General features: G+C 41.0%; 1 protein-coding gene and 2 pseudogenes across 1 annotated transcript; 2 read left to right on the top strand and 1 right to left on the bottom strand.

Moving 5' to 3' along the window:
* Nucleotides 1-20,598: 20,598 nt before the first annotated feature.
* LOC134388074 (zinc finger protein 121-like) lies at nt 20,599-44,903 on the top strand (annotated as a pseudogene).
* LOC134389625 (large ribosomal subunit protein eL6-like) lies at nt 37,833-38,685 on the bottom strand (annotated as a pseudogene).
* Nucleotides 44,904-56,500: 11,597 nt separating the features above from the next.
* Nucleotides 56,501-79,959, top strand: LOC134388368 (zinc finger protein 426-like). The gene is given in 9 exon segments (XM_063111350.1): nt 56,501-56,557; nt 56,844-56,931; nt 70,580-70,743; nt 75,104-75,189; nt 75,808-75,934; nt 76,516-76,596; nt 77,461-77,543; nt 78,335-79,587; nt 79,589-79,959. Coding segments are annotated over 7 exon segments (1,761 nt in total). The 5' UTR covers nt 56,501-56,557; nt 56,844-56,931; nt 70,580-70,688; the 3' UTR covers nt 79,665-79,959.
* Nucleotides 79,960-110,750: the final 30,791 nt, after the last annotated feature.

Raw genomic sequence — 110,750 nt, 5'->3', positions numbered from 1 at the left:
TGAGGCTAGTCTTACTCCCAAAGTCAGGTTTCTAGTACTTGGGCATCACATCTGTGTAGAGGTGCCTCTGAGTTGTGTTCAGTAAAGTCCACTCCTCTGGGGTGAACTTCACAGCCCATCATCAAAGGTCACTGAATCCTAAATTGTCTCACACATGCTGGATCAGCCAATTAACAGTTTCACCACGGTTCACTGGAGAATGAGGAAGGGGGACCCAATGCCTATACATGGTTCTGAGGTATCCCATCATCTACCCTCAGGACAGTGGTCCTAGGAACTCTTCTATCTAAGCTCACTATATGATTTCCTATATGCTTGATCTCCTATATGCCTTTAACAGCACTTCTTAAACATAAACTTATGCCAGTACAGCCAGGCTGGGAGTTCTTCTTGTCCTGTTGGTCTCTATTGGAGGACATTCCTATGAACATTGCAGACATCTCATAAACACTTATGTATGAATAAATTCTTTGGGAAAAGGAAACTTTCATCCCACTTTCTATCTGTAAGAGCATCCAGCAAAATAAGAAACATGCAATCGGCATGTTTGATGATCAAGATTAATAGCGATATTGAAATACTGGGATGATTTTCAAGTTAACATTTTTTTTTTTTTTTTTGTCTTTTTTGTGACCGGCACTCAGCCAGTGAGTGCACCGGCCAGTCCTATATAGGATCCGAACCCGTGGCGGGAGCGTCGCTGCGCTCCCAGCACCGCACTCTCCCGAGTGCGCCACAGGCTCGGCCCTCAAGTTAACATTTTACCTCTGTGAGAGGCTCCACTCTCTGGGAAAATTCAACTGGGGACTCAGTTTTTGAGTTGAGGCTTTATTTGCTTTAAGACATGCTGGAGACATGTCTACAAGGAAATGTATCTATTCCCTAAACTTAAGTACAGTTGTGCACAGCACAAGAACGTTTCTGTCAATAAGGAACTGCATATATGACACGGGTCAGAGCATTAGGCTTTACCACATAACCCAGGTGTGTAGTAGGCTGTGCAACTACACTCTATGATGTTGGAACAACCATGAAATAGCCTAAGGACACATTTCTCAGAACATATCCTTGTCATCAAAGCCCGACTGCTTGTCACTTTGTGGAAGGATACAGTTCCTTGTAGAAGGATACCTGGTAATTTTTCAGGCAGTCAGCCACTGTCCTATCTACCTTTGCCTTTTCTTCATGAAGGCAGTTTGGTTTTCTGGAAAAGAGACTTAACAGAAGGGAAAGAAAGCATGAGAACACAGAGCTGCCCATAATTTTAACATTCACATTCCTGGAAATCATTCCATCCTAGTTTGAAATTCCCATATAATCCTGCTCACTCCAGAAAATTAACACAAATACATATTGCTGATATGAAATGCTATACTAGTCTGGTCTCACCTAAAGGCAGAAAAAGTAGACTGTTAACCCTGATGTCCATCAGGAAAAGGGAATAGTATCATTTTAAAGGAAAGAAAACTCAAGCCCTGTAAAGTCCTGTAGTGGTAGAACTCATGAAGATTATGCTGCCCCTCTTCCCCAAGCACCAAACCACGAGGCTAAATTTAAAAACAGCATTCTCTATCCCACTTTAGCTTTTACTGAATGAACCAACTGAATGACTGCTCAAGACTAGGCCATGGGAGTCTTATTGAATACGGGGAACCTTAATCAGCATGTGTGAAAAAGAGCAACAAGGACTTACTATGGGATAAATCAATGGCTGCTATTCTGGGAGGCTGATGGTGAAATGTGCCTGAACACTCCCTTCCTGAATGCCAAGATCACTTCAGGGCAGCTTAAGAGACTAAGTGTATACAGCTAATCTCCATTTTTCTTTACTTGGAGTCCTGTTCATGTCAGTCATTTATCAACAAGCATCAGACATCAGTCATCAAATATACGTTTGCTCTCTCTGCAGATGATAACTGTGAAAGCCACTGAGAACTCTATTCAATAATAGTAGTATTACTAACATCATTCGACATTTACTGGACAAGTATTTGTTAGAAGTGGCTCTAGTAGCTTTTTTTTTTTTAAGATGACCGGTAGAGTATCTTAACCCTTTACTTGGTGTTGTCAGCACCACACTCTCCCAGGTGAGCTAACTGGCCATCCCTATATAGGGATCCGAACCCATGGCCTTGATGTTATCAACACCACACTCTCCAAAGTGAACCACAGGATGGCCCTTCTAGTAGATTTTTATGTATAAGCTGAATAATCATAACCATCCTTCGCAGTAGATATCATTAACACCTATTTATTTATTTATTTATTTATTTATTTATTTATTTATTTATTTATTTATTTATTTAAAGATGACCGGTAAGGGGATCTTAACCCTTGACTTGGTGTTGTGAGCACCACGCTCAGCCAGTGAGCGAACCGGCCATCTGTATATGGGATCCGAACCCGGGGCCTTGGTGTTCTCAGCACCACACTCTCCCGAGTGAGCCACGGGCCGGCCCATTAACACCTATTTAATACTGCAAAAAGCCTATATTCAGACAACACTAGAATTGGTTAATCTGGTTAAGCAAGTCAGACACGGGAGGGAGGTTTTGGTAAGGGGCAACAATAATCAACCACAATGTATATCGACAAAATAAAATTTAAAATAAATGAATAAATAAAGATAGCAGTGGAGCTACCAAAAAAAAAAAAAAAAAAAAAAAAGTCAGACACTGGTGTGGTTTAGCTTTGTCTCTTTTTATGGTTTTTGGTTTAAAGTCTATTTTATCTGATATAAGAATAGCTACTTCTGCTCATTTTTGGTTTCCTTTTGTGTGGTATATCTTTTTCCATCCCTTCACTGTTAGTCTGTGTGTGTTTTACACGTGAGATCAGTCTCTTGCAGACAGCATATACTTGAGTCTAGCTTTTTTTTTTTTGACCAGTGAGGGGATTGCAACCCTCAGCATGGTGCTGTCAGCAGCATGCTCAGCCAGTGAGCGTACTGGCCATCCCTATATAGGATCTGAACCCACGGCCTCGGCGCTACCAGCGCTGCAGTCTCCCGAGTGAGCCACAGGGCTGGCCTGAGTATAGCTTTTTAACCGAACCAGTCAGTCTGTTTCTTTTGAGTGGAGAATTTAACCCATTTACATTTAAGGTTGTAATTGAAAGGTACTGTCTTATGCCTGGCATTTTATCATTTTCTGTTTGGACGTTTTAAATTTTTTGTTTGTTCCTTTCTTGCCCTTTTATTGTTTGTCTTCAGTGTTTGTTGGTTTTTTGGTTGGTAAAATATAGTTTCTTTCTTTCTCATTTGCATTTTTTTTAACTTCTAAAAAATGTTTCTCAACTTTTTTCCCACAACTTTCCATATCCATTCAGTTTTATCTATGACATTCCTCTTAATTTTGAAACAACCCTTACTCTTCAAGCTTAGACAAAATTACCTTTTTATTAACAAAAAACCCACACATTCTCATACCTTTTTACAACCTTCTTTACCAAAAAACACAACCTACTTTCTTTCTAAATTTTGTGTACAGAATTGTTTATTTTATATCCAGTAGTCTTAATTACATATATTAATTACAATATTAACTTTTACTATTCCTAATTTTCAGTGAAGCAAGTAATTTTAAACTGTCTTATAGCAGTATCTGTAGATGAAAAACCATTTTATAATCACTGGAAAGATGTTTCCTTAAAATTTTTTTGTCAACAGATCTAAATGTATTTAGCTTTTTTATACCATATAAATAAGATATCAAAGTATATAAACAAAGTTATGTTTAATACTTAATGTTTTAGGATTTAACTAACTTAGAAATGACTCATATCTTGATTACCTATTTAACATAAAATAACTTTAAGATTTTAAATTATTGAAAAGATTTTTGAAGCTATAAATTTATGTATAAATATTTATCCTAATTACATTTACCTAATTTACTCATTTTAAATGGGTGCATTTGAACTGCCTTTTGGAAAACAAAGCTAGCCATTTAAATTATTTATAATTTTTAAAGACAGTCTGGTTTCTTATAGTAAAAGCAGACTCTTCTTTGTTTGCTTAGAGCAGTTTGTCTTCTCTGGTTTGATTAGTTAGCTGCTGAAGCTATAAGCTCATGACTTTAGAGGGCTTGTTTTTCCTTCTTCTGGAGAGTTTTAGAGCTAATCAGCCAAATTAGTAAGATCTAGTTAGTTGCCCAATTATTTTGATATCATATAACCAAAGTGACTAGATCCTCATCAGGTCCACTAAGGAAAATGGAGTTTAAAAGAGCATCAGAGGTCTGGCCCATTATCTCAGTTGGTTAGACCATCTTATACCACAAAGGTCCAGGGTTCAGATCCCAGTACCAGCCAGTGGCCAAAAACAAGAACAACAAAAAGAACATTGTGGTGACTTTGAAGGCCTTAATCTGTTATGCCAGAATATTGTTTATATTATTTTTTCTTTTTTAAGTCTCCTTTTAACCAAGGCCTTTGAAATACTGGACATAGATACCCTCTCCAATATTTTACCCCTTAGCCATCCTGGGTCCGAAATCCTCACATGGCATCCAGGGTGGCACAGTCCAGGACAGAGGGCAAAGCTACAAAAATAATGCCTGGAGGATATGACCTTTTCCAGCATGTCCTAGCAGCCAGACTCACAGCTTTACCTTAGAAATAAATCAAGTCAGTATCAAAAATATAACAAAGTCATCAATCTTATGATCTTAAAACATTTAGCAGAGCCAGCATAAGTTTGTCTGACCAATGGACCTAGACAAAGATGTTTAAATTAAATTTGGAAAACATTTCTATTTAATTTCACCACAATTTTAAAACTAGTTTTGTTTACCAAAGATTATTAAAGTCACATGAACTTAAAAATGAACTCGAAAAGTATTTGAACTTAATTATTTAATCTATGAGTGTGCATTATTTATAAATCAATTTGGTACCATGTAAACAATATACAAACATAAGTATAGACATACACATGTAGACACAACATACCATACACACATATAAGTGTACACATGAAAACAGAAACAAATAACGATCCTATAGATTTCATGAAGACTTTTCACTTGTTCTTAAAGAGTTTTTCTTTATCTATCAGATTATCAGTCTTTTTAAAAATTTTAATTTAATTTTATCAATATACAATGTAGTTGATTTTCGTGTCCCTTTACTGAATCCGCCCTCCCCTCCCCCTCTCCCCACTCCATTGACATCATATCTGTTTGCTTGTCTTAACAAGTTCAAGGAATGGTGATTGTTGTGTCTTCTTCCCCACCCCTCCATTTGTTTGTGTATTTATTTATTTATTTATTTTTAGCTCCCACAAATAAGTGAGAACATGTGGTATTTCTCTTTCTGTGCCTGACGTATTTCACTTAATATAATTTTTCTAAGTCTATCCATGTTGCTGTGAATGGTAGGATTTCATTCTTTTTATAGCAGAATAGTATTCCATTGTGTAGATATACAACAGTTTCCATATCCACTGATCTGATGATGGACATCTGGGCTGGTTCCAACTCTTGACTATTGTAAATAGTGCTACAGTAAACACTGGAGTACAGGTATCCCTTCAACATGATGATTTCTATTCCTCTGGGTATATTCCCAGCAGTGGAATAGCTGGGTCATATGGTAGATCTATCAGTAATTGTTTGAGGAACATCCAAACCATTTTCCATAAAGGCTGCACCATTTTGCAGTCCCACCGACAGTGAAGGAGGGTTCCTTTTTCTCCACAACCTCACCAGCATTTATCATTCTCAATCTTTTGAATATTAGCCATCCTAACTGGAGTGAGATGGTATCTCAGAGTGGTTTTGATCTGCATTTCCCAAATGCTGAGTGATGTTAAGCATTTTTTCATGTGTCTTTTGGCCATTCATATATCTTCCTTTGAGAAATGAATATTCAGCTCCTTTACCCATTTTTTAATTGGGTTACTTGTTTTTTGCTGTAACGTTGTTTGAGTTCCTTGTATATTCTGGATATTAATCCTTGGTCTGATGTATATTTTGCAAATATTTTCTCCCACACTGTTGGCTGTCTTTTAACTCTCTTAATTGTTTCTTTTGCTGTGCAGAAGCTTTTTAGTTTGATATAATCCCATTTGTTTATTTTTCCTTTGGTTGTCTGTGCTTTTGGGGTCATATTCATGAAGTCTGTGCCCAATCCTACTTCCTGGAGTGTTTCACCAATGTTTTCTTTAAGGAGTTTTATTGCTACAGGTGTATATTTAATTCGTTAATCCATTTTGAGTTGATTTTCATATGTGGTAAGAGGTATGGATCTATTTTCATTCTACTGCATATGGATATCCAGTTTTCCCAGCACCATTTGCTGAAGAGGCAGTCTCTTCCCCAATATGCAGACTTGGTGCCTTTGTCAAAGATCAGATGGCTGTAGGTGTGTGGGTTGATTTCTGGATTCTCTATTCTATTCCATTGATCCGTGCATCTGTTTTTGTGTCAGTACCATGCTGTTTTAGTTATTATAGCTTTGTAGTATAGTTTAAAGTCAGGTAGTGTTATGCCTCCAGCTTTAGTTTTTTTGCTCAGAATTGCTTTGGCTATTCATGTTCTTTTGTTATTCCATATAAATGTTAGGATAGTTTATTCCAATTCAGAGAAAAATGTCATTGGAATTTTGATGGGGATTACATTGAATTTGTATATCACTTTGGGTAGTATGCACATTTTCACAATGTTAATTCTTCAATCCAAGAGCATGGGATATCTTTCCATCTTCTTGTGTCCTCTTTAATTTCTCTCAACAGTGATTTGTAGTTCTCATTATAGAGATTTTTCACTACCTTGGTTAACTTTATTCCTAAGTATTTTATTTTTTTGGAGGCTATTGTAAATGGGCTAGCTTTCTTGATTTCTTTTTCTGCATGTTCACTGTTGGAGTATAGAAATGCTACTGATTTTTGTGTGTTGATTTTGTATCCTGCAACTTTGCTGAAATCATTTGTCAACCCTGAGAGTTTTTTTTTGTAGAGGCTTTAGGCCATATGATCATCTCTATAGACGCTGAAAAAGCATTTGACAAAATTCAACATTCATTCTTGATAAAGACTCTCTACAAGTTAGGTATAGATAGAAAGTATCTCAACATAATTAAAGCCATATATGATAAGCCCACTGCCAATATCATCCTAAACAGGGAAAAGCCAAAGGCTTTTCCCTTAAGAACAGGAACTAGACAAGGATGCCTACTCTCACCACTCCTGTCCAAAATACTGTTGTAAGTACTAGCCAGAACAATCAGAAGAGAATGAAATAAAGGGCATCCATATTGGAAAAGATGAAGTCAAACTGTCCCTGTTTGCAGATGACATGATCCTGTATATCAAACAGATTATCAGTCTTTAATGACCTGTTCCATCGCCCTAAGCACTTGCTAGCTAGGAAGCCCTAAATTTGTACTTCCAAAGGGATGACTCATAGGTGAAACAAGGCATAAAATTATATCTCAAGGCATAGAGAAGGAATGTGAGTTCTTTAAAAAAAAAGAGCTTCAGGCATATTGCCTGTTAGGTCTGAATGTTTCCAAAGCTCATCTGGGTGGACAAAAATATACATTACTGCTAAAATGGGATTTGCTGCATTGTTTTCTAAATTGGTCTTCAGGATTCTCTCTGGAAAGTGGCTATAAACTCTAGTTCTGGCCTAACAGGTTTATCCAGTCAGCCAGTTCTCTAGGAGAGCACTGGTGTGGGCAGAATTAGATGTAGGCATGTCAATTAAATGAGATACAAAGGAGGATTTAAAAAAACAGATGTCCAGGCAACATAAAATTATAAGAATTCACTGAAGGATTTTACAAGAAGTTCACAGAGAATTTAGAAGTCTGTTCAAAATTACCAGTTGAATACTAGAAATTCTGTACTATTTTTGGAGACTAATCTAGTTAGGTGGGTGACTTTTTCAACTTTGTTTCTGTTCCTTAAACAATTACTGAGATAAGAGCAAAGCCCATTAACAAATAGGGCCAAGGGGGGGAAAAAAGTTCAGTCGTCTGAAAAGATCCCATGGGGAGAAGCAAAAATCTAACAGGAGAATAGAGAGGCTTTTAAAAAATAAGTATAGCTTTAATTAAGCTAAAGTTTGGAAAATTTAGCCTGCTTTAGATATTAATTCTCCCCAAATTGATTTATAAGTTAAAAGCATTCCAATGATAACAGCATAGTTTTTGTAGATATAGATCGGCTGATTCTAAAATTTATAAGGTAAAATATGTAGAGTAAGCAAAATAACTTTGAAAGAAAGACTACAATTGGAGGAGTGACATATTCTGATTCAAGATTTTTACCATGGGACAGAATAGAAAATTTTGATATAGGGGCCGAACCTGTGGCTCACTTGGGAGAGTGCGGCCCTGGGAACGCCGAGGCCGCGGGTTCGGATCCTATGTAGGGATGGCCAGTGCACTCACTGGCTGAGCACGGTGTGGGTGACTCCAAGCCAAGGGTTGCGTTCCCCTTACCGGTCACAAAAAATAAATAAATAAATAAAAAACCCTGACAAATAGAGACAGGGAAAGACCATGAAAGGGGAAGTTCTCATGCATGTATGATAAAAAGAATTATCATGAAGCACTCTGCAAAGCCACAACCTTGTACAGAGGCCATCACAACCTTAATCAAAAATACTTCTGGAAGGACATCTGCCCTGCAACTGTCTGTCCAACCTCTCTGGTGTTACTCTTCTTATTGATTCTTATAGCCAAGAAGAATTATCCCAAAACAATTACGTAACACTCCATAATTTTTCCTTTAAAACTCTTCCTTTACCTCCTAGAATACCCACAGTTTACTATCACATGCATATTCCCCCTGCAGTGCCTTATTCTCAAACATTTTCTTATGGAGATCCTTCACTGTTTATTTAAGATAGCAATAGATATATAGATTCAGGGAATAGAATTGAGAGTCCAGGAAAAAAAATGTTTTCAACTAATGATGTTGGGACAAGTGAATATCCACATACAAAAAAATGACGTTAGATCATTACTTTACATAACATACAAAATTTCACTCAAAATAGATCAAAACATAAGACCCGAAATTATAAAACTTCTACAAGAAAACATAGGGGAAATACTTCATAATATTAAATTTTCCATGGTTTCTCAGGTGTGATACCAAAAGCAACATGCAGTCAAAGGAAAAAAATACATAAATGGGACTTCATAAAAATTAAAAACATTTGTACTTCAAAGGACACTCATGAACTTCAATACTTTTGTACATCAAGAGTCAAAGTAAACCCAAAGAATGGATAAATTATCAGCAAATCATATTCGTGATGAAATTTACATACAGAATATATGAAAAACACTGAAAACTCTATAAAGATAAAAAGACAAATTTTTTTTTTTTTTTGGTGGCTGGCTAGTACAGGTATCCAAACCGTTGACCTCGGTGTTACAATCCAATTTTGAAAGGGACAAAATTGAACAGCCATTTCTCAGAAGAATACATACAGATGCCAACAAGCACATGAAAAGATACTCAATATCACTAATCATTAGAGGAATACAAATGAAAATCATAACATCGTTTCACACCATTAGGGTATCTAAGATGAAAAAGACAACAAGTGTTAGCAAGGATGAGAAGATACTGGAACCCTCATACACCACTTTCTGGTGAGAATGTAAAACGATGCAGCCCTTTTGGAAAACAGTATGGAACCAGGGTTCTTCAATAAGTTTGTGGAAAGACTTATATTACTTTTTTTTTTTTTTTTTTTTGGCAGCTGGCCAGTATGGGGATCCAAATCCTTGACTTTGGTATCTTCAACACCATGTACTAACCAGCTGAGCTAACCAGCCAGCCCAAGTTTTGATGTAAAAACTATTTGAGTTTTACATAGCCATCACAATTTGTTTTTTAAAAAATAATTTTTGGGTTTCCAACTTTTCTTTAAGTCTCTTCTAGGCCAGCCCATGGCTCACTTGGGAGAGCGTGGTGCTGATAACACCAAGGCCATGGGTTTGAATCCCTATATAGGGGTGGCAGGTTAGCTCACGTGGGAGAGCATGGTGCTGACAACACCAAGTCAAGGGTTAAGATCCCCTTACTGGTCATCCTTTAAAAAAAAAGTCTTCTAACTCTACTTTTTAAAAAAATTTATATCTTTTAAATAAATGTATTTTGGCATGTGGTGTTGGGTAGTGTATTATCTTTTTATTTACTTATTTTTATTAATATTATATTTTTACATTCTATGATGTTGTGGAGCAGTTGAGGGGGAGGGGGAAGGGAAAGGAAACAGTGGGAAAAGGAGGAAGGAGGAGGGGCAGGGTTGAGGCCTGTGGCACCCCCTCATTCCTGCAGGGGAGAACAGAGGGCTTGCAGTGCTGGCTTGGTCATTGCTGGGCTGGGTGCTGATGTCAGGGGTGTGTGGCTGAAGCCCTCACTGCCCACTGCCAGGAGCCCAGGGTGCTTGCTGCAGCGGCAGCTCAGTGGTCATTCCTGGGCTGGTTGTGAGTGTTGCTGGGGCATGGTGAGGCCCGAGGCCCCCCACCGCACTAGCTTGGGAGAGCCCAGGGTACTTCCTGTGGTGGGTTGGTGGTCATTGCTGGGCTGATCGTGGGTGTCAGGGGGGCATGGCTGAGGCCCCCAGCCCTCCCCCGTCAGTGGTCTGGAAGCCCAGGGGACTTCTGGTCCTTCAAGGTTTTAAAGGTGTTCTTTGGTGATGTGAGACCTTTACTAGTTAATATCAAACTTTGTCTCTGGTCTGTGGGTATTTTCTCTTTCAGTTCTGTGTTGGATTATTTGCTGTTCCTGACACTTAAACTCTGCACTGGAACTAATCTGTTGTCCTTTGCTTACTTCTAAAATGGGGGAACTTCTTTTGGGAACCATTACTTGAGCTCCATGGTTGAGCTAAATTGTTGATATGCTGCTGATTTCCTGGGGAAGGCTTTTTGTGCAGCTCAGGTTTTAATGGTTGACTTTGTAGATACTTCTGGACATGTGAGATCTGGTACACCTGGGTTGTATAGAAACTCTGGTCTGGGCCTGAATCTTTTTAGCAAACTGCACCCTCTGACCAGTCTCCACTGAGGGGTCCTGAACTGATTGGGGGGCAGATCATCTGTCCTTGCTGTGCTCCACTTGTTCTCCCGGTGAGCCTGTCTCCCCCACTGCTCATACTCCAAACACTTCCCATGGGACAGGTTGTGCACCAGTCCCTTGTGACTCACTGGCCACTGAGTGGCTCCTTTTTTTCAGTTGTTGTGGTTCCTCTCTCCTGTGTGGGTCCATGGGAACCCTGTTAGTAGTCCTGCTGATCTGGGGGCCACCAAGGCCCTCTTCTCCCTTCCAGCCTCCAAGCAACTTCATCCGAAAGGCACAGCTGCAGCTTTTGCCAGCTCCTGCTCTGTGCACTCACCAGCTCCAGCCTTGAAGCGGCCGGCGCTTGAAACAGTTGGAGTGGTCGTTCCTTTCTCTCATTGTGGCTTCTCCCACCTTCATGCACTCCATAGATCTCTCCTCCTTTTCCCCTGAGCTCTAGTGGCCCCAGCTTGGCTGTTTTTGCTTTTTAATAGTTGTAAATTGGTTGATTTGTGGTATAGTGACGCTGCAGACCATCTATTCTGCCATCTTTACAGGAAGCTGGTAGTGTTTTATCTTTCAATTCTGTGTTTCCACAAACTTTTTGAAGTACTGTCAGAGATCTTGAAAATGTTAAAAATATACTTAATAATTTACACAGCAATTCCACTCCTTGGACATAATGAAAAGAAATAAAAACCTGTATACACAAAAAGATGGGGGTGAATTTTCATATCAACCTTACTCACAATACCTCCAAAGTGGAAACAACCTGAATGTCCATCAACTGATGAATAGATAAATAAGACGTAGTATATCCATACAATGGGCTAACATTCAGCAGTAAAATGGAATTATATATGTTAAAACACAGATGAACCTTGAAAAACATGCAGTGTGAAATAATCTATTCACAAAAATTGTATAATTTTATTCACATGACATCTGTACAAAAGGCAAATCTACAGAGACAAAAAGATGAGTTATTGCCTAAAGGTTAAAGGAGGAAGGAAATGGGGACTGTGACAGAAAGCATTCTTGAGTGAGGAAATGTTTCCAAAATTGTGATGGTTGCACAACAACATGAATATACTAAAAAAAGTTAAATTGTACAGTTTAAAATGCATTAGTTGTATGGAATGCAAATTATACCTCAATAAAGGTGTTGCAAAAAGCAAACAAAAGAGGGCTGGCTGGTTACCTCAGTTGGTTAGAGTGAGGTATTATAACACCAAAGTTCAGATCCCCCCTCAATGGCCAGCCACCAAAAAAAAAAAAAAAGCAAACAGATTAATCACGATAGTACCAATATCACTGTGACCAAAAAAATTTTGATGTTTATGAAGCATGTAGAGTAGTAATAGGCAACAAACAATAGCTACCATTATATTTTTACTACTAAATATTAAAACTTGATATAAAACTATTGGAATCAAAGGAGTATGATACTGAGATTGGCATGAATAAAATCTGACTGGCACAGAAGGATCTAGAAACTAATATAGGAATATACAGGAAGTATGAATATTGTTTAACAAAGGTGTAATTTCACATCAGTAAGTCAAGATTTCTTAATGAGTGCTGCTACAATAATTGGCTCATTTTCTCAGGGAGAAAATTGAATACACTACCCCACAGCACACGGCAAAATACATTTATTTAAAAAGATATAGAGGGTTTTTCAAAATGGCGGTGGCTGCGGCGGTTGGCGCGGAGTAGCTGAGGTGTAAAAGGTGGCCACTGGGCCTCAGGCAACCGGGAAACTTGTGGACCTTCCTCTTGCCATCTCTTAAGGGAGGACCGCTGCTGGTGGCAGGTCGTGCGGGGTGACCGCCACTTTGCCCTTGGCAGGAGAGGCTGCCTCATTTACAAGCAACAGCTTTGAAGTATGGAGCAGGAAAAGAACTGTTTCTTAGCTGCAAAAGTGAGTCTCTAAACAGGGAACATGGCGCCAGGGCTACTGTGGATGCAGACAGCATCCCAGAGGCCGGGGCCGCGCTGAAGGCAGCCAGCTGCCCTATTCAGGATTCGAGGTTTCAGGCCGGCATAAAAGAAAATTCCTGGGAACGCCCGAGCCGCGCCACGGGACCGACTGAACAGCCCGAGGCGGCAGCGGCCGAGAAAAGGGAAGGCGACAAACCAGAGGTAGAGAGTGAGCGCCCGACCTGGCACAGACCTGTGAGAGACCCCCGGCCCAGCCCTGCTCGGGGGGCTGACGCTCACCCGGCTTCCACCTGCATCACCGGTTCACTCACCGCCCCGGGGCTGCCTCCATTTTCCCAGGTGCTGGCAGCTCCGGCCCGGCTCGGCTCGGCTCTTCACTGAGCCTTCCCACTTGCTTGCCCTGGCACGGGGCTTCCCGGGGCCTGCGGGCCGGCCTCCCCTCCCACTCCCTCCGTGGTTCTCTGGTGGGGCTGGTGGCATGAGGCATCCCCAGCCAGTGTTGGGAGGGCAAGGAAGTACGGGCGGGGCTGACTGTCATTCCCCACACCCTGGAATCCGGCCCCTGGTAAACTTCCTGTTACTGGGAGGCAGATACCATCTCTGCGGCCACCAGTTCGGAAAAACGCCTAACCAATTTCTGGTTGGGAACAGTGTAGTAGGAGAGTTCCCAAGTCCGCTTGAACCTGCTGGAGAGCTGGCTGCAGGCGGGCGCTAGACTCAGTCCATACCGGGGGGATACAAAGGTGAATAAGTCCCAAGAAAGATCTACACAGTGCTACAAAGGCACCCAGAGCGACCGGTCATCTGTGCCTACCAGAAACCTGGTAGACTTCCTGGGCGAGGCGGTGCTGAGCAGGGTCTTGAAGGCCCAGCTGATAGACGAGGGGTGCAGAAGACACATCCCAGCCCAGCCCAGTGCGTACAGAGTGGGGAGACGTGCAGACAGGGAGGCGGAGACTCGACAGAAACCACACACCTTGTGGGGTTGCCACTGCACGATCCAACAGCCTGGGCCAGAGCACACGGAACAGGGAGAAGACCTGCACGGGAAGTGAAAGCTCAACAGAGATCACACACCCTGTGGTACGTGATCCAGCAGCCCAGCAGAGTCCAAGCTGACCAGAAAGGTGGCTTCCCGGAGAGTCCCAAGACCCGAGGCAACCAAAACCACAAGGCCCTAGAGGCCAACTGAGCAGTCACCGAGGTAGCCATACGAAATTGGCAACCACAGCAACATCTTAGTCAATAGTCTCAAACCGGTGGACTGTGAAACCCCCTGCCACAATGAATAAACATCAAAAAAAAAAGATACCAGAAATACAAAAAATCAAGAAAGTACACCACCAAAAGTTAATAAATCTCAAACTCTAGATCCTATAGAACAAGAAGCCCTTGAAATGACTGACAAGGAATTTTGAGTGATAATTCTAAGGAAACTGAATGAGATACAAGAAAACTCAGCTAGACATCATGATGAAATGAGGAAAAGTATACAGGATCTGAAAGAGGAAATATACAAGGAAATCAATGTCCTGAAAAAAAATGTAGCAGAACTTGCTGAACTGAAGAAGTTATTCAACGAAATAAAAAACACAACGGAGAGTTTAACCAGCAGGCTTGTCGAAGTTGAAGAGAGAACCTCTGAACTTGAAGATGGGCTGTTTGAAATAACACAAGCAGAAAAAAAGAAAGAAAAAAGAATCAAAGATATTGAAGAAAATCTGAGAGAGATATCAGACAACCTTAAACGCTCAAATATCCGAGTCATGGGTATTCCAGAAGGGGAGGAAAATGGAGATTCCATTGAAAACATATTCAACAAAATAGTGGCAGAAAACTTCCCAGGTATAGGAAAAATCACAGATCTTCAGATCCAGGAAGCTCAACGATCTCCAAACGTATTCAACCCAAAAAGGCCTTCTCCAAGACATGTCATAGTCAAACTGGCAAAACTCAGAGACAAAGAGAGAATCTTAAAAGCTGCAAGAGAGAAGCGTCAAATCACTTATAAGGGAGCCCCTATCAGGCTATCATCAGACTTTTCATCACAAACCCTAAAAGCTAGAAAGGAATGGGATGATATTTTCAAAATACTAAAAGACAAAGATTGCCAGCCAAGAATCCTTACCCTGCAAGGCTATCCTTCCGAAATGAAGGGCAAATAGTATATTTCTCAGACACACAAAAACTGCGGGAGTTCACTACCACACGACCACCCTTACAAGAAATCCTGAAGGGAGTACTGGGTTTGGTTCCTGAAAAATAACTACCACTGCCATAAAAACCCAAGAAAAATCAAAACACACTAGTATAATAAAAATGGCATTCATGAAGAGAAAACAAGCAAACAAAAATGCTATCTACAACCTAAGGAACCAACAAACACAGAAACCAAACAGTAAATCAGAAAGCAAGGAACAAAAGACACCTAAGACAACCAAACAACCAATAAAATGCTAGGAATAAATCAACACCTTTCAATAACAACTCTTAATGTAAAAAGCTTAAATTCCCCAATCAAAAGATACAGACTAGCTGACTGGATCAAAAAGGAGGACCCAACTATATGCTGCCTACAAGAGACCCACCTCACCCATAAAGATTCACACAGACTAAGAGTGAAAGGATGGAAAAAGATTTACCATGCAAACAGAAAAGAAAAACGAGCTGGAGTAGCTATTCTTATATCTGACAAAATAGACTTCAAATTAAAAACCATAAAAAGAGACAATGAGGGACACTACTTAATGATAAAAGGACTGATCCATCAAGAAGACATAACAATCATAAATATGTACGCACCCAATGTTGGAGCAGCCAGATTTATAAAACAAACTCTGTTGGACCTAAAGAAGGAAATAGACACTAATACAATAATAGCAGGAGACCTGAACACCCCACTGTCAATATTAGACAGATCATCTAGGCAAAGAATCAGTAGAGAAACACAAGATCTAAACAAGACTCTAGACCAATTGGAATTGGCAGACATCTACAGAACATTCCACCCAACAACCTCGGAATATTCATTCTTCTCATCAGCACATGGATCATTCTCCAGGATAGATCACATATTAGGTCACAAATCAAGTCTCAATAAATTCAAAAAAATTGGAATTATCCCATGTATCTTCTCAGACCACAATGGATTAAAACTAGAAATTAATAACAAACAAAACTCTGGAAACTATACAAACACATGGAAATTAAACAGCATTCTACTTAATGATATATGGGTCCAAGAAGAAATCAAGCAGGAAATCAAAAAGTTTATTGAAACTAATGAAAACAATGATACGTCATACCAAAACCTGTGGGATACTGCAAAAGCAGTATTGAGGGGAAAATTTATTGCATTAAATGCTCACTTCAGAAGAATGGAAAGATGGCAAGTGAACAACCTAACACTTCACCTTAAAGAACTAGAAAAAGAAGAACAATCCAATCCTAAAGTTAGCAGACGGAAAGAAATCATTAAGATCAGAGCAGAACTGAATGAAATTGAAAACCAAAAAACAATTCAAAAGATCAACGAATCAAAAAGTTGGTTTTTTGAAAAGATAAATAAAATTGACAAACCATTAGGATGGCTAACATAAAAAAGAAGAGAGAAGACTCAAATAACAAAAATTAGAAATGAAAAAGGCGATATTACAACTGATTCATCTGAAATACAAGGAATCATTCGAGACTGGTATAAACAACTATACGCCAACAAATTTGAAAATCTGGAGGAAATGGATAAATTTCTGGACACACACAAGCTCCCAAAACTGAACCATGAAGACGTAGAAAATTTGAACCGACCAATAACAATAAAGGAGATTGAAGCTCTTATCAGAAGGCTCCCAACAAAGGAAAGCCCAGGACCAGATGGATTCAAAGCAGAATTTTACCAAACATTCAAACAGGAATTGACACCGATTCTTTACAAACTATTCCAAAAGGTTGAAACAGACGCAAATCTCCCAAACTCATTCTAGGAAGCAAACATCATCCTGATACCAAAACCAGGTAAAGATATAACCGAAAAAGAAAACTACAGGCCGATATCCTTGATGAATATAGATGCAAAAATCCTCACTAAAATACTAGCAAACAGAATACAGCAACACATACGAAAAATTATTCATCACGATCAAGTGGGATTCATCCCAGGTATGCAAGGTTGGTTCAACATACGCAAATCAATAAATATGATACACCATATCAATAAACTGAAACACAAGGACCATATGATCATATCTATAGATGCTGAAAAAGCATTTGATAAAGTTCAGCACTCATTCATGACAAAGACCCTCTATAAGTTAGGTATAGAGGGAAAGTATCTCAACATAATTAAAGCCATATATGACAAACCCACTGCCAATATCATCCTGAATGGGGAAAAGCTGAAAGCTTTTCCTTTAAGAACAGGCACTAGACAAGGATGCCCACTCTCACCACTCCTATTCACCATAGTGTTGGAAGTACTAGCCAGAGCAATCAGAGAAAAGAAGGAAATAAAGGGCATCCAGATTGGAAAAGATGAAGTCAAACTGTCCCTGTTTGCGGAGGACATGATCCTATATATCGAACAGCCTAAAACCTCTACAAAAAAACTCTTGGAATTGATAAATGATTTCAGCACAGTAGCAGGATACAAAATCAACACACAAAAATCAGTAGCATTTCTTTTCTCCAATAGTGAACATGCAGATCGAGAAATCAAGAAAGCCTGCCCATTTACAATAGCCACCAAAAAAATAAAATACTTAGGAATTGAGTTAACCAAGGAGGTGAAAAATCTCTATAATGAGAACTACAAGCCACTGCTGAGAGAAATTAGAGAGGATACAAGAAGATGGAAAGATATCCCATGCTCTTGGATTGGAAGAATCAACATAGTGAAAGTGTCCATACTACCCAAAGTGATATACAAATTCAATGCAATCCCCATCAAAATTCCAAAGACATTTTTCTCAGAAATGGAAAAAACTATCCAGACATTTATATGGAATAATAAAAGACCACTCATAGCGAAACAATGCTGAGCAAAAAAATAAAGCTGGAGGCATAATACTATCCGACTTTAAGTTATAATAAAAGCTATAATAACCAAAACAGTATGGTACTGGCATAAAAACAGACACACTGATCAATGGAATAGAATAGAGAATCCAGAAACCAACCCACAAACTCACTGCTATCTGATCTTTGACAAAGGCACCAAGCCTATTCACTTGGGAAGGGACTGCCTCTTCAGCAAATGGTGCTGGGATAACTGGATATCCATATGCAGGAGAATGAAACTAGACCCATACCTCTCACCATATACTAAAATCAACTCAATATGGATTAAGGATTTAAATATACACCCTGAAACAATAAAACTTCTTAAAGAAAACATAGGAGAAACACTTCAGGAAATAGGAGTGGACACAGACTTCATGAATACGACCCCAAAAGCACGGGCAATCAAAGGAAAAATAAACAAATGGGATTATATCAAACTAAAAAGCTTCTGCACAGCAAAAGAAACAATTAACAGAGTTAAAAGACAACCAACAGAGTGGGAGAAAATATTTGCAAAATATACATCTGACAAAGGATTAATATCCAGAATATATAAGGAACTCAAACAACTTTACAAGAAAAAAACAAGCAACCCAATTAAAAAATGGGCAAAAGAGCTAAGCAGGCATTTCTCTAAGGAAGATATACAAATGGCCAACAGACATATGAAAAAATGCTCAACATCACTCAGCATCCGGGAAATGCAAATCAAAACCACACTGAGATACCATCTAACCCCAGTTAGGATGGCTAAAATCCAAAAGACCCTGAACGATAAATGCTGGCGAGGTTGCGGAGAAAAAGGAACTCTCATACATTGTTGGTGGGACTGCAAAATGGTGCAGCCTCTATGGAAAATGGTATGGAGGTTCCTCAAACAATTGCAGATCTACTATACGACCCAGCTATACCACTGTTGGGAATATATCCAGAGGAATGGAAATCATCAAGTCAAAGGAATACCTGTTCCCCAATGTTCATCGCAGCACTCTTTACAATAGCCAAGAGTTGGAACCAGCCCAAATGTCCATCATCAGATGAATGGATACGGAAAATGTGGTACATCTACACAATGGAATACTACTCAGCTATAAAAACGAATGAAATACTGCCATTTGCAACAACATGGATGGACTTTGAGAGAATTATATTAAGTGAAACAAGTCAGGCACAGAAAGAGAAATACCACATGTTCTCACTTATTGGTGGGAGCTAAAAATTAATATATAAATTCACACACACACACAGAGACACAAAACGGGGGGGGGGGGAGAAGATATAACAAACACAATTACTTGGAGTTGATAGGACAAGCAAACAGAAAGGGCATTGTTGGGGGGGAGGGAGGAGGGAGTGAGGTTTTGGTGATGGGGAGCAATAATCAGCCACAATGTTTATCGACAAAATAAAAATTAAAAAAAAAAAGATATAAATTTTTAGGACTGGCCTGTGGCTCATTTGGGAGAGTGTGGTGCTGCTAACACCAAGGGCACGAGTTCGGATCCCATATAGGGATGGCCGGTTAGCTCACTTGGGAAAGCCTTGTGCTGACAACACCAAGTCAAGGGTTAAGATCCCCTTACCGGTCATCTTTTAAAAAAAAAAACAGATTTTTCAAAAGGCATTCGGAAATTTATAGGTAATCTAGAGTTTAAGGAGACTTTTAAAAGACAGACTGGAAACTCAGAAATTGTTATGGGTACATAAAAATTAAGTATTTTTTACATCAGAAGTTGAAGTGGGCTGGCCGGTTAGCTCAGTTGTTTAGAGCCAGGTGTTGTGTTGATAACACCAAGGTCAAGAGTTCGGATCTCCACACCGTCCAGCCCCCAAAAGAAAAAAAAAGTTGAGTAATGTGCTTGTCTCAAGCGGGAAGGTTGATATTAACACAGCGAAATGGTTGTCAATTCTAGATGCATAACACATCGGCAACACCCCGCGCCGGTAGCCCCGCCTAGAAATCTGGTACTAACTTCCATTTTGTCCTCTGGGTTTGTTTCTACCTCCAGCACCTGCGCTGAGCCCACCTCAGGGCACTTCCGCACCTACGCGGGAGGAAACTAGAAATTCTCCACCTGGGAGACCGCAACATGGCGGACGCCGGAGCTCTGCAGCCCCCAGCTCTGCAGCCCCCCAAGGGCCGACGTGGGAAGCGGAAGTGACGTCAGCTGCGCGCCGTCCTCTCTGTTACGCTAACTCCACGCGCCGGAGAGGCTGTTCCACTTCCCGGTAGTGTTGGGAAGACCACGTATTTCGTGAGTTCCGCGTGAATGGGCCGGCTTGGGGGTGAAGGGGTGGTGTTTGAGGACGGGCGTGGCCCAGGCTGCCTAGGGGCTTCCTCAGAGAGGCCGGGGCCGCGGGCTCTCCCAGCGCGGCCAGGTCGGAGAAGCCGCTCGGGCCTTCGTCCCCATCAAGAGCCGGGTCGGGGAGTGTCATTGTACTTCGTCCGCGGGGTGTTTTCATCCAGTGTGCTCCCCTCTTCAAAAGTCTTCAAAGCAATTTTTGTGAATTTTTTTCCAGAAGGAAAGAATCTCCTCCGTTCAAGTCATGCTGACTCGATCCCCGGGGTCCTCCCGCCTCAGACCTGGAGATCCAGGTGCGTTCCGGTGAGCGGTGGGTGAGAGTTGGTTCCAGGAGGCCTCTTCTTTTCTTATGAATGTTTCATCCGAGCATTTGTGCGTCTTGTTTTATTTTTGACCATTCCTTTCAGTTAGAAATATGAAGATACTTTCTTAGGTGTCTAGGACGTGCATGTAGTTCTGTATGTGAATATAAACGTTTGTACACCGTTAAGTCTTCCTACTGAAGAATACTAAGAATACTCAGCCACTCTCTTCATCTGAAGTTCCTAGGTCTGTACATCCCCATACGGCTTAAAAACAAGCAGCCTCCAGGAAGGAGTGGAAGCTTTATGACTCTAGTCCTAGAGTAGTTGAGTTTACCACTAACAGGATTGTTGGACTAAATGTATTTTTCCCCACATTTCTCTTTCCAAAGATCTTAAACATACTGGTAATTTGAGCATTCAACACATATTGTAGTAGGTGCACCCATTTTTACCACTTTGTATGTTTGCTCTCTCCCCTGATAGATAAAATACTTTTTGCAGTGGATTATTTGATAGTAAATTGAAAATAAGTAGACATGAGATTTGACCTTGAAATGCTTGCTAATCCATTTCCTAAACATACAGACATTGTCCTACTAAATGTAAAATGCTATTATTTCAAACAGGAAAATGAGAAACAATACTGTCATGTAATGTAATATTTACTTAAAAAAATTTTTTTTCCCCACATTGTTTTAAAATAAGCTTTTGGGTGTTTTTGGATCTAAGATCCATTCAAGGATTCTATGCTGTATTTGTTTACCTATTCAGTCTCTTTGAAACACGTGTATTTAGTCACTTTTTTCTCCATTATATTGAATTTTTGCAGAGCTGCACATTCTTTTAGAAACTCCAATATTATTCTGTTATTTTGATTGTGTTCTCATGGTGTGTTTTAATAATTTCTCCATTTCTTGTGTTTCCTGTAAGCTGATAATTGTGTCTAGAGCAGAGGTTGACAAACGTTTTGACTGAAAAGGGCCAGATAGAAAGAATTTTGCTGTCTTGACCATAAGGTCCGGAATTAATCAGCTCTGTTTTTGTAGTGGGCAAGCAGTCACAGAGTGTAGTAAATAGATGGGCATGGCTTTGTCCTCATAAAACCACATTTACAAAAACAGGTTTGTCGGGCTGACCGTTTAGCTCAGTTGGTTAGAGCACAGCCTTGTAACACCAAGGTCAAGGGTTCAGATCCCCATACTGGCCAGCCCCCCCCCTCCAAAAAAAAAACAGGCCTATGAGCCATGGTTTTCCAAAACCTAGCCTAGAGGCTTCAAAAGATCATTTGCAAAATATTTTGTTAGTGATGTTGTGTGCTTCCAATTGCATTTTATCAGGAAGACATGTTTTATATTGTCCCACTATTAGTGGTGCTAAGTTTTGAGACCTACTTAAGGCAGTTGTGATGGTTAATTTTAGGTGTCAACCTGGTAAAGCATTATTTATGCGTGTTTCTGTGAGGGTGTTTCCAGAGGAGATTAGCATGTGAGCCTGAGTGGACTAAGTGGGGAAGATCCACCCACAATATGGGTGGGCATTGTCCAATCTGCTGGGGGATAAGAGAGAACAAAAACAGGCAGTCACCTCTCTCTGTCCACTGAAGCTGGGATATATTCTTCTCTCCTGTTCATGGACATCAGATCTTGAGGCTCTTCTGTCTTTGTATTCCTGGACTTAAGCTATTGGCACTTCTGGGCTCTCATACTTTTGGCTTCAGACTGAGAATTACACCATTGGCTTTGCTGGTACTGAGGCTTTTGGACTTTGAGCCATTCTACCAGCATCCCAGGGTCTCCGGTTTGCAGATGGCCTATCATGGGACTTCTCAGTCTTCATAATCTCATGAGCCAGTTTCCTTAATAAATCCCGTCTCATATCCATGTACATATCCTGTTGGTTCTGTCTCTCTGGAGAATCCTGAGTAATACAGCAGTGATCATCAGAACACTCTATTTTAAAAATACTTTTTCTTTTGAATAAGGAAGTAATTTGTGGATTGATATTTTGACACTCAAAATATCCTGTCCCCCAGCAACCTTTCTAATCAATTGTTTTTAGCATCCATGAGTAACCTTTAAATTTTTTACCTTCCCCAGGTCGTGTGCCATTTTTTTCTCTTTCTTTTTTTAATCGACACATATTGATTGTACATATTTATTGGGTGAAGAGTTACACTTCAGTACATCAATACAATGTATGAGGATCCAGTCAGGATAACTAGAAGATTTATCATTGCAAAAACTTATTGTTTCTTTGTAGTGTGAGCGTTTGAGCTCCTCTCTTCTAGTCATTTGGGAACATACAATAAATAATTGGTAATTATAGATGCCTAATTCTACAGCAGATACTAGGGCTTATTTTTCCTATCTAGCAGTAATTTTGTGTCCATTAACCAACCTCTCTTATCCCAGTCTCTTACCTCCCCTTCCCAGCCTCTAGTAACCATAATTCTACTTTCTACGTCTATAACGCAACTTTTTTTTAACGTTCACACATGAAAGAACATGCTGTATTTATCTTTCTGTGCCTGACATTTCATTTATCCATTTTGCCACAAATGACAGGATTTCATTCTTTTTTTATGGCTGAGTAGTATTCCATTGTGCATATATACCACATTTTCTTTATTCATCTGTCTATGTGTCTAACCTAGATTGATTCCATATCTTGACTATTGTGAATAGTGCTGCAGTAAACATAGATGTATAGATATCTCTTCTATATGCTAACTTCCTTCTCTTTTAATAGATACCCAGCAGTGAGTTTGCTAGTCATATGGTAGTTCTATTTTTAGTTTTTTGAGGAACCTTCATACCGTTTTCCATAATGGCTGTACTAATTTACCTTTCCATCAGCAGTGTATAAGAGTTCCTGTTTCTCTACATCCTTGCCAGCATTTGTTGTTTTTTGTCTTTTTGATAACAGCCATTGTAACTGGGATGAGATGATATCTGACTGTGGTTTTGATTTGTGTTTTCCTGATGATTAGTGATATTGAGCATTTTTTCATATACCCATTGGCCATTTGTATGTCATCTTTTGAGAAATGTCTATTCAGGTCTTTTGTCCATTTTTAGATCAGATTATTTGGTTGTTTTTCTGTTGAGTTCTTTAAATTCCTTATATATTCTGTATATTAAAGCCTTGTAGAGTGAATCGTTTGCAAGTATTTTTTCCCATTCTACCAGTTGTCCCTTCACTTTGTTGAGTGTTTCCTTTGCTGTGCAGAAACTCTTTACTTTGATGTCATCCCATTTGTCTATTATTGCTTTTTGTTGCCTGTGTAATAGAAATGTTTCTTCTCCATAAAATTGTTGCCTAGACCAATGTCTTGGAGTGTTTCCCCTATGATTTCTTCTAGTAGTAGAGTTTCAGGTCTTACTCTTAAGTCTTTAATCCATTTTGAGTTGATTTTTGGTATGGTTAGAGGTAGGGGTCTAGTTTCTTTCTTCTGCATGTGGATATCCAGTTTTCCCAGCACCATTTATTGAAGAGGCTGTCCTTTCCCCAGTAAACTTTCTTAGTGCCTTTTTCAAAAATCAGTTGGTTGTAGATACGGATTTATTTCTGGGTTCTCTGTTCTGTTCCATCGGTCTATATGTCTTTTTTTTATGTCTGTATCATGTGTTTTGATTACTCTAGCTTTGTAGTATATTGTGAAATCAGGTAGTTTAATGCCTCCAGCTTTGTTCTTTTTGCTCAGGATTGCTTTGGCTATTTGCGGTCTTCTGTATTTCTATGTGATTTTTTCTTTCTTTCTTTTTTTTTTTTTTTTTTGGCAGCTGGCCAGTACAGGCATCTAAACCCTTAATCTTAGTGTTACAACACCATGTTCTAACCAACTGAGCAAACTGGCCAACCGCCAGTTCTGTATGTTTTTTCTATTTCTGTGCAGAATGTTATTGATGTTTTGATAGGAATTGCATTGAATCTATAGATCAGTTTGGGCAGTATGATCATTTCGGTTAGAGCACGGCCTTGTAACACCCCTCCCCTCTATTCCTTGGATATCTCAGGAGCCCTTGGGATTGATTGAACAAAAATGGGAGTTTGTGGGCTGTAGTAATGGCACTACTAACCATTATAAGTGATAGAGCTCGGGGGAATGTTGCTGTTTTTCCCTTAAACATGATGTCCCTAGTAAAGGACAGTGCACCAGAAATAGCACACTTGGCCCAACTTCAGACAGTCATCTTCCGTGCTGGGTGTGGTGGCCAACAAATTGTCGCATCTTCACGTTTACTATAAACTACTGAACCATTGCCTAATAATTTTCTGCTTCAGGTAAAACAAGAACAAAAGAAAAAACAAAAATCCTCTGGGAATCTCTTGCAGTACAGATAGCAAAATATAAATCAAAATCCCACATGCCTCTACATATACTACAGCCACAATACAGGACCTTAAGGGAATACTCTTTATTCCATTCAGAAAACCCCAAATCAAACTGAGTTTTAAAAAAAGTACAGAAACACAAATGACATTTCTGGAAGTCCAGAGATAGGATGGGCTGCAATCCCCAGCTCTTTCTGTCTCTCTTCCAGGCCTTCTTGTGCACTAGCTCCATCCTCGGCTGTATTAGCTTGCTTTTGCTGCATAACAAATACCACAGGCTAGAGGTGTAAACAGCAGACATCTGTTGTCTTACAGACAGACACAGAATTACAAAGCAAAAGTTAAATAAGACTCATAAAATGTCTACCCACATTTCAACATAAACCAAAACACTGTATTTTTAAAAATATATTTGAGTATTCTTACCATGAAACAAATCTAATCACCTCTTCAAGGTTCCACTTTTCAATTACCATAATAAGACTTCCCACCCTCTTAACACTGTTACAGTAGGGAACCAAGCCCCCAACACATTAAACTTTTAGGGGGGCACAATTCAAACCACAATATGTGGTATCAGTTTTAATGTCTCCTTCTTCAATTCTGATTGTATTTATTTGTGTCTTCTATCTTTTCAAAATACCAACTTGTTTTGTGTATCATTTGTACCTTTTCTTGGTCTCTGTTTCATTTAGTTCTGCTCTGATCTTTATTAGTTTTTCCATCGATGAATTTATGGGATTGGATTGTTCTTGTTTTTGTAGTTCCTTGAGGTGCAGCATTAGGTGGTTTATTTGAAATCTTTCTGCATTTTTGGTGTAAGCTATAAACTTCCCTCTTAGTAGTGCTTTTGCAGTATCCCATAAGTTTTAGTGTGCTGTGTTTCTGTTTTCACTTGTTCCCATCATAGTTCCAGACATTAGTTGTGATAACTAATACACGCTTTTTCACTTTTTGAAATATGCAGTGCTGGGCTCTTAGATGAGGCATTTAATAGAACTTTGATGTTCCTGACAGGTGCCAGATAATGGTTCAATTAGAGCCATAATGGTCTCCTCATACAGCTCCTGTTCAATTCCACTAAAACAAATAAACCTTTAAATGTATTATCTTGCCCCAATGGTTAACCTATTTGTATAAATTTTTTCATCTTACCCTAATGCCACAGGGGAAAAGGTCAAGTCAAGGGTATATATTCTCCTGGGACTCATTAACCTTAGGTGTTCCACATGCCAGGCAGGCACTCATATGAGACCTATTTGAACCTAACCTTTATCAAAAAACTAAAACAAAACCCTGTCCCTTGCAGTTGCACACAATTCTATTGAGTGCTGGTCTTACTAATATTGTCCTGGTACTTTCACTGGTTTATAATCTAGAGACCCACATCAACCAGAGATGGTTCATCAGAAAGGATACCCAAGTCCCAACCCCTTGATGTCTTCAACCTAGCCCATAATCTCATGGTTGGAGATGACATTCTGCCAACCAAAGAATTCATGGTTGGAGTTGTCTTCTCTCTTGTGTCAGAGAGAACTACATGCCTTACACTGAAACCTTCACCAGCCTGTGCCTACAATCCAGGTATACTCCTTTCTTTCTGCTGAAACATAGCCTCCTATACTCTGTGTCTAAGGGAAATCTGATAGAGGTTACTAAAATTAATGAGAAGTATTGCTTTCCCCAGGAGACATCTTCCTATCAGTCAACCCCTTGACTCCCTGGAGGGAGGACCATCCACTCTGTGAAGCCTTTTCCCACCACCCCATTACATCTCTGACCAGGAACACCACAACCACTCTTCCCTTGGTTAAATGCAGTGCCTCATTCTGCAGGTAGATTTTCTTCTAATGGAAACTTTGAGGTCTTTTATGGCCTGAATTCACAGGCACTACACCATATATACACATAATTTTTTTTTTTGGCAGCTGGCTGGTATGGGGATCTGAACCTTTAACCTTGGTGTTATGAGGCCATTTTCTGACCAACTGAGTTAACTGGCCAGTTCCTTATATGTTATATATTTTTCTTTGTCTACCCCCACACGTTTTCCCTAATGAAACCACACCTTAGTGTGCAGTGTTTACACTTAGGATGCTTATAGTTCTTTATCCACTGGCTGCCTCCACCTTTCCATCAACTAAGGATGCCTCACAAAGTAAACATTATTTATTCCTATTTTAATAGGACTAGCCATAAACACAGGAGCCACAGCATTGGCACCAGTACAACAGACTTTGTCAAACAAAATCAAATCGTAACAGCCAATCAACACCTTTTGGTGGTCTTCTCAAAGCATACCTAATTGCTGCAGGAAACATCATCCGTTATGCAACACTGTCAAGTCTCTGTTCAGTACGGAATGGATAACTGACTGGATCCTGACTAAATGCTAGCCAAGGAAGGAGGGTTTTGTGCCTTTCAGGGGATCTCCTGCTGTATGTACCTAGACAGGTATAGGCAAAACTATGAGGTTAGGCCAAGAAGTAGAGTGCTTTCATGACATAGCCAGTATCTTCCAAAAGAGTCCCTTAAACTCAGAGATGCTGGAACTATCTTCTTGACTGTTGATCACATGGGTCGCCTGGTTATGGACTGGGTTCTAATCCCTCTTCTTATGACTACTAGGACTCTTACTAGTTGTCATCTTTATCAGTGTTTACCTTAGGTGGCTAAGTCAATCTGTCCCACTCAATTTTAACATCACAACAACCCAAGTGACAGTGTTTTCCATTCCAGTTAGTATTGTTAAAGATATCGAGACATTGCAGAGTGGTTTGTGTTGTTCATTTTTAAAAACTCGTATTTTCCTGATGCCTGAACATCCCCACAAATAGGCTGTGAGTATCCTGTCCAGGCAACCAGGTGTACCAGTATGTTGAACCTGATCCCTGCCACAAGTTTTCCTTCTTGCCCTCCCCTGACTGTGACCTATTGACAGTCAAATGCACCAGTGAAATCCCTCTCACCTTTTGCTTGTGTACTCCACCCAGACCCCCAAATAATGCTCTTCCCAAAAGGTGCTCACCCTCTCTTGGTTCTATATCTGACTGGTAGGTAGATAAGAGTTGGTTAATCTCTGATTTGGCATTCCCTCTCTGCCAATGAAAAGGGGCAGGGCTGACCTGTCTTTTTTTTTTTTTTTTAATTCATTTTGTGTTAATTGACAAGAAAAAATTGTGTGTATTTATGGCACACAGCATGATATTTTGATATCCATATATTGGGGAATGACTAAATCAAGTGTTAACTCACTCATCTTTTTGTTGTTGAGAATATTTAAAATCTACTCTTAGTAATTTTTAAATATACAATATGTTGCTATTAATCATGATTTACAGTAGATCTCTTGAACTTATTCCCCATGTCTAACTGAAATTTTGTGTCCTTTTTTTTTTTTCGTTTTTTTTTTTTTTTATTTTTTATTTATTTATTTTTAATTTTATTTTGTCGATATACATTGTAGCTGATTATTGCTCCCCATCACCAAAACCTCCCTCCCTTCTCCCCCCCCCCCCCAACAATGTCCTTTCTGTTTGCTTGTTGTATCAACTTCAAATAATTGTGGTTGTTATATCTTCTTCCCCCCCCCCGTTTGTGTGTGTGTGTGTGTGTATGTGTGTGTGTGAATTTATATATTAATTTTTAGCTCCCTCCAATAAGTGAGAACATGTGGTATTTCTCTTTCTGTGCCTGACTTGTTTCACTTAATATAATTCTCTCAAGGTCCATCCATGTTGTTGCAAATGGCAGTATTTCATTCGTTTTTATAGCTGAGTAGTATTCCATTGTGTAGATGTACCACATTTTCCGTATCCACTCATCTGATGATGGGCATTTGGGCTGGTTCCAACTCTTGGCTATTGTAAAGAGTGCTGCGATGAACATTGGGGAACAGGTATACCTTCGACTTGATGATTTCCATTCCTCTGGGTATATTCCCAACAGTGGGATGGCTGGATCGTATGGTAGATCTATTTGCAATTGTTTAAGGAACCTCCATACCATTTTCCATAGAGGCTGCACCATTTTGCAGTCCCACCAACAATGTATGAGAGTTCCTTTTTCTCCGCAGCCTCGCCAGCATTTATCGTTCAGAGTCTTTTGGATTTTAGCCATCCTAACTGGGGTTAGATGGTATCTCAATGTGGTTTTGATTTGCATTTCCCGGATGCTGAGTGATGTTGAGCATTTTTTCATATGTCTGTTGGCCATTTGGATATCTTCCTTAGAGAAATGCCTACTTAGCTCTTTTGCCCATTTTTTAATTGGGTTGCTTGTTTTCTTCTTGTAAAGTTGTTTGAGTTCCTTATATATTCTGGATATTAATCCTTTGTCAGATGTATATTTTGCAAATATTTTCTCCCACTCTGTTGGTTGTCTTTTAACTCTTTTAATTGTTTCTTTTGCTGTGCAGAAGCTTTTTAGTTTGATATAATCCCATTTGTTTATTTTTCCTTTGGTTGCCCGTGCTTTTGGGGTCGTATTCATGAAGTCTGTGCCCAGTCCTATTTCCTGAAGTGTTTCTCCTATGTTTTCTTTAAGAAGTTTTATTGTCTCAGGGTGTATATTTAAATCCTTAATCCATTTTGAGTTGATTTTAGTATACGGTGAGAGGTATGGATCTAGTTTCATTCTCCTGCATATCGATATCCAGTTATCCCAGCACCACTTGCTGAAGAGGCAGTCCCTTCGCCACTGAATAGGCTTGGTGCCTTTGTCAAAGATCAGATGGCAGTAAGTGTGTGGGTTGATTTCTGGATTCTCTATTCTATTCCATTGGTCAGTGTGTCTGTTTTTATGCCAGTACCATACTGTTTTGGTTATTATAGCTTTGTAGTATAGCTTAAAGTCAGGTAGTGTTATGCCTCCAGCTTTATTTTTTTTGCTGAGCATTGCTTTGGCTATTCGTGGTCTTTTATTGTTCCATATAAATGTCTGAATAGTTTTTTCCATTTCTGAGAAAAATGTCTTTGGAATTTTGATGGGGATTGCATTGAATTTGTATATCACTTTGGGTAGTATGGACATTTTCACTATGTTGATTCTTCCAATCCAAGAGCATGGAATATCTTTCCATCTTCTTGTATCCTCTCTAATTTCTCTCAGCAGTGGTTTGTAGTTCTCATTATAGAGATTTTTCACCTCCTTGGTTAACTCAATTCCTAAGTATTTTATTTTTTTGGTGGCTATTGTAAATGGGCAGGCTTTCTTGATTTCTCCTTCTGCATGTTCACTATTGGAGAAAAGAAATGCTACTGATTTTTGTGTGTTGATTTTGTATCCTGCTACTGTGCTGAAATCATTTATCAATTCCAACAGTTTTTTTGTAGAGGTTTTAGGCTGTTCGATATATAGGATCATGTCATCTGCAAACAGGGACAGTTTGACTTCATCTTTTCCAATCTGGATGCCCTTTATTTCCTTCTCTTCTCTGATTGCTCTGGCTAGTACTTCCAACACTATGTTGAATAGAAGTGGTGAGAGTGGGCATCCTTGTCTAGTGCCTGTTCTTAAAGGAAAAGCTTTCAGCTTTTCCCCATTCAGGATGATATTGGCAGTGGGTTTGTCATATATGGCTTTAATTATGTTGAGATACTTTCCCTCTATACCTAACTTATAGAGGGTCTTTGTCATGAATGAGTGCTGAACTTTATCAAATGCTTTTTCAGCATCTATAGAGATGATCATATGGTCCTTGTGTTTGAGTTTATTAATATGGTGTATCACATTTATTGATTTGCGTATGTTGAACCAACCTTGCATCCCTGGGATGAATCCCACTTGATCGTGATGAATAATTTTTCGTATGTGTTGCTGTATTCTGTTTGCTAGTATTTTAGTGAGGATTTTTGCATCTATATTCATCAAGGATATCGGCCTGTAGTTTTCTTTTTTGGTTATATCTTTACCTGGTTTTGGTATCAGGATGATGTTTGCTTCCTAGAATGAGTTTGGGAGATTTGCGTCCGTTTCAATCTTTTGGAATAGTTTGTAAAGAATCGGTGTCAATTCCTGTTTGAATGTTTGGTAAAATTCTGCTGTGAATCCATCTGGTCCTGGGCTTTTCTTTGTTGGGAGCCTTCTGATAACAGCTTCAATCTCCTTTATTGTTATTGGTCTGTTCAAATTTTCTACGTCTTCACGGTTCAGTTTTGGGAGCTTGTGTGTGTCCAGAAATTTATCCATTTCCTCCAGATTTTCAAATTTGTTGGCGTATAGTTGTTTATAGTAGTCTCGAATGATTCCTTGTATTTCAGATGAATCAGTTGTAATATCGCCTTTTTCATTTCTAATTTTTGTTATTTGAGTCTTCTCTCTTCTTTTTTTTGTTAGCCATGCTAATGGTTTGTCAATTTTATTTATCTTTTCAAAAAACCAACTTTTTGATTCGTTGATCTTTTGAATTGTTTTTTGGTTTTCAATTTCATTCAGTTCTGCTCTGATCTTAATGATTTCTTTCCGTCTGCTAACTTTAGGATTGGATTGTTCTTCTTTTTCTAGTTCTTTAAGGTGAAGTGTTAGGTTGTTCACTTGCCATCTTTCCATTCTTCTGAAGTGAGCATTTAATGCAATAAATTTTCCCCTCAATACTGCTTTTGCAGTATCCCACAGGTTTTGGTATGATGTATCATTGTTTTCATTAGTTTCAATAAACTTTTTGATTTCCTGCTTGATTTCTTCTTGGACCCATATGTCATTAAGTAGAATGCTGTTTAATTTCCATGTGTTTGTATAGTTTCCAGAGTTTTGTTTGTTATTAATTTCTAGTTTTAATCCATTGTGGTCTGAGAAGATACATGGGATAATTCCAATTTTTTTGAATTTATTGAGACTTGATTTGTGACCTAATATGTGATCTATCCTGGAGAATGATCCATGTGCTGATGAGAAGAATGAATATTCTGAGGTTGTTGAGTGGAATGTTCTGTAGATATCTGCCAATTCCAATTGGTCTAGAGTCTTGTTTAGATCTTGTGTTTCTCTACTGATTCTTTGCCTAGATGATCTGTCTAATATTGACAGTGGAGTGTTCAGGTCCCCTGCTATTATTGTATTAGTGTCTATTTCCTTCTTTAGGTCTAATAGAGTTTGTTTTATAAATCTGGCTGCTCCAACATTGGGTGCGTACATATTTATGATTGTTATTTCTTCTTGATGGATCAGTCCTTTTATCATTAAGTAGTGTCCCTCATTGTCTCTTTTTATGGTTTTTAGTTTAAAGTCTATTTTGTCAGATATAAGAATAGCTACTCCAGCTCGTTTTTCTTTTCTGTTTGCATGGTAAATCTTTTTCCATCCTTTCACTCTTAGTCTGTGTGAATCTTTATGGGTGAGGTGGGTCTCTTGTAGGCAGCATATAGTTGGGTCCTGCTTTTTGATCCAGTCAGCCAGTCTGTGTCTTTTAATTGGGGAATTTAAGCCTTTAACATTAAGAGTTGTTATTGAAAGGTGTTGATTTATTCCTAGCATTTTATTGGTTGTTTGGTTGTCTTACGTGTCTTTTGTTCCTTGCTTTCTGATTTACTGTTTGGTTTCTTTGTTTGTTGGTTCCTTAGGTTGTAGATAGTGTTTTTGTTAGCTTGTTTTCTCTTCATGAATGCCATTTTTATTGTACTAGCGGGTTTAGATTTTTCTTAGGTTTTTATGGCAGTGGTAGTTATTTTTCAGGAACCAAACCCAGTACTCCCTTGAGGATTTCTTGTAAGTGTGGTCTTGTGGTAGTGAACTCCCGCAGTTTTTGTTTGTCTGAGAAATATACTATTTGCCCCTCATTTCGGAAGGATAGCCTTGCAGGGTAGAGTATTCTTGGCTGGCAATCTTTGTCTTTTAGTATTTTGAAAATATCATCCCATTCCTTTCTAGCTTTTAGGGTTTGTGATGAAAAGTCTGATGTTAACTTGATTGGGGCTCCCTTATAGGTGATTTGACGCTTCTCTCTTGCAGCTTTTAAGATTCTCTCTTTGTCTCTGAGTTTTGCCAATTTGACTATGACATGTCTTGGAGAAGGCCTTTTTGGGTTGAATACGTTTGGAGATCGTTGAGCTTCCTGGATCTGAAGATCTGTGATTTTTCCTATACCTGGGAAGTTTTCTGCCACTATTTTGTTGAATATGTTTTCAGTGGAATCTCCATTTTCCTCCCCTTCTGGAATACCCATGACTCGGATATTTGAGCGCTTGAGGTTGTCTGATATCTCTCTCAGATTTTCTTCCATGTCCTTGATTCTTTTTTCTTTCTTTTTTTCTGCTTGTGTTATTTCAAACAGCCCATCTTCAAGTTCAGAGGTTCTCTCTTCAACTTCGACAAGCCTGCTGGTTAAACTCTCCATTGTGTTTTTTATTTCGCTGAATAACTTCTTCAGTTCAGCAAGTTCTGCTACATTTTTTTTCAGGACATTGATTTCCTTGTATATTTCCTCTTTCAGATCCTGTATACTTTTCCTCATTTCATCATGATGTCTAGCTGAGTTTTCTTGTATCTCATTCAGTTTCCTTAGAATTATCACTCGAAATTCCTTGTCAGTTATTTCAAGGGCTTCTTGTTCTATAGGATCTAGAGTATGAGATTTATTAACTTTTGGTGGTGTACTTTCTTGATTTTTTGTATTTCTGGTGTCTTTTTTTTGGTGTTTATTCATTGTGGCAGGGGGTTTCACAGTCCACCGGTTTGAGACTAATGACTAACTAGGATGTTGCTGTGGTTGCCAATTTGGTATGGCTCCTGCCGTGACTGCTCAGTTGGCCTCTAGTGTCTTGTGTGTGTGGTTGCCTCGGGTCTTGGGCTTCTCTGGGGATCCACCTTTCTGGTCAGCTTGGACTCTGCTGGGCTGGTGGATCACATACCACAGGGTGTGTGATCTCTGTTGAGCTTTCACTTCCTGTACAGGACTTCTCCCCGTTCCATGTGCTCTGGCCCAGGCTGTTAGATGGTGCAGTGGCGACCCCACCGGGTGTGTGGTTTCTGTCGAGTCTCCGCCTCCCTGGCCGCACGTTTCCCCCCTCTGTGCACACTGTGCTGGGCTGGGATGTGTCTTCTGCACCCCTCGTCTATCAGCTGGGCCTTCAAGACCCTGCTCAGCACTGCCTCGCCCAGGAAGTCTACCAGGTTTCTGCTAGGCACAGACGACCGGTCTCTCTGGGTGCCTTTGTAGCACTGTGTAGATCTTTCTCGAGTCTTGTTCACCTTTGTATCCCCCCAGTATAAACCGAGTCTAGTGCCCGCCTGCAGCCTGCTCTCCGGCAGGTTCAAGCGGACCTGGGAACTCTCCTACCACACTATTCCCAACCAGAAATTCGTTAGGCTTTTTTCCAAACTGGTGGTCGCAGAGATGGTATCTGCCTCCCAGTAACAGGAAGTTTACCGGGGCCGGAGTCCAGGGTGTGGTAGAGTGACAGTCGGCCCGCCCGTACTTCCTAGCCCTCCCAACACTGGTCAGGACGCCCCACACCCCCAGCCCCGCCAGAGAACCGCGGAGGGAGTGGGAGAGGAGGCCGGCCCGCAGGGTCCGGAAAGCCCCGCGCCAGGCCAAGCAAATGGGCTCAGTGATGGCCGAGCAGGGCGGAGCTGCCCGCACCTGGGAAAATGGAGGCAGCACCGGGGCAGTGAGTGGCCTGGTGGTGCAGGCGGGAGCCGCGTGGGCATCCACCCCCCGAACAGAGCTGTGCCAGGGATCACTCACAGTGCTGTGCCAGGTCGGGCGCTCACTCTGTCTCCGGTTTGTTGCCTTTCGTGTTCTCGGCGCTGCCGCCTCGGGCTGTTCAGTCGCGGCGCCGCTCGGGCGCTCCCAGGAATCTTCTTTAATGCCGGCCTGAAACCTCGAATCCTGAATAGGGCAGCTGGCCGCCTTCAGTGCGGCCCCAGCCTCCGGGATCCTGGCTGCATCCACAGCAGCCCTGGCGCCGTGTTCCCTGTTTCAAGACTCGCTTTTGCAGCTAAGAATCAGTTCTTTTCCTGCTCCACACTTCAAAACTGTTGCCTGTAAATGAGGCAGCCTCTCCTGCCGGGGGCAAAGTGGCGTTGAGCCCCCACGACCGGCCAGCAGCAGCAGTCCTCCCTTAAGAGATGGCCAGAGGAAGGTCCACAAGCTTCCCGGCTGCCTGAGGCCCAGTGGCCACCTTTTCCACCTCAGCTACTCTGCGCCAGCCGCCGCAGCCGCCACCATCTTGAAACTCTCCCGAAATTTTGTGTCCTTTGACCAACATCTTCCCAATCCCCTCTCCTCCAAGCCTGTAATACCACCATTATACTGTTTTTATGAGTTTGACTTTTTTACACTCTGCATATGAGTTAGATCATGTACTATTTGTCTTTCTGCCTGTCTCATTTCACTTCAGATAATGTCCTCCAGGTTCATACATGTTGTCCCAAATGACAAGATTTTCTTTTTTAAGACTGAAGAGTATTCGGTTGGGTATGTATACTACATTTTATTTATTCATTCATCCATTGATGGGCATTAAGTTGTTTCAGTGTATTGCCTATTGTGTATAATGCAGTAAACAAGAGAGTGCAGATATATATTCCACATTCTGATTTCATATCCTTTATATATGTACCCAGTAGTGGGATTGTTGGATCATATGGTAGTTCTATTTCAGTATTTTGGAGAACCTCCATACTATTTTCCATAATGGTTGTGCTAACTCACATTCCCACCAGCATTGTACAAGGGTTCCTTCTTCTCCACATCCTCACCAACAATTATTATCTTTCCTTTTTTTGATAGTGTGTGAGGTGACATGTCATTGTGGTTTTAATTTGCATTTCCTTGAGGATTAGTGATGTTGAGCATTTTTTCATATGCCTGTTGGCTATTTGTATGTCTTGTTTTGAGAAATGTCCTTTCAGGTCCTTTGTCCATTTTAAAATTGGGTTGTTTGTTGTCTTACTATTGAGATGCATTCCTAATAATATTTTGGATATTAACTCCCTATCAGATGTATGGTTTGCAAATATGTCGACTTAAAGTGTGTAGATTTATTTCTGGGTTCTCTCTTCTGTTCCATTGGGCTATGTGTCTGTTTTTATGCCAGTACCATGCAGTTTTAATTACTACAGCTTTGTAGTAGATTTTCAAATTAGGTATTGTTATATCTCCAACCTTGTTCTTTTTATTCAAGATTCCTTTGACTCTTATGGGTCTTTTGTGGACCCCTGTGAATTTTAGGACTTTTTTCCATTTCTGAGGGAAATGCCACTGGAATTTTGAAAGGGATGGCATTAAATCTGTGGTTTATATTGGGTAGTACGGACATTTTGTCAATCTTTCAATTGATGAACACAGGATGTCATTTCATTTTTTTGTGTTATCTTCAATTTCTTTCATAAGTGTTTAGTAGTTTTCAGTGTATAATTCCTTCACCTCCTTAGTCGATTTTTTTTTCTGAGTATTTTATTTTATGTAGTTATTGTAAATGGGATTGTTTTCTTGATTTCTTTTCCAGAAAGTTTGTTGTTAAATTTGTATCCCATAAATATACGGAATTTACTTATTAATTCTAACTGTTCTTTGGTGGAGTCTTTAGGCTTTCTATACATAAGATTATGTATTCTGCAAACAGAGACCATTTAATTTCTTCCAGGTTGATTTGGGTGCCTTTTCTTTCTTTGTCTTGCCTAATTGTTCTGGCTAAGACTTCCAGTACTATATAGAATGTACATCCTTGTGTTGTTCCTGATCTTAGAGGAAAAGCTCTCAACTTTTCACTGTTGAATATGATGTTACACGTGGGCTTGTTGTATATGATCTTTACTGTGTTGAGGTGCATTTCTTCTATACTTACTGAGAATTTTTGTCATGAAAAGTTGAATTTTTCTTTTTTTTTTTTTTTGTCTTTTTGTGACCAGTAAGGGGATCGCAACCCTTGGCTTGGTGTCGCCCGCGCCATGGTCAGCCAGTGAGCACACCGGCCATTCCTATATAGGATCCGAACCCACGGCGGGAGCGCCACTGCGCTCCCAAGCGCTGCACTCTCGTGAGTGTGCCACGGGGCTGGCCCAAAAAGTTGAATTTTTCAAATGCTTTTTCTGCATCTGTTGAGATGATCATATGCTTTTTATCCTTCATTCTGTTAATTTGTTGTATGACCTTGATTGATTTGCATATTTCGAAACTTCCTTGCATCCTATAGACAAATCCCACTTGATTATGGTAAGTGAGCTTTTTAATGCATTGTTGAATTCATTTTGCTAGTATTTTGTGGAGGATTTTTATGTCTGTGTTCATCAGGGATATTGGCCTCTAATTTTCCTTTTTCATAGTATCCTTGTCTGGCTTTGGTAGCATGGTAATACTGGCCGTGTAAAATGAGTTTGGAAGTATTCCCTCCTCTTCAGTTTTTTTGGAAGGCTCTTTTGTGAGTCAGCACCCTAGTATGTTCTTTGGGAAGAAGTGCTGTATAATCTCATTCATAAGTCATATTGCCATTGGCAAATAGTCATGTTTCTCAGGGCTTAAGTTTCTTTACCTGTTACATGAGAATGTTATACCTTTACTGATGGGCTGGATGGCTCATACCCCTTTTTCTAGCTGTAGTGATACAGATCTGCTGTGGCATTGTATGGCCACAGTGTGTATGCTTGTGTGTTTCAAGAGCTTGCTGAAGATGTCACTGAAGTGCCGCAATCTCATGATAAAACATTGACAGATGAGGAGTTGCTTCTTATGGATGAACAAAGAAAGTGATTTCTTGAGATGAAATCTACTGGTGAAGATGCTATGAACATTGTTGAAATGAGAACAAAGGATTTAGAATATTACATAAACTTTGTGGATTAAAGCAGCAGCAGGAGTTGAGAGGATTAACTCCGATTTTTTTTTTTAAACATATCAGCTATTTAATTTGGTTCTTGGTAAGAAATTTAGAACACCAATTTGTGAGGGTAAATTCCATTATTCAGGGCAAACACAGATTGCAAGTAGCCTTGGAGCTGAGGAACAGCTTTGATTCTTGGTAAAATTTGCGAGTCCACAGCTTTCTGATCTGCCTTGTGCTGCTCCGTAATCTTGTACTTCTCTTTTTTGTGTCAAAGATCTCACCTCCTGGTGTCTAGCCTTCCGCAGCTATGCTGCTTAAAGTATGCATTGGTGAGATGTTTTCGTATTTTTACATTGCTGATACCAATTTTTGTAGAAGTGGTGATGACAAATTTCCGGTGTGTTCTACGTGGAGGAGTCCAATTGAGGACCAAAGGTCCAGTCACAAGTAGCAAGCCACCACTCAGCTGCTTCACAAAAACCACCCTCTTGCCTTTGTGGCGCCCAGTAAGGATGATCACAATGGTCCTTGGAGTGATGCTAGCTCACAGTCTTCTCTTGCTGACTGAGAGAGGTTTTTTTGCCGTGGCTCAGCAGCTTTCGAGGAACATCTTCAGTAGGATAGTATCTAGGCATTTTGTGAAGTTTAATCACGCGGGTACCACCATTCTTGTCACCACCAACTGGTTTTGTGACAGTAGCAGGAACCTTCTTCTTTTCAGTCCTGGACGTATTCACGGAGTATTTCCTCTAGTACGTGGCCTTTCTGGAATACATAGCAGATGGGGAATATCTGCCAATTCCTCTAACCAGGACAGGGTTTCGGCTGCCGTGGGGCTTCTCCTTCTTGGGCTTTTTAGCCTTGAGGTTAGCCTTTTTAACCTTGCCACCACTGTCAGCCTTGTTGGCTTCACTTTTCTTCTAAGCATCCGGCTTCTCAGCTTTTTCACCCACCATCTTGCAAGATGGGAAAGAGAACTCGATTAACTATAATTTTGAAAGAAATTCCTCTGTGGGAAAAATGCCATCAAGTAGCGTCACATGCTACAGAGAAATCTTTTATGAAAGAGTCAATTGATGCTACAGACTACGTTCTTATATTTTAAGAAATTGCCACAGCCACCCCAATGTTCAGCAACCACCACCCTGATCAGTCAGCAGCCATGAACATGGAGGCCAGACCCTCCACCAGCAAGAAAGATTATGACTCACTGGAGGCTCAGATGATTACTAGATTTTTTTTTTTAAGCAATAAAGTGCTTTTAAATTAAGGCATGTACAGTCATATGCCACATTACAATATTTCAGTCAGTGATGGACCACACATACGATGGTGGCCTCATAACATTGTTTTGGCTATACCATAAACCCTAGGTATATAGTAGGCTATACCAACTAGATTTATATAAGTGCACTTTGTGATGCTCACAGAAGGACAAAATTGCCTATTGACACATTTCTCAGAATGTATTCCCTTTGTCAAGTGACACACTCATGACTGTACATTGGTTTTCTGGACATAATGCTATTGCACACTTAGTACACTCCAGTGGAGTGTAAATATAACTTTTATATGTACTGGGAAACCAAAAAATTTGTGTGGTTTTATTGTGATGGTCTGGACCTGAACCCACAGTATCTCTAAGGCATACTTTTCATGGGAATTTTGAACAAAGTAGAATGTCCCCAGACATGTGAATGTGGGAATTATGGTCAGCTCTGGGTTCTCATGCCTTCTTTCTTTTCCAGGAGTTCTGCTTTCTAAGGACCCAATCTGCCTTCATGACGAAAAGACAGAGGTAGAAAGGATGATGGCTCATTGCCTGACAAATTGTTTTCAGGTATCAAGTAGCAAGGCACCGCTCAGCTCAGAAACTGTATGTTTGTACACAAGAGGGAGCAATGTCTCTGGAGTGATACTCTGAATATGATGAATTTGGGATTCCCCAAATCTAGTGTGGAGAACTTCTGAGCTTCAAACTTTTTCTATTCAACTACAAAATGGCATAATTTTATCACCCAGGAAGACACGCTTCCTTGTAGGTAGACCTGTCTATAGAGCTTCTGGAAGCAAATAAAGACCACTGGCAGGACCTAAATTTCCCCAGAAAGTCATGCCTCTCATGTTGCTGAGGGATTATTCTGAAAATTATCTCAGTATTTTAGTAATTATGAATTAATCTTAAGTCCTGGTGCTGACTGCATATTTGTTTTTCTGGGTGCTCTGACAGGTGGTAAGAAAGATGAAAGTGTCCTTTTCAAAGAATTTCTTCATACATAACCATTTATCAAGTGTCTGTGATCAGGAGGGTGCTGCAGTAGAGGGAAATAAGAGGAGAAGATGGGGGCTGGCTGGTTAGCTCAGTTGGTTAGAGCGTAGCCTTATAACACTAAAATCACAGGTTCAGATCCCCATACCAGCCAGCTGCCAAAAAAAAATGGAGAGAGAGAAGAGTTCCTAGTCTAGATGTGGTGAGATAAGGTCAGGTGTAAGAGGTGCTGTTAAAGCCATGTGACTGAATGAGATAACTGTGAGTGAGTGTGGATGGATATTTCCTAGGACCGTTGAACCTTGGGGTTGACAGTGGGAGCCATCAGAACCCTGTGTAGGCATTGGTCTCACTTTTTCATTCTTCAGTGAATATTGCTAGACATATTACTTAGCTCAAGCCCCAGGATATGTGTGTTATGATTTAGAATTCAGTGACCTTTGAAGATGTGGCTGTGGACTTCACCCAGGATGAGTGGACTTTGCTCAACCCAACTCAGAGAAACCTATATAGAGATGTGATGCTGGAGAACTACAAGAACCTGGCCTCAGTAGGTAAGACTAAATCATTCCTTATACCCTCTTATGGAACAGATATATGTTATATACTTCCTGTGTTCCAGGATTGTTCATGTCAAATCTGAATACAATGGGAAATAAAGAGATAGAGTCCCTGCACCAGTGGGTTTTAATTTAGTGTGGTAGTTTTCAGAATGTGGTGATGAGATCAATAGCATCACTGTCACTCTATTGGAATGTACATTATGAGACTCCACCTTTCACGTGCTTCATCAGAAAGTCTGCTGTTGGGGCTCTGTCATCTGTGTTTGAACAGACTTTCCAGATGAATCTGATTCACTCTAAATTGAGAACCACTGGTGTACTAGTTTTTCATGACAATGAAGGTCTCTTTTTGCACTTCTGTTTTCTACTTGAATAAAAGTCTTAGTGGTTTTTAAATGTGCATAGAACCCTGATCATGGGTTTCAAGGGTCAGGTATAACCAATGTCTCTGGGATGCAGAAAGGGGATATTTGCATTTTGCACTGTATAGAAATCATATCACTGCTTTAATTAGAGATGAAGTTTCTGTTTTATGGTAGGGTTGTCATCTCTTGCATGAGCCTCTTCTAGTGATTTATCTTTTTCTGTATACAGGATATCAGCTCTTCAAACCCACACTGATCTCTTGGTTGGAGAAAGAAGAGTTTGGGACAGTGCAGAAAGGAGTTTCAGGTAAATGTGAAGATCATCCCTGGTAAATGTGAAGATCGTCCCTAGTCAATGAAAAGCTTAGTATGTTTGGAAGTTTAATGAGAAAACTTCAAAATGTCCTTTCAATCAGAAGGCTTTGTGTATTACACAGGGAAGTTTTGGGATATCTTCAGTTTCCCATACTCTGTTGCTTTCCTTCTTTCCAGACTTATAAGATCGCACAAACGACTTGGTCTTTTTTCTTTGGGTGTATGGTTTTTTAAAATTCTGTTCACTATTACATATAATTTTCATGAAGGTAAATTGTTAATAAATTTCTAAAATTTGACCCCAAGTCATTATGGTTGCCAAATTTTAGACACAGCTAAATTGCTCAAATCTATCTGTGCTTTATTTTTTAGAGTGTTTAGTGTGAAAAGAAATACAAATGAGCTTTATCATTTTTAACTTATTTAACCTTTCTCGTGTAAACCTTAATGTATGTTTTTGTGTTTTCCTTCAGAATGGGAAATGCATCTTAAAACCAAAGGGCCAGCACGTCAGCAGGATGACTATTGTTTAAAAACATCAAATAGGAGACAACTGAGATTAACAAGGGATATTTTTTATTTTCCACATTTCAGAGAAAATTGGGAATTCCATTAATGAGATCAGCAGAAATGAGAGATACTTGAGTGAAGCGGTATTCACCCAAGAGGGAGCAGCGTCTCTGGAGAGATTCCCAAAACCTTGTGTAAAGGTTGGTCCTTCACAATTCCCAAAAGTACACATTCCCACGTATATAGCTAGACATCAAGGTCTTAACCAACTTTATAAAAATCTACAGGAATCATTTCAAGATTAGAGAGGTGACACAGCATTTTTGCATAGAGTTCCTTTATTCAAGTTGAAAAACATCCAGAGAACAGGAACTGTATGCATGTTATGAAAATGGCAAAAACCATAATCATCATCATTGTAATGTTTTTGTCTTCAGATGGGTGGTATCTATTAATAAGTCTGGAAAATTCTCTAATCATCATTCATCCCTTTACCAACAGGCCAGAGGCTGCAAAGGAGGGGAGCTCTATGACTGCAAGCAGTGTGGAGAAGTCCTCAGTGAACCCTCATGTCTTAGGATATACATGAATACTCAAAATAGAGGGGATGCTTCTGAGTGTAATCAGTATGGAGACTTCCTACCTCTGCACAAGAGAACCTTTACTGGAGAGAAATGTTCTGTATTGAGTCAGGGGGGAAAAGCGTTCAACCTGACTTCAGATGCTGCTTACCAGAGAATGTGTGCTCGAGAGAAATCCTTTGAATGCAGTGACTGTGGGGAAGCTTTTGCTAATGAGTCACACCTTCAGGGACATATGAGAGCTCAAAATGGAGAAAAATTCTACAAATGGAAGCAACATGGGAAAATGTTTGCTCATTTCACAAGCTGTGCCACACACATGCAAACCCAAAGTGTAAAAAAAGCCTATGAATGTAAGGATTGTGGGAAAGTCTTTATATATCCTTCCTACCTTAAATTTCATATGCGAACCCATACTGGGGAGAAACCGTATGAATGCAAAGAATGTGGGAAAGCCTTCTCTAGGCCTTATCTACTAACTCAACATTTAAGAACACACACTGGAGAGAAGCCCTTTAAATGTAAGGTTTGCGGAAAATGCTTTCGAAATTCTTCATACCTTAATAATCACTTTCGAATTCACACTGGAGTAAAACCATATAAGTGTAGGGATTGTGGGAAAGCCTTCACTGTACACTCAGGGCTTACTATACATGAACGAACTCACAGTGGGGTAAAGCCATATAAATGTAAGGAATGTGGGAAAACCTTCGGTACATCGTCAGGCCTTATTGAACATGTAAGAACTCACACAGGAGAGAAACCCTTTGAATGTGACCAGTGTGGAAAAGCCTTTGCTTCTTCCTCATCTCTTATTCCACATTTGAGAACTCACAGTGGAGAGAAGCCTTTCGAGTGTAAGATGTGTGGGAAAGCATTTAGGTATTCCTCCTATTTTTCCATTCACATGCGAACTCACACTGGAGAGAAGCCGCATGAATGTAAGGAATGTGGGAAAACCTTCACCTTTTTTTCACATCTAAATAAACATGTAAGAATTCACACTGGAGAGAAACCCTACAAATGTAAGGAATGTGGGAAAGCCTTCACTCAGTATGGAAACCTTTCTAGCCATGTACGAACTCACACTGGGGAAAAGCCGTATAAATGTAAGGATTGTGGGAAAGCCTACACTGGGCTTTCAGGCCTTACTAAACATGTACGAACTCACACTGGGGAGAAGCCCTATGAGTGTAAGGAATGTGGGAAAGCCTTCAATAGTTCTTCTTATCTTACTGAACATATAGAAAGACACTGTAGAGGAATCCTTTGTATGTAAAGAATGTGGAAAATTTTAGGAAGTCGTCCTGCCTTAACAACCACACTCTGATTCACAGTGCCTAGGAACCTTACTCATATAAGCAATTTATAAAAGTGTTCAGTTGTCCCTGTTTAAGAACTTGAAAGAAATCACACACCAAAATTGCTCCATGAAATTAAGAAATATAGCAAAGACATTGGAATTTGTTCACAATCCAGCATATATGAACTCACTCTGAAGCCATACAGTGTAAGAAACACGGAGAACTTATTTTCTCATGTGCTACTGAGTATGAGAGTTCTTGCAATGGAGAGAAACCCTATTGGTATAAGATATGTGGAAAAGTCACAGTTTTGCTAAATACTTTGATGTTCACCTGCTAAATACTTTGATGTTCTCACACTGGAGAAAAACTTGAAAGTAAGAAATGTTGGAAAGTCACTTTTTATATTACATTTTTTACTTAAACCTTTAAGAAACATGATGTGATTCACACTCAAGAGACACTATGTATGGAATGTGAAGATTGCATCCCTGTGTCCTGAAATCTTGTCTGCTGGCAGAGACATGGCTCCCTACGTGGTTGTATAAATTTGTTTTAAACAGTTGTGATTCTGCCCTGATCCTTCCCAGCATGATATGTCCTACTTTCCCCTATTGCAGTGCCATTCCTGTCTAGTTGCTCGACCTTCCAGGTTGTAGCACGGCCAAGTGAACCTTCAGAATTCAGACATAGCTTATTTTAATAGTGTAGTTTCTTGTTGGTTTGTCATGGTCTTAGAAATGGCCCACCTACAGTGGCTCACACTGTCCAAGGTGGGGGATGTAAGGCTCAAAGTGTAAAAATGCCCTTGGGTCTCTCTCAGACCTGATCCTTTCAGATAAAAGGACAGGGTTCAGAAAGGATCAAGTGGAGAGATGGTGAGGTCAAAGCCAGTAGTGTAAGATACCTCAATTTCATGACCATGGAGGGAGAGCCATAACTGCTAACCTCAGGCAGTCCAGGGAGGGGCTGAGAACCCTGCATGTTATCTTTGATCCATAGATCCACTAAACTTTGGCAAAGCAATCATCTCATGTTCCTGAGTCAAGCAACAGCTGGGACTGGCGGCATGACCTGCTTCTGTGTTTGTCGTTTCATCCACTGCTGTGAAAACAGAAAAACTTCTGTGAACATGGCTGGTCATGATGTTCTGCTGTGCTTGACACCATCACTGGCACTTCCCAAATGTGGACCTTGGATGCACACACCAGCTCGGGTAGGTTTCAATCTGAGTGATAAACGTTTATATACTTCTGACACTTGAGTGCTTTTGGTTATGTCATGTCACCATTGGGACTGCAGCTGATTGATGACTGTTTCTGTGTAGCTTAGTCGAACCAATGTAATGGTAATTCAGATAAAGCTTAATAAATACCAAGTGGAAGAGACCTGTGCACTTTGGTGTTGTATGTTTGTTCCTGGAGAAGAGTGGGTGGTGGAGTGGTTCTCTTGTGGGTGTGAGTATTGCTATTTAGCCCACGTGTTGCCACCTTTAGTTATTGGCACTGACACCAAAGATCATTAGATTAGTTATAACTGCCTTGTGTGGGTTGCAGTGGCTCATAGAAGCCACCCTGATTGTGTGAAATAAATCCTGTTGGTCCTCCATGGAACTTGTTCACAGTTGCCTGGGTCTGAGCACTTTGGGTCATGGGTGAAGTCAGTTCTGCAGGTTGGCTTCCTCCTGGTGCTTGGGCTCCTCGTGACAATGTCGTTAACAGGTGATACACCAGCCTCATAGCCCTGGCATGGCCCTGCCCCAGAAGCTGATTTCTGAGTGGCAATATGTATAATGTAGTTGATTTTTGTAAATTGAATTTTTACTAGAAGCCTTGCTTAACATTCTTAAAAATTCTAGTTTTTATGTATTTTTTTTGTTTTCCACACAGGTGAGCATATCATCTGTAACTAATGACAATTTGACTTTTCCATTTCAAACCTTAGGTTATTTATGTCTTTTTCTTGCTTTCCTGGCTGAGCAAGACCTCCTGTACAATGAGTAGACGTAGTAAAAGCAGCATACTTACTATCTAATCTTAATGACACATGTTTTCCATTTATACCAATCATGTATTGGCTATTGCATATAATACCAAGTCAACACTTTTTTCCACTTTTCATAAGTTGGGGAGGCTTTCTCATGAATACCTTAAGCAGTTTTTACATATTTCCCCTGATTCCTCTTAGATGATCATATTTGTTCACTGAGAGCTTTCAAGTACCTACATCTGTGCCTGCCTATGTTAGATACATGATATTTGAATGAATTAGTAAATAAAAGGACTTTGAAAAAAACATAGCAAATTAATTAATTGACATTACAATGTTAAATTATCCTTGTAATTCCAAAAACTCAACTTGGGTATAATGGATTGATTTTTTTTATTACCTGAATGTATTCCATATTATGGAGAAGTTTTTTTTGTGTGTAAGTATACTTGTCTGGGTTTTGTATGAATATAGGAGTATTTTCTTAACTCAAACACTATATTCATATGATAAGTAGTGTTTCCTTTATGTTATGCAAAATACACTAGTAAAATTCGAATCGGGATTACTTACTGCCATTGTTACTGGTTTTTCTTCTCAAGTTTGGAATGATTTTAAAGCATGGATTCTTTTTTTTTTTGTTTTTGTTTTGGATTTGTGGGATTGGTAAGGTTTCCATTTTCACCTTAAGTCAGTTTTGGAAAATTTTGTTTTGGCAAGTGTTTTTATAGGCATTTCTGTAATTTTAAATTTACAGTCAAAGTTCATAAAATGTTCTCATTTTTAGTATTTCTGGCTTTTGTGATTATATATCTTTTGTGTCCCTTTTTTATTGCTAATATCATTTAGTTATGCCTTTTTAATGTTAATATTGCCAAGATTTACTTAGTTTTGTTAATTTCGGGTTTGATCAGTGTACTTCTGGCTTATGTTTTATGGCAGGTTGTGCTGCCAAACAAATTACCATAGACCAGGTGGCTTAAGCAACAGAAATTTATTTTCTCAGTGATGTAGACGCTGGAAGTATGTGTCAGGGTGTGAGCATGGTGGGTTTCTGGTGAGGGCTCTCTTGGCTTGTAGAGTGCTGCCTCACTGTGTCTTTAGTTGGCTGAGAGAGAACCAGCAAGCTCTTTTATGTCTCTTCTTTATAGGGTACAGTCATGTGTTGCTTAACGACAGGGACAAGTTCTGAAAAGTGGGTCTTTAGTCCATTTTGTCATTGTGAGAGCACCATAGAGTGTACTGCACAAATCTAGATGATATAGCCTACTACACACCTGGGCTATGTATACCTATTATAATTTTTTTTTCCGGCAGTTCACTGGAATGGGGATCTGAACCCTTGACCTTGGTGTTATCACATCATGCTCTAACTAACTGAGTTAATAGGCCAGTCTTTGCCATTATAGTCTTGTGAGACCTCCATCGTGTATGCAGTCTGTCCTTGACTAAAACGTTCTTATGTGGTATGTGACTATACTAATCTCATCATGGCAACCCCACTGTCATGATTTCTTCTAACCCTAATTACCTCTAGAAGGTCCCCTCTGTAAATACAACAACCTTGGGAGCTAAGATAAGAACTCTGGAGGTACACAAGTCATTCATAGCATGTTCTATTTTGTTAATTTCTGTTCTTATCTATTTTAACCTCCATTCTAGTTATTTTGTCTTTATTGTGTTATTCTTTTCCTACCTCTTAAATGCATACCTCATTTTTCAGACTTTGTTGTTTCCTATTCTGTAAACATTTGAAACTTTGACTAGCATTCTATTGCTATGACTGAATCTCCCATAAAGTTTTAATTAGTATTTTTTAAAAAGATTTTACAGTTTATTAATTTTCTTGTGAAAAACCCACACAGTCACCACAGATAAATCCATTGCAGAATCTTTACTCCTGCTGTTATCCAGTTTCCAGCTCACTTTTTGCAAGCACCAACGCTGACCTTTGCAGTCCTCCAGTCTTTCTTCATTCTGTTCTTGCATTCCTTTTGCTGTTTTCCTGAGGTCTTTTTTTTTCGCATACAGGCCATATCTTGCAAGTCTATGTTTTGGGTTCATTTTTCTTGGCATAATCCCAGGAATTGTAAATTATGCCAAAGCCAGTTGTCTTGCCACTACCAAAGTGAGTTCGGAATCCAAGTGCAAAGATGACATCCAGTGAGGTCTTGTAAATTTTGGCTGTTTTTTCCCAAATTTCTGTCTTAGGTATTGTTGCCTTCATAGGGTGAAGGACATTGATGACCATTTGTTTACTCTGAAGTAGTCAATTGGTCATGAACTTCCTCATGTGGATAGTTAGTGTGCCATTCATGATGGTGGTAGATCCTCAGGCATCCAGGGAAGAAAAGAGCTGTTAATTAGTATTTTTATGACTTTTCAATTATAAATACCTAATTTCCACTCACATTTTACTTTTTCCCCATCTTTATTGAGGTATGATTGACAAGTAAAAATTGTGTACTTTTAGAGTATACAACATGATGTGCAATATATATATATATACACATTGTGAAAAGATGACCACAATCAAGCTAATTAATATATCCTTCACCTTGCATAATCACCTTTTAGTTTTGGTGTCAGGAAACATTTCCTACAGTCTTTTCATTCGTTTGCCCCCAGCCCCCAAGCAATCCTGTGGTGCCAGTGAGGCATACCATAGACCTTGAGAAGTGGACTATGAGATAGACGACCTACGTAGTCTAGACTCTAGATAGAGACACAAATAGTGCAGCGTCGGTGAAAACAGAACTCACATTGAAATCACAACCCACAGAGGGCTGATTGAAACTTGCAAGCTGAACTGGACGGGGGAATTGCCTGATTTAAAACAAATCTCCATTCTCCATAGGATTTTTTTTTCTTCCTTTTTTTTTTTTTTTTCCAGCTGGACGGTAAGAGATCTGAACCCCTGACCTTGGTGTTACAACACTGTGCTCTAGCCAACTGAGCTAATGGACCAGCCTCTCCATAGGGCTTATCAACTCAGAGTGTCATAACATATTCAAAATGTGCAGAATATAATCCAAAAGTTATCCAACATGCAAGTAGTAGAGCCCCAGGAGGTCTGTGTGACAATACCAAAAGGTAAACATTCAAGAAATGGGAGTTCTAGAAGAAAAAGTGTGATGTGGTAAAAAATACTTGAAAAAGTAATGATTGAGAACTTCATCTGTTTGGGCTGGCCATAGCTCAATTAGTTAGGATGCAGCCTTACGATATCAAGGTCATGGGTTTGGATCCCCATACTGGCCAGCTGCCCCCTCCCCCCAAAAAAGAAAACTTCACCTATTTAACTTTAATATGATCTCACAAAATTACGTATATCTTTCTTCTTTATCATTTTACATATTCACTTTGTCTACATCTTTGCTACTCTCTGTCCCTAATATTCTCTTTGGTTCACCATCAGTTTTAATTTTCAAAGAATCAGTTTGTAATGAACTAAAAATTTGACTCCTTGTCCGTGCCAAGTTTATTTTTGAGGTTTTTTTGGCCACTGGCTGATATGGGGATCTGAACACTTGACCTTGGTGCTATCCAGCACCATGCTCTATTGGCATTGCCAAACTCAAATTTTGATTTTTTAATCTTGTTTAACTTGTGAATAAATATGAATGAGCCTTATCATTTATAACTCCTTCAATCAGCCATTTCTTTCTGCAAACCTTAAGTTTGTTTTTCTGTGTAACTTTAGAATGGGAAATGCAACTTGGAACCACAGGGACAACTTTTCAGCAGGATTGTTTGTGGGGACAAACCTCTAGTGGGATAGAAATGGCAAGATTAACAAGGAATATTCCTTATTTTCCACACCTAGAAAATATTGGGATTTCCAGCATAGAAAATCAGCAGAAATGAAAGATATTTGAGAGAACTAGCATTTATCCAAGAACAAAGATGTCTTTGAGGAGATACTCTGAATATGATGAATTTGGGGATTCCCTAAACCTATGTAAAACTTGTTTCTTTATGGGTACACATCCCCATATATGTATTCAGACACTGAGTTTTAAAAACAATTTCATGAAAATCTATAGGAATATTTTTTCAATTAGAGGAGATGGCACAGAATTCTGACAGTGGGGTTCCATCATCCAATGTGAAATAAATCAACAGGGCAGGAACTGTATGTATATAATAATTTATTTTTATTCATGTATTTTTTTGCAGCTGGCCAGTATGGGGATCCAAACCCTTGACCTTGGGTGTTATAACACTGCAGTCAAACCAATGTATGCATGTAATAAAAATGGTAAAAATCATAAGCATCATCAAAATGATTTTTCTGTGTGTTTGAGATGGGTGGAGCCTATTAATGTGTCTGAAAATTCCTTTAATTATCATTCTTACCTTCATCCACAGTGAAGAAGCTGCAATGGATGAGAGCTCTGGCTATAAGCAATATTGAGATATCTTAATTGCAGATTTACACCTGAAGACACATGTGAGAACTCAAAATCAAGGGAACATTTCTGAGTGCATTCCATATGGAACAGACGTCCTCATTCTGCATAGGAAAACTTTTATTGGTGAGAAAGTTTCTGAGTTTAATCAGTGTGGAAAAGCTGTCACCCTCCCTCCAAATATTGTGTACCAGAGAACTAGCAGGAGAGACAATCACTCTGAATGCAGTAATTGTGGAAAAGCCTTTGTTAATCCATCATACCTTCACCCACATAGGAGAACTTATGACAGAGAGAAACTGTTTGAACAGAAGGAACATGGGAAATGTTTTATTCATTACACAAGCTTTCTGTGCATATACAGACTCTCAGGGCAAGAAAACCTTACAAATGCAAAGAATGTGGAAAAGGCTTTATATATTCTACATCCTTTATAATCACATACAGACCCATACAGGTGAGGAAAATCCTATAAAAGCACAAAATATGGGAAAGCCTCTATTCAGTGGTCATGCCTTACTGAGTATGTATGAGTTCACACTGGAGAGAAGCCCTGTTAAGGTAAGGAATGTAGGAAAGCCTTCACTACAATCTCAGGCCGTATTCAACATATATGAACCCACATTCTTGTTTGCTCTATTTTGGAGGCTGTGCATTAGGTGAATAACATTTTAGATTGCTGTAACTTTTTGGCAAATTGAACCTTTTAAGATTATAAGTAACTTTTCTGTTTCTAAGAATGCTCATTCCATTAAAATCTATTTTCTCAGATTTTAATGTAGCTATACCGTATTTTCAAACTTACTGATGTCTCAAACTTTTTACATGTCTTTCTAAAAACATTATATAGCTGGGATTTTTAAAATCTGGATTTTGAATAAACTTTTCATTTTGAAATAAGTTTAGGCATACAGAGATATTGTAAAACTAGCACAGTGTGTTCCTGTATATCTTTCACCCAGCCTCTCATAAGGTTAACATCTAAGGAGATGGTCGTAGAATTACTGAAACTCTGAAATTAGCACTGATAAAATGCTATGAATTAATTTACAGACTGTATTCAAAATTCACATTTTCTCACTATGTCCTTTATGCGGGTTAGGATTCATTTTAGAATCCTACATTGCATTAATCTTGATATTTTTAAAACAACACTAGAAATCCCTATCATTTAATGGAAGAATTAGTCCATTCATATGTAATGGAATTAGTCATATATTTAAATTTAAATCAGTCATCCTTTTTATGATTTCCATTTGCCTCTTTTTTGTTTTTTGTTCTTTGAGTTGACCCTTTTCCCCCATTTCCTTATTTTTCTTCATGGTGTCTACAACTTATAAACTCCATTACAATAAACCATTTTTTATTTAAAAGTCTTAATTAGTATTTTTCCTTTTTTTATAAAGTATACGATAAAGTTTGAACATTGTCATTTCTATCACCTACCTCCTGACCAACACACCAGCTAAGAGACTTATAGACTGACCCAGAATCAGACAAGGTGAAACATAATGCTAAGCTCACAGACCTGTGGACACAGTCGCTAGCATACAAGCCGATAAATAGACACACATGATGAACAGGACCAGCCCCTACACACAGACATTAAAACACAGAGACATATTATAATAAATGAGGAATGGCTACAAATTCTTTATAGTACTTTCAACTGTGGTAAAGTCTCTGTTTCCTTTCACTTTGTCTCTTGGTTGGACTTGTGATTTTTTTAGCAATACATATTGAAAAACGGTTTGGCATTTTCTACTGAAATTGAACTTATGTACAGCCTATACAACCAAATACATGGTCATCAAGAGAAATGTAAAAGATTATTCATTGGAGGTTGATTTGAAGTACCCTTACATGGAAAAAATCCAAATTTCCCTCAATACAAAAGAGGAAAAACAAATTATGGTATGCTTATTTTACATAATATTCTTTTAGAAAGAAATAATAATTTCTTTTTTTTTTTTAAAGATGACCAGTAAGGGGATCCTAACCCTCGACCTGGTGTTGTCAGCACCACGCTCAGCCAGTGAGCGAACTGGCCATCCGTATATGGGATCCGAACCCGAGGCCTTGGTGTTCTCAGCACCGCACTCTCCCGAGTGAGCCACGGGCCAGCCCAGAAATAATAATTTCCAGGTTAGATTAGCTTTCTATCATTGCCACAAATTTAGTGGCTTAAAACAACATAGGTTTACTACTTCACAGTTTCTGTAAGCCAGAAACATAGGCAATGTAGCCAGGTTCTGTGCTCAGGAACTCATTAGGCTGAAATCAGGTTGTTAGCCAGGCCAAATTTTCCTCTGGAGGCCCAAATAGTGAAGGATGTCCTTCCAATCTCCCTCATATTGTGGCAAAATTTCTTTTCTTGTGGAGGTTTGTTTTTTCAAAGCCAGCAAGAGTGACAGTATTACTATTGCTTTGACTCTCTGATCTCTAGACCACCTTTGAAGACGCTCACTTGATTAGGTCAGGACATTGGCAGGATGTTCTCTCTTTTGATTATCTTCAGTCCATTGATTAGGAACCTTAATTACATCCATAGAAGTCTTTGACTGTTGTCAAATAAAATACTGTAATCACAGGAGGGACATCCCATTACATTTGCCATATTATCTTGATTAGAAAGCAGCTGTAGATCCACCCACACCCCAGGGGAGGGGAATATACAAAGGCATTGCAGAGGCAGAAGTCATGGGGACCATTTCAGAATCCTGCTTATTACATGGGTACATGCAATAACGTGGATGTTTCTCATAAACATGTTTTCAAAGAAATGATATAAAATCATACATGTTATATTGTTTTATATGTAAAAATAGAAAAGCCAAAAACTAGGCAAAATTGGTTCTAGTTGTGAGAAAGATAGAGTGAGCACGATTTATCCTGTGTCCCATGGAATGCCAGTATAACAGCTGGGCAGAATGTATAGAGCAGTTATTTGAGGAACATGAAAAGTTAATAGCAGTAGGTTGAAGGAAAAAATCACATTTGAAAGAACCACCAAAGAGGTAGTATGTGTATCAGTTTTCTCTCCTGTGATATAACCTGGCCGGGACCCAATGCAGCTAAAAACTCAGAAGTGAACATAGTCACCTGTAGAGAGATGTCCAGAAGAAGCCCTTTATTTCTGGTACAAGTAGTGGGAACAGGGTTTCCTACTGCTCAGTGAGAGAGATAAATGTCAGTTTTTTCTTGATTTTATTTTATATTTTTTGGCAGCTGGCCAGTACAGGGATTGGAACCCTTGAATTCGGTGTTATATGTATAACACCATGCTCTAACTAACTGAGCTAAATGGACAGCATGTTGCCTTTATTTATTTGTCAGTAGCCTCTGGGCAATTCTGTAGGGGTAGTCAGACATACCATGGACCTTGAAACCTGGGCTATGAAATAGATGACCTTCAATGTAGTCTTGCCTCTAGGTAGAGACACAAATAGTACTGCAAAGTCTTTGAACACACATTGAAACCACACCTCACAGAATGCTGATTAAAACTTGCAAGTTGAACCTAAGTGGGTCATTTGCCTGGTAAAACAAAGTATCTGGATTCTCCAGAGGATTTAAAGACTCCAAGGTTGGCCGCCAACTGGTTCAGATCCCTGTACTGACCAGCCACAAAAGAAAAAAAAAAAATCAAGAAATTATTGGCAAATCATATTTGTGATAAAAAAGCTTGCATACAGAATATATGAAAAACACTCAGAACTCAACAATAAAGAGATTAAACGACCCAATCTTAAAAGGGACAAATGATTTGAACATCTTATTTCTCCAAAGAATATATACAGCTGACCAACAAGCACATGAAAAGATGCTCAATATCACTTCATTAGGGAAATGCCAATGAAAACCATAATATCCCTTCACACCACTGGAGTGGCTATAATGAAAAAGACAGAAAATAACAAGTGTTAGCAAAAACATGAAGAAATTGAAACCCTCCCACATTTCTGGTGGGAATGTAAAGTGGTGCAGCCCCTTTGCAAAACAGTCTGGTAGTTCCTAAAAATGTTAAACATGTACTTATTAATTAACCTAGCTATTCCATTCCTCAGTATATACCCAAAAGAAATAAAAACTTGTATGCACAAAAAGATACAGGAGAAGTTTTGTAGCAGCATTACTCATAATACTCTAAAAGTGGTAACAACCTAAAACACCCATCAACTGATGAATAAATAAAATGTAGTATTGTATATCCATAAAATGGAATATGATCCAACAATAAACAATGATGCTACAACACAGATGAACCCTGAAAAAATGCTAAGTGAAGGAGCTATTCAAAAAAGATTGTAAGATTTCATTCAAATGAAATGTCTGCCAAAGGCAAATGTATAGAGACAGAAAGTAAATTCAGGGTTGTCTAGACATTTAAGGGAGGAGGGAAATGGGAGCTGTGACAGAGAAAAGGTTCTTATGGGGGATGAAATGATTCTAAAATAGTGATGATTGAACAACTCTGTAAATATATGTGAGGAAATAGAGTAGTATAGTCAGGCCCCCTCACCCCAGGTCTGGTTGGGGGTGGTGCAGCACATTCTTTGTAAACAAGTTGTGTGGGGCTGGAGTTAGTGTGCATGCACACCCGTGTATTTTTAGCTTGTTGCTATTATTGTGTGTTCTTCTCTGTGAAAGCAGCACACTGGCTCTGAACCCCAGTGGGGAGAACTCACATCTAAAAATAGAGCATGTTTACATTGCTGGCAGCTGCTCAGTTTTTCTTTGGACTTTGCCAGCAGCTGCTCAGTTTCTCTTTTCACTGCCTAGCTCTTAGAAGTGTGTGTGCTGAATAAACCTTATTACTACTTCAACCACAGCTCCAAGGACCTTTTTCCTGTTACCTAACTCATAGACCTGCATGTGAAGGCTTTGTGACCCAGTCTGGACAATGGGCTCAATGGGTCTGTGAGCTCCAGACTCAGCCCTAGCTCTACAATATACTAAAAAAGATTAAATTGTATAGCATAATGGGTTAGTTGTATACTATTTGAAATATACCTTGATAAAGCTGTTCCAAAAAACAAACAGAAGAGAAAATCATGATAGTATCAACATCATTGTGACCATTAAAAATTTAATGTCTGTGAAGTGTGTAGAGAAGTAATAGGCAAGAAACATTAGCTATGACTGTATTTTTACTGCTAAATATTAAAACGATAAAAAAATTAAAAATAAATAACAAATGACATAAAACTACTGAAATCAAAGGAGTATGACATTGATATTGGCATGAGGAAATATATTACTGACACAGAATGGTCTAGAAACTGACCCAAGGTCTGGGGTTCAATCCCTGTGCAGGCCAGCCCCCCCCCAATAAAACAAAATAAAATATATAAATATATTAAAAAGTAATACATTTCAACAGAACATTTGGAAATCTGCAAGTATTCAAGTAATCCAAAGTGTGAGGAGACTTTTAGAACAAGGCAGGAAACCCAGAAATTATTTAAAACAACAACAAGTTCTTTTGGCTGAAAATTAAATCCTTTTTACATCAAAACTTGAAATACTGGGCTGACAGGGGTAGCTCACTGTGTTGTGAGGCGCAGTTCCCAATAAGGCCGAAACCACACAAAAATTCTTGGGGGTTGTGGACGGTTTATTTTTCCTGCAGGCCGTCGGCTGTCTCCTCAGGCAGTCTGGATAGAGTGCAGCCCCCAGCCTCATTAAGGAAAAGTTTTTATTGGTATAAACCACATCCCATTTGGCATACAGGATGCTCTGCAAGAGCAAGCAAGCTGGTTTACAGAAGCCAGGATAAGCAGATTAAGCCATTTTTATTGGCTCCTCCTATGGTCTTCAGGCAGCGTTTCCTAAATCAGGGGTCTTCTAATAGATCGTTAACTAGGTTACTGTGGCTGTAAGTTAAAACTAGGTAAAGAGGCCTTTTTGGGTAAGGGTCTGTCACACTTGAGTGCAAGGGCAGGAAGTGTGGTTACTTGAGGAGGGGTCTGCTTTAGAGAGCAGCTATTTCTCTCCTACACAGGAAAGAACTGGTAGTCTGCGGTTTTCTTGCTAACACAGGAACAGGCTTGTGACCACAGAGCTATAGAATGTAGAAATGCATTTAGCTGTTTTTACAACTGGGACAAAGATGGAGTCCGTCATGTTAACTTGCAACAACTGGTTAGAGCATGGTGCTGATAAAACCAAAGGTCCAGGTTTCATCCCTGTACCGGTCATCCCTGTACCGGTCAGCTGCCACCCCCTCCCCCGCAAACTGGATATACTAACATGGCAACATAGTTATCAATTCTAGTTGCACAACGCTTTGGCCCGGCCCTCTGCCCGCAGCCACGCCCAGAGGCCGGGTTCTGTACTCCGCCCTGCACCCTGGGTGGTTTCTGCCTCTAGCCCCAGAACTGCGCAGACTCTGGAGCCCCGCCCGGCAGGAGGGAGGAAGCGGAAGTGACGTCAGCGGCACGCCGTCCTCTTTGCCGATGCAGACTTAGTGCGTCCGGGAGCTCTTTCGCCTTTCTCTTCGTGGGTTCACAGGGCCTTTGTGAGTTTTTCGTGAAGGGAACAGCTTGGGGGAGAAGGGGGATGTTGAAGGACAGGTGTGACCTGGGCCACCGAGGAGCCTCCCTAGAGAGGCCTGGCCCGCTCCGCTGGCGGCCGCGGGGGCCGCGGGTCCTTCCGGCGCGGCCACGTCCGAGACGCCTCTCGAGCCTTCATCCCCACCAGGAGCCGGGTCGGGAGTGGAAGTGGCGCCTCCGCGGGGTGTTTTCATGCTCTGGGGTCTCCTTTTCAAAGGTCTCCAGAGTAACCTTTGTGATTTTATTCAGCAGGGAGAGAGAATTTCCGCCGTTCGAGTCACCTTGACTCCGTCCCTGGAGTCCTCCCGCTTCTAGGACTTGGCGATTCCTGAGAGTTCTGGTGAGCTCTGGAGCAGAGTTGGTTCTAGAAGGGCCTCTTCCTTTCCTTTTTAAAATTTTCTTTCCTTTTCTTATGCAAATGAATATTTCATCTGAGAATCTGGCTTTGTGTGTCATATTTTATTTTTGACCGTTACTTTGAGGTAGAAATATAAAGGTACTTTCTTAGGTGTCCAGGACGTGCATAGTTCTGTATGTGAATATAAACGTTCGTGGGTCGCAAGTCTTTCCATTAAAGAAAACTGAGAATACTTAGCCGTTCTCTTTATCTGAAGTACATCCCCATGCGGCTTAAAAACAAGGTCCTCCAGGAAGAAAGAATGGAGGCTTTATGACACTAGTCCTAGAGTAATTGAATTTGCCATTAACAGGATTGTTGGACTAAGCGTACTTTCCCCCACATTTTCATTTTGAAAAACCTTAAATGTGTTGGTGACTGGAACATCCACTACCCGTTATAATAGATTCACCAATTTTTACCACTTTGTATGTTTGCTCTCTCCCCAGATGATAAATATATTTTACAGTGAATTATTTGATAGTAAATTGAAAATACATAGTAGACGTGATATTTGACCTTTAATACATTTCTGAGAGTTAAGGATATTGTCCTACCAAAAGCAAAATACTACTAGGCAACCAAGGGAATAAAAAACAATAACATCATGCAGTATCTACTCTAACAAAAACGAAATTCTCTTCGTTGTTCCAAAACACGATTTGGGGTGTTCTGGGATCTAAGATCCATTCGAGCTTTCTGCATTGCATTTGTTTACCTATTTCAATCTCTTTGTTCCAACTGTAGTTGCTGTTTTTCTTCCATTAAGTTCACTTTCTGCAGAGCCCACATATTGTTTTAGAAAGTGACATGTTGTAGTGTTTCTGATTGTATTGTCATGATATGTTTAAATAATTCCTCTATTTCTTGTGTTTCCTGTAAAGTGATAATTGTGTTCAGAGGAGAGGTTAGTACACGTTTTGTCTGAAAATGTTCAGATAGAAAGTCCTTTGCTTTGTGGTCAATAAAGTCTGGAATTAATCTGCTCTCTTTATAGTGGGCAAGCAGTCATAGAATGTAGTAAACCAATGGGCATGGCTTTGTTCTCTTAAAACCGTTATTTACGAAAACAGGCCTGTGAGCCATGATTTTCCAACACCTAGTCTGGAAGCTGCAACACATCATTTGCAAAATATTTTGTAGGTGATAATGTGTACTTCCAATGGCACTTTATCAGGAATATGTACATTTTTATTGTCCCTCTGTTAGTGGTACTGAGTTTGATACTTGCTTAAGGTAGTGATCAGCAGAGCACTCTGTTTTAAAAGTAGACTTTCCCTTTTGAATAAGGAAGTAATTTGCAATATATTGTCCCCCAGCAACCTTTCTACTCATTTGTTTTTAGCATACTGAGTAACCTGCAGCAAATAAACTTCTCTATGTGTTTTTTTCACATGTGGAGGTGCATTTTCAGCTTAGGCTTTTAAGGTTGGATGTCAGGGTCAAAGAGCAAATGTACATGTAATTTTGCCATATATTAAATTTTTTGCCTTCTCCAGATCTTGTACTATTTGGCAGTTTCTGAATCAACTTTTGTTAACCTTGTTCAGAAATTATTCTGCAGAAAAATAAGTTTCAGTTTTAAGTACAAGACACTTGTTTTCAGAAAGAGTATCAATACCCTGTCTATGATCATGGTTAGTAAGAATACTCAAATATACAGTGCAGTGTTTTGGTTAATGTTTTAGTGAGGGGAGACATTTTATTTGAGTGTTATGTAATTTTTGCTTTGTAATTCTGTTTTTGCATGCCTTCTATTTGTGCTTAGTTATACTATAACATTTTTGTGGGGAATGGATATTGTATGACAATTCACAAATCATCATTAAATTCCTTAAATTTAGTGGCTTTCTGCCAGTGGTTAGGGAAACAATGACTATCCAAACAAGTGCTCTCACCGTGGCACTTAACAGTCTGTCTAGGAGGACAGATTTTAAATGAGTATTTGCTAGTTTGTTATATGGATTTAAGAATGCATTAATAATAGGGACTGGGACATACTGGGAGGAATTGATACTTAAATTGAGAGTGAAAGCACAAGTAGGATTTAACTAGTTAGGTCTCTGAACTAGAGTGAGGAGGTGTACAGTAGGAAAGAACATTTCAGTTAAGGTAATATCCTGAGCGAAATCCCAGAATATTTAGTATATTATTTCTTTTCTTTTCTTTGTTGCTAGCTGGTATGGGGATCTGAACCCTTGACCTTGGTATTATAACAGCTTGCTCTAACCAACTGAGCCAGATGGACAGCCCCACGGCTTCATATATTTCTTCGCATATTTCTTGAACTCAGGGAAGGGAGTTAGCTGAAGCAAAGCAGGGAGAGAGAGAGGGGTGCGAGGTAAATTGGAGATCAGGGTTAGAACAAGGGGAATGACGTACTCTGGATTATATTCTAAGGCTGTGGGAATCTTCTGAAATGTTATTAGCAAGGGAGTGATTTGAATCTATTTCAAACTTAAATTAAAGCCACTGAGTATTCAGTGTCCATGTTGTGGGTGTGACGTAAACGTGGTGAATGGATAGGTTTCTGAGATGGCCTAAGGACTGAGTGTTATAGGCATATGGCATGGGCTGAGCAACACAAGATGTCATCACCCCTATACCATTTACCCATCATCTGTCTAGTGCCCCATCTGCTGACAAAGCTTAATTTGTTCCATGTAAAAGGTAAATGCTTAAAGAATCTAGTCTTTTATTCCATAGCAGGTATTGAAAGTGAATTTGCAGGGGTGGCCAGGTAGCTCAGTTGGTTGTGGCACGGTGCTGATAACACCAAGGTCAGGATTCGGATCCCTGTACCAGCCAGCCACCAAAAAATAAAGTGAATTTGCAGCCAAAGTGAATAAAATGAAAACTGGCACAGTCTGTGATTGGTTGCTCACCATCCATATATACCCCTCTACACATTTGAATTTTCTCATAATGATAACACAGCTCTCTGTTTCTACCTGACAAGGTACAGGGGAGAAGTTCTTGCCCTTTCAGAGTGAGAAGGTGCATAGTCCCCCTCACAGGCGATATTAAGTTCTCAAACTGAGTCACTTTCTCCCTGAATATTCTGTTACCTAAAATCTAAAACATAAATTTATTCTCAATAACTTGTATGTGAAATAAACATGGAAAGGAGATAGAAGTAAATGGTTAGTTTATACAACTAAATATGGAAAGCGACTACAGTGTTTGTTTCTGTCATTGGTCTTCAGGTGGTAGTTTATGCACCTGGTTTACTCCTTCAGTGACCAGTTGCCTCTTTCTCTTGCACTCAGCCACATCCTCAGCTGCTGTGGGTTTCTACTGGTGAAGTCACCCAAATCTTCATTCCTCAAGGACGTAAGCCTTTTTCAGTTGTAATTTTCCATTTACCTTTACTATGCAGCTTGAAAGTACTGGAATATCTTAGACTTGGTCCTCCCTGCCTCAATTGTGTATCAGTAACACACTTTCCCTTGGGTAACTGTGATCTGTTATTCCAGCCAGTAGATTAACCACCCTCTTTTTTTCCCTCTTAGTTTAGTGATATAAGATGCCCAAAACGGCCAACAGGAATTCTCACTTTCCAGTGTATTGGGACTACAACTGTGCCCCTGGGGGAAGTACTCCTCTTTAGGGACTAAGGTCTCCAAACGTGCAGTGCTCTAAGTTGATGGGATTGGAAGCAAGAATTTTGTCAGTGGATCCATTTCCACCTTCACCCTTCACCATCAATTTCTGGACACATTTGTGTGATTTGTCTATTCATAAAACAGAATGAATGTTCCAGTGAGTCCAGGAGAGGACTTTGGCTTTATAGACAAAAAGGGCAGAAGAAAGCGGAAACAAAGAACAAAAAGCAGATTGGTCATTTCAATGTTACTTTCCTTATAATGTGGGGCCAGGGCGACAGAACAATAGAAAAATAACTGATTAGTTAACATCAGGTTACTTCAGGTTATCCTTTTGTGTAAAGATTAAAGCGAAGAGAACTTCATTATCATGCCAATTAGAGATTGAAACCAGCCTGTTAGGGAAATTGGCTGTGATCTCTCTTTTCTGATAGTTTAGGTTTGGTGATGTGGAACTTTAGCATGACAGGACTTTAGTTGAGAACAATGACCTTCTATAATTTTTGCTTAACACTGCTAAAATTGTAAAATACTGTAAGCAGTAATTGTTTTATAATTTCGGTATCTCCAAGGCCTAGCAAATGTGCAGCGCCATATTGGTACAACACAGACACTTGTTTAGTATAACTAAGCTGAGATAAAAAAGTAACTATATGGCAGAAAATCATAAGCAACAGAAATACAGAGTCTAAATCAGTCCTTGAATTTAAATAGAGGCAGAAGATGGGGAAAGTGGGAGCAAATGATAAAAAAAATAAAAAGATAGGAAAAGAAGGAGTTTTAAAACAGGTCAAGGAGACCAGTGGTAAGATGCGGAAAACCTGGAGGGGAAGCCAGGTATGCCTTGGGGAGTTAGCATTTTTATAAGTGTTCACGTAGAGGCGAGCTCTTTCTGCACCAAAAATTAAGGCTTCAGTGGATCTTAGATTTCTTATTAACCCCACTGTTCTGTGCCACACAGTGTTTGAAGTAAAGAATGGCAAACATTGAAGGGTTTAAAAGACCTAAACAACAGAAACCATGCGATGAAGTGAGAACAGAAGTATTGAGATTAAATTATATATTTTTTTGTTTGTTTGTTTGTTTTTGGTTGTTGTTTTTTTCTTTTCTTTCTTTCTTTTTTTTTTTTTTTTTGATGACCGGTAAGGGGATCTTAACCCTTGACTTGGTGTTGTCAGCACCATGCTCAGCCAGTGAGTGAACCGGCCGTCCCTATATGGGATCCGAACCCGGGGCCTTGGTGTTATCAGCACCGCACTCTCCCGAGTGAGCCACGGGCCGGCCCGGTTGTTGTTTTTTTCTGATGACTGGTCAGTATAGGGATCAAACCCTGGACCTTGGTGTTATTAGTGCCACACTTCAACCAACTGAGCAACCAGCCATCCCAAATTGTATTTTCTTTTCTGCTTTCGTGACTCAGACCACTAATGTCCCAATAATGTCCCCTGAAATTTTCTGATAGTGGCCAACTTTGTTTTTTTTTCTCATTTTAACATTGATTTGTACATATTTGTGGGGTAAAGTGGGTTGTTTCAATGCATGAATATAGTGTGCATTGATTCATTTAGGGTAGGTAACATAGCTTTGTGCCGGTTATTTCACCACTTCTCCTCCCCACTGCCTCGCTCCTCTCCTGACCTCTGGTAACCACAATTCTAATCTCTACTTCTATGAGAACCACTTTTTTTTTGGCGGCAGGCCCAGTAAGTGAGAACCACTTTTTTTTTTTACATCCTATGTATGAGTGAGATCAGGTGATATTTGTCTTTCTGTGCCTAGCTTATTTCACCTAACATAATGGTCTCCAGTTCCATCCACGTTGCTGTAAATGACAGGATTTCATTTTTTTTTTTTTTTTTATAGCTGAATAGTATTCCATTGTGTATATAATGTACCAAGGTTTTTTTTTATCCTTTCATCCATTGAAGGGCATTTAGGTTGATTCCATCTCTTGGCTGTTGTGAATAGTGTTGCAATGAACATGGGAGTGCATGTGTCTTCAATATAGTCATTTCATTTCCTTTGGGTATATACCCAGAAGTGGGATTGATGGGTCCTAAGGTCATTCTATTTTTAGTTCTCTGAGGAACGTGTACTGTTTTCTACAGTGGTTGTACCAGTTTGCATTCCCACCAACAGTATAGGAGAGTTCTCTTTTCTCTGCATTGGCAGCGTTTGTTATTTTCTGTCATTTTCATAATAGCCATTCTAACTGCAGTGAGATAATGTCTCATTTAATTTTCATTTCCCTAGTGATTAGTGATGTTGAGCATTTTATTCATGTGCCTATTGGCCTTTTGTATGTCTTTTTTGAGAAATGTCTGTTCAGGTCTTTTGCCTGTTTTTTTTTTTTTTTTCTGTTAAAAGATGACCAGTAAGGGGATCTTAACCCTTGACTTGGTGTTATCAGACCCACGCTCTCCCAGGTGAGCCACGGGAGAAGGCTTTTGCCTGTTTTTAAATTGGGTTATTTGTCTCTTTTTTTGCTATTGACTTGTTGAGTTTTTTATATATTCTGGTTATTAGCCCCTTGTCTGATGTGTAGTTTGCAAATACTTTTTCCCATTCTATAGGTTGTCTCCTCACTTTGTTGTGCCCTTTGGCTGTGCAGCAGCTTTTTAGTTTGATGTAGTCACATTTGTCTACTTTTGCTTTAATTTGTGCCTTTGTAGTCTTGTTAAAAAAAACAAAAAACAAAAAACTGCCCATTCCCAATCCCATTTCATATAGCATTTTCCCAACATTTTCTTCTAGTAGTTTCATAGTTTCAGGTCTTAAATTTAGGTCTTTAATCCATTTTGAGTTGATTTTTGTGAAAGGTGAGAGATAGCAGTCTAGTTTCAGTCTTCTGCATGTGGATGTCCAGTTTTCCCATCATCATTTATTGAAGAGGCTCTTCTTTCCCCAGTGTATAACTTTGGCACCATTGTTGAAAATCAGTTGGCTGTAAATGTGTGGGTTTATTTCTGGGCTCTCTATTCTGTTCCATTAGTCAGTTTGTCCTTTTTTATGTGATAGTGGCCAACTTCCCATGGTGTTTGCTTGACTGAGCCCAGGTGGTGACTATTTCTGCACACCCTTGAATCTGGGCTGGCCTGTGACTGCTCTGACCAAAAAATACAGTGAAGTAACATTGTCTCAATCCCTAGCCTGTTAGAGGACTGGCAGTTTCCATTGGCAGCATGTGAGAAGTATAACTACCCTGAGACTACTCTGCTATGAGAAACCAATTTTTTATGTCTTACTGCAGACAGATGATCACTTACACATCTCTTTTGTGAAGTTCTATTTTGCATTTTCATTTTTTTTAAGATGGCTTATCACACCTTGTTTATCCATTCATCAATTGATGGATAATTGGGGTGTTTCCACGTTTTGGTTATTACGAATAATGTTGCTATGAACATTAATGCACAGGAGTTTGTGTGGACACGTTTTCATTATTTTGGGTATTTACCTTCAAGTGGAATTGCTAGGCCATATAGTAGCCACCGTACACCTTTGAATCCCCTTTCCTGAAGACTGTGTTTTAGCAGAGAACAGGAGAATTGATAAAAGCTTGTGGTCTACAGTAATTCTCCAAGATCCACGGGACTTCTGTATGGGACCAAGTAATGTGTTATCTAGGTCTGGAAATTGGATGAGAGGCTGTGATTCTACCCTCTGGTGACTTAAGTCAGGTTTTTGGCCACCAAACTTGTTCCACAGACGGAGCTATTTTCTAGTATACAGTTTGGCAAACTATGGCCTATGGGATGCATCTGATACTAAACCTGTTTTTGTAAATAAAGTTTTCTTGGAACACAGCCATGTTCATTAGTTTACATATTGTCTGTGACTTCACATTATAAGGGCACAGTTGAGTATTTGCAACAGTTACCATATGGCTCAAAATGCTTAACATATGTCATTTTAGAGCAGAAATTTTTGTTGTTTTTTTGGCAGTTGACCAGTATGGGGATCTGAACTCATGACATTGGTGTTAGAGGTAGAGCGGGGCTTGTTGATCTTTGTTCTAGTAAGCTGCTTTTCTATTTCATTCCTGGGGACATTAAACAGTTTGTCACCACCAGTGCTCTGCAGGCCAGATTATTCTGATTACTGGTACATTTGCTCTGCCTATGATAGATGACGTGGCCTCCTTGTCTTTGATGGTTACATGCTACCCATGTGATTTCTGCCACCCTGGGTTCTCATCATCCACATTGATGTCGGGGAACTCATCTCAATGGTTGTCTCCCCTACAGTCATACCTGGCTTATAAAGGAGAATAACCACAGAGCTTTCAAGGATGGAGGTACTCCCTTTACGAATTTATTTCTGAATACTTTGTGAAGAGTGTGTCTTCTGGGCCCTCACCCTGGGTTGCAGAAGGGGGACTCTGCAGATCACACATGAGAAATTCAGTGCAACCTTCCTATGACTCTAGGATTCTCTTCTTAACACTATACTGGGCAAGCTTTGGCACATCAGCCTCATTAACTGTAGGTCACCTTTGAGTCTGAGTTTCAGTCTTTAAACTAAACTTGCTATTAGTTGTACCCGGGTCCATGAGCTTATACATGAAATCCGGAATGTCTAGTAAGTGTCCCCATGTATGAATTTGGTCGTTTGGGTGTTATCTTCTACACTCTTTGGTCTACTATCCTTAGAATCCATTTCATTATATGTTCCCTGGATTTCGTCTGATACATATTATCAGCATAGGAATCATTTTGTGTGGCAACCTTTTTCCTCTTTCATTATGTTGTATAACTTTGCCCCTGGATTTTGCACTAGTTATGACTCTACTGGCAACAGCAGGGGGTATCTGGTGTCTGGTATCTGGCTCGAGTGGATTTATCACAGCATTTTCAAGCAGCTGGCTTTTCTCAGAAACCAAAGGACAAACTACTTCTCTGGTATGGGAAGCTCAGAAGGTGTTGGGGTTTAAGATTGTGATGTTCATCTGGGTCCAACCACGTGTTCCCCATCTAAGTTTCTCACTCTCGTTCCTGACTATGTTGTAAATTTTCTTGATGCTTCAACATCCCAACAAATAGACTGGTCACTCTAGTCAGGCCACCAGGTGTATAAGGTTGAGATAAGGCTGGTCTCTGCTACAAGTTCCCTTTCTTGCCCTCTTCTGACTGTGATCTAATGACTTTCAAACCCATTAATGAAATCCCCTCTTGCCTTTTTCTTGCGTACTCCCTGCAGACCCCTGTAAGGGCACTTGCTCGGAGTCCTCACTGTCTCCCGGCTCCTACTTGCTTAGTAGAGCCTGCTCCCCGCTTCCCTTCCAGCATGGCCCCCAGCGTGGCATGGAGTACCTCCCTCTTCTCTAGGACCTAGGAGTATAATAAATCCTTCAATTTCATATGTGTCTGTGAGTGTGATTTTCATGACTTTGTTGGCATGACCCTGAAAGATCCCAGAAGGGGGACTTATTTATAACACAATTTATAAATTTTTGCTCTGTTTATGACACAATTGCCAGTGAGGGTGGGATCATTGTAAATTGGGGTGGAAAATTTCTCAGAAATGCACTTTAACTGTCAATGGTTTACTAACTGGCTACCCCACTTGGGCTCTACCATTTACGGAGGCTCTTGTTGGTGTTCATGCCTGCTGCTATGTCCTGCTTTGTGTTGACCCTTCTGAGTGCTGCTAAGATTCTTGATCCTAAAGTTCAGTGCCAATCCCAATAACACACCCCAGGATACTGAATATCAGTTGTGATCCCAGCAAGAGGGGGATAATTATGCTCTCGTTCCCTGGGCTCCCGACCCACTGACCCACATGAATGGGTACTTCTCAGTGCATACTTAGTGATTGTGATTTGAGAAAGGACCCTGCTGATAGAAGTGGAGTTCTTCTGTCGTATGGTTGCGCTGAGTAGTGACTTGGAAAGCTGAGGGCTTGGTGGGCTGCAGTACATGTAGGTGATCCCACCTGCACTGTGCAGTGTGTCCTTGAATGGCACTTGGGAGAAAGAGTTAATTCATTCTTCTTCTAGGTGTCACCCCTCCTTTGGAGTCCTCCATACTGCTGTGGCAATGGACACTTCTCTGCTACACCCCTTGCTGTTGTTGCTCTTTGTTCCCCAAGCCCCTTGGGTTATGGCAGGTCACATCCATGGAAACCAATGGGTCCATGTGAAAAAAGGGGTGGGGGCAAGAGCACTTTGATCTCTCTCCCACTAAGACGCCTGAGGATGTCAACTCATTTGAGGTTACAGATCTGGTTAATGTGCTTGTGCTGTTTTAAGTGCTGCTACCTACCTATTGCCGTGCTATGAGTCTCCTGCTTAAAATTAAGCTGTCACAAAATAAAGAACTTAAAAGACAAAGTTGAGGTCCCTGTACTCTCCTGGATGTAGACCCCAGCTCCTCCGAGGTTGATTGGGACCCTCTAGAGAGGGAGTCTGATTTGGGCTGCTCTGGACTACCAGGAATTTGTCAGTTAATTATCCGAAGAGAGAGGAAAAACTTAGCTGCCCAGAGATAACAGTCTATTTGAAAGATTTCGGATATGAAAATAAGAAAAGGAGAAGGGAGACTGATTATCCCAGGGACAGGTTGCCAGGAGGCCCCTGACCCCTGGCGCCTTCCCTCTTTTCCTCTTCTCTGCCAGAAACAGAAATTAAAAATCTAGGCAGGTCACTAAAAGCCTAGAAGAAGCAAAAACAAAAAGCAGGAAAAGGGGGAAGAAGACTGCCACTTTGGGAGGCTACAAGTCCAAGGGGAAAGATAAAAGAGAATAAAATTTACTTCTTAATATTTTGGAGGTTGGGAAGTCTGGCGTTCAGAGGGCACACCTGGTAAGGGCTTTCTTCTTGGTGGACACTGTACAGAGTCCCGTGGCAATGCAGGGATCCCATAATGAGGGCTGGGCAAGGGCTGGTTGGTAACATGCTCACTTGCTCTCCTTATAGAGCCACCAGTCCATACTCTGGATAACCCATTAAACCGTTAATGTATTACTCTATGAATGGATTAATCCATTCATGAGAGCATAGTCTTCACAATCCAGTCACCTTTTAAAGAACCCACCTTTCAACACTGCCACACTGGGAATCAAGCTCCCACGTGAGCTTTGGAAGGAACAAACATTTGGACTATAGCATAAGATAAATTTTCTGTATGTATAAATAATAAATAACAACTCAAAACAAAGTTCCATGATTTGATCCAATTCAGAATCCAAAATTTAGGTAATAAGTTTATATATAACAGAAGATTAAAAAGTGCACTGACTGGCTTTTGTGCCTGTACAACATAGGTTCTAACAACTTTAATATTTGCTGAAATGTACCAGTTGACAACAATTTGTGGACTTCAATACGGGGGCTCAAATTTAAAGTTACATAAGTGTTTGGGACTTACAAATTTGCTTGCTCTGTAGGACCCCAAGGATACTAGTTAAAATAGCTAATACTCATATGGTCCAATGTATATTAAAATAGGGCCTTCAGGGTTTAAAATTTATGTAAAAGCTAATAAATAAAAGGTTGATCAGCCCCATTACTTCTCTGTTTCACAGGCCAGTGTTACCTGTTCTTAATTCTGAAAATAAATAGGTAGAGAGAGATGATCGATAGGTAGACAGAGCCTCATAGTAGATAACTGCAGCCGCAGTGCTGTGGCTTCATCCGTTGAGGCCCCATATCCAATACTCAATTTTACAATTACTGATTCTGTTCAGTAAACAAGTGGTAAATATTTTGCTCGTAATTTGGCTGACATGTTCTGTTCGGTGCCTGTTTCAACACCCTCTCAGCCACAGTGTGCCTTCACCCCTGAGGGGACACAATACACCTACATACACATATGTTCTCCCCTGCCCCTCCCCCCTTGCACAGTACACCATCTCCAGGCTGCCTCTGTCTGTGATACCTCAGCAACTTTGTCATCACACACAGTCTTTGCAGAGAACATCTTCATTGTATCCACCTTTTTCCAGTATCACAGGTATGGCAGTACATTGATAACGTTCTCCAGGGAGATTAGTTTTACACATTTATTAATGACACATAAGTTTAACATCTTTTAGTCCTTTTAGGGTTCTGGTGGGAATGTATTCCTCATTTACAGATTTTCCTTACAAAAAAAATCAACAGGCACTCCTATTAGTGCCCACAGAAACTCCTTCATTCTAGAGGATTTGGCAACCTCTTCATGCCTTGTGGGATCTCTTGGACCACTTATGACAGACTTTAGTTGCCCCAGGCCTTCTGATGCAAGAAATTGCCCCTCTCAGCCTCTTGGTATACTTCATTCAAAGAGGAAATGACTGGCTATCTACTTGGGTGTCCCAGAAACAGAAGCTCTGAGCTTTTGTCACCACATACCCCGTTGACATGCTCTGGGTCATGGATACCGCACATCCTTGGCACAGGTAGCAAGTCCTTTCTGAGGCAGTATGTGTCCAAGTCTGTGTCCTCTGTTGTATTCCACCTGCAGGAGAGGGTAGCCTTCCTCATTCTCAGTCCCTTGACAGATACCAGGCAGGATACTGGAGGAGTTCACCCCTCTCCCAGATCCACTGGATGTCTGAGGAGCCCCTTGGGATTGACTGAGTGAACAGTGGGAGTTTGTGGGCTATAGGAATGGCACTGCTAACCATCACAAGTGATGGAACTGAGTGGAATGTTGCTGGTTTTCATCCCGCAGTCATGATGTCCTTAATAAAGGATGGGACCCAAGAAACCACATACTTGGCCAAACTTCAGGCACTCATCTTAGCACTGGATGCTGTGGTTAACAAACTGTCTCATCTTCACGAAGCTATTGAGCTATTGCCTGAGAATTTTCTCCTTCAGGGTAAGAAAAGAACAAATGAAAAACACAAGTCTCTGGGAAACTGTTGTGACACAGTCACCCAAAATATAAATCAAATCACATATGCCCATACATATACTATGGGCACAGTTCAAGGCCTTATTCCCTTCAGAGTTACAGATATTACTTGTAGTAGCTAAGACACACATTTTCACTTTTCAGAATACATAATTCTGGACTATTGGAAAAGGCATTCAACAGAACTTTCATATCCCAAATTTTAGGTCCCAAATAGCTGTGTTAACTGGGAGACATGATGAATTCCTCAAACAACATTTCAAATTCTGGTACAACAGACTCTTTTTTTTTTTTTTTAAAGATGACCGGTAAGGGGATCTCAACCCTTGGCTTGGTGTTGTCAACACCACGCTCAGCTAGTGAGCGAACCAGCCATCCCTATATAGGATCCGAACCCGTGGCCTTGGTGTTATCAGCACCGCACTCTCCCGAGTGAGCCACGGGCTGGCCCACAACAAACTCCTAAATATACAATCTTGTCCCAATCCTTAACCTATTTGTATAAATTTTCCATCTTACCCACATTCCATAAGGGCCAGAGGCAAAATAGAGGGAGCATACTGTCTTGGCACTCATTAACCTTAGATCATCCCACAGGCCAGGCTGCCACTCATCTGATATGGGACACATTTGAACCAAAACTTCCAACAAAAACCAAAACCAAAACTCTGGTGTGTGTAGATAGCTACACTATTGTGTTGAATCTTATTACTTTTGTTGTGGGTGCTTTCATCAGTTTATAACCTAGAGACCCACATCAACTCGAGCAGATATCCACTTGGAAAGGATACCCTAGTCCCACATCCCACTTGCTTTTGCCCTAGCCCAGAATCTCACTGCTGGGGAGGGCATCGCCTCAGGTAACACCAGCCAGAGACCTCACTCATGCTCAGGGATGAGTTCGCTCCCTGTGCTGGGACTACGTTACTTACACTGAAACCTCCACCCCGATGATGCCAATGAACTGCCTCTCCTAAGGCACAAATTGGACATAGGACATTTTATTTTTGCCTTTTCTCTTGAGCTCCACTATTTCCTTAGCTTGTGATCCAGGTATACTCGTTCTCTGCTAAAACGTACACGCCTGGTAGTCAACTCTGGTAGAGGTGACTAAAATTAATGGAGATTATTTATTGCTTTCCCCAGGAGACATCTGCCTCCTATCCTTGGCCCTGTGGGAAGAGGACCACCCACTCCCTGAAGCCTTTTCCTACCACCCCCTCCAGCTTTCCACCACAGCCTTGCCTCTCCGACCATGACCGCCACAACTACTCTTTCCTCTTCGTTGAACACAGTGCCACATTGTTCAGGTACACTGTCCTCAATAATGGCACCTTTGGGTTCTATTGTAGCCCACTACACCTTCCATTTTTTTTTCTTGGTGACTTCCCCCTCGTATTTTACATAATGAAACCTCAACCCAGTGTGCAGTGGTTACACAGGATGCTTATAGTTCTTTATCCCCTGGGTACCTCCTCTTTTCCATCAATCCAATGACGCCATACAAGATGGGTGGTACTTAACTCCTGTCTTAATAGGACTTGCTGTAGACCTAGGAGCCGCCAGCGTTAGCACCAGTACAGCAGCATTTGTCAAATGAAATCAGATCATAACACCCAACACCATAGAGTGACCCTTTCAAATTTTATTCAACAACTTCATGAAACATTTTTCATTATACCACAAGCCTGAGTCTCTAGCCCAGATGGAACGGGTGACAGGCTGGCTCTTGATTACTTACTCATCAGGGAAGGAGGAGTTTGTGCCATTCAGGGCACCTCCTGCTGTATGTTCATTCTTAACTGTGCAGGTACAGGCTGAACTGAGGAACAGGCCAAGAGGTAAAGGTCTTTCATAACATAACCAAACACCTTCCAACAGATTACCTTGCATTCAGAGATCTGACCTGCTTGCTTGGGTATCAGTGGAGTTCCTGGTTGTGGACTGGGTTCCAAACCCTCGTCATATTCCTAATAGGAGTCTTCTTAGTTGTCATCTCTATAAGTGTTTGCCTTTGGTGGGCAAGTCTGTTTCAGTCTGTCCCACTGTGTCCCCCTCACCTTTAACATCTCCACAATCTGGATGCCAAGTGTCAGTCCCAATCAGTATTGTTAAGAATGTTGAGGAACCACAGAATGGGTTATATTGTAAATTTTTAGAAATATATATTTTCCTGATGCCCAATATCTTCACAAACATGCAGTGAGCTCGCTGCCCAGGTGACCAGGTGAAGCAGTGTGATAACGCTGGTCCCTGCCTCAAGTTCTCCTTTGTTCTCTCCCATGTCTGTGACCTAGTGACATTCAGACGCACACTGTAACTCCTTTATGGTTTTTGCTTGTGTACATCAGTCCCCCTTCACCCCTAATAAAGGCCCCAAGAGTTTTCCTCTCTCTTCCCCGTTTCCCAGATACAGCCTGCTCCCTTTCTGCTCCTCCAGCATGGCCCTGAGTGGCATCTCTTCCTCCCTCTCTAGGACCTGTGAGCATAATGAATCCTTTAGTAATTCCCACAGCTGTATTGGAGTGAGTGCTCCTTAAAGCTGACATGAGGGGTATTACTCCCTCATTTACAACACAGTGATTAATGCCCTAATTTCATGTGAAAAACTAGGTGACACTGTGACTTTGTGGTTGTAGCTAAGTCTGTTAAATAAAAATTTGTGTGACTTCCCACAGTATCAGCCCTGTGACGATAAGAAATACATATCCTTAAGGGCTGTCATGGAAGCTCTCTGTTTCTCAGACAGAATTGTGCTGCAAGTGGGAAGGTTTGTGATTGCTATTTTCAGTGCAAGTCCACTCCAAAGAACCATCCCTCAACACAGTCCTTGTAGTCCTTGTTACTGCTGTCACAGTGAAGTGCAGCATTTGGTTACAAGGCAAATGCTTCCTTGGGCACTTGATCACAATCAACCACAGGTAATATCTTGATTGAAGTGATGCCCTGAATGTCTTTCCCATTGGTAAGGAGCTCAGCTATCTTTACAAGCCTAAGTCCTCAGAACACTGTCTGTCTCAATAGTGTGTAAGTCTTGGTCCAGTCAGAAGATAGAAGTCACACCTTGATTTAAACAAAAGTGTAACATAAAGATGTAAAGAGAACTCTGACTTATATCCTGTATTTGACAGAGTACCTGAGGAAGGCAAACTTGGAGGGGGTGTCTCTCCCCAAGACTGGGCCTCAAACCTTGCTGGAGATGGTGATTTTGCAGCCCACTGGCTGGTGATGAAGTTCACTGGGTTGCCACGGCCAGAGCTAGTCATCAGTCACTGGGAAAGCAGGAAGCAGTTCTCTGGAATGCAGGCAAGCCCTGGCTTGTGGGCAGATGAGAAGAGGGAATCAGGGTGCCATTGGGGTTCAAGACTGAGAGCACTAAGCATCCACATCAGGAGGCTGTGGGAAACTAGTCTCTGCTGTGTAGACAAGCTATGGCTGGTCGGTGAATGCAGAGAAGACGACAGTGTTCTTCCCACCCTTGCATTCTTAGAGTAATTCAGTACATTTCCTGCAGACTCAGACTTATGTTGTGTTATGACCAGTTATTTAGCTGTAATCTAGTTATACTTGATTATACAGTTTGAGAAGGATCTTAGTTATCTGCCAGACAGTAGTCACTGGGTGTCTTCATAAGCCAGGCTCTGTGCCAGGTACTGGGGAACATTGGTATCCAAAGGACACATAGTGCTGCTATGAGATGCAAAAACTCCAAAGAAAAGCAGATCTCCATGTCACACTACACTGTCATAAATCATTCCTAGAGATAGAGTTCATTAAAATATTTTGTTTCTTGAAAAATATTAAAGTTTAAAAAGTGTGTCCACACAATAATAATCTTATAAAATGTATAAAGGAATGCTTCACACACATGAGTAAATAGACAAGTCCATGATTCAAGAGAGATTGCTTCTTTGAACAATAGAGAAAAAGTAGGATATACATTTGAAAAAGATGAGCAATGTGTCTACTATTCATACACAGAATATTGTATGTAGTAGCTGAAAGTGCTTGTTTGGAGCTGGCAGTGAGGGAATGGACTGAAAAGGGAATGGGCCTTCTGGGGACATGGTTAAGTTCTTTATCTTGTTTTGACCATTTTCAAAACTCTTCTCATAAGTACTTAAAATGTGTGCATTTGAATGTACATCAGTTATATCTCAATTTGTAAGAATATCTAATATTCTATACAGATACCACCAGACTAAACACATTTGTGGTCCTGTTCAGTCCGAGGACCCCCCAATTTGAGACCCCTGGTGGTAGGTATGGTCTATACCAGGAGTCCAGACACATGGTTTTTGTAACCCAACTTGACTTCAGAGTTTTAGTCTTCTCATCTGTGGATTTTTGTGAGGGTGAACTTGGTTCATGGGTAATGAACTGTAGAACCTTCAGTGTTTATCCTCATTCAAATACCATTCTGTAGATCACTATTTGGGCTGTTCTGGTTTTGGTTTATTAACGATTGTGATTAATTTTTGACAGAGTTAATCTTTAAAATGCATAAGGCTAAAAGGTAAGAAAAATTATGAAAGAAGAGTGAGAAGGAAATGAATAAAAATAAAAGCATACCTTGGTGAAAAATAGAACTGATAAGTACTTTGAAATGGTGGTTCTCTGAGGAGACCCATAAAATAGACATGTGTTGGGCCCACTCTGATTGGGCATTGCCCCTCTGCCAGTGCAAGGGGAGGGCAGACGTATTTGATTTGTGTGTTTCCAACCAGGAGCCTGTTGTGGCTGCCCAGTACTTAAAATGTATTCTGAGATTTTTTTTCTTTTTTTTAACAAAAACTTTCAGTATTAAACAGGGGTAATGATAGTACTGTGAGAGGTGGTTATGATAATTAAGTAAGCTCATGTACATAAGGCTCCTAGTGCAACTTCTGACACATAGCAGTCTCAGAAATGGCACTCAGTGTTACCAATTCTCTTGTTGCAGAGTATACCGTTTTTAGTGGCCTTCATGTATGTTATCTGCAGAGAGAGCACTCTGGTATGGTGTTTTATGAGTGATGATTAAGTAATGCTTGTTGAATCCCAGTAAACCTGTATAAGGAAGAATGGAGATTGTCACTATCCACTTAGATTCATAAGCTGCCCTAAAATGATGTTGGCATCAATGAAAGGAGTGTTCAGGCACATTTTCACCTCACAGGATGGCAGCTATTGATTTTTCCCATGGTAAGTGCTGTTCATACTCTTTCAGAGAAGCCTAGGGTGGTAAGTTTCACCCTAAACAATATAGAGTCCACTGTTCTGGGTCTGAGTAGTCATGCTGCTGGTTCACTTAGGAGGTGCTGAATTGTGCCAGAGAGTGCTGGTCTGTAAGTCAACTCCCTGGTATGTGTGCTTTGGGAACAGGTGCTGCATAATCTCCATGAGTTTTATCACCATGATAAAGTCACTTTGCTCAGGACCTATGTTTCCTTTGCTGTAAAGTGAGACTATTTTTACCAGTGGGCATCATGGTTCACAATCCCCTTTTCTGGCTATAGGTGAGACAGGAGTGCTCTGGCATTGTATGGCAGTATCGTGCATGTGTATGTTTTCTTAAGTGTACTGGGTTTTATGGGAATTTCATATTAGGATGGAATGACTTGTAGTCACGTGACTGTGGGAATTATGGTCAGTTATCTGGGTTATCATGCCTTATTTCTTTTCCACTAGGTCTTTCTAGGGACCCAGTCTGCCTTCAGGAAGAAAAGATACAGGCAGAAAGGATGGTGGCTGACTGCCTCACAAATTGTTATCAGGTAAAAAGTATATACTTGTACAAAATGACATACTTGCATTCATGTAGACATATTTCCTTTGAGACAGACTTGTCTTCAGAGCTTCTTCAAGCAAATAAAGCCTCACTCAAAGACTGAGTCCTCAGTTGAATTTTCCCAGGGAATGGAGCCTCTCATAGAGGTGAAGTGTTAACTTGAAAATCATTTCAGCATTTCAGTAATTACTAATTAATCTTGACCCTCATGGTGCCAACTGCATGATTCTGATTTTGCTGGGTTCTCTGAAGGAGGTAGATGAAAGTATCTTGTGCTCAGAGAATTTATTTGTTCATCAGCATTGATCATGTGTCTGGAATGTGCTGAGCAATGTGCTCAAATAGAGGGAAACAAGACGAGATCTCTTCCTCTGGAATGTGCCAAGATAAATTCATAATCAACAAGTGCCATTAAAGCCATGTGACTGGAGGAGATTAACAGTGAGTCAGTTTAGATAGGGGAGTTTCTAGGGCCACTGAACCCTGGGGTAGGTAATGGAAACCTTGGAACCCTGTATAGGTATTGGGTCCTCCTTCCTCATTCTACCATGTACATTGGTGGAGATGTTACTTGGCTCAAGTCAGCATATGTGCAATGGTTTAGGGTTCAGTGACCTTTGAGGATGTAGCTGTGGACTTCACTCAGGAAGAGTGGACTTTACTGGACACAACTCAGAGAAACCTATACAGTGATGTGATGCTGGAGAACTACCAGAACCTGGCCACAGTAGGTAAGACTAGATCTCTCCTTTTAGCCTTTTATGGAACAGATACATTATGTACTTACTGTGTTGCAGAATCAGTGATGTCAACCATCTGAATACGATGGGAAATATCAGAGACATAGTTCCCTTCCCTAAATAGGTTTTAATCTACTGTGGTGGTTCTCAAAATGTGGTTCAAGATCAATAGTAATACTATCAGTCTGTTAGAAATGCACATTTCCTTCTCCACCTTTGATGTACTGAATCAAACCTGGAGTTGGAGCCCAGTTGTTTTACAAGTCCTCTAGGTGACTCTGATGCACAATAATGTTTGAGAACCACTGATATAGTTGTTTCCTGAGGAAAACAAAGGTCTCTTTATCTTTATTTGAATAAAAGTGTTAGTGCTTTGTAAATGTGTACATAAGGCTGAACTTAGAAAGAGGTAACTAAATTCTTGGGGGCACAAACAGAGGTGATAAATTTGCATTTTTAGCCCTTTTGAAATAATTTCACTGCTTTTATAGAACTATAGTACCTAAATCGTAGGAGTATTTGTCATCTCTTGTATGAGCCTCTCCATTTAACGTATCTTTCCCTGTGCACAGTATGTCAGAACATCAAACCCAGTCTGATCTCCTGGTTGGAACAAGAAGAGTTGAGGACATTTGAAAGAGAAGTACTCCGGGGTGAGTGTTCATGAAGATAACTATTGTCAGTAAGTTCAGTACGTTTGCATCTGTAACGAGGAAATTTTTAAAGATGCATTTTATCTCAGAAGGTCGAGGTCATTTTTCTCAGAAGTTAGGAAATCTTCAACTTCTCACTCTCTTACTTTACTTATATGTGTAAACTTTTCTTTAAGCTTATTGTTTTCATGTATGCTCTTTTTCAAGAAATTTTGAACTTTTTTTGACATTCACTTTTTCTGTTCACCATCAATTTTAATTTTCATAGAATCAATTCATAATAAATTATCTGAAATTTTGACCTTATGTCCTTATCTTTGCCAAATTTTTGACATAGCTCAAAACCTCAAGGGCCAGCCCCTGGCTCACTTGGGAGAGTGTGGTGCTGATAACACCAAGGCCACGGGTTCTAATCCCTATATAGGGATGGCTGGTTATCTCACTTGGGAGAACGTGGTGCTGACAACACCAAGTCAAGGGTTAAGATCCCCTTACCAGTCATCTTTTAAAAAAAAAATACCAAAAAACAAAACAACCCCCCCCCAAATCTCTTTCTGCTTTTTCTTAGTGTGTTTAAATTGAAAACAAATACAAAGGAGTGTTATTTTTTTTGTTTGTTTTCTTTTTATAAAGATGATTGGTAAGGAGATTTTAACCCTTGACTTGGTGTTGTCAGCACCATGCTCTCCAAAGTGAGCTAATGGGCCATCCCTACATAGGGATCTGAACCCGTGGTCTTGGTGTTATCAGCACCACACTGTCCCAAGTGAGCCATGGGGTGGCCCTGAGCCTTATTGTTTTTAACTCTTTTAGTCCTTATTTGTTTGTCCAAACTCTTATATTTGTTTTTCTTTTTTCTTTTAGGATGGGAAATGCAACTTGAAGCCAAATGGTCAGCACTTCCGCAGGAATTTTTCAGGGGTCAAACATCCAATGGGATACAAAAGGTAAGTTTAACAAGGGATACTGTCCCCCTCAGAGAAAATTAGAAATTCCATTAGAGCAAATCAGCAAAAATAAGACATATTTGAGAGAAGTAGCATGCATGCAAGAGGGAACCATGTCTTTGGAGAGATACTCTGAATATGATGAGTTTGGGGATGCCCCAAACACCTGTAGTTAAACTTGTTGCTTCAGAGTTCCCACAAGTACACATTCCCACACATACGACTAGACATTGAGTGTTTAAAACAATTTCATGGAACTTTTTTTGGGGGGGTAGGGAGGTGGCTGGTTGGTGCGGGGATCCGAACCTTTGACCTTGATGTTACAACACCACACTTTTAAGAAATTGAGCTAACTGGCCAGCCCCAGAAATCTTATTAAAGATTAGAGTAGATGGGCCACATTCTGAAATAAGTATTCAATCATGCCACTTAAAAGAAATCAACAACAAAATCCAAAAACAAAAAGAGAAAATAAAGAAATCAACAGGGCAGGAGCTGTATGCATGTAATGAAGATGGCAAAAATCATAATTATCGGGCCGAGCCTGTGGCGCACTTGGGAGAGTGCTGCGCTGGGAGCGTGGCGACGCTCCCGCTGCGGGTTCGGATCCTGTATAGGAATGGCCGGTGCACTCACTGGCTGAGTGCCGGTCACGAAAAAGACAAAAAAAAAAAAAAAAAAAAAAAATCATAATTATCATTATCATCATAATGTTTCTGTCTTCAGATGGGTGGACTCTCTTAATGTGTTTGAAAAAATTCTTTAATTATCATTCATTCTTTCATCAACAGTCAGGAAGCCACAATGGAGGAGAACTCTGTGACTGTGAGCATTGTGGAGAAGTCTTCAGTGAACACTCATGCCTTAAGACACACTTGAGAACTCAAAATACAGGGAACACTTATGACTGTAATCAGTATGGAAAAGACTTTCTTATTCTGCACAATAAAATCTCTACTGGAGAGGAACTTTCTGAGTTTAATCAGAGTGGAAATATTTTCAGCCTGACACCAAATATTGTGTACCAGACAACTAGCACACAAGAGAAACTCTTTGAATGCAGTGACTGTGGGAAATCCTTTATTAACCAGTCACACCTTCAGGCACATATGAGGACTCACACTGGAGAAAAACTCTATGAATGTGACAAATATGGGAGAGGTTTTATTCGCGCCACAAGTCTTGCTGTGCTTATAGAAACGCTCAATGCAAAAAAACCCTACAAATGTAAGGAATGTGGAAAAGGCTATAGATACCCTGCATACCTCAGTATTCACATGCGAACCCACACTGGGGAGAAGCCCTATGAATGTAAGGAATGTGGGAAAGCCTTCAATTATTCCAATTCATTTCAGATACATGGACGGACTCACACTGGAGAGAGACCCTATATATGTAAGGAATGTGGAAAATCCTTTACTCAGTACTCAGGCCTTGCTATACATGTACGATCTCACAGTGGAGACAGGCCCTATGAATGTAAGGAATGTGGGAAAGCCTTCCTTACATCCTCTCGCCTTATTCAACATATACGAACTCACACTGGAGAGAAGCCTTTTGTATGTGTCAAGTGTGGGAAAGCCTTTGCTATTTCTTCAAATCTTAGTGGACATTTGAGAACTCACACTGAAGAGAAGGCCTGCGAGTGTAAGGTATGTGGAAAAGTATTTGGGTATCCCTCACGTCTTAATAATCACATGCGAACTCATAGTGCCCAAAAACCATACACATGTAAGGAATGTGGGAAGGCTTTTAACTATTCCAACCACCTTAAAATTCACATGCGAATCCACACTGGAGAAAAACCCTATGAGTGTAAACAATGTGGGAAAGCCTTCAGTCATTCCAGTTCATTTCAAATACATGAAAGAACTCACACTGGAGAGAAACCCTATGAGTGTAAGGAGTGTGGTAAAGCATTCATATGTTCCAGTTCCTTTAGAATTCATGAAAGAACTCATGCTGAAGAGAAACCCTATAAATGTCAGCAATGTGGCAAAGCCTACAGTCATCCCCGTTCACTTCGAAGACATGAGAGAACTCACTAGTGAGAAACCCTATCTCTGTAAGCAATATGGGAAAGCCCTCATTTCTGCCAGTTTTCTTGGAAGATGTGAATGAACTCACACTGGAGAGAAACCCTATGAAAATTATTTAGTTAAAATGAGTCTGTTAGTGTAGAGCCCTAATCCAATATTGCTGGAGTCCACACACACAAGAGACACACACTTAAGACCATGTGAAGTCGTTTAGAATGGACATCTGCAAGCCAACGACAGAGGACTAGAACAGGTTTTTGTGTTAAGGTCTCCAGAGGAAACCAACCCTGCCAGCACTTTGGACTTCGAACCTCCAGAACTGTGAGCAAATAAATTTTTCCAGTGTTTAAGCCACTCAGTCCATGGTATTTTGTTCTGACAGCTCTAAAATATGTAAGAAATCACACAGAAGAGAAATCCTATGAATGTAAGTCATGCAAAAAAGCCTTTTCATCAGATCTCAATCCACATTCATCTGGTAATAGACCATGTGAAAATAAAGGGGGAAAAAAGTAAAGGAAAATGCAGAAAGTTTCGTTTAATATGAAAGTAAGAAATGTGACCTTATATACCATGTGGGTATTTAGCACAGACTGAAAGCCTGGTAGGATTGTGGAAGAGCTTACATTAATTTTTCACGCCTTATAAAAGGTGTAAAAAGTATGACTAGAGAGAAGTCTTCTACTTGTAAGACATGTAGGAAACCTTTCATTAATTCTATAGAAGTTTTTTTTACACATCTAAGATTACTGCAAAAGCCCTGGGAAGATAAGGAATGTGGTATAACTTTTAGATATTTCGTATGCCTTAATGTTCACATGAAATTTCACATATTGTGTGTACACATTTCATATGTACTGTTTCATGACAGTACAATTAAAACAATTCTAAAACCTTTTTCCCATCCCTTTCATTTTTATATTCATTTCACATATATTGATGTCCATATGCACACATACAATCAGCACATGTAGTTGAATACATCATAGCTATATTGAAGAAGTGTATCTTTTACAACAATTAAGAATTAGAATAGAAAATTTTATCTTCACTTACTGCTTCTCCTATGCTCAAAGTTGGATGTAATTCTTATTCTTGTTTTTATATATGAAATGCATTTTTCCTCTGTTTTTCAGCTTTTTTTAATCTTGATATTCTGTAGTTTAAAAATGATATGATAGGTGTAGCTTTTTGTGTTATTTATTCTGCTTGGTGTTCTCTGAGGTTAGTTTTGACAGATTCTCAGTTATTGTTTCAAATATTTCTTCTATTCCTTTTTTTTTTTTTTGTATTCCCATTATGTATATGTTACAACTTTTGTAGGTGTCCTGAAGTTCTTACATATTCTCTTCTGTTTTTCTCAGTCTTAGTTCTCTTTGCATTTCATTTGTGGAGGTTTCTTTTCTTTCTTCTTCTTTTTTTTTTTTTGGCAGCTGGCTGTTCCAGGAATATGAACCCTTGACCATGGTGTTCATCAGCACCATGCTCTAACCAAGTGAGTTAACCAGCCAGCCCAGAAATTCTTTACTCAGTTGTCTGCAGTCCAGTAAAGTCCACCAAAGGCATTTTTTCATTTCTGTTACACTGCTTTTTAATTTTAGCATTTCTTTTTGCTACTTTCTCAGAATTTCCATTTCCCTAGGTCAGGGGTTCAGATCCCCATACTGGACAGCCACAGGGGAAAAAAAAGTTTCCATCTCTCTGCTAACACTGCCCGTCTGTTGTTCTTGGATGCTGTCTACTTTATTCATTAGACCCCTTAGCATCTTAATTATAATTTATTTAATTTCCTAGTCTGAGTATTTCAACATCTTTGCCGTATCTAGTTCTGGTGCTTGCTCTGTGTCTTCAAACTGACTTTTACCTTTTAGTATGTGTTATAATTTTTCCTTGATAACTGGACAAGAGGAACTGCTGTAAATAGGCCTATAGTGATATGGTGGTAAGGTGTGGAGAGAGAGGAAGCATTCTGTTGTCCAGTGGTTTGATTTCAGTCTCTTAGTGAGTCTATGCTTCTGGACTGTGAGCTTCAGTTTCTTTTCTCCCCCATTAGTTGGGTCATGGTGGCTAGAACTGGCTGGTGTTGGATAGTTTGCTTTCCTTAGGTCATTGAAGCTCTGATAAAACCCAGCAGACTGAGCTCTGGTTAACTAGTTTCCCTGAGGGAAGACCTTGTTAAGAACAGAGCCCTCTGGTTTGTTTTAAAACGATTCCTTTTCTGCTTCCCCTGCTGAAAGCATGAGAGGATTTTTCTTTGATATTTACTGTGAAACTCTGGTCGAGCTCCTGGAGATAAAACTCACAAAAGCATGGGGGAACCCCTCATGACTGGAGTTTTTAATTCTCAGACTTGTCCACACCTAGTTTTCAACAATTCTTTAATTACAAGTTTTCTTATCCTGGTACTAGTTCCCATGCTCCAGTATGGTGTGATTCTGATGAATAAGTTCTGGGTATTTAATGTGCAGCATGGTGATTTTAGTTAATAATACTGTATTGTAGGCTTAAAATTTGCTGAGAGAGGAGATCTCTAGTGAGCTAACTGGCCAGCCCAGTTGTTATTCTTGAGTTTTAGGAGTTCTTTATAAATTCTGGATATAAATCCCAAATCAGGTATGATTTGCAAATATTGTCTTCCATTCTATGAGTTGTCTTTTCACTCTTTTGTTATTGTTTTGTTGTTTTTTGATGCACAAAACTTGTAATATTGATGAGGTCAAATTCATCTATTTTCCTTTTTTTGCTGGTGTGTTTGATATCATAATCAAGAAATCATTTCCAATTCCAACGTCATAAAGCTTTATTTGCTATGTTTTCTTCTAAGAGTTTTATAGCTTTAGCTCTTAACAATTAGGTTTTGATCCATCTTGAATTAAATTTTATATATGGTAGGAGGTAAGGGTCCAACTTCATTTTTCGCATGTGGATATCAGCTCCATTTCTCCCAACTCCACCCCTAGCTTTACTGAGATCACTGACAAATAAAATTATATATACTTAAGGTGTGCAACATGATTATTTGATATATGTATACACTGAAATTATTACCACGATCAAGTTAATTTACCCATCTGCTGCCTCACATGGTTGTCTTTGAGTGAGTGTGTAGTGAGAACATTTAAGACTTTCTTTCTCTCTCAAGAAAAAGGCTGGCTGGCAGTCACTTGGTAGATACTCCATTTGTCTGTTTTCATGTGCCAGCAGCACACTTTTAAATTCAAAAGCTTTATGTTTTAATATCTGCAGGTCATCATTGCCTCTACTTTCCAGTGTTTTCTTGGTTATTATCAGATGTTAGTTCTTCCATGTGAACTTTAATATCAATTTGCCTAACTCCATAAAAAACTTGTTCATGTTTTTGTTGGAATTAGTTACACTTCTGAATAAACCTGAGGGGAATGCCAGGTATCAATGTTTATTTTACAACGTAGTATATATAGGTGGTCCTGGCCCATATGGTAAGACCAGGAAAATAACAATAGAAGCACGTATTTGATAAGGAAAAAATATCAAGATTTATAGAAAATAACACATTGAAAATACGAAAGAATCAACTACTAGAGTTCAGTATGGTGCTCAGATAAAAGGGAATACGTGGCAATAAAGGCCTACAGAGAGACTGACGGACCATGTCACGTACTGGTATGCTTATGAATATGAACGAATAACTGCAAGGCTCTAGGAACGTGGGGGGAGGCAAGGAGAGAAGCTTTGATGAGCATCCTCTAAGGTCATCCCTACCCCAGCCTCGTCGTTCCAGCCACGGGGGCCTCGGTCCACCTCCAACTCCGTCCAAAGCGCCGCCCGGAGGCCTGGCTGTAGACTCCAGCTTGTGCTCTGGGCCTGTTTCTGCCTCCAGCCTCCTCGCTGATCCGACCCCAGCGCCAACCCACCTCCACCAGGGAGGAGACTAGAATTTCCCTGCTGGACTGCGTCCAAGGGCGCTGAGGCCCGAGGATCGTTGGCGTCGGGCTGAAAGCGGAAGTGACGTCAGCGGACCGCCACCGCCTTTTCCGGCGCGGGCTGCGCGCGCAGAAGGTTCAGTTTTCCGTCTTCGTGGTGGGGCACGTGGGGTCGTAGGATCGTGTGTGGTTGAGGATCCCACAGGTGACGGGCCTCAAAAAATACGTGTGGCTCAGGCGCCGAGGGGCCTCTGCAGAGAGGTCTGGGCCGCTCCGCTCGCATCTGCCGGGGCTGCGGGTCCTCCCGGCGCTGCAGGGGCCGACACGCCTCTCGGGCCCTCGTCCCAGCCAGGAGCTGGGTCGGCAGTGGTAATGGTGCGCCCGCGGGGTGTCTTCATTCTCTGTGCTTTCCTCTGCAAAAGCCTCCAAAGTAACCTTTTCGTATCGCTTCACGGAAGGAAAGCATTTTCGGCACTGGAGGCACGTTGACTCCGGCCGTGCGGCGGCGGCCCCCCCAGCCCCAATGATGGACCTGGCGATTCCGGCGTTTTGGGTCAGAGGCTTCCTCTATTTTTATGCAAACGAATGTTTCATCTGAGAATTTGACTCTGGCTTTGATGTCTTTTATTTATTTTTGACATGTTACATCCAGGTAGAAAGATAAGATAGATTCTTAGACGTCTAAGGTGTGTATATTTCTGTATATAAATATAAACATATGTAGACTACAAGTCTTTCTACTAAAGAAAAAAATGCTCAGCTGTTCTCTTCATCTGACGTTCCTTTCCCCACAGAGCTTCAAAACAGGCCTCTAGGAAGAATGGACTGAGGCTTTATTACACGGGTACTAGAATAATAAAATTCATTAACAGTTATTTATCTTAAGACATAGCAAACATGCATGATGCTAAAAATAAGTAAACCCAGTACAAGGGATATTCCTTGTAACGGATGCTCGAATTTTCGATACGTTCAGATCTTCCGAAAGAAAAATATGGGGTGGGGGGTGCACTTAGTCCAAACAAACTCTGATCAACTGAGCTAACCAGCCAGCCAAAATACTAGTATTTCACCTAATAAAATTAAAAATAATAATCATCTAATGTCTACCCTCTGTAATTAGAATTTTCCACACCGTTCTAACATATGCTGTTGGGTGTTTTTGGATCTAAGATATATTCAAGGTTTATAAATTCCACTTGTTTACGTCTTTTAGCATTGTTTCATTTAGAGCAGTCAATATTACAGTATCTATTACATTGACTTTTGAAAAGTCATACATCCTTTTTGAAAGTTACAGGATCAGATATTTCTTTTTTCTTTCATTTTTTAAAAAAAAGATGACTGGTAAGGGGATCTTAACCCTTGACTTGGTGTTGTCAGCACCTTGCTCTCCCAAGTGAGCTAACCAGCCATCCCTATATAGGGATCCGAAGCCGTGGCCTTGGTGTTACCAGCACCACACTCTCCCATGTGAGCCACGGGCCACGCCCAGATATTTCTTGATGATATTTCGTGATGTGTTTAAATATTCTTCCATCTCATGTGATATTTTCTATAAACTTGTAATTGGGTCCAGAGGAGAGATTGACAAGCTTTGTTTGATAAGGGCTGATAGTGAGTACTTTATGCTTTTTGGGCCATAAGGTCTTGAATTACTCAGCTCTGTCTTAGTCACTACATGTCCCAGACTAGTTGTTCATTCTCTGCCACATACTGATGGCAAGCCACAGCCTGTTTCTCAAAAGCAAAACAGTTACCTGCAGAGGAGGGCATAGATTTACTCCAAAGTAGGAGAGGGCTGTGCTGTGAGTCTCCTGTTGGTGCTTGCCAGAAGCTCCCAACAGCATATACCATGGATACTTTGAGTATCATTGGGTCTGCTGGACCATTTGGACCAAGTGCTTGAGAAGGTTGGAGTGCAGCCTGAACTTGCTGTGATCTGTACTTGAAACTGGAAGCCTTACAAGCCACATATCAATTTCCAGGGTCCTTTATATGTGATCATGTTGGGAATAACAACAACTATAGAAGATTAGACTAGGGACAAACTTAACCACATTCTAGTCCTGGTTTACCTCTTCCTAACTAGATATTGAAAAACTCACTTGTGTTTTCTCAGCATTGAATAGGGATAATGATATTTCCTGTGAAGGGTATATATGTATATTAAATTACTAGTGTAATTTCCAATGCATAGCAGTCCTCAGTAAATGGCAGTTGATATTACTAATAATTATGTTATAGAGTACACCATTTTGGATTCCTTTACTGGATAGCTGCAAAAAAAAAAAAAAAAAAAAAGATTTTTATAGCTTCTTAAAGCATATAAAGCATCACTCAGGAACTGGGTCCCTAGTTGAATTTCCCCAGGGAGTGGAACCTTTCATATTGGTGAAGAATTACCATGAAAATTATCCCAGTATTTCAATAATTACTAATTAATCTTGACCCTCATGGTGCTGGCTGCATGGTTCTTATTTTACAGATTGCTCTGACATAAAGATGATGAAAGTATTATTTTTTTAAAGAGACTTTATTCGCTTATGAGTGTCCATCCAATGTATGTAGTGTGCTCAGGAATGTAGTTTGATAGAGGGGAATAAGACCAGAAAAGTTCCTAGTGTAGTTGTGGTGAGAGAAGATCGCATGTAAGAGGTGCTTTTAAAGCCATGTGACTGCAGGTGAGCAACGGTGAGTGTGCTGAGAGAAGAGTGCCCAGGACTCGTGAGCCCTGCGGTAGACAGTGGGAGCCCTCAGAACCCTGTGTAGGCATTAGTCTCCCTTCCTCATTCTCCAGTGAACACTGCTGGAGATGTTACTTGGCTCAAACCAGTATGTGTGTCATGGTTTAGGACATGGTGACCGTCAAGGATGTCGCTGTGGTCTTCACCCGGGAGGAGTGGCTTTTTCTGAACCCAATTCAGACAAACTACAGAGATGTGATGCTGGAGAACTACAAGAACCTGGCCACAGTAGGTGAGACTAGATCATTCCTTGTAGCTAATAGATCTGCAACATAACCAGCGCCATTTTAGACAAGCCCAAATACAAAATGGCGCCGTCCACCTCCTCCCCTCCCCTCCCCCCTTCTCTTTTACAACAAGCCTCATGGTTTCAGAGAAAATGAAACTTTCGGCATTTCTGCATGCGCAGAATTCTCCATTCCATGACCTAATTCAATCCCCACCCCAGAATTACATCACCCAGCTCTTGGTGCCAACATACCAATATAAGCTCCCACTGCCCTAGGTTAGCTGCTGTCCTCCTTTTTTTTTTTTTTTTTAAAAAAGGATGACCAGTAAGGGGATCTTAACCCTTGGCTTGGTGTTGTCAGCACCACACTCACCCAGTGAGCGAACCGGCCATCCCTATATAGGATCCAAACCTGTGGCCTTGGTGTTATCAGCACCACACTCTCCTGAGTGAGCTATGGGCTGGCCCCCTGCTGTCTTCCATTTTGAAGGTAGCCCCGGATGGCCCCCTGCCACTTTCAGCGCAGCCTGGCAGGTTCTTTTCCTTTAATAAAGCTTGAACGGTACCAGCATCTTGGCTCATTTTCTTTCATTATGGTGCTGAAACCAGGGAATGGTTTTGGCTGATGTTGTGGACCATCCCCCCTCTCTTGGGTTGATTGGCTCTTGGCTGCCTTTGCCAGACCTGCCGAAATTGGGTGCCTCAGGACTCTCTACTTTTGCCGTTTCAGACCAATGCATCAACACCAACCTCAATTCAGGGTGAGTCAGTGGGTCCGTCCTGCCTACTTCTAAGAGTTCTCCCGACTACCCTCTATGACTCTGGTCTCTACGAAGCCCAGGCACCTGGCCGAGGGAACTTTTCTCGTGCCCCCCAGCTACTGGGGGACACTTCATTAGCTTCTCATGGCTTTTTTCTCAAAAAGAAGATGCACACCAAGGAGGACACTCCTTGGCAGCATTCTTCTACCAGGACTGCCTGCACCATTTCTCACCCACTACACGGGATCCTCACAATCCAAACCTCCATGCTCTACACCCTTGGGCTTTCTCCTGACTAATTTCTTGGCTTCCAGGGAGACATTAAACCTAAACGTCTTGTTTTCTACTGTACTCCGTGATCTATGCCTCTGGGCCATCTCCTGGCCAATTTCTCGGCCTCCAGGGGGATATTAAAACTCAAATGCCTCATTACAATGGATATTAATGGCCACAAGATGACATTCTCAATTTAGATACTCACTGAGGTGGCAAGACGGAGAGATTCCTTTATTTTCAGGCCTTCCCTTATCTCTGAGCGCCTTCTTCTCTCTGTCGAAACTGTCCTATGTCTCAAATTCTCCTAGCGCATGCTTGACCTCCCCTTCCAGACTCAGATCAATCCTCTGATCTGTCGGACTACTCTGCTACCTGTACGGGCTGTCTTGACTACCTCCATATGCTCCGAATCCTTCACCAGCCCCTCCACATTTCCCTCTCTTTCCTCTACCTGGTCTTGAGAAGCTCATCCTCAGCCACTGAACCCCCCCCTTCTTCTCCCCCTTCATCAGGTAACAACCTTGACTCAGCTCTGGCTTTTTATAACCCTTCTGTGAAGTGGCTGGGATGGAAGGAATTGTCCAAGTCCATGTACAGGGAGTGGGTCTGGATGGTGGCTCAGGTACATGCTCAAAATAATAGGCAGCCTGTGGGAGCTGTTGCTGTTCCTTGCACAGACCCAAATTGGGACTACCAGGCCAGCCACAGAGATTGGGATCTCTGGGGTAATATGATCATACACCTACTTCATGGCATCCAAAAGGCTACTCACAAGTCAGCCAGTTATGACAAGCATAGAGAAATTACAAGAAGATCCACTGAAAATCCCGAGTTCCTAACCCACCTCTCTGAGACTTTACATGAATACAATGTATAGACCCAAACTCCCCTGCAGGCATGGCCCTCTTACATTCTCATTTCATTACTGAATAAGCCCCTAATATTCAAAAAACTATAAAAGAGATCAGACCAAATACCAGCTCCTGGCTAATGCCATCCATGGCCTACATACTCCAAAGCCGGCTGCCTCTAGCGGCAAGCCACCTGGAAACTGCTTCAAATGTGGTCACTTGGGCCACTGGGCATGAGCATGTCCCAATCCATGGCCCCCTCTGGGGCTCTGTCCTCATTACAAATGGCCAGATCACTGGGGGATTGACTGTGCCACTCACCAGAGAGGAAGTGGCCCAGTCCCCAACCTATAGCCTTTGGCTTCATGGCCATCTCTACTGGAGCTTCTTGGCTTTTTCCCAGGGGGAGGACTGATGATGCCCAGGGCTTGAGGCTCCTACAGAGATCGCCATGCATGAGCCCTAGGTAACTTGCCTCATAGCAGGTAAGCCGGATCTCTTTTGTCATTGATACAGGGGCCATTTACTATACCCTTCCTGAATATGCAGGACCAACAACCCCATCCTCTGTCACAATAGTAGGGGTCACAGGATCAGAATACTGCCCATGGATCATTCAAACCCTTTCCTGCACCCTACATCACACCCAATTCACACACAAATTCTTAATAATGCCTCAATGCCCAACTCCCTTACTAGGACAGGACATCCTTTCCAAATTCAAAGCTACTCTTACCCTAAACACTTAATTTTTTTATTTTTATTTTTTTAAAGATGACCGGTAAGGGGATCTTAACCCTTGACTTGGTGTTGTCAGCACCACGCTCTCCCAAGTGAGCTAACCAGTCATCCCTATATGGGATCCAAACCCGTGGCCTTGGTGTTATCAGCACCACACTCTCCCGAGTGAGCCACGGCCCGGTCCGGACATGCTATCTTCTAACCATAGTAGATACCTTTTCAGGTTGGTTTGAGGCTTTTCCCTGCACTTCAAAGGATGCTACAGCAGTAACACAAGCTCTCACCTCAGAAATCTTCCCTTGTTTTGGCCTCCCCACCAGTCACACACTCGCCTATGGGCTGCCTCCTGCAAGCCCACAGGCCTCAGTGCCCTTGAGCTAATGTATGTTAGACCCTTCACTCTCACACGTCTCCCTTCCAGCTCATCACCTTTAGGCCAGTATCTCCCTACTCTTTCACTCATTAGGGATATTCTTCAGGAACAGACCAACCTTCTATTACCTCATCCTTTCCCCACCACCTCTTCAGACTTTAAACTGAGCCCAAGACAGCAAGTGTATATTAAGACCCCAATCCCAAAGCCCCTCTCACCATGCTGGGAAGGATCTTATACAGTACTTCTCACCACTCCCATGGCAATAAAAGTACTAGGAAAGACTCCCTGGCATCACTTATCCTTGGTAAAACTAGCACCTGAGGCCTTACCCAAAAAATCTGTTAACACCAAGTGAGAGGGATCCGTCTGCTCAACACCCAAACCAAAATCTCCTTACACTTTGTCCATCTTATGATCCACAAAACTGAAAATCTCCAGGACCTCCGCTCTTCCCCCAGTCCCAGAAGAAGGATGATCTTTCCCCTGGCGATTATCCTCTCACTCTTGCAGGCCTGCTTCACGTCCTTCACACTGTTATGACCAACGTCCAACAGGTAAAAGAAATTTGCCCATGAGAACCGGGTGATAGGAAAAGGAAAAGAGTTTATTTCTGGCAGCCAGGGCTACGCAGGCCAATCGAAGTGCGTGGCCCCGAGTTGAAACCTCTCGCAGCTTTTATTTTTAGCTAGGCGGGAATTTTTCATGCCTGACACAATCTAGCTAATGCAAGCAAGCCAGCGGTACATAAGCTAATTTTGTGGTTAGCCCTGTAGCCCCTCCCCACCCTGGATTCCTCATAGGGACTTTCCAGGCTAAAATGGCTGAGCTGCCTAAAATGGAGTTGGCCATGCTACTCTGTTTATTCCCCCATTTATTTTAGCAAGAAATTTGTACAGAAGCAGAATGCATATGTTAAGGTCAGTAGGGGCGTCCCTTAACAACACAAGAGCTATTCCAAGACTGGTCCTGACCTGCTATTGCGGGTTTGCTATCGTGGGACATGATAAGTATATGCCACCCTGTGTCCCTAACTTTTATTATACTATTTTTTCTATTACTTGCTGCAGGATTGGCCAGTGTTGTCCCAAAGGAGTGTAACATTATAGAAAGATTTCTCCTGGCACTCCTTTACCTCCTATCAGTACGATGCTCCTTAGCAATTTCATTGTGGCAATGTGCCCTTTAAATTCTTTTAGATACCTAACCCTTTGCATCCTTCTCATGTGTTTCTTCCTATCTCAGTGCTCCCCCTTACCTGGAACATAGAGGTTCCAGGTCCAAAGGGATGATGCAGTCCTCAATGAATCAGACTGGTCCCCGAGTGACTCATCTGTCTCCCACTTTGCAAGAAACTTTTTGTGGCCACCTCCCCTCCCTGTTGATGCAGCCCCAAATGTTTCTACAAACATCTCTTCACTTTCCTCTAACCTCACCTCAGTGGGGACTGTCAGCATTATGTTGGGCCTGCGCACACTCTGCCTGACTAACACCAAATGCTATGACTCATTTACCCGCTCCTCATCCATGCCCTAAAAATGGAATATATTTCCTTTGTAAAACTACACTATCCTGTTGCCTGCCCCCTAAGGTGATTTCTTGCATATTCGTTTGGCCTGTCCCTGACATCACTGTCCAGACAGATAAATGGATGGAGACAGGACTGGGGCTAACTTCAGCCCCCTCTCTCAGGACGTGTCCCCTGCTCCCATAGGGCATTAATTGTACCTTTTAATTGGGGCAGGGATCCTTCCTGCAACTGGGACTGGCATAGTGGGCCCTGCTACTGCCTCTCAATTCTATCAAAACTCTCAGAAGAACTAAGTACAGATAGCATCTCCTCCCTCCAGTGACAGGTCACCTCACTCATGACAATCGCTTTACAGAACTGTCAAGCCCTTGACTTCCTTACAGCCAAGAAGGAAGGCACCTGCCTCTTCTTGGGGGAGGAATGTTGTTATTATGTAAATGAGTCCAGGTTATCCAAATCAACTTAAATCATTTCACTGAGCCCTCGGATACCCTGGCTTATGCCCCTACTAGGACCCCTATCTGTGCCTCATCCTACTTTTTGGTCCCTGTCTCTTTTGGAGTTTCTCTAATTTCTTACAGGAATGTATGCAGACATTCTCCAACCAAAAGGTCACTGAACTCTTCATGGCAGGAGGAGGATACCAGTCTCTCCAGGTCAGAGACCCGGAAGAATATAGCTTCCCCCCAGGAAACCAATGCAATGTTTTTGTTTGGCCAGATTTTTCCTCTCTGCCCACCCCCAGCAGGAAGTAACTTCAGAAGAATGAGACCTCCACCCTTTCTCCCTTTTTCCTATACTTAAAAGGCAGGAATAATAGATCTACCACATAACCAGAACCATTTTAGACAAGCCCAAGTACAAAATGGTGCCGTTCACCTCCTCCCCCCCCTCCCCCATCCTCTCTTACAAGAAGCCTCATGGTTTCAGAGAAAATGAAACTTTCAGTGATTCCGCATGTGCAGAACTCTCCATTCCCATGACCTAACTCTCCATCCCCACCCTGGAATTACATCACCCAGCTCTTGGCACCAACATACCAATATAAGCTCCCACAGCCCTAGGTTAGCTGCTGTCTTCCATTTTGAAGGCAGCCCTGGGCTGCCCCCACCACTTTCAGCATAGCCTGGCAGATTCTTTTCCTTTAATAAATCTTGAACAGTACCTGGCATTTCAGCTCACTTTCTTTCAGTAGCCTCTTATGGAGAAGATACATGTTACATATTTTGTTTCATGATCAATATTGTCAGCTCTGTGTACAGTGGGCAATAACAGAGGTGTAGTCCTTGCCATTATATGGTTTAATCTATTGTGGTTGTTCTCAAAATGTGGTCCAAGATGAACAGCCTCACCACCAATCTTTAGAAATAGACATTCTGAGTCTCCACTTTTGACATACTCAATCAGAAACTCTCCAGTTGAGTCCCTGTCATCTGTGTTTTAACAATCTCTACACATGAATCTGATGCACTATAATGTTTAAGAATCACTGGTGTAGTTCCTCCCTCACCCCCCAACAAAGATTTCTTTGTTTCACTTACTTTATTTTGTATTATGCTTTGTAATTGTGTCCATAAACATGAACTTGGGTTTCAAGGATCAGAAATGACCAATCTTTGGGGGCACAGAAAAAGGCGATATTGACATTTTTAGCCATTTTGAAATGATTTCACTGCTTTCATTAGAACTACGGTTCCCATATCATTGGAAGGTTTGTCATCTCTTGCATGATCCTCTTCCATTAAAGTATCTTTCCCTGTGTACAGGATGTCAACTTTCAGACTCTGCCTAACCTCTTGGCTAGAACCAGAATAATTGAGGACCATGCAGGGAGGTGTTCTCCAGGGTAAGTGATCATGAAGAACAGCCCTACTCATTGAGAAGTATGTTTGTAAGCTGATGCAATTTGGATGTATTGTCATCTCAGAATTCATGTGGAAATCTGATCCCCAGTGTGACAGTTTGAGTCATGGGGGTGGATCCCTCATGAATGGATTAATGCTCTCGCTAGGTGGAAGGAGTAATGAGTGAGTTCTCACTCTATTAGTTCCTGCGAGAGCTGGTTGCTTAAAAGATCCTGGCACCTCTCTCTCTCTGTCTGTCTCTTGCTTCCTCTTGCCATGTGATCTGCTTGTACCCACCAGCTACCTGCTGCTTTCCACCATGAGTAGAAGCAGCCTGAGCCCCGTGCCAGATGCAGCTGTCCCAGAATCATAAGCCAAATAAACCTCTGTTCTTTATAAATTACCCAGTCTCAGGTATTCTGTTATAGCAACACAAAACAGACTAAAACGTAAGCATAATGAGGAAAGTTTTTAAGATGCACTTTGTCTCAGGAGGTTGAGACTATTTTTATCAGAAGTTAGGTTATGTTCAACATCATGTACTTTTACTTTCTGTCTACTGAAACTTTCTGTGATCACATAAATGTCATATTATATTTCTTCTTCCAGTTTATTGTTTTGATGTATGCTGTTTGTTCAGATAATTCTTATTTTCCTTCCCTGATAACAACTTTCTCTTCACTATCAGTTTTAATTTTCACAGAATCACTTTTTAACAAATTATCTGAAATTTTGACCTGCCGAATTTTTGACACAGTCTAAATCCTCAAGTTTTATTTACTTTTTTGTTTTTTAAACAAATATGAATGATTCCTTCCATTTTTAACTCCTTCAACTTACCATTTCTTTCTACAATCTTAAATTTTTTTGTTTGTTTAATTTCAGAATGAGAAATGCAACTTAAAACCAAAGGTTTAGCACTTCAGCAGTACTTTTTGATGGAAGAAACTTCCAATGGGATATGAATGGTAAGACACAAAGGATGTTTTTTATTTTTCACATTCAGAGAAGATTAGGAATTTCATTATAGAAAATCAGGACAAAAGAGAGATATTCAAAAGAAATGGAATTCACCCAAGGGAGTGGAGTCTCTGGAGAGACACTCTGAATTGTGATGAGTTTGGGTTACCCCAATTCTAGTGTGAAGAACTTCTTGCTTGAAACTTGGAGTATGCTTCTAAAAAATGGCATAATTGCATGGACCAGGAGGACACATTTCCTTGTAGGTAGACATGTCTACAGAGCTTCTTAAAGCAAATAAAAGACCCATGCCAGTACTGAGTTGCTAACTCCATTTCCTCAGAATGTTGTGCCTTTTATATTGGTAAGGGGTTACCCTGAAAATTATATCAGTATTAGTAATTATGAATTCATCTTAGTTCTCCTGATGTTGACTGCTTTTTTATTTCTCTGGGTGCTCTGACAGATGGTAAGGAAGATGAAAATGTCCTTTTCTCAAAGAATTTATTCATACATCACCTTTTATCAAGTGCTTCTGATGGCTCAGGAGTGTGCTGCAATAGAGTGAACTAAGAGGAGAAGAGCTCCCAATCTAGTTGTGGTGTGATAAGTTCATGTGTAAAAGGTGCCTTTAAAGCCATAAGACTGGAGCTGAGCGGTAGTGAGTGAGTGTGGATAGAGATTTCCTAGGACCATCGAACCCTAGAATAGACAATGGGAGCCCTCAGAAGCCTGTGTAGGCATTGGTTTCACTTTCTCATTTTCCAGTGAACATTGGTGGGGATGTTACTTGGCTCAAACTTGTATGTGTGTGATGGTTTAGGACTTGGTGACTTTTGAGGATGTGGCTGTGAACTTCACCCAGGAGAAGTGGACTTTACTGGACCCAACTCAGAGAAACCTATACAGAGATGTGATTCTGGAGAACTACAAAAACCTGGCCACAGTAGGTAAGACTCCAGCATTACAAATGTACATTATGAGACTCCACCTTTGACATAGTGAATCAGAAAGTCTGCTGTTGAGTTGGGAGGGAGGGGGGAGAGGGAGGAGGGAGGTAGGTTTTAGTAATGGGCCACAATCAACCACATTGTATATTGACAAAATAAAATAAAATAAAATAAAATAAAGAAAGAAAGTCTGCTGTTGGGGCTCTGTCATTTGTGTGTAACAAACACTCCAGGTGTATCTGATTCACTCTAAAGCTGAGAACCACTTGTGTAGTAATTTCCCTGTAAAACTAAAGATCTCTTTTTGTATTTCCATCATTTCTTCCTTTAACTAAAGTCTTAGTGGTTTTTATATACGTATGAGGGTACTTTAAAAAGTTCACAAAAAGATTCTCGTTTTTAAATCTAATTTTCCACGAACTTTTGGAAATATCCTCATATTTCAGCCTGCATGTGGTTTCAGGGGTCGGAGTTAACCAATCTCTTCGGAGCACAGAAAGAGGAGATATTTGCATTTTGAACTGTCTAGAAGTAATTTTTATTGCTTTCATTAGAAATGTGATTTCTGTTTTTTGTAAGGTTTGTCATCTCCTGCATAAGCCTCTTTCGTTGATGTGTCTTTCCCTGTGTCCTGGATACCAGCTGTTCGAACCCAGCCTGATCTCTTGGTTTAAGGAAAAAGAGTTGAGGACACTGGAGAGAGGAATTCTCCAAGGTAAGTGTTTGTGAAGCACATGCCTGGGCAGTGAGAAGTTCAGTAAGTTTGGAGGTTTAGTGAAACATTTCAAGATGCACTTTGTCAAAGTAGGTGAGACCACTGGACTCAGAAGTTTGGGGATATTTTCAACTTCCCATACTCCGTTAATTTGTGTTGGTCTATAATTTCCTATGATCTCACAAACAACCTGCCCTTTTCTTTTTTTCTTTCTTTTTTTTTTTTATTTAAAAGATGACCGGTAAGGGGATCTTAACCCTTGACTTGGTGTTGTCAGCACCACGCTCAGCCAGTGAGCGAACCGGCCATCCGTATATGGGATCCGAACCCGGGGCCTTGGTGTTATCAACACCGCACTCTACCGAGTGAGCCACGTGCCGGCCCTGCCCTTTTCTTTTTTGAGTGTATGGTTTTCATGTATGCTTTTTGTCCAGATCTTTCCTACTTTCCTTCCCTGATAATACTGTTTCTGTTCACCATCACTGTTAATTTTCATAGATTTGTTAATAAATTTTTAAATTTTGACCCCCGTATTACTGCCAAATTTTACACATAGCCAAACTGCTCACATATATCTTTGCTTTATTTTTTTTAGCATGTTAAATATGGAAATAAATAGAGATGAACTTTATTACTTTTAACTTATTTAACGTACCATTTGGTTGTGAAACTTTATATGTTTTTCTCTTGTACTTCAGAATGGGAAATGCACCTTAAAACCAAAGGGTCAGCACTTCAGCAGTAATAGATCTGCAGCATAACCAGCACCACTTTAGACAAACCCAAGTACAAAATGGCGCCATCCGCCCCCTCCCCTCCCTTTCCCTCCCCTTCCTTCCCCTCCCCCTTCCCCTCCCCCTTCCCTTTACGAGAAGCCTCCTGACTTAAACAGAAATCCCTTTTGCTTCTGCAAGGACGCAGTTCTCCACCCCGATCCACATTAGCATAATGACCCTCCTTGATGGTATCAGCCCACCCCTGGTGCACTATACAAGCTCTACCACCTCCACACCTGGTGCTGTCCCTTTTTCAGGGCAGCCCTGGGCTGCCTGCTACTTTGAGCACACCTGGCAGATTTCTTTCTTTAATGAAGCTTGAATGGTACCTGGCATCTCGGCTCACTTTCTTTCATTATGGTGCTGAAACCTGGGAAGGGTTTTGGCTGATGTTGTGGATGATCCCCTTTCTCTTGCAGTGATTGGCCCTCACCGCCCTTCCCAGACCTGCTGGAACCGAATGCCTCTGGGACTCTCTACTTTTTCCATTTCAGACCAATGCATCCAACACCGGCCTCAATTCAGGGTGAGTCAGTGGGTCTGTCCTGAGAGGACACTCTTTGTTGGCACACTTCTTCTACCAGGACTGATTGCCTTTTCTCATCCTCTAAGTGGGATCCTCATGATCCAAATCTCCATGCTCTACACCCTTGGGCTGTCTCCTGGCCAATTTCTTGGCCTCCAGGGAGACATTGAACCTAAATGTCCTATCCCGTTTTCTATGGAACTCCACACTCTATGCCTCTGGGCCACTCTATGCCTCTGGGCCATCTCCTGGCCAATTTCTCAGTCTCCAGGGAGACATTAAAACTCAAACACCTTGTTACAATGGATCCCAGTGGCCACAAGATGGCACTCGATTTAGACACTCACCAAAATTGCAAAAGCTGTAGAGATTCCTTGTTCAGGCCTTCTCCCATCTTTGACTCATTCTTCTCTATGTCAAAAACTGTCCTGTGTCTCAAAGTCTCCTAGCTCATGCTTGACCTCTCCTTCCAGACTCGGATCAATCTTCTGATCCATCAACCCTCCACATTTCTCTCTCTTTCCCACACCTGGCTTCCAGATGCTCATCCTCAGCCCAACCCCCCCACCTTCTCCCCCTTCGTCAGGTAACAACCCTGCCTCAGCTCCAGCTTTTCATAACCCTTCCTTGAAGTGGCTAGGATGGAAGGAATTGTCCAAGTCCATGTACAGGGAGCAGGTCTGGATGGTGGCTCAGGTACATGCTCAAAATAGTACGTGGCCTGTGGGAGCTGTTGCTGTTCCTTGCATGGACCCAAATTGGAACTACCAGTCTGGCCATGGGGATTGAGATCTCTGGGATAACATGATTGCACACCTACTTCACAGCCTCCAAAAGGCTACTCATAATTCAGTCAATTATGACAAGCTTAGAGAAATCACACAGAGATCCACTGAAAATCCCAGCGAGTTCCTAATCAACCTCTCTGAGGCTTTACACGAATACACACTTATAGACCCAAACTCCCCTGCAGGCATGGCCCTCTTACACTCTCGTTTCATTACCCAATCAGCCCCTGATATTCAAAAAACTATAAAAGAGATCAGGTAAAATACTAGCTCCTGGCTAATGCCATCTGTGGCTCACATACTCCAAAGCTGGCCACCTCTAGGGGCAAGCCACCCAGGAACTGCTTCAAATGCAGTCAACTGGGCCACTCAGCACAGGCCTGTCATAACCTGTCCTCACTGCAAATGGTCAGGTCATTGGGGGATTGACTGTGTCACTCACCAGAGAGGGAGTGGCCCAGTCCCCAACCTACAGCCTTTGGCTTCATGGCCATCTCTACCAGAGCTTCTCGGCTTTGCCCAGGAGGAGGACTGACAATGCCCAGGGCCCAAGGCCCCCATGGAAATCACCACGTGTGAGCCCAGGGTAACTTGCTTTGTAGCAGGTAAGCCAATCTCTTTTGTCATTGATACAGGGGCCATTTATTTTACCCTTCCTAAGTATGTAGGACCAACAACTCTGTCCTCTATTACAATAGTAGGGGTCTTGGAATCAGAATACCACCCATGGATCACTCAAGCCCTTTCCTACACTCTACAACACACCCAATTCACACACAAATTCTTAATAATGCTTCAATGCCCGGGCCCCCCCCCCCCCCCCCCCCCCCCCCCCGTTACTGGGATGGGACATTCTTTTCAAATTCAAAGCTACTCTTATCCTAAACACTTTAACTCCAGCTACAACACTCCTGTTACAGGCCACACCCAGATCTGGCCCCTGGGCTTCCACCTTCCCCTCCCCCTCAGACAAGGTTAATCCCTATATCAGACACTTCTTCTCCCTCCATTGCTATGCACCATTCCCCTATCCTTGCTAAATTGTTGAACCCTTTTTTTTCCCTAATGTCCCACAGTACCCCATTGCTAACACCTAATAGGCTTAAAGCCCATGGTACACAAACTCCTTTCTTCTCATCTCTTACAGCCTACCCACTTGCCTTTTAATACACCCATCCTTCCAGTTATAAAGCATAATGGCTCATACCATTTAGTACAGGACTAATCCTGACATGTGCCATTCCCAATAACTTACTGGGACAGTACTGCCTCAGAGGTTTCAGGATAGCCCACACTTTCTGGCCAGACCTTAGCTCAAGACTTACCTGAACTTCCCCTAACCTCTAGCACTTTAATACAATATGTGGATGACCTCCTCCTTTGTAGCCCCTCCTATGAGGATTCACAGGCCCACACTGTTGCTCTCCTTAATGTCCTGGCCTCCAGGGGATATCGAGTGTCCCTCAGCAAGGCCCAGATTTATTCTCCTTCAGTTCAAGAGTCTAATTTCTGAACTCCCTACTCCTACCACAAAGGGTGATCCTTTCTTTCTTGGGGCTTGCATGGTATCTTCGCCTATGGATTCCTAACTTTAGCATGCTACAAAACTGCTTTATGGGGCAGCCGAAGGGGATCCAGCCAATCCTTTAGATCCCAAAAAGCCCATTCATTCTCCCAGTGATTAAAAGCTGCTCTCCTCACATCCCCAGCTCTATTTCTCTCAAACCTATCTCATCCTTTTATTCTATATGTCACCAAAACCCAAGGATTGGCAGTTGGGGTTTTGGGACAAAAGGCAGGAGATATTGCATACCTCTCTAAACAACTAGACACTGCAGCTCAAGAATGGGCCCCTGTTTATGGGCCTTGGTGGCAGCTGCCCTTTTAACATAAGAAAGCTCTAAACTAACCTTTAAACAACAAACAGTCAAGACCTTCTCAGCCATAAGGCCAAGTCAATTCTCTCCCTTTCCTGCCTACAACTTATTCACCTTACTTTCATTGAAAACTCCCAGTTCTCCTTTAAACATTGCCCTCCCTTAAAATCCAGCCACTCTCATCCCCAAACACTCATGACACTTAGAACACAATTGCATGGAGGCTTTAGACCTCTTTCTCAATCCCTTCCCACACATCTCCCTGCATCCCATTATACAGTTCATAGATGGGAGTGCCACCTCCATGACCACCCCCCAGGTGGGTTATGCCACAGTAAATCTAACACAAGCTATTGAGGCTGCACATCTCCCAAAGGAGGTTGGGGTTATACACTGCAGAGGACACCAAACCTCCAATGACCCTATAGCCCAGTGAAACAAACTGGCAGATCTAACCGCAAAACAGGCTGCTCAATCACCAGGCCCCCACTCTTCCTCTCCTGCTCCAATCCTCTCTTTGGTCGCTATGTCCTCTCTACCACACAAGCTGAGCAAATCCTTTTAGATTTCCATAATTCAGCTCATATAGGCTGTGAACTCCTACTATTCCTTCTTCAGCCCTTATATTACTCTCCCCACAAAAGGACATGCTGTCTCCTAACATTAGTAGATGCCTTTTCAGGTTGGGTTCAGGCTTTTTCCTGCACTTCAGAGGACGCTACAGCAGTAACACATGCTCTCACCTCGGAAATCATCCCTTGTTTTGGCCTACCCACCAGTCACTTGCTCACCTATGTGCTGCCCCCCAGGAAGCCCATAGGCCTCAGCCGTCTTGAACTTATGTATTGTAGGCCCTTCACTCTCACACCTCCCCCTTCCAGCTCATTGCCTTTAGGCCAATATCTCCCTACTCTTTCACTCATTAGGGATCTTAGGGAACAGGCCAACCTTCTATTATCTCATCCTTTTTCCACCACCTTCTCAGACTTTAAACTAAGCCCAGGACAGCAAGTGTATATTAAAACCTGAATCCCAAAGGCTCTCTCACCAGGTTGGGAAGGGCATTATACAGTCCTTCTCACCACCCCCATGGCAGTAAAAGTACTAAGAAAGGCCCCTTGGTATCACTTATCCTTGATAAAAGTAGCACCTGAGACTTTACACAAAGAATCTGTTAACACCAAACCAGAGGAGTCCATCTGCTCAACCCCCACCCCAACATCTGCTCACATTTTCTCCATTTTAGGACCCACAAAACTAAAAATCTCCAGGACCTTCGCTCTTCCCCAATCCCAGAAGAAGGATGATCTTTCCCCTGGTGATTATCCTCTCACTCTTTCAGGCCCACTTCATGTCCCTCGCACAAGAGCTACTATTACACTATCTGCTCTAGTACTTGCTACAGGATTGGCAGCAGCTGCCCCAGAGCAGTGTAACATTATAGGAAGATTTCTCCTGGCACTCCTTTACCTCCTATCAGTAGGATGCTTCTTAACAATTTCATTATGGCAATGTGTCCTTTAAATTACTTGGCTCCCTAACCCTTCACATCCTTCCCATGTTTTTCCTCCTATCTCAATGCTCCCCCTTATCTGGAACATGGAGGTTCCAGGTCTGCAGGGACAATGCAGTACTCAATGAATTAGACTGGTCCCTGAGTGACTCATCTGTCTCCCACTTTGTGAGAAACATTTTGTGGTCACCCTCCTCCCTGTCGATGCAGCCTGCAATGTTTCCACAAAGGTCTCTTCACTTTTCTCTAATCTCACCTCAGAGGGGACTGTCAGCATTATGTGGGGCCTGCCCACAATCTGCCTCATTAACACCAAACACTACCACTCACTTACCCCCTCCTCATCCATGCCCTAAAACTGGAATATATTTCCTTCGTAAAACTACATTATCCTGTTGTCTACCCTCCTAACATGATTTCTTGCATATTCTTTTGGCTCATCCCTGACATCACCCTCCAGACAGATGGAGAGATGGAGATGGGACTGGGACTAACTTTGGCCCCCCTCTCAGGAAGTGTCCCCCGCTCCCATAGGACGCTAATTGTACCTTTTAATTGGGGCAGGGATCCTTTCTGCAGCTGGAACTGGCATAGCGGGCCCTGCTACTGCCTTTCAATTCTATCAAAACTCTCAGGAGAACTAAGTATAGATAGAATCTCCTCCCTCCACTGACAGCTCACCTCACTCAAGACAGTCACTTACAGAACCATCGGGCCCTGTACTTCCTTACAGCCGAGAAGTAAGGCACCTGCCTCTTCTTGGGGGAGGAATGCTGTTATTATGTAAATGAGTCCGGGGTGATCCAAAACAACTTAAATCATTCCACCAAACCCTTGGATACCCTGGCTTCTGCCCCTACTAGGACCCCTAACTGTGCCTTATTCTACTTTTTGGCCCCTGTCTCTTGGTGTTTCTCTAATTTCTTGCAGGAATGTATGCAGGCTTTCACCAACCAAAAGGTGGCCAAATTGTTCCTGCGAGGAGGATATTAGCCCCTCAGAATCAGCGACACTTCCCCAGAGGAATGTAGCCTCCCCACACGAAACCAATACCTTGCCACCTGATTGTTTTACCCTCCAATATAAATCTTTTATTTTTTCCATAACTTCACCCATCTCCAGCAGAAAGTAGCTTCAAAAGAATGAGACCTCCGCCCTTTTCCACTTTTTCCTATACTTAAAAGGCAGGAATAATAGATCTGCAACATAACCAGTGCCACTTTAGACAAGCCCAAGTACAAAATATTGCTGCCCACCCCCTCCCCAACCCTTCCCCCTTCGGTTTTTGAGAAGTCTCCTGACTTAAACAGAAACCCCTTTTGATTCTGCAAGGATGCAATTCTCCACCCCGATCCACATTAGCATAATGCCCCTCCTTGATGGTATCGCCCAGCCCTTAGCGCACTCTACAAGCTCTACCACCCCCACACCTGGTGCTATAACCTTTTCCGGGCAGCCCTGGGCTGCCTGCTACTTTGAGCACAGCCTGGCAGATTTCTTTATTTAATAAAGCTTGAATGGTACCTGGCATCTCGGCTCACTTTCTTTCAGGCAGGATATTTTTTGGTTAAAAATATCAAATGGGATACAACTAGTAAGATTACCAAGGGGCATTTCTTATTTTTTTACCTTCAGAGAAGATTAGGAATTTCTTTATAAAAATCAGCACAAATATGACATATTTGAGAGAAGCAGCATTCACCCAAGAGGGAGCAGTGTCTGCAGAGAGATTCCCAAACCTAGTGTGCTTGGTGCTTCACATGGTTCCCATGAATACATATTTCACTAGATTTTGAGTTTTTTAAATGATTTCATAAACATCTACAGGAATCATTTGAAGATTAGTGTAGATTGGACAGAATTGTTGCATTAGGACTCCTTCCTCCATATTGAAAGAAATCCAGAGGGTAGGAATTATATACAGGTTATAAACATGGCAAAAATCATGATTGTCATAATATTTCTGTCTTCAGATGAGTGGAATCTCTTAATAAGTTCAAAAAAATCTTTCAATCATTACTCATTCCTTTACCAACACGCAAGAAGTCACAATGGAGGGGAGATCTACGAATGTAAGCAATGTGGAGGTCTTTAGTGAACACTTATCCCTTAAGATGCACATGAGTACTCAGAACATTTCTGAGTTAATCAGTATGGAAAAGACTTCCCTACTCTGCACAAGAAAACATCCACTGTAGAGAAAGCTTGTGTTGAGTCACAGTGGAAAAGCCTTCAGAGTGACCCCAAGTGTTTACCAGTGAACAGGCCTGAGAGACAAATCCTTTGAATGCAGTGATGTGGGAAAGCCTTTGTTAGTCAGTTGTACTATCAATTACACAGGAGAACTCACAAGGGAAAAAACTCTGTGAATGGAAGCGATGTGGGAAAGCTTTTACTCACTCCACAAGCTAAGCTTCCCATGTTCAAGTGCACACTGTTAAAAATTCTACAAATGTAAGGAATGTGGGAAAGGTTTTAGATATTCTGCATACCTCAGTATTGACATGCAAACCCACACTGGGAAGATGCAAACCCACACTGGGAAGAAACTCTACAAGTGACAGGAATGTGGAAAAGCCTACAGTAAGTTTTGTCTACTAACTCAACATTTAAAAAGTCACACTGCGAAAAAGTCCTTTGAATGTAAAGTATGTGGAAAGTCCCTTAGATATTCCTCACTCCTTAATGATCACTTTCAAATTCAACCCTGGGATCAAACCTTATAAATGTAAGGATTGTGGGAAAGCCTTCACTGGAAGCTCAGGCCTTTGTAAACATGTAAGAACTCATACTGGGGAGAAGCTCTATGAGTGTAAGGAATGTGGGAAAACATTTATGTATTCCTCCTACCTTTGCATTTATGTATGGGCTAACATTGGGAGAAGCCCTATGAGTATAAGGAATGTGGAAAAGCCTTAGGTACATCCTCAGTCCTTAGAGTACACATGAGAAGTCACATGGGAGAGACCCTTTGGATGTGATCAGTGTGGGGAAAGCCCTTGTTCCTTCCACATCTCTTAATGTACACAGAAGAACTCACACTGGAGAGAAGCCTTTTGAGTGTAAGATGTGTGGGAAAGCATTTATGAGTTCCTCCTCCCTTTACATTCACATGTGAACACACATTGGAGAGAAGCCTATGAATGTGAAGAATGTCAGAAAGACTTCACTACATCCACGTGGCTTATTGAACATAGAAGTCACACAAGGGAGAATACCTTTGATTGTGACCAATGTAGGAAAGCCTTTGTTTCTTCCTTACATCTTATTGCACGTATGAGAACTCACAATGGAGAGAAGCCGTTTGAGTGTGAGATGTCTGGGAAAGCATTTACACGTTCTTATTCCCTTCATGTTCACATGCACACTCACACTGGAGAGAAACCTTAAGTATATAAGGAATATGGGAAACTTTCACAAATTCTTCTTGTCTTACTGAACATATAAAAACACACTGGAGAGAAACTCTGTGAATGTAATGAATTAGGATGTCCTCATGCCCTGATAATCACATTCTAATTTATTGTGGCAAGGAACTTTATCAATGTAAGCAATGTATAAGAATTTCCAGTTGTTGACGTTAATCTCAAAGACATGAAAGAAATTACACTCTGAAGATGCCCCACGAATTTAAGGAATGTTGGAGATCCATTGTGATCTGCTCACATTGCAGGATGTAAGAACTCACCCTGGAGCCATACAGTGTAAGAAACATGGTAAACCTTCACTATTTCCTCAGATCTTGCTAAATATTTGAGATCTCAGGATGGAGAGAAACCCAGGTGATGTAAGATATGTGGAAAAGTTGTAGTTCTGCTAAATACCTGTGATCTCACAGTGGAGAAAAACTATAAAGGTAAGAAATGCTGGAAAGTCATTTTTTTACCTTATTCTTTGACTTTTAATAAACATGAGGTGATTCATACTTGAGAAATCGTGCATGTACAGTATATGGGAGTTACTTCCCTGTGTTCTGAAATCTTGTCTGCTGACAGAGACATGGCTTTCTGTGTAGTTCTGTAGTCCTAATCATTCCTGGCGTGATATGTCTTTCTTTTCCCTATAGCAATGCTGCTCCAATGTAGAGGCTACATCTTCTGAGTTGCAGCCAGACCAAACATGGGCCATCAGGATTCATATTTAACCCTATTTTAGTAGTGCAGGTTCTTTTGTTGGTTTGACATGGTCTGGTCATGGTCATGGACATTGTCTTTTCACAGTGTCTTACACCAACCAAGGTGGGAGGTATAATATGGCCCTAAATATTGTAAAAATGCTGTGTCTCTCTCACATCTGATCCTTTCAGATTAAAGGTCAGGGTGCAAGAGGGGACATATTGGAGAAATGGTGCAATCATAGTTAAAGACTGAGATAAGCCTGATTTCGCGATGATGGTGGGAGAGCCATAAACCCACACCAGGGGATGGAGGGAATTCCTGTAACCTCAGGTAGTGCAGGGAGGGGGTGAGAAGGCTGAATATTCTCTTTGTCCTCTGGATCCACCCTACAGCTTGACAAAGCAATCATGTTATATGCCAGAGTCAAGTAACAGCTGTGATTAGCAATGTGACCTCTTCTGGCTTTCTCATTCTGTCCGTGTGTTTGTTGTTGTTGCTGTTGTTGTTGTGGCTGCCTGGGATGGGGTTCCAAACCCTTGACCTTGGTGTTTTAACACCATGCTCTAACCAAAGGAGCTAACCGGTCTTTTCTGTGTGTTTTGAAAACAGAAAAATTCAAGGGCCAGCCCATGGCTCACTTGGGAGAGCGTGGTGCTGACAACACCAAGTCAAGGGTTAAGATCCCCTTATTGGTATCTTAAAAAACAAACAAACAAACAAAAAAAAAAACAGAAAAATTGTGAAAATGGTTGGTTAGGATGTTTTGCTGTGTTTGATGGCATCACTGGCACTTCCTGAATGTTGCCCTTGGGTACAGGCACAGAGACTGGCACAAGCAGGTCTCAGTCAGAGTGATAAAAATTTATAATCTTGTAACACTTAAGCATCATTGAGTTGTCATGTATGGCAATTGAAGCTACTGCTGCTTGATGAATTTTTCTGTGGCACTTAATTAAATCAGTGTAATGGTATTCCAAATCAAGGTTAACAATAAATCCCAAATGGAAGAGACCTGTGCACATTCACGTTATTTGTTTGTTCCTGGAGAGGAGTGCATGGTGGAGTCATTCTCTTGTGGGTATGAGTGTTGCTATTTAGCTCATCTGCTGACACATTTGTTGGCAGTGACACCAAAAATCATCAGATTAGTCTCTTCTGGCTTGTGTGGGTTGCAGTGGCTCATTGACTGGTCCTGGAAGCCATCCTGATCGTCTGAAATAAGTCCTATAGGTCTGTAGTGGATTGAATTATGGCCCCCCAAACTCATTGAAGCTTGAATTGTGTCCTCCAAGCTTTATGCATTAGAAACTTAGCCCCACTGTCACTGTTAAGAGGGTGGGAAATCCTATTATGGTAATTGAAAGGTGGGGCCTTGATGAGGTGATTGGATTGTAAGACCGTGAAGTAGTGAATGGAATAAAAATGGTGATAAGGGGCGTGGTTCTGAGGGCTTTAAAAGAAGAGGAGAGTCTGTCTCTCTCTGCTTCCACCATCTTGCAGTGTGAGACCTCTGGTTCACTGCTGCCACCACCAAATGGACTTTGGACTTCCTAGCCTCAGAAACTGTAAGCAGTAAATTTCATTTTCTTTATAAATCACCCAGTTTCAGGTATTCTGTTATAGCAACACAAAACGGACTAATACAAAGTCCCTCCAGAACTTGTTCACAGGTACCTGAGTCTAAGCACTTGTGGGTTATGGGTGAGGTCAGTGCTGCAGGTTGGAGTCAGTGCTTGGACTCCTAGTGACAGTGTCATTAACAGGTGATACCCCAGCCCTCACAGTCTAGACATGGTCCTGCCCCAGAGGCTGAAATCTGATTGTCATATATAAAATGAAATTGATCTATGTATATTGCATTTTACTAGAAGCCTTGCTAAACATTCTTAAAAATTCTAGTTTTTATGTATTCTTTTGTGTTTTCCACACAAGCAAGCATATCATCTATAACTAATGATGGTTTGACTTTTTCATTTAAAACCTTATATCATTTAGGTTTTTTTCTTGCTTTCCTGGCTGAACAAGACCTCCTGTACAATAATGATTAGAAGTGTTGCTTTGCCTCCCATGGATTTGTCACTCCTTTCCCCCTGGGTGATGGAGCCACCAAAGATTACTCAAAGCCCTTCTATTCTGAGCAGTGAGATGCCCCAGAAAGGGGTTAATATCCCAGAACCCTCAAGCATGATGCATTCCTTCCATTTGGGAAATTAACCATGAATTGGGGTTCTCTTCCTGTATTTACTCTCCAGCCCAGCAAGTTACAGGAAGAGACATAGTTTTAACAAGTTTAACAATAGAAGCTGGTAACATTCAGTAAAAACAAGTCAGATGACTTTCTATTAGGCAATTAAGTGATCCCCCAACAAAAGCTTGATTTTAGCAAACATTCCTTCTCCCTCCAGAAGCTTCCAAGTAACTTTACATACCAATCAGTAGCTTGTCTGTCTTTGAGCCAGCAACCTTGCTGTGTTACAATTCTTTATCTTACAACAGAGACTTTATAGCCTGGGGGAAATTTCCATTCCTTTTCAAGGTCAATATGTGATACTGCAAGGCTTTGGAAAACCAAGCCCTGTGAAGTACATTTGCTTTATGAATCCTCTACATAGAAGTAGTAAAAGCAGTATACTTTTCTTTCTAATCCTAATGGCACGTTTTCCACTGTATTGGCTGTTATAGATTTTATAAGTGTTTTAGTCCGTTTTGCGTTGCTATAACAGAATTACCCGAGACTGGGTAATTTATAAAGAGAGGTTTATTTGGCTTATGATTCTGGGACAGCTGCATCTGGCCTGGGCTTCAGACTGCTTCTATTCAGGGTGAAAAGTGGCAGGCAGCCGGCGGGTACAAGCAGATCACAAGGTGAGAGGAAGCAAGAGAGAAGAAGCAAGAGAGAGAGGGAGAAGGTACCAGGGTCTTTTTAAGCAATGAGCTCTCATGGGAACTAATAGAGTGAGAACTCACTCATTACTCCCCTTCCCCCAGGGAGAGCATTAATCCATTCATGAGGGATCCACCCCCATGACTCAATCAGTTTCCAACACTGTCACATTAGAGATCAAATTTCCACAAGTTCTGGGGAGACAACACATCCAAACTCCATCATTCTGCCCTGGATCCCCAAAACTCATATCACTCTCACATACAAAATAAAATCATTCTATCCCAACAGTCCCAAAAGTCTTAGCTTGCTCCAGTACCAACTTAAAAGTCCAATGTCCAAAGTCTCATCTGAGACCAAAAGCAAAAGTCCTTCCAGCTGTGAACCTGAAAAACAAAACCAAATTTATCTACTGCCAAGATACAATGGTGGAACAGGCATTGGGTATACATTCCCATTCCAAAAAGGAGAAATAGGCCAGAAAAAAGGAGAAACAGGTCCCAAACAAGTCTGAAACCCAGCAGAGTAGACATTATATCTTCAATCTCCAAAATAATGTTCTTTGACTCCAAGTCCTGCATTCTGGGCACAATTGGGCATCTGGGCCCCCAAAGCATCACGTAGCCTTGTTCCCACAGCTCTGCCAGGCACAGCCCAGTGGGTCACACTGGTGCCTGTGGCTTTTCCAGGCCTGCATTGCACGTTACCAGTGGCCCTGGAGTTCTGGGGTCCTGGCAGAAGCCCTGGTGTCTCGGCTATACTAGACATTTCCTAGGTGGGGGCTCTCTGTAGGGGCTCCAACCCCACTTTTCTGCTCCGCATTGCTCTAGTAGACGACCTCTGTGTTGGCTCCACCCTTGTGGCAGGTCTCTGCCTGGGCTTCCAGGCTTTTCCATACATCCTCTGGAATCTGGGTGGAGGCTGCCATGACTCCACTGCTCTCACGTCTTGCTGGCCTACAGACTTAACACAACGTGGACGCCACAGAGATTTCAGGCCTCTACTCTCCAGGGCTGCTGTATGAACCACATTTGGGGTTGCTCCAGCCAGAGCAGCTGGGATGCAGGGAGAAGATTCCTGAGGGAAGCTCTGCCCCAGGTCTGTCCAACAGGATAACTCAGTCCTTCTAGGTCTCAGGGCCTGTGATGGATGGGGCACCCTTCCAGACTTCTGAAATGCCTTTCGGGCATTTTCCCCATTGTCCTGGTTCTTAGCATCTGGCTGCCTCACCACCAAGATAATGCCTTTAGCAAACAGTTTATCAGCTTCACCCTTGCATTTTTTCTCCTGCTCTCCACTTCTCTACCGCATGGCTGGGCTGCAAATTTTCCAAAACTTTACATTCTGCTTCCCTTTTAAATTCTGGCTTTACATTATGTCTTTGCTGCCATAACTCAGAGAAAGCTGTTAGAAGTAGCCATGCAGCTTCCTTAATGCTTTGCTGCTTAGGAATTTCTTTGGCCAAATGCTCTGGTTCACAACTCCTAAGTTCCAACTTCCACAAAGTCCAAGGGCATGGACACAACGCAGCCAGCTTCCTTGCTATGGTGTAGCAAGGGTTATCTTCTGTCCAATTCCCAATAGGTCCCTCATTTCTGAGACCTCATCCTCCACATGGCCTTTACCGTCCACATTTCTATCAGCATTCTGCTTGCCACCACATAAGTCTCTAAGACATTCCAAACTTTCCCTCGACTTTTCTCTCCTTCTGAGTCGTTCAAACTCCTCCAACCTTTGGCCATTACCCAGTTCCAAAGCTTCATCCACATTTTCAAGTATCTGTATAGCAACACCCCACTCCTTGGTATCAATTTTCTGTATTAGTCTGTTTTGTGTTGCTATAACAGAATTACCCGAGACTGGGTAATTTATAAAGAAGAGAGGTTTATTTGGCTTATGATTCTGGGACAGCTGCATCTGGCTTGGGCCTCAGACTGCTTCTACTCATGGTGGAAAGTGGCAGGCAGCTGGCAGGTACAAGCAGATCACATGGTGAGAGGAAGCAAGAGAGAGGAAGCAAGAGAGAGAGGGAGAAGGTGCCTGGGTCTTTTTAAGCAATGAGCTCTCATGGGAACTAATAGAGTGAGAACTCACTCATTACTCCCCCTCCCCCAGGGAGAGCATTAATCCATTCATGAGGGATCCACCCCCATGACTCAATCAGTTTCCAACACTGTCACATTGGAGATTAAATTTCCACATGAGTTTTGGAGGGGACAACACATCCAAACTCCATCAATAAGGTTGAGGCTTTTTTCTATTTTTCATAGTTTTGGGAGGCTTCCTTATGAATACTTTAAGAATTTATTAAATATTTTTTGTTTTTTACAAAGTATTATTAAGTAACATTGGCATGTAACATTCTTTTCTTACTCTATTCTTGTCCGGTTTTTTTGTATGAAGACAGTATTTCCTCCTTTTCTTAACTCAAACTATTTCCATGTGATAATAATTGTGTCTTTATATCAGTCAAAATTCACTTGCAAAGTCATCTGAATTTGCATTACTTGTTGCCATCATTATTGGTTTTTCTTTTCATGTTTTTGAATGATTTTAAAGCATGGGTTCGAATTTTTTTTTACATTTGTTGGAGTGGTAAGTTTTCCAGTTTCACCTTAAGTAAGGTTTGGCAAGTTTTGTTTCAGCAAATGTTTTTACAGGTATTTTTGTATTTCTGAACTTAAAGTTCATAATATTTTTTGATATTTTTAGTATTTGTATTGTTAATAATTATATACCTTTTGTATCTCCTTTTTCATTTAAAAAATCATTTCTTTGTTCTTTTTTATATTAATACTACTAGAAT

Source organism: Cynocephalus volans, chromosome 10 (genome assembly GCF_027409185.1).
Source record: "Cynocephalus volans isolate mCynVol1 chromosome 10, mCynVol1.pri, whole genome shotgun sequence".
Lineage (NCBI taxonomy): Eukaryota > Metazoa > Chordata > Mammalia > Dermoptera > Cynocephalidae > Cynocephalus > Cynocephalus volans.
Note: the sequence above shows the minus strand (reverse complement) of the source record. Positions and strands in the feature narration are given on the sequence as shown.